The following is a 134,793-nucleotide window of genomic DNA, read 5'->3' on the forward strand; positions in this document are numbered from 1 at the left end:
ATCATCACATAATTAATTGCTGAATAAATACTCAAAATTTTATTTACAATTTTCCTCAAATTTTGTCACATATATTTCTTTTTGAATTTATAAAAATATAATTTAGATATAATTCATATTACATGTTTTTATTTATGTCTTCCATGTATCCTAATTAAAGAAAAATTACATTTTTTTTTATTTTCCTTATTACAAACTCAAAATTTTATTTATTTACTTATGTGATTATTTACTTTTAAATATAAAATATATAAATAAATAAATAAAATTAGTAGTACATACCTCTTCTTGCATGTAAAGGAGCTTAGCTTTTTTATGTTGTTGTTGTTGATGTTCTCCTCCAATATTACTAATAATCTCATAATTATTAGAACCACCCGAACCCGAACCCGAAATACCAACAGAAACATTATCAGTAGTAGTAGTAGTTCTAGCATTGATGATAGGATGATCTTGATTGGACCCACAACAAAACCCATCCAACAATTGCTGGGCAGGTCTTAAAAATTTGGAACTCTTTAAAATTGTAGCGTAACCCGTAAACGGCCCGAGTGGACCCGAATTCCTATACGGGTTTGAAATGGAACCCATATAAGCAGAAGAAGAAGAAGAAGAAGTTGAAGATGATAATAATATTTTATTAGTTTGATCATGATGAGGTGGAGGAGGATTTGATGAAGAAGAGAGTGAAAGAGAAAGACCTTGTAAATTATTATTATTAGGCAATAATGTGGTAGTTATTGATTGGTTATTATTATTATTATTAGGGAAATTTGGGAGAAGAGCAAGCTCGTTTCCTGACATGACCATTGCCTCCAAGTAGTTATTAATAACCTGATCACCTGAATTTGGTTGGTTGTTATTATTATTCTTGGAAAAACTGATCATTTCTGAAGAAAGAAAAGTTGGGTCGAAATTGAAATGTTGTTGTTGATGATGATGAAGTTGGTTTGATTGTTGAACTCTTAATTTGTCACGTCTACTTTGTTGTGGGACATGAGATAATTGATCAGTGTTACTACCCCTACTAAACAAATCACCACCACTTATTCTCTCCATAATATTATTCAATATCCTCTATAACAGAAAACCAAACAAACAACATGTTAGTTCTGTATATATATATATATATTATATAAAAGACCAATTAAATGAACATGTACATACAGGAAATAAATGGTATATAGTTATGTTTGGTTATATTTATCATGACTATTAATAAATTTTTATTAATTATTCAAAAAATAATGTTTTTCACTCTTAATTTCCTCTCTATCTCACGTAAAACTCTAGAATTAAAAAAAAAAAAAAAACCCTAGCTAGTATATATATAAATATACAGTACACATATTCTTGAAAACCCTAATATTTCTGCAGCTTTCTCTCTTATAAATAGAAAAATATTAATTCTAATATTCATATATTATTTCTAATTCTATTCCAAAAGAATAACACTTTCCTTGTCGATATATATATATATTAGAATTGAAATCAAGACTGACAGAGACTATACAATTATATATATATATATAGATCCATATATAAAAGTCTTGTATGAGCTATATATATAATTTTTTTTCACACACACAGTTATCAGTCGTTTCAATAACAGTTTTTCTTTTTTTAGATAAAATTAAACTAGAAGAGAGACACAACAGTACTACTTCATACCAAATTCAAATTATAAAAATTATAACAAAAATGAAAAAATATTCAGTAATAATAATATATTATAAATTCACACATACAAAAATAAAAATAAAACTAAACATTTAATATATTTTAATTTTACCGGATTATTCTTGGATCGATCTTATTTCTGAGACTAACCCTTTGTAACTGATCGGCCGGAATCGGATTATTTCACCGGAGCCGTAGAGAGAGAGAGTTTAATCTAAGGTAAGAAAGATGACTATAGTGCTTTCTCTCTCTATATATATCTCTATATAGCTATGTAGACCACAATTATTGGGAAGCAAAAGTAGCCGTTATCGTTACCGTTACAACATGGAATCTGCCGTTAGAGTTAACGGAGTGTAAACGTTCCGTGAATTAAATTTTGGTTGCGGGTGGTTCCCGATAACTGAAACTGACGTCATTAATTTGATTTTTATTAATAATAAAAGAAGAAGAAGAGGGCACATGCGGTGGTTGAAAGAAACAGGCTTGGTAATGGGATTTAATTACGAAAATGCCACTGACTTGTGAGGCTGATGACGTAGCAGCTTATGTAAATTAGGGTACTTAATTGAGTGTTTTGTACGGTTTAAATTAGAGTTGGCGGAAAACCCACGAACTAATTTATTTTCATTTTGACGAAAAAACACTTTTATTTTATTTCATCTTCAAATTTGACTCCAATAGATAATTCATATATTATTATACTCTAAAAAAAATAGATAATTTAGTATTTCTTAATTGAAAAAAAATAAATTTACACTAAATTTATTATTAGGAAGGGAAATCTATCACTTAAAGGCAGTGTATAAATTGTTCTAATTTAATTTACTATTTTTTTTTTTTAGATAAAATACTATTATATTGAAACGAAAGGTTAAAATACAATAGGCATAATTGGCGGAAGAACTTCCTCCAACCATGAACATTTAGTTTTCGCTGAAAGAGCAAACCTAGCCAGTATAAAGTGAGCGGCATTATTAAGAGATCTGTAAACATGTAAGATCTGGGCTCCAGGAAAATTGGAAACTAAAAGAGAAATGTTGCTAAGCAAACTATGGAAATCAGAAACTAGCTCATGCGAAGAAAGTAGTCCTTTAACTGCAGCTAGAGAATCCGTTTCGATGAAGAGCACTGGTAGTTGAAGGTCTTTGATCCACTGTAGACTATGCATTAGAGCTAACGCTTCGATAATGTCAGGTTAGAAACAACATTTAATGGGGCAGGACATTGCCGCAACAATGTCACCTGAGCTGTTTCTTAAAACAGCACCAAATCCGGACATTTGATTCCTTGCATTGACTGTTGCGTCTGTGTTCAGTTTCATGCGACCCGAAGGAGGATTCAGTCAAGAAATTGCAGAGTTGTTTGCTGAAGATGAGGCTATAGCAGTAACCGAATCCTTTACTGGTGGTTTGTATCTTGTAGTGTGAAAATCCTCCAAATAGGAGAGAGCAAAATAAAAGAGTACATCATGTGGTTTCGGTTTAGTTCCATGCCTCTTTTTGTTTCGTTCAGACCAAATGCTCTATAATATAGTAGCAAATTGTTCTAGCTGTAAGGAAGACCATAAGGTTGAGACATGAAGAAAAATTCCTTTAATTTCATGTTTGGTGCTAGCAGATCAGAGATGTTGAAGGCAGAGTGTTGCCACACTTTCTTAGCACGTTTGCAGAAAAAAAGAGCATGAGGGATGGTTTCTTTGGCTCTGTTACACAAGGAGCAACAATCGAATTCTGAGATGTGTCGATGGTGAAGAATAGACAATCATGAATAACACACCATAAGAAAATATTAATTATTCAATTATGATCGAATCGGATTGGATGTTATTTTTGAATATTCAATTGAATCGGATTGGATGTTAGATGTCCAAAAATTCAATACATCCAATATATAATTGAATAAATTAGTATTTTTATTTAGTTTAGATTAGATTTTAAATTTTATGTTGTTATACGTAAATTATATATATTAAAATTTTACTCTAATTTTTTTGGATACATATTAAATTTAAAATATTTGATTAATCTAATCTGATAAAAAAAATATTAGGTTTAAAATATTGGATAAACTTGAATTAAACCAATAGATATAAATGAAAAACATTCAACGCGTAAAACTGATCCAGTCAAATATCCAATGGATGTTGGATCAATTAGTTAATTAACTATAATTAATTAGATCTAATTGGATGATAAAATCTAATATCCAATATATAATTGGATCACAGCTGGATATGCCTAACAACAACATTGGATGTAGTCCAATGAACAACCCTTCTTTTATATGGCACTTATAGAATTCGGAAGCACAGAGTCAGTCCTGAAATTTAGTGGGCTATAAGAAAAAAGATTAGGCCATGATTTAGTAAAAATGTGTTATTTATCAAAATCATTAAAAATATATAATTTTAAAATGAGAAAAAAAAAATTAGGCCCCTGGCACAGGCCTAGGTCATCTATGCCAGGGTCAGGCCTAGAAATGTATATAGGTTCAATCTTAAAATCAATTATTAATAAGAGGAGTAGCTCATTCATCTTATATATAATACTATTTTTCCACACATTAGTAATATAGGACTCTTTAATAAATAGTGTACATTGTAGTTGTTTCAAACATTTTATAAATTCTTGAAAAATTCAAAAAAAAATTGGTACATTAAAAATATAGTTCAGACAATCTATTTATGTTAGTGGTATATGTTTGAACCTTAATTTTTATATTGGTGCACCTTTTGGAGAATGCACTTAAAAAGAACAAAAAAAAAAAAATACAATATCTTTATAATAATTTAGTTGCCATTTTGAAAATAAATAAATAAATAATATAGTTGCTATTATGTAATATTGTGTCACAAGATCTTTATGAATAACAATAAAATAAAAGAGTTCCTCCCCATATATTTAAGCAAAAATATTTAGGTTTTATTTGATATAAATTATAATATATAGAAATGATTCTATAGGAATAATAATTAAAATTCTAAAAAATCTTTTTACCAAGTTGTGATAAATAGGGAATAGAATTCCAACATCTTTTTTAGTAGCATGAATGGACATTATATAATGGGTACCACGTCCGTACTATCATCCTCGTGTCCCTTTCCTTTCCCCAATCTTTGTCCCCCACTTTCAATTTTATTCCCAACTATAATTATTAATTAATTACATGGTCTAATAATTATAATACAAATTATATATATAAATTAATAAAATTATATCTTGGATTCTCTCTCAACTAAATTAATATATTATCTCTTAACCACATGCATTATGAATAATGTTGGGGACCCTCTCAAATCTATTACGTGTTATATTTTAAATTGTGTATATGACATAACATGTTATATCCACGTGTCACACAAAGATTGGTTCTCTTGACATTACATAAGTACCTACATGACAGTTCTTAGTTGGTGTACGTTATTAATAATGACTTCACTTGATAATTAAGTGCTTACAAAAATTTTAAAAATATAACTTAAATATTATTTAAGTTAAATTTACATGTTTAGTTCTAACTAAAAATTCAATTTAAATATTTACATATTTATGCCACTAATTAATTTTTTTTTTAATTATACTTTTGAAAAATTATATGTTTACATATTTATAATTATACGTGCATGTAATCAGTAGCTACTACTGCCTATAGTTTATAATTATTGCATTGCGACAATTATTCCTACGTATTTCGTAAAAGAACACTAGACAGTCAAATATTAATAAAATAATTCCGAACACGTGTCATAAGCCAATTGGCTCATCAAATTTCGGACAGAGAGCAACACAGTACGAACGACAGGATAGTACTCTCTCTCTCTCCCAATCATAGCTAGTAGCTACAACAAAGACAAAACAAAATTAATCATAACCGTCAAATCTTCAGCTTAAAACACAGCTCCATTCTTGACCGTTAGATCTAATTCTTACCGATTACCGATGAAGAAAAAAAAACAGGTACGGAAAGCCTGGCGTTTTTGTTATCTCCCTTAATGATAGAGTCAGTTTGGACCGTCCGATCTATTCTCCCACGACTAATCTCAACGGTCACGAAGACTTGGCACGAATTATTCTAATATGTATGTAAGACAAAAGGTTGTGTTGACGTGGCAAGTGACGGTATGCTGGTGTGTTCCTCGATGAAAACAACGGACAGTTTAGAAGCGTTGGATTTTGATCCAACGGTTTAGATTAAAGGGTTGAGTTTTGAGAGAGTGGAGTCATGAATATTGGTGCGGACTGGTGAGTGTCCAATCAAAATTAAAGAAAAGAGCTGTGTTTAAAGGGTCTGTCATGGTTCTGTTTTGTAACTGGGTCACCCACGTGGTCCCTCTGTTCCACGTGGCACCATGAGCAAATAACTGTATAAATATAGTATTTGGATTTGGAGTATATAGGGATACGATTTTGTCTTGTAATATACTTTTATGGAATGTATTTCATGGTACATTAGAGGGTCTCATTATATTAGATAAGTATTAGGGTACGTTATTATTTTTTAACCCTAATTACGCCTAGATCAATCTCAAACTCTCAGATCAAATAACTCTACATCACGAAATACATTTCGTGAAAGTATAATCACAAGACAAAATCATGTCCCGGAGTATATAATAGTGGATAATTTTATGACTATTTCTATTGGGTAGTCTAACACACTCAAGATTTGTCGTTTTACGATTGATTAGTAATAATCTTTAAAAGTTATTATATTAAACTATACGGGACATGATACTTTATTATATTAATAATGATATTGATACGTTAAGTATTTCTCTAATATATTCTCTAGCATGCACGGGATGTACTGATATATTCTCTATCTAACTATTTCACAATATAGAAAGCAGTATTCGAACAATATATTTCACTGGCGTATAAAATAAAATATTCATATGTATAACACCTTGTTTGAACTCTTTTTTAAGCGTGTTAAATTTTTAAATTTTTTAAAATTTAACAAGATGTCTTAAACAACTATATTGTACATAACTATAAGAAAAAATTTAACTAAAAAATTATTTCAGATACCAAAATAGATAGAGATGTATCGGTGAATCTCTTTTAAGAGAGTGTATTGTAAAATTTTCAATAAAATTATATGATGTTTGGTTTTATTATAATATAATATGAGAAAATTTTACAATACACCCTTTGAAATAGACACCGATGCACTCTTATCTATTTCAATATCTAAAAAAAATATTTAGTTCATTTTTTTATAGCCGTATACGTTATAGTTATTTAAGATATCTTACAAAATTTTGAGAAATTCAGAAAATTTTAACATGTCGAAAATATGGTTTAAAGTGTCTATTGCACGCGTGACTTTTTTTTTATTTTATACGTGTGTGAGATAGATGGTTTGATTCGATATTGTAAATTATTTTGAATTTTTTAAAATTTTACAGAATGTCTTAAATAACTATAATGTATACGACTATAAAAAAATTAGACTAAAAAATTCTTATAGATATCGAAACAGTTAGGAGTTGCATCAATACACCTATATTTATAATGGGGTGCATTATAAAAGCACTCTATAATATGATATGAATATTGTAATTAATGGTAAGTTCTGGATATTGTAAAAAATATTTTGAGATTAATTATTTTTATTATTGAATTTAAGGTCAAAAATTTCCATGCGTGATAGCATCTACTATACTAACAGAGTCGGTCTTAAATTAAGGTGGGTTAGGAACGTGCTTAGGGCCCACTCCTATTAGGGGGCAAATGAAAAAAATAAACTTTATACATATTTTTTTAATTATTTTTAAAAATATAATATATTTTTATAAAAAGTGTTCAAAAAAATTACTTTTTTAGGGCCTAAATTAACTCAGGATCAGCCTTGTATACAAGGAATATCAATAAATCGAATTATTAAAATTTCCCCGAATACCCATTTTTAGCTTCTAAAACCTTTTTCAGTTCGCCAAGTTATCTACCCATGGATTTAACACCAGTTCAAAAGATTAACATATTGAAGAATCTCCATATCTTTGCTTATTTCATCTCTAGGTGCCTAGTTATCCAAAGTAAGTCTTTCCATGTTTAAATTTCTTATATCATTAGAGATGACATATTTTGAGTTGAATTTAAATAAAATAAAAGGACTAATGAGGTATTCTAACAATGTAATTTTTACAATATAAATTAGAGGGATTATCCACATATCAACTCACATATGGGATAATTCCTCTAATTTATATTGCAAAAAAAAATTTTGGAAAATTTATAATACACTCCCTTAAAAAGAATACATTGATGCATTTTTAAATGTTTTTGTATTCAAAATAATTTTTTACTCAATTTTTTTCTCATGGTCATGGAAATTATAATTATTTAAGACATCTTGCAAAAAATTAAAAAATTCGAAAAAAGTTTAACACGCCGAAAACTGCATTCAAACAATGTATAGTATGCGTGAATATTTTATTTTATATGCGTGTAAAATAGATTGTTTGAACATTATTTTTCATATTGTAAATTATTCCGAATTTTTCAAAATTTTGTAGGATATATTAAATAGCTATAACGTACATCAATATGAAAAAAAAATTAGACTAAAAAATTCTTCTGAATGCCAAAACAAGTAGAGGTTACATCAATATATCCCTTTTAAAGGAGTGTATTGTAGAATCACCCAATAATTTTATTGCATGCATATATTTATTTTTTAAAATATGCATAATAAATAATTGATTAAACTTTATTTTTAGTTTTATAAATTTATCTAAATTTTTAGAAATATTTTTTTACAACAATTTCTAAAAATATTTAATCTTTAAAAAGAACAATCTACATAATTATGAAAAAGAAAAAAAAAAGTAAAACACCCTCTTAAATATCAAAATTAAAAGGTGTATCAATTTTTTCTATGTAATTTGCGACATAAATATCTAAGTTTAATTATCAGTTGCAAATAAATACATGTTTAATTTTTGGCGATAATAATACCTAAGTTATATTTCTGAAACTATGTAGGTACCTAACCGTTAAATGTTAAGTCATTATATCCACGTGTCTTTTTTTAATTGGTATATTTAATTTTTTTTAAAAAAAATATAATAAAAATTTAATGATTTAGACTAATCAAAAATTACCACGTAGAAATTTACTTAATACTTAACAATCAGATACTTACAGAAGTTTCAAAATTATAATTTAAGTATTATTATCGCTAAATATTAAATTTAAATTTTTATTTGTAAATAAAAATTAAACTTAAAATTCATTCCACAAATTACACATTTTCTTTTCATTATACATTTTTCTAGTAATAATTAGAAGGGGTGAAATTCAAAGATTAGACTAATTTATTTTATGGAAAAGAATGTTAAATTAGTATAAAGAAAAAAGGACACCTCAATTATGAAGTTGTCAATTCGTTAAGCCCAATCATGACGTATGATATTGAAGCAAGGTGGGCCCCCATTGGTTCTTTTGCATGGGCCTCACTCACACGTCTCACCATCACAAAGGGCTATGAAAATATATTTTATTTCTTTATTTTCTTGTCCTTTTTTTTTTTTTTTGACATTTCTTGTCCCTCTTTTTAATTTAATAAGTTACTAAAAATGTCAAATATATTAATTGCTACTTGATACCATTACAATAAATGTTGATGTACTTTCACAAAATGTATTCCGTGATGTACGACAACTATTAGATTAGGGGCTTATTTGATCTGAGAGTTGGGGTTGATATAGGAGTAATCAAGGTTAAAAAATAATAACGTACCCTGAGACTCATCTAATGTACCATGGAATACATTCCATGAAAGTACATCACGGGACAAAATCGTATCCCATAAATTATATTTTTAGTCATAATAAAATTTATGAATAAAAGTAAAAAAGTTGTGACAAATTACAAATTATTATTTTTAAATTAGGACTAAAAAATTTGTGGCTAAAAGTATTACTCACAAAAATTATAATTTATTATGACTATAGGTATTTTTAATCACAATAATTATTATAATATTTTTAATTACAAATAATATTTTGTTTTGATTAAAAATAACATTTAATTATAATAAATTTATATCTTGTTAAAAGATTTTGTCACTAAAATAATTATTTTTTGTAGACTACATGAAATATTTGTCATAATCATAATTATTACAACTTTGAGAAAAGAAAAAAAAATGCCCTTTTTGGGGTATGGTAGCTGAAAATTCATTAAGAATAAATTAATTACCCTTTCTTGTACATTATTTTTCATTGGTAAAAAGGAAAAAGAACTAATCAAGTAAGATTTCTTTTTAGGACTAGTACTTTCGACTCATTAAAGAAGGAAGAAATATTTTTTTTTAAGTAATAAATTTTTATGTTTGATTTTTCATTCTTGGCATTATTTATATTACTACATTTTACCATGCATAAAATAAAAACAATACATATATCCTAACTAATTATGTAGAAAAAAAATTACACTATCTTTTTTATGGATGTTTTTGGTGGACTTTATGGTACTATAATAAAATTTGTAATTAAAAGTAAAAGTATTGTGACTAAATATAAATTTATAATAAAATTAATATATATACATGTAAAAAATATTAATATATTAATATTTAATTAATTAATTGTAAAAAAAAGTAATGGCACAAATGATTAGAATTGTTAATTAATGATGGTGAGGTATAGGGTTTGATCCATGCCCTTGCCACCTTTAAGTTATTTTAAATAGTAAAAGGCTTTACATACAATGTGTAAATATTGTGTTATTTTAAATAGAGATAAAATAATTAATATTGTGTTAAAATTTAATTAATATTTATTTTTAATTTTTTATAAAAAGAAAATATCTCGTTTCAAGTTTCGTCATAGGTTTCTCATTGTCTTGAGACAACCGTACATGAATCATCATTATTATGTTTTCACTAAAAAATTTGTGCTTAGCTAAAAGTATTAGTTATAAAAATTATAATTTATTATCATTAAATGTATTTTTAATTAAAATACTTGTTGTTATTAAAACTAAATTAATGACGACTAGTATCTAAATGCTACTTCCTAGTGACAAGTAATTTTTATTGTAATTAAAAGTGATGTTTAATAAAACATTATTACTAAAAATAGTTTTTTTTGGTAGTATCAGATTGGAAAATTACAAATAGAATTAATTAAGAATTTTAAGCTATAAATGTATAAACATATATTGTAACATAGAACAATAATGGGGATGAAGCACAATTCAAAAAGGGAGAGTATTAAGTTTAACATAAAGAATCAAACATTTTTAAAAAACAAAAAGAAGAAGAAGAAAAATAAAGTTCATTAACATAATGCTAAAAAAATTAGCTTTGTAAATGTATTGCTATTAAAAAAAAATGTAAATGTATTGTTATAGGTAATATTAGGTGGACATTTAAGATAAGAATCATAAGATAATATTATAAGATCATAATAGTTAGTACGTGATCTCTAAAATTATGAAAAAGTACCAAAATAGTAGAGAAAGAATCTACACTAGATAATATTTTTTTACTAGCAAGAAAAAATAAAAAAAAAAATGTAAATCTAGGTATATTATATTTTGTTGAAGATGACCTAGGAAAAGGGTGTGAAATATTAATTACTTATATATTATGATAATCTACTTAAAATTTCCATATATAAAGAAACTCATCATCAAAAGATTATATGATCATAAAGCTAATAAGTGGAGTGATATATATAGAAAATAGATATAGTCATATTATATATTATATATTATATATAGGTATAGATATATAGGTAGGCAGAGTCAAATAACTGAGTATGGAATAGATAGATAGATAGATGTGACTAAATGTCAAGTTGGTATAGTATATTAATAGACTATATATAGAGAAATATATTTGAATCAGTCTAAATTGATTTGTTTTGTATTGTAGTTACCATCATATATTTATAATTATATAATATATCTAATCAGTCTAAATAATATATATATATTAATTTTATATATGTCCAGTCTTGTTGGAAAAGACCTTAAATCTTTGAAACGACAGAGATGCAATAACCACAGCCAGCTACCCTAATACTACTCAATTTTTTTTTTTAATGATATATTGAATGGAGAAAGAACTTACCTATATATAATTTTATAATATACTTTATATGAAAGAGCTGTTTTTGTTTTTGTATATTTTAGTATATATTAGTATTACACCTTAATCAACAATTTTAAAGATAATAATACACCTTAACCATGCTAATTAGGGTTGGAAATTGGGTGTGGGTAATAAACCCAACCCTATTTCTGTTTTCTATTATTATCCTTGTTTAATTCCTATTTATACCCCTATTCTCGCCCATGCCCTACTTAATTCTCGATGGGCTCGAGAGAAGAGAATTCTCGAACCCATTAGATGCCATTAAGATTAAAATAATATAATAATAAAAAAACAATGTAATGTAATTCAAAATGAAAATAAAAAAATAAGATATTGACTTCAAATAAATAAACATTAATCTACCTATTAAAAATTACACAGTAAATTAAAAAAAATCGATAGTCAACTTTGTAATATAACCAATAACTTTAATGTGTAATAATTAGAAAACTATATATCTGTGTTGAATATTGGGTGGGTAGTATCACCCCCGATCCCACCCCAAACCTGCTTCAAGTATATAAAATTACACACCCCACTCTCGCCCTATTACCCATTAAGGCGAGTAATACACGCCCCATTTGGAGATCCCCTCGATCAGGTCAAATTTCTATCACTAATGCTAACTCTATTTTTTTTTTAAGTGTATAGTCAATGACCACTTGATAGCTTTTGATTGGTCTATGTCATTAAATTTTTATTTTTTATTTAAAAATTATTTTATATTCACTAATAAAAAAAAACACGCAGTTAATGACTTCACACTTAAGGATTAGGTACCTACGGAAGTTTCAGAAATATGATTTAAGTATTATTACCATAAAAATTTAAAATTAGATATTTATCAGCAAGCGAGAGTTAAACTTAAATATTTATGCCGTAAATTACTCTATAATATATTATCAAAATACTTTTTTTATAAGTTGTTCCGTATATTTTTCTATAAGGATTTCTTGGTATATCCCCTATTTGTTTAAATATTTAGAAAAAAAAAAGTCTCATTTTTTTCTCATAATCACGTACGTTGTAGCTATTTAGGATCACCTGTAAATTTTTAGAATATTCTAAATAATTTACTGTACATGTCGGATATAAAGTTCAATAGGTACGTACTTACCAGTTACTACGGGTATAAAAAAACACAGTGGCGCGTATAACAAAATATTTAAACATTATTTTTAGCATTGTAAATTATTCAAAAAAAAAATTTACAAATTTACATATAATTATAAATAACTATAACCTACTATATCATAAAAAAAAACTCGACTAAAAATTCTTCTAAATATATTCAAAACAAATATAAATCTACCGAAATACATTTTAAGGTTGTACCATACACATTTCCAAACTCATATATATATTTTTTAATAGAAATTCATATGTATTTGAAATAATGATAGAATACGTATCTGATTTAATTTGCATGTATCTTTGACTAGAAAGACTTATAGTAAATTGATTCTTTTTTTATTACTATTATTTTATTATTTGTATGTAAGTCATTGCAAAAGGAGCAATTGGAGGCTGACGACAGCCCTCACTTTTCCGACGTCATCTCTCATAGTAACTCTTTTTCTTTTTTACCATCTGCCATACAAATTTACCACTCTTAATTTAAGTATATATTTATGGTGAAAAAAAACATATATGCTGATTGTTTTTATTTTCTTTTATCAAAACAAAATACCCTCATCTCCATTTTCCATTTTATTACGAAATTCTATATCTATGAAACTATATATGAATAATACTTTTTCTTCTTTTAAATTTCTAATTTATAAATTGATGGAATTATTTCCAAGTTGTGGGATATGATTCTTGCAACAAATGCTTAATTACCAAAACTTTTTATTATCATTGCCCAATTTAATTTAATCGTGTTTTCGGATTTAAATATATAATAGCTAATGTAGAAATTAGGTTTTGTTTTGAAATATAAGATATATGTTTAGATATTAAGTGATATTTATATATAAATTTTTTAAAAAATATTTTATGGGAGCGAAAAACTCCTTTTGGATGGTGCTCGATGGCTTATAAGGAGAGGATTGTTAAAACTAGCATCGATGTTTGTATTCTAAAAAAGTCGACTTTAATTAGTTTACTCTTTTCAGAGTCTGTTATTTTGATTATTGATTTGTTGACATATTTGGGTGAATAGAATTGCCTTTTCGTTGATGAGTTTTAATCTATTGATGATGCCTAACAAATTGTTTCAATCTCGAGATCTCTTTAGTTATGTGATAGTCTTATTTAGCATTGCATTAAGTGGTTACACGGTTAAGAGCGAGTATCAGAATGCTATATGGTTACTAGGTAGAGGTCAATTGCTTCCTCTAATGGACTCTCTAACACTAGTGGAATAACCTCTAACGCCAAAGGTAAAGGTTTTTGTTTAGAAAGCTTGTTTAGAGATTCCTGATAAAAGAAATCTGGTAAAACATGGTGTTCCTATACTGCTGTGGTTTTTGTCTAGTGTGTGGTTTAGAGACGGCCTCATATCATGTTGTATGGGGGTGTTCAAGCCTTCTCCAAATTACAATAGTTGTGTCTTTTATTGATATATCGTCTTCAGTGAAGAAAGTCGGTGAACCTAGCTGGAGAAAATTAGTAACTTTCAATAGCTATAAATTTAGAAACGAGAAACCTATTTATTCTTTCAACTTATATATATTATAAAACAAAAATTCATGTAATTAAATTTAAGGACACTAAAAGCAATTTGAGAAAAAATCATGCATATAATAAAATATTTTAGGTATAAATGCAACTAAAGAGTACTAATTTTTTTTAAAAGTAATAATAATTTAATAAAGGGATAAATAATTAATTGAGAAATCAAAAGAGGAAAGATAAGGATCATGTATAATTTGTCATAATTAGTCAAAATTACCCAATTTGTGGATAATTAAGCATATATAAATATTGCCCTAGCTAGGTCCTTTAAAAAATTACTTTCTTTCACCAAACAATGATGAGATAATTGATCATTGATTTCATAAATATAATAATGTAACTTATTAGCTAGCTATAGAAGGGGTCAAATAAATAAATCATAACAAAAGCCTGTATATACATATAATATGATATATATGTATACATATATATGGATAAAGTGTGGTTAATAAACTGTCATTTTCATGTAAATACAATCATAGTAATATTTTCTCTTTCATAATTATTTTCTCTCGAATGATCCAGAATAATCATAAATTATATTTTAATGGATTAATTATCATAGTAATTTCATTAAAAGAACAGTGGTAATTTACTATAGTTAATTTTTATAATGCACATTAAAAATTAAAATCTATGTAATTACTTAATTAACAGAGAATACGGTTGTTAATTATATATTATAATATTAATTAATGATGGATAATATTCATCTTCATCAATTCTCACCTTTCATTAAAATATTTTAATCAATTATAATATTCTTAAAGTTAAAAGCATAGACAATTTGAAAGATTTGTTAAAGGTGTATTGGTTATTCAATAAATATATTTTATTTATTTATTTTATTAAAGATGAATTAAATGTAAAGCTTTTCTAAATTGGAAAAGTTACAAAATTGATAAGTTTTAATAAAGAAATCAATTCTTTATTGTGTTATATTTTTCCAGTGTTGCTTATTGTATTTTGATCTAATATTCATTTTCTAATTAATTTGATTAAATATTGTGCGAAGAAAATTGAAATAACACTTGCATTTTCTAGGGTGTTTGTCTCTTCTTTTGTTTTATGTATTTTGTATTGTCTTGAGTCTATAATCAAGAATCTACAAAGAAGAAGAACAACAGTACTATCTTCGAGAGAAGATTCTACAAGCTTTTTGGAGGTGAATTTTCAAGTCTTACCTAGGAAGGACGCAATCACTCTTCAAGGAGATCAAAAGGAGTTCAAACACTTGAAGTTTCAGCAAGATTCGTTTGAGAATGTGAAATACAATAAGCTTGTTATTTTCTTTTATTTGAGTTTAAATAATCGGGTTGTCATTACTAATTTTTATTGAAAGATATCTTTGATTAATAGGTGTGATTCGTCTCTTGTTCATTTAGATTAAATATCTAACATTTTTTGGTACTTCTTTTTAATGTTTCGCCATTGGCGTCTTACTAGTTTTTTTTTTTGTTGGAAGTGTTGTTAGGATTTTCTTTCCTCTTATTGTAAACAAAATAGTTTGCCTGTTTTGTTTGATATACTCTTTGAGCAATTTCATCATACAATGAATTTGTTTGATATATTAACGAAAATCTTCAATTTTTCTCAATCAATCAATAATTAAAATATTCCCAACACAAATTTCCTATTTTTATAGTCTATAAGCATACTTCAATCACCAACAATTATTTATTTTTGAGATAGTTGTATAATCATCAATTTAATCATTATACAAAACAATTAACAAACATAAAATCAAAATGATGTAAGTCTTTATTGTTAATATTTGCAAATTCATAATTATAGGTTCACCGCAAATAATTGCAATTAATCAAAACATAAACGATAGAGAATAAGAATCGATCCAATACAGCAAGAAGCCCAACTGGGTAGCCCAAATCCAATACAGCAAGAAGCCCAACTGGGTAGCCCAAATCCAATACAGCAAGAAGCCCAACTAGGCAGCCCAAATCCAATACCTCTTAATAGTTACCATACATAGGCTTATGTGAAGATTAATGGGTTCTTTGGTGGTAATGAAATCACAAATACAATTACAATTTTTAATTGAGAAAAATACGTTGAAACACGTTAAATATAATTTATTTATACATATACCCGTATTAATTTAAATTGATAAAAATAACAAAAATAGTTTACATATTTATATGTATACTCGGTAATCTCTCTTTAGTCGTCTGCTTTGTTTTTTTGACTATCCTTTCTTTCATTAATAATAAACTGTTATCATATATATAGTTAATTATATAAAAAAAAAACTTTATACATATATAATTTTTTTTATTATTTTTTTTTTAAAAAAACCTTCTGCCTTTTTTTTTTCCAAACATCAACCTTAGTTATTGAATTTATTTATTTATTTTGTTACTTTTTCTATTAATAACATGACATCAAAATATCTCTTCTATTCTATTTTATTTATTTTTGAAAATTTTTATAATCATTTCCAACTTCATGTACTTATTAATTTCCCTTTCTTTTTATTTTTTCAAGTTTAAAAAAATTATTTTTACTACATAAATAATTATTTGGTGTAAAGAGTAACATTACTGTAATTTTTTTAAGATAATCATTTTAATATGTAACAAGCATATATCTTTTTACCGTCACCAAAATAGATAATCGAGGTCAAATGTAACATTTTAGTTTTTTTTTTAATATTTTCTTAACAAATAAGTAATTAATCTTTAAACGTAAACAAAATAAAATTTAATGTAGCAACAACTTCATAGGTTACTAAAGAATATTTTTCTTATTTTATCTTTAAATATTACAAGATTAAATTATAAATAAACTTATTTTGATAGAATTATAAAATAACTTGTAAATACACCATATAGTATCTTGAACATCATATAAGTTATATTTAAAAAAAAAATCAAACATTACATTTAAACAAAATTAAATATACTAACCAATTCTATAAATTACTTAAAATATTATTTTTTAGATGATAATTAAAATTAACTAAATTATAGTTTCATATACGTAATTTTGATATTTATTAAAATTACTTATAAAGAGACTAGATAGTATCTTAAATTTATATTTTAAAAAATATATAATAAAAATAAGTTATACTAATTTTGCTAATAATTTATTAATTTTAAATATGTTTGGAGGTAACATAAAATAGCTATATAATATATATACATGCAAAAGTAACACAAATGTATCTTGATCAATAATATAATATAACTTAAAAATAAAATTATGGTTTTGAAAGTAACTAATTAGTTAAACAAAAATATGATTTTAAAAGTAATTAATTGGTAAGTAACAAAAATGTAAATAAGAAAATATTATCTCAAAATAAAGCTTATTAAAAAGAAATCAATTAATATCGTAGTACCTTACTTTTTAATAACATCTATTATCTTTTAATATAAAATTAATCTTTTTTGGATAGATTAGTCGCAATAAAAAATTACTTTCAGTATGGTACATATATTTTTTTTTTTTGACGCGCAGTATGGTACATATTTAAATTTGTTTGAGTTTAAAAATTTTATTATTTTTTTTGAACAATTTATAAAAGAAATTAAATGATTACTTTCAATTTCAAATATCTTTTTTGGTGACAGTAAAAAAATATACACTTCTTACATATCAAAATGATCAATTTAAGGAGTAGATGACAATAATATTATTTTTTTTAATTAAAATAATTAAAAGTGTAGTTGTTATTTTTTTAAAATTGTAAAAAGTAAAAATAGATATATAAATACAAAAATAAAAAAACTAGTCAGCAGAAAAGAGAAAATGATGAAATAAATCAATAAATGTACCATTTAAGTCTAACACTAACTACATATAAAGCATATAGCATATATTTATTTACATATGCGGTATAATTGCCGCTGGCTGTATCATTTAAATAATTAATGGTATATTTGTTAATTATTTTATAATTAAGTATATAATTAAAAATTCCCCTTTTTAATTTGCAGTTTAAGGCTTAAGCAAAGGATAGGAGTAATAATTTGGGAAATTTTAAAAAATACCGACATTTTTTTTTAAAAAATAAAATACTAAAAGTAGGGAGTTTAAAAACTTACAAAAATATAAAGGGACATAATCGTAAAAATATAGAAATTATTTTTCTATTAAGTAAAATTTATAAATTCGTAACAACATTATTCTTTTGTAACTGAAGTTTACAAGTTTGTAACCATATGTTACAATTAAGTAAAACAATACTATTACTGAGCATTGTGTATATAAACTAACAAATTACTCCATAAAAACAATTAAAATTATGTGAAACTGTATTGTTGTAATTTTTTTGCTGTTTTTGTGTATTTTTAAAATAATCTCATAAAAATGATTGTGTTGAAGAGAGTGAAGATGAAGAAACTTGGGTTAGAATAAAAGTTTGTTAAGCAGTCCAAGCCCAAATGGTAGATCCTTTAGTAAGTGTCTCAAATCAATTCATTCCATTCACGAGGAAAAAATATATGAAGGTAAAAAGAAAAGGGAAATTTGATTTTTTATGCTTACATTTGGTTAAAAAAAATTTTCTAAACAAATAATAACTAATATTTGTAAAATATGACAATTTTTATGATATCTCTAAAATACTTCCATTTACATCACCCCATTTACACCATCGGACCACCCATCGGGCCACCCATCGGACCACCCATCGGACTACCATCGGACCAAATCTGCTACCATTTTTTTTTTTATGTTTTTGTACATACAAAAGTAGCATCAGGTGACCATCGGACCACCATCGGACTACCATCGGACCCCATCGGACTACTAATTTTATTTATTTATTTTTTTTTTTATATTTTTGCACTTAAAAAAAGTATGGAAAATTTGAGAGGGGTATTTTTGAGTTTTAGATAAAGTGGTCATATATTTTCAATGATGATATGTATTAGTTTAGAAATAAAATATTAGGTATATGTAAGTATAGAAAATCAAATTTCCCAAAGAAAAATACATCCAGACAAAATTAAAATAAGTAAAAAAAAATATACAAATAATAAAAAACTTAACGATAAGATAAAAATAATACAATATAATTGGATCGGATCGACTTAATTCAATTGGATTAGATCGGATGACAAAATTTAACATCTAATAAATAATTGAATTAGATCGGTTGAATCTAAATCTATTAGATGTGATCCAATGAACATCTCTAAGTAAAATAACTAAACGATAATAATATAGCTGAAAATTCTAAAATCTCTTTTACACTTACTCATTTATAGTAGGTAGAAAGAATAGTTAAGCTGCATGTTTTAAAACTTACTTTTAAAAGCTGAGTATATAATACATTTACATATCGTATTGTAGTAATAACAAATAACACTATGTTTGAATAAAATTTTACATTGTATTAATTATTACTATCATAAATTTTAATATAATACAACTCATAATATTTAATACATAACAAGTAATTCGTATTAATTTGTATTATAATATTTAGAAAGAATCCGAATTTGGAGATTAGGGGTTGGACTCACACTTGACCAATGTACTATTTAAAAGATTAGTACAACCAAAAAAACTTTCCTTGTTCTCACATTTGACTTTCATTTGGGAGATTTGGAGTTTGGACCTCAATTTTTAATGTTATAGTCTTTATTTTAAAAAAAATTCACAAATTTCCTAATATTTACAATTATAAATTTCTCGATTTGTTCTTATAGGATTTTTTTCACATGTCAAGCTCGGCCCTGTAGTATCTTAAAGGTTATCGTTATACTCACTTTCCAAACCCAAACGTGAAGATAGTATATTAAAAATAGTCTCATATTGCTAATGTGTAAAAATTTTACCATATATAAAATGAATAAAATAGAACCTCAGACATCTTATCATATACTCACTTTCATATCCAAAATTCTAACACAAACCCCGACCCAGATTCGGTCTCTAACCCGTACCAAGACTCTAACCTAAGACACGAACCCGAGGCCCAAACCCTAGCCCCGAATTCGAACCCTTGACTTGGTTCCCGACCAAAACCGCAAACCACAGCGCACAACTTGACAAAAATCCAAACCACAACTGCACCGCAAATAATTTTAAATCATATATAAAATGATTGAGTACTCATCTTATTGCCAATTGGTTTTAAGATGAAATAACATATACCTTATCATACACTCACTTTCATATCTTAAATTCTAACGCAAACCCCGACCCGAATCTGATCTCAAACCCGCACCTAGACTCCAACCCTAGCCCCAGATCCGAACCCTTGACCTGGTCCCCAACCAAAACAGCAAACCACATCACACTATATAATTTGACAAAAATACAAACTATACAAACCACAACCACACCGTAAATACTTTAAAACTACAATATTTATGCAATGTGGGCAATTTAATGCAATTTGAGAACACCCCTATCATAAATAAAGTTGCAAACCCAAAATTTAAAGTAAGGAAGAGGCAATTTTTTTTTTTTTTGTAAAAGAGGGGCAAAACTAAACTCAAAAAGAAAAAAAAATGTTGGTGGTGGTATTGTAACCCTTAACATGTAATCTAGCTTAACTATTACACTAAATATAATTTATGTCTGTGAATATTATTTTTTATAATATATATCATAACTAATTAAAATATATATAATTTCTTTTTTCAATTTTTTTTTTAAGAAGATGACTGTCCTCTCGCTTCCATGGGGTCCACCTCTGCATAAATGTGTCAAACACAACACAACTCCTTCTTCCTCAAATAAAAGTCAAAACAAATTTCAACACCACCCCACCAATATAAAAAAGAAGGGACCTCAATCCACAAAACATTTTCTTCAAAAAAAAGATTTGTTGTTCGATTCCAAAAAATCAAGTTTGATCTTTTTTTACCTAATAGTATTATCATCCACCCCAAAAAGAAATTGAAAAGAGAAGACTAAAAAAGACTACCATGCTCCGCCGCAACTATTACACCTTTTCTCTTATTCTTCTTTATTATGTCATCATCCAAACCCTTCAAATCTTTATTCTCCACTTCACCACGCATGTGTAAAACCAAAATGGCCACTCAAGCGGCCCAGCCCATCTCCGCCACTACGGCCCAACGGGCCCACCACCACCACCGAGCCCAACCCAACACCTCTCCTCCTTCCTCCTCTTCTTCTCTTCCACCGTCACGAACTCAACGATCCAACCCGCCCGAGTCGACTCGGTCCCAAAAGCAACCACACAGACCAACCACCTCCGAGGCTTCCAGCTCCACCTCTAGCGCCGCCGGCTACTCATCTGGCTCCAGCTACAAGTTCTCCTCCGGAACCTCGATTTCGAGCCGTACATCGCTTACGAGTCTGCGCGAAACCCTACCTGAAAACCCTAACATCTACGATTTCAAAGAGATCTGTGTAGCTACGAATAATTTTCTAGCTAAGCGTTATAGTTCGTCGTCTTCGACTCCTTCTTGGCGGTGCGATCTTCGAGGTAAGGATGTGATTGTGTTTCAGAGAAAGTTTTGGAGAAAGATTGAGATGCCTGAGCTACAAGAAAGATTCTCTGTTATTTGTAGGAGTCATCATAGTAGTATTATTAAGCTACTCGGTGCTTCAATCTCTGGTGATCATATTTATTTGGTTTATGAGTTTATTAATGGAGCTAATCTCGCTGATTGTTTAAGAAACCCTAGAAATCCTGATTTCACTGTTCTTTCGACATGGTTATCGAGAATACAGATCGCGACGGATCTAGCTCACGGACTCGATTACATTCATAACCAGACTGGATTAAGCATAAATTTCGTTCATAATCACATTAAGAGTAGTAGTATTATAGTTACCGAACCTTATTTCAATTCGAGGATCTGTCATTTCGGCACTGCTCAATTATGCGGCGAGATCGACGAGAACGATAACCGGAAACAATCTAAGTCGAGAAATGAAATCAGTGAGATCACGGAACCGGATTTGAGTAGATCGAACAGTCGGAAAACGCAATTCCAGGGAGTTATGGGTTACATGGCGCCGGAATATCAAATCTCCGGTGTGGCCACACAAGAGACCGACGTGTACGCGTTCGGCGTGGTGATGTTAGAGCTCTTGTCCGGAGATGAGCCATTGAAGTACAGATTCGATAAGAGCGAACGCGTTTTCGTGAAGAGTTCGGTGATTGAATCGGCAACGGCGGCCGTGGACGGCGGAAGAGTGAGGACTTGGATTGATAAAAGGCTTAAGGACTCGTTCCCTGAAGACGTAGCTGATAAGCTAATCCGTTTGGGTTTGGATTGCGTACACGTGGATCCAATCGAACGGCCCAACATGGGACGCGTGGCAGGGAAGATTTCGAAGCTTTATTTAGCTTCAAAGAAATGGTCCGATAATTTAAGAGTTCCAACTGAGATTTCCGTTTCGCTTGCCCCTCGAAATTAATTTAATTTAATTGTTATTAATTTTAAAATAATTAATTATTTCTGGCGGCGGAAGAAAGTAGTTTTTTATATTTATGGGTTCAAATATGGAATGTTTTGAATTTTGTTTGTTTGATAAAATTATTTATTCTTTGGATAATTGTTTTTATTTTATTTTATTTTTGATTAAGACATAACTGTATATAATTATTGTATTGTATTAGATTTACTTTGAATAGAAGATTAACATACGTCATGATAAAGAATTTATTTGGTTTTATATTAAGTCAATTTTCATTGGTACGTTACCAAATTAAAGATATTCAATATTTTAAAAAAATTGATATATATTTTAGGTACACGGACACAAAGGTTGTTATCTATAGTAAAATAGTAATCAAAAGTAATCAAAAGAAAATCTATCCATAAAAGACTCAAAATGTTACATTTTTTTTTTTAATATTGGATAAATTTTTATTTAATTCCAAATAATTTATTCAAATCAATAATTAAATTATAAATTAAACCATTAAGCTTTTGTAGTTTTTCTAGACACCATTCGTTGGACAGACAAAAAAGGTTGTATGAATGAAATAAGGATCATGTGAACATTAGACCTAATACGACTTTTACTATATCAAAAGTCAACTCCAATGAATCCACATAACAATGTCAACGACCCCATAATGACACTTTATTTATTGAGAAAAGGAAACAACTGAAGATGACTGATTCTGATATGAATAATGGCCATTGAAGAGGCAATCAAACTTCAGCCATATACTATGTACAAGTCAACACTCAAAATTCATTGGACAAATAAAAAAGTCAAAGAAATCAACAACTGTTGATCATGAGAAGGAAGGTCATTTTCAATACAATAATTTACCTGTTATTTTAGCATTTATAGGAAGAGAAGAGACCAAAATTTGTACAAACAAAGACCACAACAAAAAAAAAAAAAGTCCAACTAAGACTGCAATTTTTCTTTTTTATACATAAGAAAAGAAACTATATTGCCTAGTGCAGATTGATAGAATCCATGTTTAAAGAAAACAAAATACTCTTTTTTAAGAAAACTCAAAAGCATTAAAAGAATCAAAGGTTAATAATTTCTACATATTAATTTGATGTTAATTGATGCATACTTAGCTCTCTACTACTACAAGATTAACAAAAAAAGGGGTCATCATCTAAGATCTATAACTAAAACACCAATTTATAAAATATTGACAGACTTTTTTACTTTCTTGCTTTTTAGATTCAGGTTAGCATGGTATACCCGTGAGGCCGTGACGTGTGTTGTAAGTGTTGTTCAAGGACTACTCGCGCAGACTTTCTTTGCTCCTTAGACAACGGTTGATAATGGGACTAATGCGTTAGAGGAGCCGGTAGAAAAGGATGAGACTGCTGGAACGGTGCAAGAATCTTTCGACCGGTTTTCTCTTGGATATGGATAGACAACAGCCAACTCCCTAACACGACACAGAATAGAATCTGGTACATAATTGCTCGATGCTTGCTTTCGACTTTGCTCAACCTAAATAAACATAATACGAAAAAGTTTAGGGATATAAAATGTACTGAACAAAATCAACTGAATTTCGGTTCTGCAAGACTTCAAAAGAAAAGAAAAAGTCAGCTTTAGCCTCACCTTTTCCTTGATATGCAATTGAGTACAGCTAGCCCTCAACAAATTCCGCCATTTGTCCTGAAACCACCCGATAAAGAACAATTTTTTTGGGATATTAAGTTTTAGATTCATCACAATTATTTCTTCATGAATAAAGAAATAATTTTTCGGTGAAGTACCTTGAGATCTACAGATGTACGGTGTGAAGAAGACGAAAATAGTAATCTCTTTATCTCAGTCCATCTTCCCACTCCACACTGAGAAACACCTTCAACTAACTTCACCACTTCCTCCGGAGTCCATGATATGTGACGCTTTCTACGAGTGTTGGCCTTTTGAGTAGAACTCCTTAGTACACACTCATCCTCCGAAATCTCATCCTGGGAGTCCACCGAATAACGCTCTGTATCATGTTTCTCGTTTTGATCCACCAATCCGTTATCCTTTGTAGATTCAGAGCCCTGGAGCAACAATTAGAGTTTAGAGCAAAAAAGGCATTTAATACTAACAGAAAAAAAAACATTCGATACAGTAACAACTGAACAACTATAGCACTTGGAAAACAGATCCTTGTAACCTAAATACCAATAGCCTATTAACACAGCATACAAGAAATCCACGGCATTTGCAAAGAAAAGAGATTAAAGGGAGAGTGCGGCATGAGAAATAGTTCTAGTAAAAGCTACTGAATTTATTGTACAAATGACCATTTTGAGGCTAGGATATTCAAATTGTGGCTTTGTGATGTTGGATATCTCTACATACAACTCAACACAAGAACCTTACAAGAAATTATAGTTGTACATACCAGAATGTATTTATTTTTCTTCGAGTGCTCTTTTTCCATCGGAAGACCGAAAGGAACTTGAATGCACCCTCCATTGAAAGAATCATCTTCAAATACTTCTGCATGAAATTCCTTCTGATGCCACTTGTACTTTTGATACCCATCATGCAGAATCCTATCCTTCAACTTTCTGCCTATCCCACATTTTCTATGATGAGATCTTGAATCGTAATTCAGAGATTCCTCAATATATCTCTTAGGTGGCTTTCTTGCTCTCTTTGGTGAGACTAGAAGTCCTGCTTGATCTCCTTCGTCTAAGGAACACATTTCAACTTTAACTGCAGAAGTGGAGGTCTTCAAAGATTCACAGCCATCTACCCTCTTCCTCTTCATTTGCTGGTTTTCTGAACTCCTTTCGTCATGCAACAGTCTTGTTACATGGCCAGTGACACTTCCAGAGTACACGACAAGGGATGAGAATGTAGTTTCGCCTTCATTTACATTAGAAGTTGCCTCAACTTTCACAAGGTTCATACTACTATCCAACTCCGCATAGTCTGAAAAATCATACAAGTTATCTTTCTTCGGCCAACTCTTTTCCATAAATGGTTCTCGTCCAGACATGTTATAGGTATCGTGTAATTCTTTGGCTCTGCCTTGGTCAAGCAAAGAAGAATGATGGTTGTTTCCATATTCTAAAACAGGAGTATTTGTAGAGGATAAGTCCACCATCTTATTACCAGAGCCGCTTCTATGGAAACCTTGGAATTGGTTTTCTACTCCACCAGTTCCCATTTCTTTGCAGTTTCCATAATCAAAGTTGCAAGCTTTATCAGTAAGTGTAGTATCTACAAAATGGGGGCAAAGAAAGCTTTTATTTGTACATCGATGCAACAAACTAACTTTCTATCTGCAAATCAGTAAGTATAGCGGACTCACCAATATGATACTCCTCGTGAACTTTAGTATTGACGTCTTGAAACTTGTCAGAAGACAACTATTAAAGGGAGAGAGAACAAATATCAATACTTTAGACACGTTACGTATTTGTAATTAGCAAGGGAAAAGAAAAAGTAATAAACAAAGCATACATATTTCAAGTGGAAAATGCAGCTAAACTTTGTAAGCTTGAATCATCACTCCAACTAAAATGAGAGATAATCACAACAGACAAGAAACCAAAACCTTGATTTTATACATACATGTCACCGAGAGAAATATTCACATTAGATACAGGTAAACAAACTTGCCATGTGGATTGGAAATGTTAAATTAATAATTTAATACCAGTGTTACTGAACTTACTCGTGTCTCTCCAACTAATTTCAACATGTTTATAAAAATTCTTAACCCATATCATATGCATCATCGGCTAAACCATTGTCCAGATAAATTTTTATAACATTAGTGGCTTACCACTCAAGTACAATAAGTGGAACAAATCATGCTCAACATGGTTGGCAAGAAGACAAACAAGACTACAACAATAATTTTTCCTTTTTTTTTTATGTTCGAATTTTTGGCCGTGGGAGTTCAACTGGGAGACCTCGCAGTGGCCCCGAGGTTTTTGACAAGAATGCAACAGTAATGACTTTGCATGGAATATTTTTAAAATGATTTCTAAAAGCTGACTTACAACATAGACACCCAAGGTGATAAAGACAGAGTAGGTGATATTCCTACAAGATAAAAAGAAACATGGAGCAAGGGCATATTGATGAGCCATGTTAGGAGCCTGAGAGCCTGAGTAATAAAAGATGACCCGATTAGCCTCTTATTCGGTTCTGAAAAGTACAGAGCCACTAAAAAGTTAGATCATAGCCAGAAGGCAAAGAAAAGAAATGGGCGAAAACAGTGGCCAGGTGATTGGAGAAAGGCACAAGAAAACCAGAAGAAAACACATTCCTTACTGTATACATATGCCCATATAACGAGCAAAAGGAAAGAAAAACAGAGCAAGTTTTCTGACATTAGCTTTACTACAAACAAAAACTTAGGAATACCATAAACATAAACAAAGAGCTGTAGCTTGAAAGCATAAAAGATTTAACCAACAAAATACAAAATAATTAATCTTATAGATTGATTTTAGCACGGGTATCCCTCTTGGCGAAAAGAAATAAATACAATTAGAGAACCCAACAACATAATACTAAAGTTCCACACACTGACAAAAAATGAAAAATCCCTTCCCCACAAGATAAAACAAGGAAAAATGCAGGCTTCAATCCCATTGCCAAGATGCCTCTAAAGACAAATTCATTTTTTGTCTCATAGACATCTTGAAATCATAAATACGCATAGCACTTAGCATAATTTAATAGGAAAAGGAAAACAATACATACCTCTGAGTTTTTTTCGGATCCTTTAGGAGACATAGGGTGAACAGTATCTACAAGATAATACACAAAAGCAAAATCAAATAAAACTATATAATTTAAAATATTAGACATCATAAATAATGTAGTGGCTTTGAAACAACACAAGCAACTCAATTCATGCATCAAAACATGCCATCATACCACCTACTCTTTTACTAGGACAAAAATTCCACAGAATTTCCGGTGAAAATTTACTGTTCAACAACCATTTTCTCACATTAGCTTTTAGATTGAATTCTATGGTAGTTCATGAACTACTATCAAGATTCTTTGGTGATGTCAGATTGCATGCTTTTAGATAATACAATGATATCACTTTAATCAGAGAAGGATATGAAAAAGGGATTTGTTAACAATAACTTATATAAATGTTACACACTGTACAACTGACACAGAAAAACCAAAGATTTGTCATAGAAGGAAATTATCTAATTAACTATTCTAAGTACTAAAGTTAGCGTGTGAACTAATGAGATAAAAAAAAAGTACCATACCAGCATCAAGTTTTATCTGATTCTGATCATAATCAAAAGTGCCTGATATATCTTCCATATTGAAGCATTTCTCAATTTGGAATGCATCCAAATCAAGAAGATCACCAACCCAATCCTCTTTACGAAGAGGTTCTACCAAAAAATGCTCCAAACCCACAGGTTCATCCGCAAAAATGGGCATATCAGAGTCAACCTACAGCAAAGCAATGTAAACTGTCACAACCAAGCCAGTGGGCAAAAAACTTTAATAATTGAAAAAGGAAATAACAACCAAAAAGGGAAAATCGCTTAAAATGATCTATTAAATTTGACATGGAGAAGAGCTTAGAAGAACAAAAAATAACACCGTTCATAACTCGTATGTAATTGTAAACTATACATACCTCATAAGGCTTACACGAGAACATACTTGCAATTGTTTGGATTCTTTACAGGTGATCAAAAATTCTCAAGGAAATATCCAGCGCAATCTCCCTGACATAATACAAGTTTTCAGCACGAAAATTCGACGACAAAAAGTACCTTAAAGTGAAAATAAAACTTCAAAAACTTGATAGTTTGATTCTATTCTAGCAAAACACAAAGACAATAATGAGCAACAACACTCTTTAACACTTCATATATTACAGAACAAAAAACCCTTCATCCAAACTAAAAATTATTTCAAAGGGGGCAGTGAATAAAACACCCAATTTGTAGTACCATCATGCTATGCCCTATGACCACTTGAAAGAATTGTCTTTAGTCAGCTAATTTGCTAGTTTTTCCTAATTATATTTACAGTCATTTGCATAGTTCACACTCAATTCTAAATTTAACAGCAAAACCATGTTCCATAAAGTAGAGACTTAAACCCTATCTATGCAATAAAGTAAAACCATCATTCCTAAGATAGCTCCAGTGTTTTCCAAATCCCATTATACCACAGATTAGTACAATTAGTCATTTTTCAACTTTCCTAATTTATCTAATACACCTTAATTTTAAGAAGACTACTCAGTTGGGTCACTTAGTTCCTAATAAGGCAACTCAAAAACCCCTTAAAGATGTCCATTTATTCAATTGAATACCTCACCCACTTTCATACTACCCCTCTGAACTACAATAAAGATAAGAGAAAGAAAAATAAACAATATGCAAAACAAGACAAACACAATATCACATAAATACATTTCTAAAAATAACCCATAAAACAAAAATTAGCAAAAAAAATAAAAAAGATTGTCTCAAGATAAACCTACAAAGCAAAAGAACCAAAAATTTCAGCAAAAATTAAAGGAAGAAGCTACCATAACCATATGTTAACAAAGAAAACCTAGTAATCATAACAGTAGTCATAATGTTTTAAGCAAAGAAAAGAACAAAAGGAAGTGTAGTATAGTATTATACCTCATGCAATAATAAGCAGAAAAATGAGGAAAAATTCCATTGTAACAAAGCTCGGTAGCATAGTTTTGCAGAAGAAGCAAAGCAGTAAACAAAAAATCACCACATTCCAATGGATTGTTTGAGCGAAAATGGTGAGAATTTTTTAGAGAGAGAAGTGGAAGAGGTGGAAAAGGAGGGAAAGTGTTTTGGTGAAGAGAGAGAAAAAGAGAGAGAGTGAGAATTTATATTTACGAGGTTTTTGCTTTTTTTTCTTATTAATTAATTTTGCAAATTTTGTTGCACTGATAAAGGGACAAGATTTTGTCCGATGATTTACTTTTACGGAATATAGTACATTAGATGTGTATCAGGGTATATTAAATGGGTCTCAGAACACGTTACTATTCTCTAACTCTACTTACCCCTAAATCAATGCTAGCCCTCAGATCAAATAACTCCACCATCTAACGACTGTCGTACATCACGGAATACATTCCGTGAAAGTACATTACGGGACAAAATCGTGTCCCTACATTCATATCTGTTTTAGAATTTTTAAGAAAATTGTTAATTATAATTTATTTTTGACAAATGCTAAAAGATACTTCTGATATCTAGTTATTTTTTAGTATTAATCGTATTAGTAGAATTAAGTATTGAGTTTTGTATAATTTTAAAACATAACTTTACTAAACAATTATAAAGTGTCGCCTACAAAAGGTGTTGGATACCACTGATAATTTTAAGATTTTCAAAAAAATTTAACACGATAAAAATGAGATTTAAATCGAAACTCTTAGTGAGAAATGCTAAAAGGCACTAGTAGTGTCTAGCACCCTCTTATGTATTACTATCGTTATTGGTAGAATTAAGTATCGAATCTCATATAGTTTAATATAATAGTTTTTAGAGAGTATCGCTAGTCGATCACAAAATAACACACTTAGAAAATACTAGATACTATTAATAAATAGCAACATTTCTTTTTATTCCATAGTTTTTATAATTATTTAAGATATTTTAATAAAATTTGAATAAATTTAAAATAATTTAAAATATAAAAACTAGTCTTCAAATAGTTAAAGAGTCAAGTATGTCTCTTCCAATATTTTTAGCATGTTAAATTTTATAATTGTGAGAAAAAGGTAAAATAAAAAAAAATTCTAAATTAATGTATTGCATTGTGGAAGCATCTATTAATTTTTTTTTTTTAATTTTTAATATTTTTGGGGTTCGGATTTGAAAGGAGAATAGGCTAAAAGAAGTGCATTGAAATTAGGGAGGGGGCGCGTGGAATCCGGAGCGTGGGGTTGTGCATTTGTAAAGAGAGTGGGGGACAGGTCAGAGTCAGACTGTAGGGCTTCACCTTTTTCCTGCCCATTAACAGTTTTTTTCTTTCTTTTTTAAATTTTCAGTGTTGGTCTCCTCAACCTCTAAAACGGCGCGTTAATTCCAATCAAATTAATTATTAATTTATCACTCAATTCATTTAATACAAATGTCTCGTTTCTCTTTATTAAAATTAATTAAAAATAGCCGTCAAAATACTTTTGTTTTCATTTTTATTTTATAGTATATTTAATATGTAAAAAAAAAATTAAAATTATTTTTCATAGAATGAATTTGAATTGATGAGTAATTACTCTCTATTATAATTTTTTAATTAATTTTTGTATTCGTATAAAAAAAATAACAAAATTTCGTTATAAATACAATATTATTTTTAAATAATTTATAATGTTGGTTTAAAATTTGTTTGAATACGTGCAGTAAACTGAAATATTAAGAATTCTATTTCTGGCAGGTCCGACCTTGAGCATAGGCGGACTAGACTTATACTTGGAGTCCACCTAACCTAGGGGTCCAAAAAAATTTTCTTTTTTTAAAATTATATATATTTTTATTAATTTTGAAACAGATCACATTTTTCTAAATAAGAGTCCAATTTTTTTTTTTCTTATGACTCAATAAATTTCAGAGCCGGCCTTAATTTTCGATATTGTAAACTATTCAAAAAAATTCAATGATGATATTGTAATTATAATAAATATTGCTATAAAAAAATATTCTAATAAATAATTTTAAGCGTGAAAATTAACGAAGAGGTTGTAATTAACACTCGCCATTTAAAATTACACGAAATTGTGTAATCCTTATTGTAATAAAAAGTTTTGATTTCAATCTTATTATTATGAAATTTCTACTTTCTATTATTTCACATTATCCGTTTTCATGTTGTTTCCTTCCAAACATAGCCTTATTAAGAATAAATTAATTTTAAGGAAAGAAAAAATTGTGTTTGGTCAAATTCTAAACTTTGCACTTCTCTTTTTTGAGCAATTAAAAAGTGGCAATTATTGGACCTACACTTTTAGGCCTATTAGGGGTTTTGGGCCATGACATTGATCTGGGCCTGATGCACCCAGCTCTAAACCTATAAACAAATTAAGAAAATTATAATTTCTTTTTTTTTTAAAAAAAAAAGTTATTTTATAGGAAAAATTAAAGAAAAAGTTGAAAAAATATGAAAAAACCAAATAAAAGTAATCGGGTACTCTTAAGATAATCAGATAAATAACCAGTTATTTTATACTATTTTTCTCATATTTTTAAAAGAAAAATTGTAAATTTTCTCATAAAATAAATTTTTTTGAGAAAAAAATCATATTATAACAAACTTATACCTTAAAGCCATATAACCCCTAATTAATAATCAGCAAAAAAAAAAAAATAAATAACATGCATCATTAAAAATTCTTGATTTTTATTATTCATTTATAGACAATATATTGTTCTTCACATATTACATGAATTGGGAAAAAAGAAATTTACAAGAAAAGAAGTGATGTGATATTTTTCAGTATAAAATTTACATAAGAAATATATTTATATATTTATATAGCCAATAGATATTGGAACTCAAAATCAGAGGGTATTTTTTCAACAGTAGCAGTAGAAATAATTCTTCCACTATTATTGGATCTAAAGCAATCAACAATTGATTTTCTAAGTGAGCCAGCTGTTGGTAAATGGTGACAAACCCACTCAACTAGTAACTCTTTACTAACTGCAAAATCAAGCATATTTGTAACAAGTAATTCTGGTAACCCAATCTTCTTTGTGCTTGTTACTATTATTGAAGCTTGAAGATACTCTAATTTTGATCTTTCTAACTCAGCCACAACACTTTCACCTGTGTACATTCTCACCTATATATACATATATAGATACAATTAATTTGTATACTTATTAGGATTAGTTTATTTATTATTAGAAGGTGTCTAATAATAAAACCGTGAATACTTAGACTCAAAACGTACAATATCATGAATGTAAAGATATTGTCAAATGTCCTAAGTAATTTATTGATTAATTAAAATGAATAAGAACTTACAGCTGGAGAAGAACGAGTTCCGCAACAAAGGGCAAATGTGACATTAGGATCTGTCGTTTCGAGGCCATAAAGTTTGCGAACGACTGATTCTTTATCGTCGTTTTCGCCATTCTGGAAAGTGTTCAAATTATGAGTGTGATTTGTGGGGTGACCAGTTATCTTAGAATAATTAGAAGGGTAATCAATTACTTCCTTAGTTAAAGTAACCAGTTACCTTATATTGTTTTTCTCAAACTATTGTAACACTTTTTCACATTGTCATCATTTTAATTAAAAAAATTAAATAAAATAATTATGTACCTCTTTCATGATTGAGGGTGCTGATTTCCTCAAAATATAATGCTCAATGGCTTGAGCATTGATGATATTTCCACCAATGTTGAGAATTGCCTAATAATAATAAAAATAATTCAAACACTTGTTATATTGTAATAAATTCATGAAAAAATAAACTTAGTTTAATTTAATAATTAGTAACTAATCAAAATTAATGTACCTTATTCATTAATGTTAGCAATTTTTCTGGGGTAGATGGCACTCCATATTGGATATATCCCTGAAATATTATATGAGAGCCTTAAATAAGACTAAATATCAAAAAACAAAAATTTGAATTTAATTAAAGAGAATGAAGGAAAAAAAAAGCTTTAATTTTGTAATATATATACATGCATTATACAAGCATTGTACATGTTGATCCAAAATGCTAACTTCTGATGGTATGTCAAGTTCTTCAAATTTACTGTCTGAAGATTGTTCATTAACAACCTGTTGAGAGTATTAAAACAAGGAAAAAAATATAAAAATTCAAAAAGAGAGATAGATATTGAAATTATGTAAGGGGGTGTTTAAATTTTGATTTTATTAGGTAACTAGATACTAATTATGTAACTAGATTTTCATAGTCCTATGTGAAAATTGAGTGTAATTAGGAACTATTATTCTTTTGAGTAGTAAATTAATAAATAATTTTTTTATGTAATTATTAATTATTTTTCAACCAATATTGTTATATTTTATAGTAAAAATTGTTTTTATACAATTTATGCATAAATATGATTTTCTTTCAAAAAAATATTTAATGAGAAAAAGTTTTATTTTTTAAAATATTAGAACAACAGTATAAGGTAACTTATTACCCTAAATTATTTTTCTCATATTTTTTAACTTTTTTATTTTTCCATTAATTTTTTTTTTCTATTTTCGAAAGAAGCTAAATTGTTGTAAACTTTACCCAAAAACAAAAAACAATAAAAAAACGAAAATTCTCCTATTATTTTATACACATACCTTAATTTTCTTAAGAGTGGAACAGAACTAGGGCTTGAGATGCATTTTGGATCCATAGAGCTTGAAGTAAAAATAACCAAGTTCTTATAAGGTCCAATGTCTCTTGGAATAGACTCTTCAAGATTGAAGATGCCATAAGGATCTTGTTGCCTTGATTCTTTTGATGATGAGTTCAAGCCAGCCTCAACCCTAAAACTTCTCGAGCTCAAAGTCGAAGAGTATTGCAATGACCGCGAAATGGGGCCAGATTTTTCTAGCTCCATTGCTCTTGTTGTTCTAAGAAGCCTAATGTATATCAAATTCAGACACTTCATAATTTCCTCAGAGAGCTTATTAGGTTGCCAATTCTGAATGTTATTCTCTTCCGAATTTTGAACTAGTGCTGACACAGGCTTCGGTGGAAGGTCTAAATTAGATGTCACAAAATTTCTCATAGGCTGAAAATAATTAAAACATGTTATAAAGACATAAGAAATAAATTAATAATATAAAAATAAAATTTTATTTATTTTATTTTAATTACCTTAGGTGATGGATTTCTTATATCTCTCATAGGAGAAGATGGCTTCAACATTACACCACTTTTTCTTGGAACTTTTTCTTCATGAAAGTAATTATTCTCTTTCATATTTCCCCTTTTAGGGTTTAGACTAAAGTCATTATTATTATTATTATTGTTATAATAATCACCTTTTATGGCTTTACTTATGAAATGTAATGTTTTGGTTTCAACACCATTAATATTATTAGTATTATTATTATTATTATTACTATTATGCATTGGACTTGGAAATGTAAAGGATGATGATGAAGAAGAAGGATTGACAACGGAACGAATTGGCGATCCGAATCGCCATTGTTTCGATTTCGATTCTTTGTTCTTTGTTGCTACTTCTTGTTCATGTTGCACTACTCCAAGTTTAAGTTGATTGATTTGGCTCTCAAGTCTTGAAATCTCACCTTCAACCATAGCTAACTCTGTTAATAGTTCTTTAGTCTGCACATAATAATGTAAAAATTCAATATCTTTACTCATTATTAATTTCTTATAAACTATCATAATTATGATTTATATTTTTTATTTTTTTTATAATATTTATAAAATGGCATTTTTGAATTTTTTAGGGCCTTTTATATATAAAAGTAATAATTTTCTAAAATTTAGGCCTTAGGCACACGTCCATCTATGTTCAGAGTCGGGCTTGTATTTCTAACATATGTAATTAGTTGAAAAATAGAGGAAATTATGAATTTTATGGTTTTGGTGCTTTTCCAAAGAATCATTTATTGAAAAAAAAAATCAAGTTAAAAAAATAGGAAAAATAACTAGTTACCTTATATTGTATTTTTTTATATTTTTATTTTTTTAAAATTCAAAAAATACGTTTTTTTTAAAAAAAATCATATTTTTACAAAGTTGCACCTTAAAAACCATAAAAATATATTCTTTCCCAAAAAACACTACTACGACAACAATGTTTTAGTACGACATTAATTTTTTGGTGCATATTTATGTTCACGTATCAATTACTCATGATGATTTTGGACAAGAAAAATCTCTACAAATTAAAAATATAAATTAATAATAATAATAATAATAATAATAAAATTATTAACGCATGAATTTTTTTCGAATTAGATCTTATGGTAAAAATAGAAATTTATTTTTTTGTATTTTTACTTTGATTCCTATAAGCGAAATTAATCACTATTTTTTCACCATAAAACTAATGGACCAAATAAACGTACAGTTTAATAATTAATTGAGTATTAATTTACACTATTTCTAATCGAAATTATTAATTAATGGAGTATTAATTATCAATGTTAAATTGAAATTGAATAAAGATAAATATATGTACTTATAAATACCTTAGGAGGAAGAAAATTTGGGATAGTAATGGAAGATCCTTTGTGATGTTGATTATTATGGACTTGGTCAAGAACCTCACGCATTCTTTCTTCTTGGTTCAACATGGTTTCAAGTACAGAAACCTGTGTAATTATTTATAACATATATATATAAATAATAAAAAAAATGCACGAGCTAAAAATCACTTACAACCGAGTCGGACTAAACATTTTGAGAGTTTTGTGCAAAAGTTTACAATTAAGTCATTTTTAAAGGAGAAAAAAAAGTCCTAGAAAATAAAAGTTTTGTGCAATAGTTCAAGTTGTTAGATTTTTTTTTTAAACTATTAAGATTGTTAGATTTAATGATTTTTGTTTAATTTCACTAACAGACGTCTAATATAGATGGAATAGTTCAGGAAATACAATTTGTTACATGTCAAAGTTCAAGAGATACGAACGTTCGAGAGGAGTAATTTGGTACGATCATATTAGTAAAATTGAACTAAATTAAATAAAAATTCTTAAATCAAACAATCTCAATAGTTTAGATAAGTTCGGAAAGTTGACCTAAGTATAGTCCAAAATCTTTATATTGTTCCTTTCCTTACCTCTATCTTTGCTCATGTCTTATCTTTCATAGTTTTGAAATTGAATGTAATTACTATATTCTATATATATACAATAAATATTTCTGGAAAATTAATATATTTACAAAACTATGTGCACATACCTCTCTTTCAAGCTCTTCTCTCTTTCGTTGCCCATTTTGCTTCTTCTTTCGCTATATATAATATGATTAAAAATCAATAAACAAAATTAAATATTAAATAATTTGACAAAAACATATTACTTACAATATATATTTAGCATAGATATGATACATATTATCATCACCACTATATGAGATTTTTCTCAAATCAAATCAAATTTAAACATGCAAATTCAAAGTAATTATCCAAAACTTACAATAATCCCATAATATAAAAGGATAATAATTAATAACCATACACATACATATTTATATATATACAAATATATATTATAATATTAAACTTACAATAATATTCCCGGCCGCCGCCGGTATACCACCGTAGTGATCTCCGGCGGTTAGCTGGCTCGCCATGAAGTAGCCGAAATATTTCTTTATTTATTCGCCCCGAAAAAAGAAATTAACCAAAAAAAAAAAATCCCAACTGAGAATTTAAACAATTAATTTGAATGATCAAATATAACAAATTTTTTCAAGGTGAAGTGGTAATAGTATTATGTATAGGCATGAAAGTTGGTGTGGATATTATATATATAATTGGGTTTTTATTTTATTTATTTATTTATTTTTGTTGGTAGTTTGATCAAATTTTAATTTAAATAATAATAATAATAAAGTTGGTAAAATATACCAAATCTTTGAACCAAAGGAATTATCACACAACAGAATCAACAACTATAATGGTGGATGTGAAAATCGTGTCACTAACGTATCACATATATTATTATTAATAATAAATTTAGTATTATTAGTATTTGAATTAAAATGTATCCATATAATTATGTATAAAATATTTTAAAAAAATATATTGGAGTATGAGTAATAATAAATAATGATGGAGATTGGAGAAGGGTGAAGTTGAGAGGGAGCTTTCAGGTAACATCACTCACACGTGTGTGTGGGTTTGTACGTGTGAAATTAAGAGAGAGAGAGAGAGAGAGAGAGAGAGAGAGAGAGAGTTTGCTTCATAATTTACCAAGTGATTTGTTTTAAGTTTTAACGTAGCTTGCAATTTTGGTTTTCTAAATTATTATTGGTTTATTTATTATTAAGTAATAGATTTTGTGGTGATTATTATGATATAAATATTAGTTCATGCATATATATTGACTTAATTATAACACCATCAACCAAATTAACCAATAATTATATATTGTGATATTCAGCAGTCTCGTAAGAGAAATACTGTACAATTTTATATTGTTTGAGGAAGGTTAAGTGTAACGATTTTAAGACTGTGTAAGTATGAGATTACACAATTAAAGAAGATTGATGGATACTACCTATATCAACGTGCATCTTATTTTTTGGTAACCCATCACTTAAGAATTTTAAAATTAAGCGTATTACTTGGAGTAATCTTAAGATGAGTGACCTCTTAGAAAGTTTATTCAAAAAACGTGCAAGTGCATAACATGTTGAAAATACTTGTGTTAGTTTATAGGATCAGCCGTTAATCCATGAAGTAACTAAAGTTATAATGTGTATAAAAGCTATAATTCTGTTAAGAAATACCCAATAAAAACTTAAAGTAGGGCGTTATATATATATTTGTATAATTAATTAGTGCAATTAATGCAACAACCATATGTATCAATGTTGTAATTCAAATTAAATCTTCTAGTACAAGAGCAAAGGTTAAACAATCACTTTTTATTTTAAAATATTTATTGCATTTTTATTAAGAATATCACTTTGTCATTATCATGCATGCTACATTTTGGAAAAAGTTTAGAGGTTACTAGAAAAAGCTTTTACAAGAAAAATGATTTTTTGAGGCAACATTGATGATATTAATGTGTGGACATGCATAAATAGAGAAATTAATTGCAGTAGTGATAAATTAGACTATTTATGGTTAAAAATGATTCTTTTGTGATAACTACCTTTTTTATATAAAAAATGATAAATAATGGTGTAAGTATCAAAAAATTTGATTTTGTAAGTAACATAAATTTAATAATTTTTTTAGCGGTATAACTTTATGAGTACCTAATAATTATAATTACAAATAGAAATCTTGATCAATGGTGAAGAGCTAAAAAATGAGATATATCCCTCTGTAAAAGTTGTTATGTGAAGGTGACGGTATGGAGCTTTGGACTAAACCGATTTCAAGCATCAATCTCAATAGAGAAGCAACTTTTATTTTTTCATGTAGACAATTTAGTAGTTGTTGAGGCTATTCGAAGTAGCCCCTTAATGATGTGTTAGCGTTTGATATAATAATTAAGGACTATTAGGAAAGTAAGGGATTTTTATAATGTTTTTTTGAATTTTATTAAATACTCTGTTCATTAAGTTGCGCATTATCTTATATAGAATTCTCGAGTTTTAGTTGATTGTATAACTATTAATGTTTATGTTTTGATTTATTGTTTATTTTATTGAGCAGTTTGCTATGATTAATGAAAGATACATTTATTAAATAAATTTATAATATAATTGAACAAAAATTGATTAGAATAATGCTAGTTATTAGATGTGGTTTAAAATGCTTAAGATGTTAATTCCATCATTAATTAATTGTCATCTAAAGTTGGGAAAAGAACAAAAATTCCAAATTTCCATATTTGGTGTAAATGTTTTGAAATGAAACCCTTTTAAAGCTTGAATATATATACGTAGTACCCTCATAAAAGACAAAGACCCATAATATATTACAAATGAAAATTAACTATATATGGACATGATTTGAGTGTATTGATATATGTACTATGCATGCATGGATTAATATGTAAACAAAAAACCAAATTTTGAAGCTTCCTATGAATCTTCTAAGAAACTTCATTACTTAATTAATGTGTATATATATATACATACATACATATATAGTATTATTAGCCTAGATAGATCATTATAAGTTGATAGATATATCGTTTATTATTTTTTAGATAAAAGAAAGAAAGAGAGAAAGGTATATTACAATATATATGGAGGGTGTAAAAATGGAGTTGAGTCCAGCAACACGTATATTTCATTCTCAGAAATACAATAGTTATATAATTGCAATCATAGGCTTCAAAACAAAAGTTGATCCCATTATCATCAAGACTGGTCTCACCCAAACTCTGATCAAACATCCTCGCTTCTCTAGTAAGCTGGTCAGTACTTACTATAAAATTTTGAAAAATTTAAAATAATTTATTATATTCAAAATAAGAATCAAACAAACACCCATAAAAAATCGAGTGTACTTATCTTTTAGTTTTTTTTTTATACACGCTTAATCTTATTTTTTTGTGAAAGAGTCTCTCGTGTAATGTATACCATATATAAGATATATGGATTTTGTTTGATTAAGTTTCTACATTTTGCTTTTAGCTTCTCAGGAAGCTTTTTTTTAAAGAAAGCTACTAAAATTAGTTTATGTTAAAAGGGTTTTTTAGATTTAAAAATTAAAATTTACTGGTTACATAACTAGTAACAGAAGTGTTTTTGGAGTTTCAGGAAGTCCAAAAGCAACTTTTAAAAGCCCAAACAACTAGGATCGTGATCTATCTTTCTTATTGTTAATTAATTTTAAGATAAATATCATACATTATCATACTTCTTACCATACACATCAACAATATTCTTAATATATTATATGCCTAAAGAAAAATAAATTAGTAATATGATAATTTTATATATATATATTTATACATAGGTTGCATGAAAATATTAAAATTCCTACATATTGTTTGTAGGTGAAGGATGAAGGATGGATTCCTTGCTCAGTAAACCTAGAAGAACATGTGATCGTTCCAAACATTGATGATCCAACAATGGACGATCCAGATAAATTTATGGAAGACTACATCTCGCACATGACAACAACACCACTCAACATTTGTAGGCCTCTATGGGAGCTTCATATACTTAATTTGAAAACTTCACAGTCTGAGGCATCAGTAGTGTTCAGAATTCACCACTCCGTTGGGGATGGAGTTTCTTTAATGTCTCTTCTGTTGGCTTGCACTCGCCAAACCTCTGACCCCGAAAAGCTACCCACACTTCCAGGCCAAAACATAAATTCTAGTAAGAGAAAATCATCATCATCGCCTTGGAGTTGGATTTGGGGATTGTTGTTGCGTGTTTGGTTGGCAATGTCATTAGTTTGGAATACTTTTGTGGATTTTGTAACGTATGTGGCTACCATTTTGTTCCTCAAGGATACAAATACTCCAATCAAAGGCCAAAAGGGGTCTGAATTTGCTGTTACTCGTTTTGTTCATCGTACACTTAGTTTGGATGACATCAAGTTAATCAAAGATGCAATGAACGCGGTACATTTTTTATATATCATAATATATTGATAGTGTTCTTTAATTTTTTTTTATTTTAACAAAATATTTTTAGTTAATTTGAAATAAATAAATAAATAATATTTTAGTATTTTAGATTCATGAATTTTGATGTAGAGATCTAATTTTATATTTTCAAGATAATTTAAAATACTATAAATTTAATTGGAATAGTGGTTTTAGGATTCACATTGAAACTGGTCATAAGTTACATAATTTGTTTATATGGAGATAATTCACAAATAATCTTAGTATTTTAGTTATCACTTTTAATTTTGGAATCTCATTTCAATGAATTAAGCATTAATGTTGAAAGTTTATTAGTTAGCATGAAATATTATGTTCAGATTTACAATATTTAACATTGAAAACACCTTATAAATTTTTTTATATATGAAATATATTTAATTATCTAATATAAAGTGAAATAATAGTAATAGTGGCATATTAAAATTAACATATATTACTCCAGAAGTATTATATTACTTATATATTTATTAATTTATATTATTTTTAGTCACTTTTAAAATCTTGAAGAATTTTAATGATACATTTTAACATCTTTTCTCAAGTTTATAATTTAATAAACATGTATATATATTCAGACAGTGAACGACGTCTTAGTAGGGGTAACACAAGCTGGCTTTTCGCGATATTTGAACCGTAGATATGGTGAGTTGATCTCTTGATCATTATTCATAATTGTAATAATAATAATAAATAATTAATTCTTAATCTACTTGTAACTATTATAGAGAAACACAACTTAATAGGGTTTTATCAGAAAAGAAAAAAAATATTTAGTCAATGTTAACATTCACGAAAAAAAAATGTTAAAAGCCATAACATATTTTATACAAAAATAAAGATCTCTTTAAAATTCATAACAGAGTATTCAAAGTTCAAATCAAATTACTGAAAGTGTAGAGTGTTATAAGTCCAAATTGATATAGGTGATAAATAAAAAGTTGACCTATAACCAAATTATAATCACAACACACTATACATAAGGAACACAACATAATATCATCAATAAAATCATAACATAAACACAAAACAAGAAAATAGATCTAGAGGATTAGGTTAGAAATGCTCATTTTAGTGGTGCCCTAATTCATCCAAAAGGTCGGGTATAGAGAATAGGGCGATGTGTTTGCGTGATTGAAAAGGGCAAGCTTTTAGAACAAAATCCCAATTTAAATCACTTATACATCACAATTGTTGCCATTACATATATATTATATAACATACTTTTCGGTCTAACTTTATTTAATGCAATGATATCACGCTTATTTTCAAAAAAAAAAAAATATATAACATACTTTCCTCCCACATCAATTTTGGGAAGAAAATTTGAGAATGTGAACCCTACATATTCTATGTAATAATAAGATAACTAATAAATTTGGAGAGAATATATTATATGGGTGGGTGGGGATTGCGGTTGTAATAAAATTGGGTGAGCTTGGTTATAATTATGAATAAATTAATATGTGGTGAAGTTTTATATAATCGTCGTCATCTATATTTTATTCACCACATATAGTATTTCATTAAACCCCCACAACTCAAATTTCTGCGGGTAAACCCCCAAAACCACGAAACTGTTAGCAATTTACCCTTTCCGTCCAAATTTAGCTGTTAAGTGTCAGGTTGGCTTGTCCACGTGGACACAATATACACGTGGCACAATTTTATTGGTCCACGTAAAAAATTATTTAAAAAAATTAAAAAATTAAAATAAAATTAATTTAAAATTAAAAAAATATATATAAATAAAATAAAATAATTTTTTTTTCTTTTTTTCTTTTCTTTCTTTTTCTTTTTCTTTTTCTTTTTCCTTTTCTTTTTCTTTCGCCTGAAACACATCTCTCTCTATCACTCTCTCTGTCTCGATCTCCTCGGCAGCCACCCACCACCTCGACTCCTCTCTCTAACCTAGCCGCCAACCACCACCCACCACCATTCATTTCCTTTCGAGCCATCGCCACCACGAAACTAACCACCACCCACCACCATCGAGCCATCGCCATCGCCAACCACCACCCACCACCATTCCTTTCCTTTCCTGATTTTAGGGTTAGGGTTTTTTTTTAATTTCTTTCTCTTCTTCTCAAAACTAAACCCAGAAAATCACATTTAAACCCTAGGCCAAAAACGCAATACATCAAACCACTGAGCAGAAATCCAATGCCCATGACATGAACTTCAAGCACTGAGCAGAACCCAATCCGATTCCGGCCATCCAAGACTTTTTTCTCGCCTCTTTCCTCGGTGCTTCTTCAAATAGCTCCAACACTTTTCCCACGCTCCGAGGTCACGATTCGATGGTTGTATACGGCTTCCATGGCTATCTGGGTAGTCGAGTGGCTTGGGGTAGTCGACTGCCCAAGGGTTTTCAAAACCCTAGATCTACCCTAAGAGTGACAGAGAGAGGAGATCGAGAGAGTGATAGAGGGAGACTGCGAGAGAGGTGTTTCAGACAAAAGAAAAAGAAAAAGAAAGAAAAGAAAAAAAAAGGAAAAAGGAAAAAGAAAGAAAAAAAAAAAGAAAATGATTTAATTTTTTATTTATAATTTTTTTAAAAATTTTAAATTAATTTTATTTTAATTTTTTAAAATAATTTTTTACGTGGACTAATAAAATTGTGCCACGTGTATATTGTGTCTACGTGGACAAGCCAACATGGCACATAACAGCTAAATTTGGACGGAAAGGGTAAATTGCTAACAGTTTCGTGGTTTTGGGGGTTTACCCGCAGAAATTTGGGTTGTGGGGGTTTAATGAAACCAAAACGAAAGTATTGGGGGTTTTGCCGCCATTTACCCAAAAATTTAAAATTTAATATTATCTAATTTTAAAACTTCTGATTTTCTTATACACAGTTATACATACTTAATATGTGGTGAAGGTTTATATAATTGTCGTTATTTATATTTAATGTTCCTTACAAAAAAGATAAAAAGAAAGAATTTTGATTTCTTTGTTAATAGTAATATGTTTATGTTATGATTTGAGGCATAATGCCTAAATGTTTTGACTATTATATAATGTAATTAAATATTAGTTCTTACATTTTTAATTAATAATCATTAAAAAAATTACTAATCATTCACAAGACGTCATTTTATGATAATGTTAAGCACCTCTAATAGAGTCGGTTTAAACATTGGGCACCTTGGATCATTGCGTAAGACCCCCATTTTTCTAAGACCCAATTTCTTTTTTTTTTTTTAAAAAAAAAAAGACCTATGTTTTTTTTTTCCTATTATACATAAATAAATAAAAAAAAATTAAATTGAAAGTTTATGAACAAATTTTTGCTTTTTTTAAAAAAAATTAATAATAGAATTATGGTCTTCATGTAAATGATTTTTTTTTTCTTAAGGGCCTAATTTCAAACTTTTGCTCAAAGCCCCCAAAATGCTTGAGTCGATTCTAACTACTAATACCTAATGACAAAATTTTATATTTTTATGTTCAAAGTTACTTTTTCACTTTTTACAGTATTTTATAAAACCATAAAAACCATATGAAAGTAACAAGAAAACATCAAAACAACACAAAAATAGTTTACAAATAAAAGTAAAATATAAAAATATATAAAAAGACCGTATGTAAATAAAATCTAAAAACCGTAAAAATATTAAAAAAATTATACAAACCGTATTTTTGTAATTTTTTTTTATTATTTTTGTGTTTTATGTAATTAACCCTAATTTATATAGGTACTTTGTTTTTATATGTGTTATTAGGTGCTACACATGGAAAACATGATATCAATGGAAATTACCTACCTAAAGGAATACGTCTTAGGGCAAGAATTGCAGTTAATTTAAGACCTGTTAAAGGTATTCAGGTACTTATAAAATATAAAATATGTTACTAATTTATTTAAGGGATTTTTTCATTTTTTACACTTCAAAATAATTTTTTTTATATATTTTTACGGAATTCTACATAAAAACTCTTATTGCAACTAGCGCTGCAACTTAATTTGCAACAAAAAAATTGTATAAAAACCCTATTGCAACTAGCGCTGCAACCACTCTAGAAACCCAAACCGTAAATTTACAAAAAAAAATAAAAAAAATAGTAAATGGGGTAATTCCTCTTTATTTAATTAAGTAATAATTAATGTTGTAATTTAACAACATAATTAACTATTAATTATGTGTAAAACAGGATCTTGCAGATTTAATGTCTAAGGGTACAAAGTCAAAGTGGGGTAACTTGTATGGGTTTATCCTTCTCCCTTTCAAAATTGCTTTACGAGATGATCCGTTGGATTATGTTCGTGTAGCCAAATCAACGGTTGATAAGAAAAAGAACTCTGGAGGAATCTTCTGCACTTACTTACTTAATAAAATTATACTCAAAACTTTCGGAATTAAGGTTAATTACTCTTACTCTATGTACCCACTTAATTAATTATGTTTATCACTATCATTATCAATCACAAAATAAGTAGTGTGTTGTGTTAGTTCGGTCTATATTTTCTTGTGATTTTTAAAATATTGATCGTGTGTTGAGTTGGACCATAAAAAAATATAAGTCGTGTCGTGCAACAATTTTATAGGGTAGGCCAGACACAACTTGCAAGTCCACTAATTTCGTATCGTGCTTTATTTGGACCGATTCTTCTTAAATAGACTAACTTGTTTTCTTATAGGGTAGACTCAAATTCGTGTTCCTTATTTTTGTATTTTTATTACAATTGTTAAGTACTAAAAAATAATAATAATGATTATAATTTGAATATTACTATTATTTTAACTGATAAATAAATATTTATCATTGTTATTATTATAAAATCATTGACATTTTTAATGTGTAATACTTTCGAGGTAATCTATTCATGCTTTCAAGCTTGTAGTGCCAAAGTCTATATTTTTCGTGTCGTGTCATATCGTGTTTAAATTATTTTTTTCATGTCGTGTCTAAGTACACTTTTTTTCATGTCAATTTTGTGCTCGTGTCATTTGAGCTTGTGCTGGCTTCGTGTATTATTATTGAAATTAAAGAATTAGTTATATAAATTATATATTAATTGCAGGCTGCTGCAAAAGTATCACACAGAGCAGCTTTTAATATAACAACAGGTTTCTCAAACATGATTGGTCCTCTTGAAGAAATTAGTTTTTATGGTCATCCACTTTCTTACATTGCTGTAGCTGTTTATGGCTTTCCACGTGTAAGTTTTCTCTTTTATTATTACGAAATTATAATCTCTTATTACAATCTCTTAATTAATTTGTACATTTAAAATCATATATCAAAATATTTTTCTATAGTTGTATTCGTTATAGTTACAATATCAGTCCTGTAAATTTTTAAAAATTCAAAATAGTTTACAATATTAAAAATAAAGTTCATGATATTCCAATTCACCACGCGTGTTAAAAAAAATCCAAACATATTTTTCAACATTGTAAAGTAAACTATACAAAAATTATTATAGGAATAATATGTAACTATATAACGAACACCACCATGTTAAAAAAAAATTGGTATTTATTTTTAGGTACGAAAATTGACTAAAAAATTGTGACAAGAGATTGACAGTAACACTCTTATTATTATTATTATTATTATTATTATTATTATGAATAATAATGTGTGCATATGTTCTAAAATATAGCATATGCATGGTTATATTTTTTGGGATTATGACTTAACTAATCCGAGATGAACCCCTCTAAAAGCATTATTATGTTGTTGTTAATTAACATATATTTATGACATATTTATATATATGTATATTTGTTTGTTGTAGGCATTGTCAATCCAATTCCAAAGTTATGTTAATAAAATGACAATGGCTTTAGGAGTGGACCCAAATGTGATTCCTGATCCTCAACAACTACTTGATGATATGGAAGAATCTCTCAAACTCATTAAGGAAGCTCTTCTTAATCAAGGCCTACTACCACCACTCCAACATCCTTAGCTACCTATTTTTTTTATACAAATTATAAATAATTTATCATTCTAAAAATAGTCATTTGTAATTCTATGCAGACAAAAAGTACAACTCATATTCAAAAAAAATGTTTGAAGTTTCAACCCTATTTTTAGTAATTTTTTATTTTTAAAAAAAAATCCCTATTAAGAAAATTGTACATCATCATTAATTCTTCGAATGTTAGAAGAAAAACATCATCCTCAACTTAGCTAAACTTGATTTGTCATGTTATTATCTTATTACCATATTACCACATTGCTAAATTTTAGTAATTTAATAAATACTATATGTGTGATTGAAATTTATATACATAAAATAAAAAATAAAAAACAAAACTTATTATTATCTTTTAGAAGTAACTAGCGGTGAAATTTTCTTTATTTTATTTTTTTGGTAGCAAAACTTCTTTATATTTACTTTTCTTTACAAATTTGAGACATCAATTAAATATTATCGTTAAATATCAATTAGACGATGTACATCTTTGTATGCATAAAAATAAAATTTTAAAACTAATATGATAATATAATTAGTATTTAACGATAATATCCAACTAACAAGTTACTCAAGTTAAATTAGTTGTAGTGAAAAATATAGTTTCAGAAGCTGTTGGAGTAAATGGTGTCCCCTCTTTTGGTTCTCATTTTAAGCCTGTATATTTGTTTTAGTTCCTTTCATTGTTCAAACTGAAAAATGAACAGTCAACTTTCTGGGCTTAATCCTCTTTCGCAAAGCTATGCATACAAGAATAAAAAAAAAAAAAGAATTAACTCAATGAAACAAACCCAAATGCTCCTTAAATCCCATATGGTGAACTCAATTTGACTCTGAAAAACACACCAAATGTTCTAACAATCAAACCTAAAAAGGGACTCAGCACCCAAAGTTGAAGTTCACATAAATGTAGGTAAGTGTCAATGGCTACAAGGCTATAACTCACTGCCTTGACCTAGACTCAGCACGCCTGGCTTCATCCGGTGTTGATGGAAACAGCTCTACATACCTTGACCCGATAGTCATTTTGTCCTTCCCCATTGCTCGTTTAGCCTCCTCAACGGAGACAAACTCCACATATGCTTCGCCAGTAGCTTTTCCATCGGGTCTGCAAGCAATATGAATCTGATTTTCGACAACTTTAAATTCTGCGAAGAAGTCAGCTATGTCTGATTTCGAGGCAGAGAAAGGGAGGCCACGCATCTTCAATATCTCGGTGTATTCCATCTGGTCTTTATCAATAAACCTCTTGGGTCTTGATGGAGGAGGACTTCCATGATAGTCATTATCATATATTCCTTCGTAATTTATCTCGGCTGCAATGGCATTATAATAATCTTGCCTCTTGCACCTGAAAACCTCCACATATCTACGGCCCATGTTCTGTCGGTCTCTTCGCAGAGCGAAATTAACCTGTACCGCACCAGCAAAGACGACAAAGGCCTCACCTGAAAACCGTCCATTCTTGTTGACCAACAACACGTCAACAATATCCAATCCAGCAAAAAACTTGAATATGTCAATATCTGTGCAGTTGAAAGGGAGTCCTCTCAATCGAACAACAGGAAACGGAGGAGGCTGAAATACACCCCCGTAGCCATAAGGTTGAAAGCCAATTCCGCCACTGCTCACTGCGAAGTACGGATTTGATTCCATCATTCTTTGTCTCTTTGAGCCGACCTCGTACCCGTCCGAAACCCCCCCTCTTCCCAACATTGCCCTTATACCCAGAAAAAAGAGAAAAAAATCCCCCACTCAAGTTGTTAATAAACCAAACCCAGCCCACGTTTTCTTGATACCTAAATTCTCTAAATCTTTTATACTGAAATGTTTTATCATATTTACCATCTCCCATATAAACCAACCCAAATGCATTTAAAAACATAAAGAAAAATGTATCACATAAAAAAAGTAAATCCCTTTCTACCAAATAAAGTCTCAAAAACTGTTGCTACTGAACAAAACCTACAGAAACCAGATTAGGCAAAAGAAAAACTAGAGCAAGAAAAAGGTCACAAAACATAAGATCCATTCTTATGTTGACTAAATTATTATCAAGTTCAAAAATAGCAGCAAAAACAATAATTGCTCTTTAAAAAAAACAGAAGAAAGGTTTGAACTTCAACCAATATCCTCAACTCAAGACTCTATCAATTACACTCTAATGTGTCAAGCATAGTTTCCCATGAACTAACACCAACTCAAATTAGCAATCATATAGGTAAGAAAATCCTTTTTAAAAAACAAAGCAATAAAATTATTATTCTTCAATTTCAGAACAGGTAATAGAAAATATAGGTTTGCTAAACTTAGGTTATCTTCCAAATCCGATTAAGAAATCAAGTTCACACAGCCCAAAAGAGAACAAAGAAAAAGAAAACCACAAAATTTTATAAATAAATTTTAATTTTTAACAGTAAAGCCTGTTATCAATATTCTAAACCTAAAATCAACTCAAAACATCGAAAATCCAAAATAAACCTAATCAGATAGAAGTTCACCTGTTCGTCGGGTTTATTGAATCAATCGGGAATGGCTCTGAAATTTGATTTGCGGCGGTAATTGACTGACATAAGATTTGAATTGGAAAACAATAAAACAATGAAGAAAAAAAATATAAATTTAAAATTTAAAAATCGGAATAAAATTGAAGAAAAACTCACCAATTCAAGCGAAGTCTTTTGGGGAAAAGAAAAAAGAGAATAGATTAGATTAGATTAGATTAGATGATGGGAAAATTGAAAAGGAGAGACGTAGATGAATCTGTCTAGGGTTAGGGTTCTGAATTTGGGAGAAGAAAGGCGACTGAGCTGAGCTCTCCAGAAAATTACTAATTTCTTCTAAAAATAAATGAATAAGGGAATTTTATTTATTTAAATGGAATTTATTTATTGAAGAAAATGATTTTTTTTTTCTTTTTTGAGTAATTGAATAGTATTTTCAACTTTAATTAAAAAAAAAATAACTAAAAGTATAATATCATTAAATTATATTAAAAACTCAAAAATAATAGTAATACTATCTATTTTTTTTATTGTTGACAATAATACTATCTAAAATTATAAAAAGGCAAAGAGATTGTTTTTTTTTTTAACAGGCAAAAATATATTTTATATTGTAAAAATATGGATTTTTTAATCCAAAAAAGATAAAAATATTGATTTGCAGAATTTTAAATATTTTAACATATTTAAATTTTGTGAATTACTTGATATACTATTTTTTTTTATTTTTTTTTAAATTTATGGTTTGGATTTCTAAAGTGATTTCTTCGGTAATTTTTATGTGGATTGCTATACGATTTTTGATTGCGATTTAAATTGCTCCGCTAATTGCAATAGGAATTTATATGTAGAATTTCGTAAAAATACAAAAAAAAAAAAACTGTTTTAAAATGTAAAAATAAAAAATTGACGAAAATATGAATTGTTTTTTGGAATGATTTCATAAATACATAAAAACAATAAAAAAAATTACAAAAGTATAATTCCGCTTAATTTTAAATATTTTTACGATTTTTTAAAATTTTATAAATAAAAAATGTAGTCTTGTCTTTTAATGTATTTTAATGTTATACTCATGTTATTTTGTAGGCCGGAACATAAAAACCGCTAAACCGTGGGAACCGCCTAACCCATTAGAATCCGCCCATTAAAAAACCGCAAAAATTGGGTTGGGTTGAGTTTTAACCCGTTGATTGGCGAGCGGGTACGGGTTAGCCTAAAAGGAGCGGGTCCAACCCGTACCCGTTATTTATTATTATATATATATATTTTAAAAAAATTTATTCCTAAGGCTGCCTAAAACAAAAAAAAAAAAAAAAAAAAAACCTAAAACTAATTGTCGCACTATGTGTGAAAATAAATAATTGCCTTATAGTTATTTAGATGGTGGCTTTAACTTGTGATAGTAAACCAAACCAAAGCTTCAATTTTGGTGATAATATAGTATACCACAGGTTGTATTTGTATGGGGGAAGGGAGGGAGATATTTTTTTGCTGAGTAAAATTTACATATGTTGTTTAAACAAAAAGTGGAGTCTATACTTGTGGCAATATACTTTGGAAGTTTTGATTTTTAAGCAACCCAAACCGCCCAAAAAACCGCATAAAACCGCCCTCTAAAAAACCGCCCAACCCAAACTTTTATTGGGCAGGTATGGGTTGTGATTTTAAAAAACCGCCAAATAAAAAAACCGCCAAACCGCCTAAAAACCGCCCAACCCAACCCATGTGCAGGCCTATTATTTTGTACACACTGTCATTTTAAATTTTTTTCTTTTTTTTTTTGATGTGGGGGCAAGAATTTTATAAAAATCTCAATTTTTTACCAATAAAAATTAAAAACCATAAACATAAAACTTCCATTCCAATTTTAAATTTTAATTGAAAAAAAAAAAATCAAATTTTTAATTGAAATTACCCTTTTGACCCTTGACTTTTGTCAAAAATACCATATGGTTAGTCAAACCCAAAGTCATATATCTCATTTCACCCAAATTTCAATCTTTGATAATCTCCGGCAGCGCAGTGGTGTGGTGGTGAGATTGAATCGGAAATGTCGTTCCTTGGAATCGATTTCAGCTGTGCTTTGGGATCTCTCCGCCATGGCCAATTTCCCGAGAAAGATTGCTTGCTTCCCCTCATTTCTAAGCTCATCGGCTATGCCCTCGTCGCCGCTTCCACCACTGTCAAACTCCCTCAGGTATCGTAACACTTCTTCCTCACTCTCAATTTCTTCTTTGATCCCTTCCAATCAATCAATTTTCAAAAATTTGAGAATGTTATTTTTGTTTATTTGACAAATTCCAAGAAAAAAAAATTATATAGTTTTGTGATTTAAGGTTAAACTCATCAATTAACTCAAAAAATGTGATTTTTTTTGGCTTGGGCTTTATGAAATCATGTAAGAAAAAGCTTAATTCTTTAATAATTATAAGATTATTTGAATTTTAGCTTAGCTACTCTTTCAATATTGGGATGAAGGAGCATCGTGCCTATTTAAGTTATATTATTTTGCTTGATTAAACTTGTGATGTTTGGATTTTCTTACTGGATCATTGCTAAGCTAGTGTTTGTGTTTGTGTTCGTTGTGAATGGGATGCAATGCAGATAATGAAAATATTGAAGAATGGAAGTGTGAGAGGTCTTAGTGTTGTATCTTTTGAGCTTGAGGTAGTTGGTTACACCATTGCTCTGGCATACTGTTTTAACAAGGGGCTTCCCTTCTCAGCTTATGGGGAGCTAGCCTTTCTGTTGATCCAAGGTATTCTTCCCCAAACTTTGTTTAATTATAAAAATAAGCTACTACTAATTTTTTTTTGATCAAGAAAGAAACGTTATTAGTCAAACCAAAACTAACTACATTTGCCTAAAAAATTGAGGGCACCGATATGTCGTTTTGAAATTTCTTTGTGGTGCCAGCTTTAATCAGCCTATCGATACATATTGTATCGAGAGTAAAAGATTTATTTTCAAGAATACAGAGATTACTATTGATCCAAATACTGTAAACTACGCCTGCCATAGTAGCTGAAATCAGGTCTGTAATAAGGCTCCTCTTTCTCCTTGTGTTGATCCAACCAAGCCACGAATCGAAGTCAATAGGCCAAAAAAACTGCCTGCCAATCTTGAACACGCTTCTGTTTTTTGATTGTGTGCTCTCTAGAAAAGTGGTTCAGCCACTACTAATTTAACACATGAGCAAAATGCTTCCTTGGAGACGTGGGGGAACTAGTGCATATATGAACCTTACCTGATTTTAAGCATAGAATAATAGAATGATTTTCAATTTTAATGAAACCATTTGTACAATATATGCTTAAATTGTTGAAACATGATTGATCATTTGATTCACTTCTGACTAAATTTCTTTCCCCTCTTTTGTTGATTGATTGAGAAACGCATAGTTGTGTGATAATATACTGTAATGAGTTGGTTGGTTGGTTGTTACGAGGCCATAATTTTGTGTCATCACATGTAGAAATAACCTCAAGAGAATGTGCTTGCCTTTAGATATGTATAGTAGCAAGAGATTATAAACCAGCTAAGATGTAATTTATTGATTGTGCAAGTTGTATGGTCTGGTTTTTGTGTGCTTATCCTAAATTTTAAGAATGATGCAGGATAGTTGATCGAAATTGGTGATAGTTTGTCTTTTTAAATTGTTATAGTTATGGCAAGTTGAAAATTTTGGTGTAGAACTCAGGCCTGAGTACCTTGACTAATTATTATGGTTATAGTTTTACATTAATAAGAAGCTAACTTTCTCTTCTCATCTGTCTGTCACAGCAATAATTTTAGTCGCTGTCATCTACTATTTCTCTCAACCTTTGGGTTTGACAACCTGGATCAGAGCGCTACTGTATCCTGCTTTCGTTCTTTCAGATTAGACTGGTTTTTATTCTTCATTGTTTAGATATTTATACATGTGTTTATTGTCCAATTTTTCCTTAATACAATCATCTTGTAGATACTGTGCTGTGGCGCCAACCATCTTAGCTGGTCAAATTGACCCTGTTCTTTTCGAAGCTCTATATGCATCCCAACATGCAATTTTTCTGTGTGCTAGGATCCCTCAGATATGGAAAAACTTTTCTAGTAAAAGCACTGGGGAGCTCAGCTTCTTGACATGTTTAATGAATTTCGGAGGTTCCATTGGTGAGTTAATAAAAATGTGAATACAACTAAACCATTCTTAACTCTTATAGTAATGATAATAATATCTCAATTGATCTTTGTTTTGCAGCTAGGGTATTTACCAGCTTGCAGGAAAATGCTCCACAAAGTGGTATCCTTGTTTTTTACTATTTTGTTTTACATAATATATTTAATCCAATAGCAAACATCCTTGGAAAAGAGAAGTTTAGGTGATGATGCATTGCATTCATTTATTTATTTTTTTGCAAATATATTATTATTCAAATATCTGTCTAACCAACCAACAAGCTCATCAAACATTAGTACTATAACAATTAACAATTAAGTACATTTTTGTGGTATTATATTATAAGAAAGAAAAAGGATGTGCTTATTTGTAGGAATTAATGTTATGAAATTTCTGTAGTACACCTCTTAAAAGAGTTGTTCTGGTAAATTTCTTGTCTGCTTCGATATTTAGGAAGATTTTTTAGTCCATTTTTTTTTCATAATCGTGTATGTTGTAGCTATTTAGGATCCTGTAAATTTTCTATAAATTCCGAATAATTTATAGTGCTGAAAATAAAGTTCAAATAGTTACTTACTGCATGGGCACAATAAAATATTTAGACATTATTTTCAGCATTATAAATTACTCAGAATTTTCTGAAAATGTACAAGTAGTCTTAAATAACTATAACATACACGATCATGAAAAATTAAACTAAAAAACTTATGAATACAGAAACATTTAAAGGGTCTACGGAAACAAACTTTTAGGGGGTGTACTATAGACATACTCCTAATGTTAATGTTATATGTGGAAGAATTGAAACATTTGTTGTGATCCTTCCTTAACTGTTGCAAGTTGTGTTGGGGTCTGTAATTGGTATGGCAACCAATGGTACCCTTCTGAGTCAAATAATCTTATACAAAAAACCAGAAGAAGCTATTAAACAACAACAACAGAAGAAAAGGGAGTAAGAGACCTAAATGGAAGAATCCAAACATCATCTTGTTCTAAGTCAAAGCTTCATTCATTCATCCAAGCCACTACTGCCTCTCAAAGCTCAACTACTAAATCATTGAATCTTACACATTTTTGGACATATTTACCCAAATATGTTTATGTATGTTTGACAATGTAATAGTGTAGTTTGTTTCCCATTGAAAAGCAATTTTTCACATCTCTACAATTTTTTTTTGGATTATTAGATGATAAATATTTTGAATTCCTAATTTAACTTTTCCACCAAAAAAAGTTTGTAGCATTTTTAGTCTCTTTCCTTTAATATATGAGTGATGATTGAAGATTGTAGAAGATAATGAAGAAAGCATTTTGTGTCATTACATTACATCCTTAGCTAATAATCATTAAAGAAATTCCAACCAATTTGACACATCCTCATCTCATATAATCATATCAAAATACACTGCAAACTCATCCAACTAACTCAAATAAGAGTTTCTGATAACATATTTGCATTGTTCACTTGTGTTGATTTGATTTAGTGGACTAAAAATGAACAAGCCATTTTAGAAAATATTACCTACTTTTTTATATTGTATAAAAATTGGCCAAAATGGACAGAATCAAAAATTGCAAACTCTGTACTGAAAAATCATAGTGAATAATAAACACACTAACATTACATGATTTTAATGATTATTGTTATCTACTTTCTGTTCAATGTTCTGATGTAACTTTTTCCCTAGCAATACAGCAGAGCATGACAGAGAGATTAACTTCCATTTTCTATCAATAAATAACAAAGTTGATCTAGAAAAACCATACAAACACAATCAATAATCAACTAAAAAAAACAGAAAGAAATACAGCATAGCATAATGTCATGCCCATAGCCTCATATTACCTAATAAATTTTATGCTTTCGAGTTGGAAAGCAAGCAGTAGTGTTTCGTCTTAAGACAAATGCTTCCATATCGCCGGGCGATCTCTGGATATCAGAAGAGTGCGAGATGCTGAATAATCGAAAGACGGTGAATACATATCATCAGGGCCAACAATTTCTCTAACCATTTGAGACTTATCTTCATCGCTTGTATACGGATCAAGATCGTTGTCTGTACATGTATCGAATACAAACAGCCCCAATCCACTAACAGCCATGACATGATTCGAATTTCCCCAAACTTGAGTGATTGCTGAATAATGGCTATCGGCATTGCATTCAGGCAACGAGTAAGTGCTGAATAGCTTCTGCTTACGCAGCGAAAATTGCTGCACTTCTGAGGTGGACTGCCTTTTCACCCCTGATGTTCTCACGTTTGAGCAACCAAGAAAGACAGAATCCCCACGTGAGAAAACCGACTGTACATTCACACCGAGCTTTGGTATCTTAAGACCTATACCAGATGGGTTGCGAAAGTCCATAATGTTAATGGTGTCTTGAGTGCAGAATACACCATCGTTTCCCTCGGCTTCTGATGAACTTAGCCTGCATTTAAGATATCTAACTCTTAGAAAACATAGTATAACATGAGCAAAGGAAGAAACCAAGGATCAAAAGAAAGGGGAAATAAGTATGTACCTTTGTCGAACACCTCCACCGAGCTCAGCATCAGTATTATTCACATGAAAAGCAGAGATTTTTCGACCAGATAAGGAAACTGATTGTAATGCTTGAGGGCTGATGGAGTTTACATCCCAAAGAGAGATAGTTTCAGCTTCAGCAATGGCTACTTTTCCTCTATTTCTCCACTGCAAGGGGCTTGAATAATCCATTGTTGACACAGGCTTTGATACACCCCATTCCATCATTTCTTCTCCATCACGAATGTCAAATATTCTCACCGCTCTCTGAGAGCTAGAAGTTAAAGCAATAAGAGATCCACAAGGTCTATACCACCATTGTCGAGTTTCTGGATCCATAGGATTGGACAAGGAATTTCTGTGTGAAATATTGTTCGGTAAGGGACCAAGCACTGTTCTTGAAGGTGGTGGTACTCTTTCAAAATAAGAAGCATGCACTTCTTTGGTGTAGAAATCCCACGAGCAAAAACCCGAATCCAAAGCATTCCCCGCAGATGCAGCCACAACATACCTTCCCGAACATCCATCTGCACTAGGAGCTCGAATTACCCAACAGTCTCTCCATATACCAGGAGATACTCCAGCAGGAGGCTTGTACACCGCCTTTTCCTAAAATTTGTTAATAAATCATTAGCCAATAAGATAAAATACTAGACATTTTACCTATAATGTATGTTCATATCGATAAAACTTATACACAGGTTAAGACAAGTACCTCATTGTTAACAATATCATAAAAAGTACACGAACCATCATCATGAGCAAGGAGAACCGACTCGCCTTCAGACACAAACCAGCCTCCTGTTGATGTTTTGCAGCCTATTTCATTCACCTGGTAAATACTATTTTCCTCAGTTTCATCATCAACCATCTGTCTATTCTCCTGATCTTCAAATTCATCAATTGCTTCATCGGCTGTTAGAAGAAGCTCGGCATTTTCTTTCTGAATCATTATGTCCGAAGAACATCCCCCAGCTTCCAACTCTACACCATCAGCTTCTTCTGCATCATAACATTCCATACCAGCATTCATTTCCCTTGTTGTGATTTTCGTTCCCTCCTTATTCAAGGAAGCCAAGAATTCTATTGCTATTGGGTTATCATCAATGGAACTCAATGGCTTATCAACTGCCTTCGATTCAACACTTTGAGAATTTGTTGATGAGGGTTTTAATGATATAACCCGATTTCTGAGCAATTTATGATGTGGAAACAGTCTAGCTTCCAATTCATCACTGTTTAAACCGTTCACCGAGCTTTTACTGTTGTCCACCAGATCAAGCTGATCGCTCACAACAGTTTTCACCTTCTGATCACCAATCTCATTTCCTTTCAAAGTGCTTAACTTCGAACCAGAATCACCAGCAACACGACCCATAGCTTTCTCAATCCCCGAAATCTTGTCTTGAATATCCGAAAGTATCACCTTTGACTCATCTGGTTTATTCAAATCCAACATCTCCTTAGTCCTCTTGATATCAGAAGCAATTCTCTTAACCTTCCCTTCTAAGAAAGCAAGCTTCTCATGTAGCTTACTCGGATAACTATTACAATCCCGACCATCAACACCAGCTTCACTTACCTTTCCCTCCTTAGCAACATCCAAAACATTTACAGACTTCTCCTCCATCTCCTTCTTCCCAAAGCTTTCATCTTTAGCAAGCTTCAAAGGCAAGTCATCTATCTCCACCTTTACTCGAGCTTTCTTTGCGCTCTCTTTCTTGATACAATTCGCCATAGCCTTACCAACATCAACTCCATTCCTCAAATCTAAGCTTGTATCATTCTTCCCATTTCCACACTTTTCACTTTCCATTGTTTTCCCTTCCCAAACCCCACGAACCTTACTCATTTTCTCCGAAATCACACCACTAACTTTACTATCCCTAAAAACCCTAATTCCATTCGAGCCCAATTCGCTACTTTTCGAGCCCAAATCACCAAATCTCTTCTTCTGCTTCCCACAATCCGAAACCCTAGAACCTTCAAAACTTTTTCCAGTGCTCGAAAAAGCCCTATCGGTTCTATCCACCGAAACCCTCCGCTCCTTTCGGACATCCAACACCATCCTCGAAAAATCAGACGGGCTAGGGCTTCGACCTCTCGGCCCAGACGACGAAGTGGACCACCGAGTCCGAGCATCGCCTCCGGTCACTCCCCCAGACACAAAAGCCTTATCTACACGTGTCACAGGTCGGATAGCAGGTTTCTGAACCTTGGAAGTGATCCCAGACCCATTCTCCTTTCCAGTAGAAAACCTACTGTCTGAAATGGGAATCGGAGTAATTGCCTTAAAGGACTTACCAGTTGCAGCAATTTTGGGTCCGGCAGTACGACCGGACCGGTCTTTAATACGGCGAGAAGAGGCGGCGGACATGAAATAATTTCAAAAACCAACTCCAAATAGCTCACTGCCTGAAGAAATCAGCAAAAAAATTAAAAATTTAAAATAAATTCAAGTCGAAAAAGAACAATCAATCAGTAAAGGCAAATACTTTCAAGTTAAAACACCATACCAAATCATCAAAAACATTAGCATATAATCCCAAACAATACAAATAAAGCAAAAAATCATACTCAGCAAAAACCATTGTTTAAATTTAAGAAAACTTAATCATCTTCTTCTTATGAACTAACTAGTTTTTAACAGAACAATCGAAAGGTTAATGCAAACCCATATATATTATTCAAAGAGTAAAACAAATAATTCGAACCCGTTAGAATGGTCCAATCTCTAAATTTCCAGATCTTCTTGGCCGGAGGTGGTGGTCTCAGTCTGAAACAGAGAAGAAGAGATTAGGGTTATAATCACATCAATAAAATAAAATAAAATTCGAGTCTTAATTAGAACAATCAATGAGTAAAGGTGAAAACTTTAAGTTAAAATTGCATACCAAATCATCAAAGACTGAAGTTTGAACTTTCAAAAACCCTAAAAAATGATTTATTGTCGTCTTCTCTTCTCTTCTCTGTTCTGAAAATGATTTTTTGAGTTGGGTTAGTATGAGTTTGAGCGGGATCTATATTTTGATTTACAACATTTTTTTTTTTTTTAATTTTGAAAGTTTGTGTCTTTACTTTTCCATTTTTAATTACCCATTTTACCCTTGACTTTTGTTAAAATAAAAAAAAAAAATTAAGAAAATTAACGAGTGAGCTGTGTCTGAATTTGGGAAAAAATATATGTACATATTATTATTACATCATTTTAAAATATGGGACACCAAAATTCAATGTATGTACATATTAATGATGTAGATTTGGTGCTTCTTTTTGGTGTTGGGAGAGAGCAAAAAATTCCAATTACAAGGGTAGCATTATTTTGAATTAATAGGGGTATCAATAATTGTTGTGTGATTTGTTCTTATTGAGGTTGTATTATAGCAAATGTCAAACCTAAATCTAACTTATTAATTATTTGTGTCAAAAACTAAAACTCAAAGTCAACCTATTTATATTAGAGTTGATCCGATCTGACTCGTTTATATAAAGAATCATTCTTAGTTTTGATTAACTTATCAACTTAAAACATGTTTACAATCTTGTTATGACAAATATATAAGTAATTTAATATGTTTAAAAAATATAATTTACATGTAGTAATATAATATATTTATGAGTGTATAATTTTACATATGTCATATTACGGAAATAATGAGAGAATCTAAATATTATTATTAATGTGTTGAATGAATTTCAAAATGAAGAACAAGGTCTTATATAGGATACAAAGATCAGTAAGGTCTAAACCATCTAACCACCGTGCATAACATAAAACGATTTACAACCTTAACTAACCAAGAATCTAATAACGAGTAACTAACTCAACAATAAAGACAATAAAAAAAGTAAAAGTTTGTTACCCCCTCTCAAGATGGACCATATATATCATGTATGGACATCTTGAAAAGGTGAGAAGTAAGTGTTGGAGACGGGAGAGGGTTTGTAAATATGTCGGCAAGTTGTAGATTACTTCTAACTGGTATGAGGCGAATGGCAGACGAGACAATCTTTTCGCGTATGAAATGGCGATCCAATTCGATGTGCTTGGTCCTTTTATGAAATGTAGGAATGTTAGCTATCTGCATAGCAGACTGATCAATGTGGAGACACTAGCAAAAACGGTTGTGGTGTCCAAAATGTAGAGCCCATTAATCAATTCACCTTTGTCAATCATCTTCTTGGTGTGAATTTCTTGCATGTAAAATTTGTTAGCAAAAAAATTTATGACAAGATTATTCCCAACTATTAGACAGCTAACATATATTATTTTATATTAGAAAGTAGGAACATAAAGCACATTAGTAAGAATAAGTTGATTTGTAATATGGACATTTCCACTTTTGTAATATGAATTCTTCACTTCAGACTGAAACGTTGCCAGAGAAGAAGCATAACACAACAAGAGAAAATGGAGAAACTAGGATATGAGGGAAGCATAACTCTCTTGTTCTGATGCCATATTGCGGAAGTAATGAGAGAATCTAAACATTATTATTAATGTGTTGAATGAATTACAAAGGGAAGAATAAGGTCTTATATAAGATACAAATATCAGCAAGGTCTAAGCCAACTAACTACCGTACATAACAAAGAACGGTTAACAACCTTAACTAACCAAGAATCTAATAACTGGTAACTAACTCAATGATAGAGACAATAAAAAGATAAAAGTCTGTTATGTCATTATCGTGTCATTTTCAGATTAAGAATGTCAACCTGAAAATGGTCTGTTTAATAAACGAGTTAGCCATGTAGATCCAAAAATGGCACAAACTCATTTAAGACAAATCTAAACTTGTTTATTTCTTGTGAATTTTGAGTCGCATTATCGTGTCTAACCCAAATTGTCACCTTTACTTGCAAAGACTACTATATTGACGTTTTTATTTTTAGAGCTTCAAAAATTACAATTAAAATTTTCTTATACATTTATATTTGCTTGTTTTGAAGAAAACTCAAAATAATTTATTATTATAATACAGTTCATGAATTATTATTTTGTTATAAAAAATGCACTTATAAGTAGTGATTAAAAACAATATAGTAGTACACTTATCTTAATTAGTCAAAAATATTAAAAATTTATCAATAAAAAATGAATTATTCATTTATCAAGGCTGCTATTCACTATTTTGCTTTGTAATTTAACATGTTTTGTGCAAAGAGAAGAGATTAATATGTTGTAACTTGTAAGAGTCTTCCTTTCCAATAAACCTAGGATAAAATTTTCAATGCCTATATGATCTATCCCATATGTGAAGATATAATTTTCCAATTAATAAATGCAATACCTTGATAAATGCAATACCTTTTTCATTGTACATTGATCCTAATCAATGTTCATCATCATATCACCACCAGAAGAAATAAGAAATAAAAAGTAAAATTAGTTCCAACAATTTGCTTTGAGTATATGATCTACAAGAACACAAACATTTTGCCACAATGTTCACAATTCAAAATTTTAATTTAATTTGTTCTTGAAGCATGGGGTGTACCAAGTTTACACAAAGTATCTTATCTTCAACACCAATAAGGCACCATTTCAATTAAGAGAGCTCGAAAGGAAAAGCTCCCAACAAAACACGAGTTTCAGATCGAATGCCAAGAATCCAAGCCACCACCAAATCAAACATCAAAATAATGCTCGGAAGCTTTCATGCTATATCTTTTCAGTGGCGGTGCCTACTCCGGTCACGATCCCTGTCTCTGTCCCGGTCCCTATCCCGCCCGTACTCTCTATCTCGGTCACGATCATAATCTCGGTCACGATCCCTTCCCCTATCTCGTTCTCTGCTGCGACTCCTACGCCTATCTCTATCATCTCGTTCTCTGTTCCTACCGCTTTCCTTATCATCCCGTTCTCTTCCTCTGTCTCTACTTCTTTCTCTACCATCTCTGTCAACAACACCTGCATAATGCAATTTGGTCAATAAACGAAGTCTCCACATCTTAATAAAGCTGCATACACCTTAAATCCTCTTAATTAAAGATAAAAGGATATTTTTCACAAAATTAGATGACATAATCTAACAGTTCAATAGATACAAATGGAAAAGGCTGGTTGGGCAAAGTATAGTTTTGAGCTCAGACCTGGTGAGAGCACAACTCAAAATTAAATGAGTAAAATCATGAAAAATTAATAGTGTTCAATCAAATTGACAAGGCTCTCCTCTAATCAAACCTAATGGACAATGGATAAAATGCAACAGCCTTTCAAAATATCAGCAGATTAAAAGCACAATTTCCATGTTATTCCGTTTCGAATGAGAATCTAGACAAGTACTCTTGAATGTTTACATGCCAAGAAGAAATTACCTAGTTCCTCCACTTCCCAACCAGCACGTCCAGCACCAGGAAGTGTCCTTCCAGCATCAGCTTGCTGTGTTTTCACACGAAACTTTTTCTTGAGATAGCCAAACTCATCATACATCTCACCATCATCCTGAAATCAGCAAAGAGAAAAAAAAAAAAGATCAAAAAAAAAAAAAAACAAAAGGAAAGAAAGGAGCCCAAAAGAATGTATCCCCTGCTGGAACAAATAGCTCTTACCTCCTCAGCCTCCCGCCGACGGCGTTTAGTTTCTTCTAGTTCTTCCTCATCAAGCTCTTTGTAACCTCCCCCACGTCCTCCTCTGTCAAATAATTTAATAAATGCGTCTTTATAAAAAAAAATGTGTATATATGTATACACTAGCCCTTTTTCTAGCATGATTTGATGTAAGTAGACAAGGCAAAAAAATGAACAAAATGATAAAATGAAGCAATTATCTTAAAGCGCCAGTGCCCCTAGTTAAAATATACCTAATTTTCATTTGTAAATTGACACATAACTCCAGTGTCTCCAGTACCACAAGTTAAAAAAAATAAACATACTGAATATGTGAAGCAATTCTCTTGTGGAACCACTAATTGTAAATATACATTTTCAAATAAAAACAACTCTAGTGTCTCCGGTACCATAAATTAATATTAACAAAAGAGAGTTGATATGAACAAAAACAAAGCAAACTAACCTTACACCACCTTCATTGTGACCAGGTTTATTTGTGTTGCAAATATTGCACTTTGTACGCTTTGCCCAGTTGATATTGCCACACCTAGCAAAATAATGAAGAAGCAATATGTAAATTGCCACATGCACTTGCACTCTATAGCGCATTCATGACATTAATCGTATAATATTTTTTAATTTCATGCGTACTAAATATCTGTCATGAAAATACTTGGAGCAAATAACACAACATAAAACTAAGATTCATTAACCATTGATCAAATAAGTTCTACAATGTCCTTAACACATAATAATAAAATGTTTAAAAAGTGTTTAGCAAACGATTATTATTTTGTTCAGCTCTCATACGTCACAATTTACAGGTGATTTCACATTATCTTCATCTAAATAATTAATACTGCAAATTCCATTAAAAAAAGAACGAGAATTAAGACAATCCAGCACACAAGATCATAATCCAAAGCTTACACTAGAAAATCCATCAACAAAAAGCATGAGAATTAAGAAAATCCAACACAGAAGATCATAATATAAGCTTACATTGGACAAGACCAATCATTAGGACCAAAGAGTCCTGCAGGAGCAGCAGCACCAGCTGATCGGCCAGGACCTCCAGATTCTTGGCCACGACCTCGGCCACGTCCACCACCCCCGAAGCCACCTCCAGAAGCTCCTGTTGGGCGAGCAGTTCCACATCGATTGCAAACACCGCGAAACGCAAAGTTCACATTGGAACAACTACTACAATAACCAAGCATGAGAAGTTTCAGTGATGAATCTATAAGCATATCTATGCAACAAATTACGAAAGGAGCAAGAATGAGCAGCTCACCAATATCACATCACAGACCTTGTATTTGGGCACATCCAATCTCCATCTTGTTGCCACGCTTTTCCAGGAACATCACCCCGGCCTCTACCCCGACCACCAGCCCCATTCAAATCACCAGATTCTTCTTCAGCTCCAACATAATCAGCAACAACACTCGGCATTTGAACGCCAAGTGTTGGTGCTGCTGCTGGCATATCTACAACAGTATTATATGCGTGGTCATTGTTTTTCGATTCAGCAATGTGAACGCCGATAATACTACCATGAAAATCCTTATTGTTAAACCACTCAACAGCAGCAATAGCAGCATGTGGATCCTCATAAGTAACAGTAGCATCTCCTTTTGGCTCATTTGTCACCTTATCTCGATAAAACCATATTTTCGGTCTACCAGTCCGCTTGTCTTTCTGTAAAGTACCATGAAACAAAATCAAACATTAAAGAAGAACAAATGTACTAAACAAAACACAAATCAAAATATGGCAAACGTAAGACTATCACAGATTAAACGTAATGTAATTCTCAATAATACCTGATCAAACTCCATACCTTAAGCAACCCAATGGTCCCAAAAAATTCAGCCACCATATTTTCATCAACCCCATCAGGCAAATTGCAAACATACACAGACCCATTTGAGGGGACTCCTTTTCCTGCATGGTTAGCCATTGATCTCCACCTTCATACCAAGTCCCAACACTGTAAAACGATACACTTATTCATTCCCAAAATATATAATTTAAAAGAAACCTAATTCATAGCCATCACAACAATCCATCAAAAAATTAAGTAAATAAAATACTATAATTCAAACGTACACAATCCTAGATCAGCTTCGATAATAAATTAAAGACCAAAGTAGCAAACCCAGAAAATAAAATTTGGGGGAAATTAATAAAAAAGCTAAATTGATTAAAATAGATTCGTTCCTCAATGCAAAAAACAACACTGCTCTCTCTATATCTCTCTCGTGATAGTGAGCAGGTAGGAATTTTAATTGATAAATTGAAAAGTGAAGGGAATCAAAAGAGAAGAGTAATGTACCTTAAACGAAGCGCTGGAAAGGATTGAGTGGCGTTGTTGGATCGGAATTTCTTCGTAGCTGGGTAGCAATGGCGATTATCTGATGGGAAGGAAGGAAAGTGGTGAACCCTAATTTTAATTGAATTTCATATTCTCTTTCTCTCTCTATTTTTGACCAATTATAAAAACAGTGAGAAACTCAGAAAGGGAAATGGGCCCTCTTGGCCCACTACTTCATAATAAACACTAATGCAACTCTTTTCTTTTGGTATAATTTATAGAGCAATTTGCGGCGAAACCCCCTTATGTTTTGATTTTTATACACTTAATCCCCTTATCTTTATTTTTGGTGGCAAAACCCCCTTATGTTTTAATTTTTATACACTTAACCCCCTTATCTTTTTTTTTGGTGGCAAAAACCCCTTATGTTTTAATTTTTATACACTTAACCCTCTTATCTTTTTTTTGGTGGCAAAACCCTTCAGTTTACTTTTCTTTGCAAATTTAAAGTTTTAGTTAAATATTACCGTTAAATACTAACTGGATTACTACTGTATCGACTTCGAGGTTTTACCGTTACATATACAAAGGTGTATACAGTGGTCATCCAGTTGATATTTAACGGTAATATTTAACTGGCGTGTCAAATTTGCAAAGAAAAATAAACATAAGGGGGTTTTGCCACCAAAAAAAGATAAGAGGGTAAAGTGTATAAAAATTAAAACATAAGGGGGTTTTGCCACAAAAAAAAAAGATAAGGGGGTTAAGTGTATAAAAATTAAAACATAAAGGGGTTTTGCCACCAAAAATAAAGATAAGGGGGTTAAGTGTATAAAAATCAAAACACTAATTTCGCCGCAAATCTGCTCTCTAATTTATAAAAAAAATTTTAAAAACAAAAAATTACAAAAATACGTTCTAATTAGAATTTTTAATATTATTTTACGGTTTTTTAGATTTTAATTACATAGAATAATGTTTATTTTGTGTGTTTTTTTTTATTTTGTTGTTGATTTTTTCTTATTTGTATATTATTTTTTATGTTTTTGTATTTTTATTACTTTCATATAGTTTTCTTATTATTTTTGTGTGTTTTTATAACATACCGTGAAAATGTAAAAATAAAAAAAATTGAATGTAAAGATGTAAAATTTTTACAAAGATTAGTATTTTATGTAATTATCATTTTTTTTTCTTTTTTATTTTATAGATATTATCAAAATTTTAGGGAAAATTACACTACTATTTTTTGTAAATTTTTTACAGTTTTACGCTCATTTTTTTTATATATATTTTTACCATATTCTATAAAAACACACACAAAAAAAAAAAAAGAAGAAGAAAACTATATGAAAGTAATTAAAAAAAAACAACGTAAATAATAATATAAAAATAACAAAAAATTAACAATAAAATAATAAGAGTATAATATAAAAGTATATAAAAAAACCGTATTTGATGTAAATAAAATCTTAAAAACTGTACAATTGTATTTTTTTAATTTTCTTTTTATTATTATAGAGTTTTCTTGAAATAATTCCAAAATTTTATTACATGTGGGTTAAAATTAGTAGCTATCACCTTATAAATTCTACAAATCACTTTCACATGATATGAACCACTCTTTCGTTTTGTATTTTATTTTAGATTAATGATATATGTACACATATATACTAAAAATTGGATTTGATTATAAATCAGATTCACTCTCAATCAAATTGAAGAATCATAATCATAATAAGCTAAGTTGTCTACTATTGAGATTATTAGATTAAAGGAGTACGATTGGGTATATGTCAAAATTTGAGAACACACTTTGATAAATATCAAAGTTTAAGGAACACAATTTAGTACAGCAACAATCGTCACGTTATTAAAATTGAACGGAATTGAAAAGAAAGCGTTGAATCAAACAATCTCAATAGTTTAGAAAAAATTTTAACGATGTAAAAAATTTATGAGAAATAATTTTGTAAATGTCAAAATTTAGAACATAAAATTCTTAATTAGCCTTAATTAAAACACGACTAGGCCAGACCAAGCAAAAATTGGCACAAGCCAGTCCCAACAATTGAATGATACAACACCATTATTACAAATAAAACACAAACAAAGCAACAACTAAATAGAAAACAAGAAAAGAAAAGAGGCAAAATAACACCGAAAGTCCCATGAACACCGACACTACTATCAAGCTGAGAATCCACCTTGACACGCTACAACCAAAACACACCAATAGCCCGAGCCACCTGAGCACCCTAGAAACCAAAAGAACCCGAGAAAACCCACTCCTGAAATTAACAACCATAAAGCCCCAAGACGCCAACCACTTGAGAAACCACGCAATGAATCAAAGGAAGACCTAAAATAAAGGAGAGACCCCCTCGATAAAACGTCACCAAAGTTGACATGGAAGAGGCAAAACATCTCGATCGATCGATGAAACTCCAACCAAAAGAAGAACCCTAGAGACTATGTCTAAAGTTTTACAATAACCATGCCATTTTTACTCTTTAGACAAAGTATAAAATGTGAAAAGATGTAACTAAGCATTCATAAAAACTTAAAAAGACATTTGCCAAACTCACTTTGAAATTGTTTTTCTCATTCATTCTAACACTACATTTGTTCACAAATAAATAAATAAATAAATATGCATATAACACATAACGAAACTAGAAATTAATACCTTTTTGTAAAAATAAAATAATAATAACAAAAAAAAAATTCCACAGCTAACATCAAAGATATGTAAGAAAAAATATATGGACAAACCTTCTTTTTACACAAAGAGATAATATATAATATACTTATATATCTATATCTATATATATAGATTATAGAGAATGATACTTTCTACATTTACAGGGGCTATATGTATATATATTATATGAACAATATATATATTTATAGCAACTGTACTCTATCCACAGGTTGTTGTTGTTGTTGTTGTTGTAGTGATGAATGTGAATTTGTTGCAGCAAGGAGAGCTGCTCCAATGCCTGATCCATCTTCTGTTACTTTGAGAATCACATGTTGGGCAACTTCTTCTCCTAGTATTTCAGACAAGGCTTCATTCAAGTACTCTCTAAACATTGTATAGCTTGTGTATAAACTCCCTTCCACCGCCACCACCGTTCTCTTCATTTTGTTATCGCTTCTCCTTCCACCTGTTAGGCCCCCACTCCCATCTCTACCAATCTTTTTTAAGATGCCCGCGATTCCAGCAGCAGCCAGTCTTGCTGCCCTTCTGGTAATCACGTCGCATACTTTGACTACGAGCTTTCGAACCTTTAATGGGATGTCGGGAATCTGAAATAGGAATGATAATCAGAAAATCAGTGTTATTTTACTTGATATTGTAGGGAAATGGAAAAAGGAGAAAGATTTACCTCTAAGATTTCTCGTAAGATTTTTCCCACTTCTCTCAAATCGGGAGAGTCGTCTTCATGCATTGCAGCCATTAACGGCGTCCTGAAAATACAAGTGGAAAGAATGTAAGTAAGACTGTTACTCGGTTAAACATTTATGAACGCTTTTAGAAACTTCCTAAGGAGAGAGATCTTTCCTTCAATATGTTTGATAGGAAGGACGGAAAGTAGGATGGACGGGGAAAATATGATCGAGGGAGAGTTCAGGAAAGATGGAGAGAAAGTTAATTATTAAAATTACCATAAAGATTTTTGAAGGGTAATTTTACTATTTGATATATTTACTTTGTTTTTTGGAAGGATTAAATTTTCGGGATTCGGAGGGAGAAGGTAGACCCCTCCAACTCTCTTCTCTCGCCTACCAAACAATGGATTTCATCTCTCCTTTCTACCAAACATAGTGTAAAGTCACAAGAGTAATATTTTATATCTATTTGAATCTATATTTATAACATCAAATGTACAAATAGTAGAGCAATAATGATTTAAGAATAGAGACCCCAACTCCATCTCATCACTTAGTTGTCCTTGCAAACTTTACAATAATATCTATAAAAATGACAACACCAAATAAGTTCAACACATTATTTTGTTTTATGTTTTGAGATGGATTAAGGAATAAAGAAACCATTTTTGGACACATCCACTTCTGGGATTTCTAGTTGGTAGTTACTATAATATGAGCAATGAAAAAGGGAAACTCACCTTAAGATGAAGGGCACTGATAATCTGGAAGAAACAGATCCAAAAATATCCGTTTCTTGTGACATTCGAAGAATTACTCTTCTCACAATGTCACCCAAATACATTCCCGATATCAGTTTTTCGAAGCCCTGCAGAGAATTTATCAGCAATATGATATTTCCATAGTAATACTAATTATTAAGTGTCAGCAATATAACATCTTTACCTGATCGTTTGGGTTAGGGCTATCAGCATCTAGATCAATATCGTAAGTTGTTCTTGGTAAATGAGACGACCAAAAATTCCCCCATTCCATGTTTACAACCTAAAAATTAAAGGGGAAGTGAGTAGCGAATGGTACTTGAGTAAAAATCATTTTTCGGAAGAAAAACACGAGAAAAATACCATGGCTCCTGAAGTTGTAAAAAGCCCTTGACATTTTATGATCGCATCTGTTCGTTCCAAATAACAGGCATTTGTACCTGTCCCGATTATCACTGCAGCAACAGTGTCTGCGTCATGATAATGTCCTAGAGCTAAAGTTCCAACGGTATCATTGACCTATTTAAACAAACATAAACATTAACCGATACATAATTAACCGAAGGTTAGGAAAAACAAAACATAGCTAGAAGACATCTTCGAGCACGAACTTAGAACAAGAATAAAAAACCATATATAGAAAGGGCAACTAGTTGAAAATGCTAATAGGAAGAACATGTTAGAAAATCTATGTAGACTTATTTACGACTGCTTCTGCTTTCATTACATAGCGAAAAGATGTTACATCATAGTATCATACCAGTGCCACCACCCTCATATTTAGACCTTGTCTGCTCAATGCCTGCTCTAGACATCCCGCGACCTCCTTTCCAACCTAACAGCATGTTGCAGAATGAACAAAATCAAGAGAGGAAATGGGATTAATCATATGATTTCTTCGGAATCTAAAAACAATACTACAAAGCATCAACAGATTGGTTCCAGAGATTGCTTTCTGATAAGACTACCCCTTTGTGTAAAAGGGTTTGTTGATACTTAAGGCATGGACATGATCAATACAATGCAAAAATACCGAAACTCACCATATCTGGAATAACAAATCCTTTTGTCCATTTAATTAAGATGCCAGAAGAAACTGAAGATTGTTTCACAGGAAAAGAGAAAGTAAATCCAAGATCCCTGTCTCTATCCCGTGAAGTATTAATACCATCTTCTTCACTTTCAACAAATTCAACTAATGACAATGCAATAAAATCGAAGAGATCCTACATTGCAATAAAAACGCGTTAGTACACAACAAAGCAAACATGATAAGCTCGGAAACATCACAAACAACGGTTAAACTCACCTGACTCGTGCTTGTCATTAATTCTGGGGGAATAGGTCGTCGATCCACATCATGACCCAATATAGAGGATCTTGTACCTCCTAACTGAACCCGCAAGACCCTAAAATTAGTACCCCCAAGATCTAGAGCATAATAAGTTCCCTTTTCACTCCTGACCCAAAAATAATTAAGAACAAAACAAAACAAAAATCAACCTCAAATATAAGCTACAACTAATGCAAGTATTATTAAGATGCATAAAATAGGAAGAATCGAGCACGTAATCCTGATTCACTGGCAATAAATGAAAAAATACTAAAACATATCGGCGAATCCTGCCACGTGTTAATACCGAAAAAACAATGCCAAGTATAAAACTCCCTAAGACTTATAGTTTATAGCTTAATCAAAATCTGCAATGTCTGCAAATGGTCATGGGCTTGTGGTGAAAACTAGTACTTAATAAACAATGATCCACAATATCACCAATACAAAATTTACACACACAACTTTAAGAAAAACCCAAACAGATTCCAATTTTCATATAATATAAACAATCATCAACATGAAAAACAATAGAAAAAGATAACCAGAAATAGCAAATGGAATCCAAAACACACTTGCACAAGACTTCTAGCTCACTCAAAAGTCACATGATAAAGGAAAGGAATAAAACATAGAACACCTCAAGATTCTACAAACCATATTTTCAGAGCTTTAAAAAACATATTCCCAAATTAAAATCAATGAAATGCTTAATACATCATAATCCCAAACCGAAACAAAAGAGTGTATTAGTAAATAAATGGATTATAAATTGAAAAGTGAGTAAAACCCCCTTTAAACCAATACCAATGCCAAAAATCTCATAACACAAAAATGGAATGTCTTTAACTTTAGTAAAAAAAAAACACTGTAATATATGCTCATAATGGTCAAAACAACTGTAACTAAAGAAAGAAGAAATGAAAAAAGCTGTGTATACTAAAAACCAAGAAGAAAAAAACGATCCTAACAATGAAAACACAAACAAGGAAAAATCAAATTACATGTTCAAAATGAAAAGATAAATCCTAGTCAATATACAGACACAGACACACTACTGCCACAAAAGACAATCGAACAGAAACCCATTTTCGAAAGAACACATAATGTCGGCTTAAACCGAAAAGAAACGAAGAAAAAAACGAAATTTCGATTACCCATTAGGAAGATTTTCAACGAAAGTGAGCAACATTTTGAGCTTCGAACCACCTTCGGAGGCTAACCCAGCGTGCATCTCAACCGCCATAGCATCAACCACTTGCTTTAATCTTCCAACGGTTGTATCACAGCTCTCTTCTAACTCTCTCAACACACCCAAAACTTTCTTCCACTTTCTCTTACTCTTAACTCTCCGACCCACAACCACCGCCGCCACCGCACACGCCGCCGCAGCAACGGTTAAAGCCAAACCCACCACTACTTTCCCCATCGACTCCTCTCTCAGAAGAAAAAGAAGAAGAAGTCTCCGCCGCCTGCGATTAATCACACCATCAAACGACGCCGTTTCGACCACCCTCCTCGTACTCTCGCCGAACGCCGCCGTTTCACCATACACGACGTCCCCCCTCGTCTTATCCTCTCTCTCTCTCTCTCTTTCTCTCTTTCTTGGTGTATGGTGAGAAAGAGAAAGTGTAGTAAGGAACGACACAGTAGTTGGCCGGCGTTGGATTTTCCGGCAGGTCTTTCTCGCCGTTAAAGTGTTGTCCTTTTTTATTTTTGTGTGGAGAGAGAAAGGTCTTTGGGCATTGGAAAGCGAAATGGTGGGTACTTATATACCACTTGAAATGACCAAAATACCCCTTTCTTTGTTTTTGGGTCCAATTTTTATTTTTAGGGTATTTTTTATAAATTGCAAACTGCTATTACACTCTCTAAGTTAATTTTTAGGCTCAAAATTATATGTTGTATTTTTTTAATTTCATTTATTGTAGTTATAGTGCTATTTATATAAATTTTAATTTTTTTTTGAATATTTTATAATACTAAAAAAACTTCAAATATATTTTCTAGACTGTAAACTATTTGAAGTTTTTCAAAATTTTACAAGAGTAATGTTCTAAGTATAACGACGACTGTTATAAGAAAAAATTTAGAAAAAAAATATTCCGACATGTGTTTTTAGATGCCGAGATTGACTAAAAAGTTACAATAGATACTTCCAAACACACTCTTGATATAATTATGTATATTATAGTAATTTAAGATATTGTGTAAAATTTTAAAAAATTTAGAAGAGAAGTACTATAATTTAACTTTTTTAGTCAACTTCCATGCTCAAAATCACATACTGAAATATCTTTTTTTCACAACGATATTTGTTATAGTAATAATATCATCTTTGTAAATTTTTTTAAAAAAATTCAAATATTTACAGTATTGTAAATACAATTCTTGATATTTTAGTTTACCGTGTGTGATCAAAAAACTTTAAACTTATTTTTGACATTATAAATATTCGATTTTTTTAAAAAAAAATTTACATGAATGATGTTCAAACTATAACAAATACATTCATGATTTTTTTTAAAAAAAAATTATTTCGGTGTTTTCAAGCACATAGATTAATTTAGAAGTTGTAATATGAGATTGAGTGTAACATTTCTCATTTAGAATAATTTAAAAATATAAAAAAATAGGGATTTTTTTATTTCTACACTTTAAAATAATTTTTTTTTTTTTGTATTTTTACGGAATTCTATATAAAAACCCTTTGGTGAAGTGATATTATTTTACTATCATTTTGGGATAACATGTGAGCTTCAATTATTTGTAACAAGAAGAGTTAATGAGGTCGAATTATTTTAAAAAATAAATTTATTTACATTCTTTAAATTTTTGTAGAGGATATTACCGTTTTGATGTATTAGCCTTAAGAAAAAGTTGAGCTTTACTTTTTATGGGAAAGGTGTAGACTTTACAAATGGTATTTATATTTTTATTATTAATAATTCTTTTTTTTTTTTCCTTTTTTCTTTTTGACTCATTGATTAAGACATTCCAATTAGAGGAGTTTCATTTGTGGAATTTTGCAAGAGATAACATATTACTAAAAGTAGAAAGTTTTGTACAAAATTACTATTTAGTTTCTTATTATTAAACATTTGATTTGACTTATCTTCTCACTCATACTTACTTACTTAACATGATTTTATGGGTTTTGCTTGTTGAAACTTTGTATGTGTGTTGAAATTTTTTAACCAACATAACAAGTAAAGTTCATTGTCATAAGACCTAAAAATTGGTACCTTTCTTATGTTTTTGGCTTCTTGAATTGGAATTTTTCTACATATGTCTAAGTTTTGTGTCCAAATCAAAACTACTTTGACTTTTAGTTATATTTTTTAAAAAATTAAACATTATCACAAAGTAGAGTTACATATATTAAAATACATTATGGTGCTTTTGTTTGTGTTGAGATTGTCCAAAATGATTACTTTCCAATGAAAATGTTTTAAAATTATTCAATTTTCATTCTTAATATTAATTATTAAGATAAAGCATACAAATTTTAGACCACTCGGTTACAATAACTGAAACACAATAATATTTATAAATTTATAATTAGTGCACGATATTTGAAAGACTTTGATAAATGAGATTTAGATTAGTGAGTACGATTATTTATATTTACACATGTTTTATATGCATGGGGTGATTAAGTTTATAAAAGAAAAATAAGAGTAATTTGCGACATAAATACTTAAGTTTAACTTGTACTTGCAAATAAATATCAAAATTTAATTTTTAGCGGTAATAATACCTAACTTATATTTCTAAAACTCTGTAGGTACCTCAACGTTAAATATCAAGTCATTATCCATGTGTCATTTTCTTATTGGTACACATAAATTATTTTTAAAAAAAAAATAAAAATTCATGACTTTGACCAACTAGGGATTGCCACGTGGCATTTTATTTAATATTTAACAAACAGGTACCTACAGAATTCTAGAAGTATAACTTAATTATTATTGCCGTCAAAAATCAAACTTAGATATTTATTTGCAATTGAGAGCTAAACTTAGGCATTTATACCGTAAATTACTCAAAAAATAGTAATATAACAAATTGATTATCGCCCCCATCTTTAAAAGAAAACAAAATTATAACTTATTTTTTATGTCAGAAAAGAGAGGGAGCTACGAGTGTTGCTCCCCTCTCTGAGAGTTACGAAAACAACTCCAACCCTAAAATTTGTTTGTCATAACCCTACTCAGATGGGTTACATCTACCTTTACAATAGGGTTCGTCATATTCTATTTGAATAACTAAATAGTATCTTCACATAGAGTCTAAAAAAATTGGTTAATCAATATGAAAATTTGTAGTTCAAAACAAAGACAGAAGGAAAAAGTCTAGAGTGGGGGCAAATTGTGAAAATGATAGTAAATTAAAACTAATTAAATAGAAATTTCTTTTTACATATTTAATATCTATAAAAATACATATAATTTTATTTTTCTTAGGGCTAAAACCCCCATAATTTACAAGTGCCAAGCTATTTGCAACACAAAATTGAACCCAAAAATAAAATAAAGGGATGGGTGTTGTTTTCATGAAATTGAGAGGTGTAAATGGCATGAGAATAAGGCTATGATTACTAGATAGTTTTACATGTACACATTAACTTTATGTGTTATGTTGTTTTCATCTAAATTTGATGTGTAGTTATAGTCATAACAGCTACTCTCATTATCATATTCAAATTGTCCTTCACAAAATATTAAATGTGAACCAAACCTAACCAAACCCTTTCAAACCTTAATAATTATAATGAGCTTATTTTCATTAATTAATTAAATAAATTTCAAAAGGGTTCCTAAATAACAACCAAACCTTTAGGGTTGTGTGCTTTTTTTTTTCCCAATTTTTTAAGCTAAAATTTTAATAAGAAAGAAATATATAGGAGGAAATTATGATAAAATAAAATTGAGGGCTAAAATATTTAATATATAAATAAAAATAAAATAAAAACAATTTTCCATGGACTTGAGGGTATTTTAGGAAACACATAAAATAAAAACAATTTCCTAGAAACCAAAATACAAGTTGGCTTGGCTGACCTGAATATTTCCAATCAAAACTTGTGAGGACCAACTTGCCAATTTTTAAATTGGACAAGGGTAAAATTGGAATAAAAAATGAGGGTAGGTTGGATGGAGCTTAGTGCAGCTATTATTTTAATTTTTTATTTTTTTTGCAAATAAATAAAATAAAATGTCCAATTTTTTTTAGTGAAGGCTGTAATAAATGGTGCTATATTTTCCATTTTATTCTACAAATTAATTTCATTTGATAAATGATTCCTTTAACTATATTTAATTAATTATGATGTCATTTAATGTTGCTTATCAAATTGTGGATATAAACTAAATCAACACCTAAGTTAATAATTTTATATGAATGTTACATATCAACTATTTAAATTTTAATTATTGGTACTAAAGCTTATAGACTATTTAATATAATAAATATGTTTGTGACAAAGAAAAAAATAAATAATAATAATGTAGTACGATTTCATCTTTAATTTGATCATTCTAAATGATTTAATTGTAAATAGTGCATTAGTAATTAATTATATGTAGTTAATCACATTATAATTAAAATTAAAACTTATAATATAGTTACAATAGAACCTTTATTTAAGAATACTCTATTCAAGAATAACCTCTAATTTGTTATAAAAAAATCAAGTCCTAATTTGGGCCAGTTATAAATAAGAATAACCTCTAAATTGTAATTAGTTATACATTTTCTAAGTCATGTATTAACAAAGTATACCTCTATATAAAAATAATTACATCTTAATAAAATATATACATATATTTTGTAAATTTATTTAGGTAAAATTAATAATTTTATTTCAAATTATAATACATGTATGAATATTATATTTACTCTAAAATAATTTTATTATGATATATTATTAATGATTATTTCTTGTTATTATAATTACATTGATATTTTTTGGTATTTTAATTTTTTTTCTAGTGTAACTCTATTTAGTTTTTTTTTTTTTTTTTTTTGAGAGAAAGGGAGCCCGCTAAAAGGAGAGAAAGTCCATTAAGTCGCAGGGGTCATCGCCTATCCAAACAACAACTTCATCTAACCCTGTAGCCCAGTGTGCCAATTTGTCAGCCAAGGAATTTGCATTACGCATGATGTGGGCTATTCGAGCTGCCGGGAAGAGAGACAAAGTTTCTTTGATTTGCGAAATGAGATCACCGAAAACTGAGAGATCTTCCTTGTGATGGTGAAGGGCATCAGTGATGGATTTGCAATCCGTTTCAATGACCTGAACTAAAAAGTGTTCGTGGATGCACCAGCCGAGTGAGAGGAGAGCCTTTGCTTCAAGGGTGGCAACCGGGCCCCCGCCGTAGTAGGGCTGAGCGAGAGCGGCCACAACCAAACCTTCACTGTTTCTGATAACTCCACCAAAGCCCACTTTTCCACCATTCTTAGGAACTGATGCATCAACATTGAGCTTGAGGAGACCATGGGCAGGGGGAATCCAAGTTGAAGGGGCAGGAACTGAACGAGTGGGACCGATGAAGCTTGGAACTGATGAGGACGCATTGTAATCTGCCAAGAAGCTCTGAGCCAGACTAGTGATAGCATGGGTTTGGTCACAAGGGAGACCTTTGAGGGCTTTGTTCCTGTTAAACCAAATAAACCAAGCAATACACAAAAAAAGTTCTACTGTATTTAGTTAAACTCTATTTAGTTATAACCTTATAATTTACTTGATCCCAATTGTATTCTTGTATAGAGGTTCTACTGTATTAACAATGTAAATATATAAAATATATAATATAGTTATAGATAATTTTTTAAGTATTTCTCCAAAAAAAAAACAAAGAGTATAAATTAGGATGTCGAATTAGGATTGTACCATTTTTTTTATACAAATATTATGGATAAATAGGATTTTTTTTTCTTCTTAATTAGATTTTTCTTGTAAAAAATTTCTTGCATTTTATTTTTTTTTTTTTGAGATAATTTATTGATGTGCACAAATTATGCATGTAATTACGAGTTTATTTAACCAACTTAAGTTAGTTATAACTAAATATAATAATTTTAAATATTTAAGCATTAATTCTAAATTACGGATACACAATCCTATATTTTATAGTGGAATAGTCGTAGATTAGTCTTACATAAGGGAACTAAGTTATATTTAAGTTTAATTTTTTACGGTAATATTAGTTAAGTTATATTTTTATAGAATTTTTGTAGGTAGTTGGCCGTTAAGTGTAAGTCATTATTCACATTTTAATTTCTTATTGGTATATTTAAATGAATTTTTAAATAAAAGATAAAAGTTTAATAACATTCACCAATCAAGGACTGCTATGTAGCTATTGACTTAACACTTAACGGTTAGGTACCAACATAAGTTCTAAAAATATAACTTAGGTATTATTAAGATCGTTTTTTTTTTTAAATATATTATTACGATAAAAAATTAAATTTAAGTATTTATATGTAGTTGATAGTTAAATTTGAATATTTATGGTGCAAATTAATCTTATTTTTTTTTTTTTAAAAAAAAGAATAATTTGTTGCATAAATACTTAATTTTAACTCCCGATTGTAGATAAATACCTAATTTTAAATTTTGACGACAATAATACCTAAATTATATTTCTCGAACTTCTGTAAGTACTTGACCAAATAAATGATCACGTGACAGTCCGTAATAGATTCAAGTCATTAAATTTTTATTTTTAATCTAAATATACCAATAAAAAAATGATACGTGAATAATTAATTTACACTTATCAACTAAGTACTAATAGAAGTTACGGATATAACTTAGGTATTATTACTTTCAAAAATTAAATTTAAATATTTATCTGTAACTGAGAGTTAAACTTAAATAATTACGCTGCAAATTACTCAAAAAAGAACGATTTTGGTACATTTGGAGAGAGTAAAATTTTTTGCGGCTAAACTATCTCAACTATCATTGCACTAGCACTTAACCCCCCAAGCTCAAATTTTGGTGGTAAAATCTTTCAAACTACTAAACTGTTAGCAAAATAAATTTTAAAATGAATTTTGAAATAATAAAATCAAGTGTACTAATATAAACATATCACAGAGTCTACGCATAAACAGTCCATATCAACAGTTAACTGGATGATATCTTAAATTTGCTAATATTTCAGTAGTTTAAAAGATTTTACCACCAAAATTTAAATTTAAAAAATTAAATAAAAGTGAAACAATAATTAAGAAAATTTAACTGTAAAAAAACTCGATTGTGGAGCATGTGTATCATGTGGTGGTAAATAGTAAATAGTAAAAAGTAAGGGAAGCGGCGAGCGTAGCTGCATTGCATATCTTCGGCCGCCGTACAATGACAGCTGTCTCCTGCTAATACCCAGCTCATATCACACCATTTTCCCCTTCTCATTTTTATTTATAATTTATTTATTTATTTATTTATTTATTTATTGCCTTTGCTCCTTCTTTTGTCTCATTATTCACACTCCATCCTTCTATTTTTATTTATTTATTATTATTATTGTTTGTTTGACATTGATTCAAATTTTGATATTATTATGTCTTTTTGGCTAACTTTTGTGTTTAATGTTGTTGGATTAGGGTAGATACAAGTGTCTTTGTTGTAACACAACATCATATGACACTTGTACAATTCTCATCTTTTTCTCTATGTATGTTTTTTGACTCCTATTTCCCATACCATAGTCTCTATAATATATATAAATAAATTAAAAGAATTAATTTGGGTAATTACAAAATAAATAAAATGCCAACAATCAACTACTTTTGGATGTGAATTCTAAAAATAATACTGAAGACTCAATTAAGGTTGGCTGAGGTTTAAAACTCCTATAACTGATATAAAGTTTTCAGAATCGTGAAAAAAAAAATAGAAAAAAAATATGGGAAAAATTTTTACACCAAATGATCCCATTCTTATGGGCAAGCATTAGCAAAAGAGATAATTGAAAACAATAGGCTAATCATGCCGTTTACACATTTGAACGATTATAACAAAAGATAAAATTAACCTCCAACAAAGATAGACAACTCAAAAAGGTAAAATGTGTGAGTAAAAATTTTCGGATAACAAATATAAATTTAGATTACAATCTCTCTTGCTAAAATTAATCTTGACATTAAATTTTTATACATTTCTTATGAGCAAAAATGCGTTAGAATCTTGAAAATAAATAGTGTCGCGCTTAAAATTGATGGGCCTAAAATAAATTTTGTTTTATTTGCTTAGGTAAAAGTCATAGGTAAGTGGGCTTGGGCCTAATTCATAAAATTTAACAAACAAATTTTTTCTCGGGATAAGTTGATAAGTGCCCGTTTTAATAACACATTAACTAAAAATACCTGCAAAATAAATTTAGTTAAAATATACCTTCTTTTATAATTGAATTACCCAATATACCCTCACATATCTATCAAATTCTTCAATGCAGCCACTTGAATTCCACCCTAGCAACTAAACGCACGCAATCTGCAGTCTGCCATAGCCATCGTCGATCAGCCTCCTCTGGCATCTTCAGTGTAACGCCCCGATTTCCCGAGACGTCACACTAGCCAGTCCGTTTAAAACCATTTAAGATAAAGACAATAAAAGACTTCTTTAATAAAAATAACTAAGCATGAGATCTCATTATTTTTAAAACAAAACATTTATTTATTCATAACTTTAAAATATAAAGCCTTACAAAAACTATTTGAATCATAATCTTAAATGAAATATTTTTAAACCAAAACATCGTGACAATCCCCTAACATGTAATCCACGCCTCGAGCTCGCCACCCTCACTGTATAGTTTTGCCTTTACCTGCACACAGAGTACCCGTGAGCTAACGCCCAGTAAGAAGAGCTATGTAGGACATAACCCCCCTAACCAGATAACATAGTCATAAGTATAACAATATCACAACAACAAATCAATTCATACCATACTTGCATACATATAACAACATGTCATATCACACATTATTCTCACATACAATACAACATCATATCACAGTGTAATTATAAAGCATGCTATACTCACACATATAACACATAGTATCTTATCGCACATTGTCCTCACATACGATAATCTACTCCCACTCATGTTGATCAGACATGAAGTGTAACTTACCCTGCCTTGTGTTATTCTCACACTCGGCATCCAATAGGGCAATCCCTTATCACAAGCTGTACTCACCCATGATAGGATAACCTACAAGTACACCCATACAAGCAGCCAAAAATATATCCTGCAGTGCTATGCTCACACCAGCAGCAGAAAACCTATCCTATAAGTGCTATCCTCACACAAACAGTCAAAAGCCTTATCACTATCACACACTAATAACATTAGCATAAAACAACAATCTACCATAGAATAAAACATGTAAATACAAACCCATAATACAGTTGTATGTTTCAACATACACCCTGTGCACAGATGTCCACTCTTCTTACCTCAGTTATTAAGAACACCTTCTTGCTACTCCAAGAACCTCAATGAATTTTCTTGTTGAGGACAAGATCCTCAAATCCCACTGCTTAAGACTTGTTATCTCGTCACTACTACCTATAACAACACATGGTTCAAGGCCCTAACATTAAAATTCGTACTCTTACAGTACAGCAGAAAGATCACTATTTTTGACCAACAAATATAATAATTCAGTGAAAGTTGTCTTCATAAAAATTATAGGAAATTTTATTATCTTTCCAATGATATAAAGATCATTAAAAATGGCTTAAAACTGAGGGAGTTATGATTGTTTTACTGAAACTATTTCTGAGAAAGAATATGGAGTAACGAATTACACAACTTAGCAAAAATATAAACTTTTGACATTGAATGGTTCAGAACTAGAAGATAACATCTTCACCAAAGTTTTAGGAAATTAAATTCCCTTTCCAATGATACCAAAATCTTTGAAATTGGAATTATATTCAAGGAGATATTACAATTTTACCAAAACAGTTTTGCAAGAACAAGATTCAAGAAACGAATCACATGATATTGAATAAAACTAACTTTTTGACATAGTATAACTTCGAATTAACAAAAAGTTTCTTCATAAAACTTATGGGAAATCGAATAAGCTTTCCAATGATATAAAAATCTTTAAAAACGGATCAATATCAAGAGAGATATCGTCACTTTACTGAAACTTGTTTTTCTGAAAACGAAAAAATATAATAGATCCGAACCCTAGATAACATTTAGCATTATTGAGCAAGAAAATATTTCATACCTCTTCACATATTTCTATTCGATGTCTCAAGCCCGCAAGCCTTGATTATAAATCCAAAACTTTAAGAATGAAGGTAGAAAATAAGAAGAATTACGGAAGGTTTGAGAGGAGCAAACATGAAGAAGAATGAGGCTTTGACTAATTGGTTTGGAGAGGAAAAATAAAACTATGATAGTTTAGGGTTTGATAAAAAGATTATGAGATATCGTATTCTGATAGGTTTAGGTTAACTAAAAATAATAATATATAATAAAATGCTAAAATATTATTAAATCAACAAATATCTAAATTTTTAAATTTTAAAAGTAAGCCATTTATTTCGTAACTTTAGGCTCCGTTTTCACCTAGAAAAATTCCGAATTATGATATAACTATTTCTACAAAATTTATAGATCTTTTAATTATCTTTCCAACGCCACTGGAATCACCTTAATCGGAGCTCTAAAACTCTAGATATGATCATTTTAGTAAAACAGTTTTTAATCCTGCGAATTTATCAAAACCTACGAATTTTTGTGACATTAATTCCATTATAATGTTATTTAATGCACTTCATACAATAGATTAAACCCACTAAATAATCTATAAAACTCTAATAGACTTTCATATTGGGCTTTAATTGAGTAATTATCCTAATTCGTAAAAACACCACAATTTTACCTTGACACTTACTATAATTTCAACTATGTTTAGAAATCTATCAATACTATTCTAAGCAATAGTCTCTATTCACTATTAGTAGAAATAAATGAATATTTATTCTCACACAAATTGTATAACAAATAAAATTTAAAATATATGTATATTTTTACCGGGTATTACATTCAGCGTCCCTCAGCCTCCACCACCACCGTAAAAAACACTACACCTTTGCAACCGCAACCGCTAAAGCCAACGTCCTTAGCTATTTGAAGGTATGTAACTTTCTCTTTCCATTCTGAATTAGTATTAGTTTTTTTTTTTTTTTTCTAGATGTTGTTTCAACCTCTTTCAATCTTCTATTATATTCTTGTTTGTAAGACCTATGTTCATATGTATAAGTTTGTGGGTATTCGGTTTGATCATTTTATGAATATATAATGTTTTTTAAGTGTTTGTTGAAATAACTAATAGAAATTATAAAATGGTGTAAGAAATCTGGGCTCGTTCATCATTATGAGATGACTTCTTTTATTTATCATTGCATTCATAAAAGTTTTAATTAAGTACTCTTCTATATATATCCACCAATTTTGGTGGTCATACATACACTTGTGATCATTGTAGTTACTCTTGTTTAGTGAAAATGGTTCCATTCATCTTTAAATTATTTTTTCTAAAATAGTTTATCTTTCTTTTTCTCTCAAAAACATTTAATCACACCAAAAAATCCAACAGCCTGTTTATTAGAGGGGGATAGAGTATCGTGTAATGACAAGGATAAGATTGGTATAGTGTTTGAAAAAAAAGGTAGAAATAAAAGATTTTAAAAAATAGGGTAAAAATGAGAGTTAGTAATATAAAATGGGTATACAGTTTAATTTCCCCTTTTTTCTCTCTACAAATTACATAAGATTTTTGACCCGGAATTTGAGTGGGTCATAAACACTGACTTAACTCATCTTAATCTAGAATCCGGTTGAAGATTGAGTTTTTTTTTCATGTTGATGTCTAAGTTGAATGCTAACAATAATGGAGATTGATTTCATTTCCAAATGAGAGATGTTGTATGTATTTATAGAATAAGAGAAATATGCTTAAGAGTATCAGTAATGTCTAACATCATTTAAGGTATTATATTGCTATTGGTATAATTAAATATTTAAGTCTTACATAATTTAATGTAATATTTTTTATGAAATATTACTAATTATTCTTTAGGCATCAAATCGCAGTAATGTTGAGCACCACTAAAACCTAATAGTAATGCTGGTAGAAAAATAAGTAAAAGAAGGGGTTAGAAGAGCTTACTCTCATTTGTCCATATGTCATTCTTATCATTTTTATTTCTTATTCAATGAAAATTGACATATTTTTCTTTTTTTGAGTTGAGTTTTCCTAGCTCATTTTTAATGAAATGTGTTCTTGAAGTATTTTCAACATCAATCTTCCTCTAATATTTACTATAACTATATACATGCATTAATTATATAAAATGTAATTTGATGAAGATAAATGAATATTTAATTTATATGTTGGTAAAATATGTAAAATGAAAAAATTTCCCAGTCAAGGGAAGGAGATGCCCAATGCCATTATTTCAACACTAGAAGGGAAAACAAAATAATTGACTTAATTCTCCTAAAAAGTAAGTTTACTTTATAATAATTGAAAAAAATCTATTAATTAATTCATATAATTATATAAATAATTTGTGTGGTGAAATATTTGAGAAAAAAATGTACAAGTAATAGTGTTTTACTAGTTATGACAATGAAGTGATAAGTTAGCCATAGGCCAAGGTACTAATCTAAGAAAAGTCTATACAACTATAATTTAATTTCACATATATATTTATATTAAAGTTTGAAATTGTTGGTAATACAATTAAATATGAAATTTGATTTATATTTATATTAATTGAATAATAGATTGATGTGTGAATCTGATTAAAATTGTATTTTAGTCTTAATTTTTAACACGATTATTAAACGAATAATATTTGTGTCAGACTGACATACATTTTTAACACAAAATTTTACCCTAAACTAATATTACAAACCTTACTTTTGTATTAGTAAAATTAAGCTTCATGTATTAATTAATATAACCACATAAATTTGTTATAGTATTTAAGGTAGTGAATTGGTGGAAATAAATGGATTAGTGATAATGAGAATGATAGGGTGAAAATGAGGCATCACAAAAGCACTAAGAAAAGGGCATGAGATAATAGATATGCCACTTTCATGAATATTTTACTAAGATTTGGGGGACCTTTACTTTTCAATTTCATCTACATCTATGACTAGTCTAAGAACCAATTATATTGTAACATGGAAGAAAGAAAGAAGCAAATGGTAAAATTTGAGTGGTGCCTTTTTTGTCCCTTATAACAAAAAAAAGTAATATATAAATATAATATTATATATGTGACATATGTGAGGTGATGAACCTATGTCACATATTTTAATCTCAACTTTTGAATATTACTATTTAAAAACAAAAACATGATTTGACCCAATAATTAAAGACAAATTAACAAAATATATGCTATAGCCTATAGTAAATTTTATTGCATTACTAAATATCTATATAAAGCCAATATATTATTTTTTTTTTCCATCGATTTACATGGTGAAAAGTAATTTTTGGATTTACTTGGTTAGTAAAAAAAGTTTATTAAGGAATATTTAAAAAAAAAGAGAGAATATATATATTTAAAAAAAAAACTCCTAATGTTAAATTTGATAAATTTTAAAATAATTATAAAATATAATTAAATACTTTAATTGATTCAATAAAACTTCTTATAAAATTTTAGGAAAATATTTTTCTCTTAACTTTTCTCAATTATTTCCCCTAGTAAACTTTTTCTATACAGATCCAATTATAGTCTAAAAGAATAATTATGAAGCAAAAATATTGATGGCTTGAAACTTTTGTTTGTAAATAAGTTACATTCATAAACTTAATATAACTACATAGTTGATTCTACTTATAATATTGTGATATATTATTAGTGATAAAAAAGTGTTGAACTTGAACAATTTATACACAAAAAAACTCAAGACCTACACAAACCATAGAAGAGCAATAAAACTACCATATGATCATTTAACTAATTAAGAGATACGACTGATGTAACATTTTAATTCGTTATTTTTTTATTTCAGTTAAAGTTGTTATAAGCTCATGTCTATAAATAATAGTTTAGAGAATTTTTGAGAAGATGTTTAAAAACAAATTTATTAGGGCTTAAGCCTAAGGCGAATAATACTTTTGTATTAATATAGGAGTTAAAATAAGCTTTTTTTTATTATTATTTTTTATAAGTGAATAAAATAAGCTTGCTGTCCAACAAAATGAAAAAACAAGGTCCAAAAAATATTTAATTGGACACCTAGGAGGAAGGTGATGGCTTGAAACTTTCAATTAATTAGTAAGATTTTGTATTAATTTATACAAAGTTATAAGAAAATTATGCTTGTGGAATTATTTTTTTACTTAGTTTTTTTTTTGAAAGAATTTTTTTACTTAGTTTTGATTAAACTATAATAGAAAAAATAGGGTATTTCTTCATTGATAAGTGTGGTAGTTTGATAAGAGTGTTGACTCTTGAATTGATTATGTGAAAAATTGAAGAGTTAACTTAAAACACAAACAAATATAGTATTTATTAAGTGTAAATCAACAAAGCCTAAAGTGATTTCTCAGGGCGGATCTAAACATTTTGGGGGCCTCGTGCAAAATTTTAAAATTTGGGCTTTTTTTTTTTAAAAAAAAATCGTGTACATTAAAACTACAATTTCATTATTAGCTTTTTTTTTAAGATTTATTCATAAATTTTTAATTATAAATTTTTTATTTATGTGTATATAATAGGAAAAAAAAAAAGAGAAAGAAATGAGTCTTTTTTTTTTTTAAAAAAAAAATTGGACCTAAAAAAAATGGGAGCCTTGTGTAATGGCCCAAGTTGCCCAATGCTTGGGCCGACCTAGTTTGACAGTGTGGTACATTTTCTATAGTTGCTTTTGTCTTTCAATTTTTAGCTTACATAAAATTGGACTCTTACTTCAATATTGGATCATGAAATGTATTATGACTTGAATAATAAGTTATAGGCTATATATTATATGATAATGTTGAACAAGTCTAGCAAGTATTTAGCAACATTGACACAATCTAAGCAACATTTGTGCTTAGACAATATTCCTACCTTTTATTCTTATGTTGAGGAATGAGTTTTTAAATGTTATTATTTTAATGTCTAGTACTCTTCTGAGTGTCATATTATTAGTGTAATTAAATATTAGATTTCATATAATTTTAAAAAAAAAGTTTTTAAGAAATATCGCTACTACTTGTGGGACGTTACCTATAGAAAATATTATCACTATTGGTGCCTAACAATGATTCTCTATTATTGATTAGCTTTAAAATTAGAGAATTGCTAAAAGACACATTTGGTGTCTAACATGTGCCATACAACTATTTATATAATTAAGTATCGAGTCTTATATAAGAAAGTAATTTTATAAAGAATATCACCAACCAATCGTGAAATACCACTTATAGAAGGTGCTGAGCATTGATGCCCAATAACACCCAATAACAATGCTCTTAAAATTATTTATATGTTTGATTTAAATGATGAATTTGAATGACTTATTATTATAAAATGAGTAGAGCTAGAGCTAGAGCTACTACACTCACCACCGTTTCTCCAATAAAAAGATAGAATCTTGAAAAGCCATAACTAATGCAAAACTTATTTATATATTACAACACAATTATATATTGACACAAACATATTAGTACCTAATTTAAAATGTAGCTTACTCAAACTTTTCATTATCAAATAGCATTGAACTTGATACCTCAAAAGAGCTTCAAACCATAGCTATATATAACAGAAGAACCCTTAAACCCATTCTCATCTTTCACACCATTCTTAACTAAATCAATCTTCTCAACCATTTCTTCATATCCAACAAAGAAGCTTTTTCCTCTTCCAACCTCAACACCAACTCCCAACTCTTCTTCCAAATACTTATAAACATTATAGGCACACCATAACTAAGTGATTCCAATCACAATGGCTGAGAAAACCACACACAACTTCATGACCCAAGATGGTCACTTGGGGAGCCCATTGATGCACAACCAACCCTCTTTTCGACTCTCTCATTCGCTCCTCGAACCCCTTTGGCAGCCACTCGTCGGCTCTGAACTCGCCGTTTATGTCGAACCCGATCGGCGGCCTAACAACCCAGATGAAGCTTTTGCCACTGGCTTCCAATGCCATGCCTAACTCGGTCATTTGAGATGTTGATATAGTGTTCATTGACCCAAATTAAATAAATTTACAAACTTGAGATTTGTGTCATATAACCTATAATTATATGTGAAGAGACATATTATTATTATAATTGAATATGATATTTGAATAATTATATTTATATTTTTAATTATAAAGCGTTTTTATAAATTTAATTATTTTATTTTTAATTTTGTGATTGCTTTTTCTTCATTTTTATCGTTTAATTAATTATTATACTCAACTCATAAATATTGTTAATTAAATATAGAATGAGAATGAAGAAATGAAAAATTTTATTAAATAAAAATACTAATTAAAAATTAAATAAAATTTTAAAAAACAAATAATAATAAACAAAAACTCATACAAGATGCTACATAGATTATTAAACTTAATTTTTTTTAGAAAAAATTATCTCATATATTTTTTTTTAAAATTTACAGTTTGGATTGCTCCGATAGTTTTTATATATGGATTTCGGTTGCGATTTAGGTTGCTTCATTAATTATTATGTAAATTTTTATATAGAATTCTATAAAAATATAAAAAAAAATGGTTTTTTTTGAAAGAAAAAAAAAACTGTTTTGATTCTTAAAGTGTTAAAATAAAAAAAAATATATTTTTTTCTTTTCTAAAGTTCTCACCCATGGAAATCTTTTCATAGGCTCAACCGTACTGAACTAACTCCCACTAGCCATGGAATAATCTCCACCGTTGGATCCCACATCCACTTCCCACCTAAACGACAGCATTATTAGTTGCGTTTGGAAGTTAATAATCTCATCCAACGAATGAGTTCACACATTTGGGATGGCTCAACTCAAAACGTTGAGCCAGGTAGTGTTTTGACACGCGTCATGATCTGGTGATTCTCTCTTTCAAGCTGAGAAACCTGAGCCGTCAGATCATCTAAATGTTTTTGTTTCTCCATCTCTTGAGATTTAGGAGGTATCTATCTTCATCATCTCCCCTGTAATTGTGTTTATATATATAATGTAGCAGAGATTGATTAATTAATGTGTTTGTTTACAATTGTCAATTGTGAGAAAGAAGATTCATTTAAATTCATATTTTGCTTAGTTTTTCGTTTCAAATATTAATGCACTCAAGGTGTTTGAAAATATTACTAGTAGAAAATTAATTCAAGCAACTTTAGCTATAATCTATTATTTGTTTAGCTACTTTTTTCTCCCCCTCTGAAATTAAATCATATAACTAAGGTAATACACACTAATATAGAACTATATTATAGTTAAGGAAATTTCTGTAGTACACCTTTACGGATATTATGGTAAATTCTTAGTTCTTTTTTTTTTTTTTAATTGCGAATGTTATAATTATTTAGGAGCCTATATAAGTTGTCAGAAAATTCTAAATAGTTACATTGTCGAAAATAAAATTCAAACAATTGCTTATCAAATGTATAAGAGTAAACAGTCGTACGTGCCACAAAATATTCAAATCTTATTTTTGATATTGTAAACTACTCGTAAATCTACAAGTGGTCCTAAATAATTATGTCATGAAAAATATTAGACTAAAAAACTCTCATAAATATCGAAACAGATAGGCCTACCGAAACATCCCTAGTGTATTATAAAATTACCTTATAGTTATAATGTCTTAGATGATCTTCCTATTTTTATTGCCTGAAGTAGAATGTAGGTTAAAGTACACTGAGAATTATGAAACACCATGCAAATAATAATTGTAGAAGGAAATGATGTGGCTCATACTTCATAGGACTAATCTGATTTGATCAACCTCTAGTGTTTTAAGAGAGTGCTTAAGAGGGCTACTGTATGGGAACAAACCAAGTTAAAGGTTCAACCTTTAATGTAGTTCAACTAAACTGTCCTAAACTTGATATTACTTATTGTTCTGTTTTATCATTGGTATCTAATCTATTATAAGTTATGTTCTTTTTTTCTGCAGGCATGGCTAAGTGCCACACTTCTGTTTCAGTCCAAATTTGGATCCTTGAGTTTTGCTCCAAAAGAGAATTATGAAAAAATCCTATGACACAATTCTCTCTCTCTTGGAAAAATGCAAAACCATGGCTGAGTTGAAACAGCTACATGGGGTGATGATAACTACATCAGTTATCAAAAACATCATTCCATTGAGTAGGATTATGGACTTTTGTGTTTCCCCCGAAACTGGAGATGTCCACTATGCAAGGTCAGTGTTTAATCAAATTGCTCAGCCTAATAACTACATTTGTAACTCAATGATTAGAGGTTATTCTTTTAGTGACACTCCAATTGAGGGTTTGATCATGTACAAACGTATGCTGCAAATGGGCATTTCGCCAGACAATTTTACATTCCCATTTGTGTTGAAAGTTTGCTCAGTAATTGGACATCATTGTTATGGAAGATCTGTTCACAATCGCATTGTGAAAACCGGGTTTGAGTTAGATGTTTATGCTTCTACTGCTTTACTCCATATGTATGCTTGTTGTTCTGACATGGAAGCTGGTTTGAAAGCCTTTGATATGGTGCCTAAGTGGAATGTGGTGGCCTGGACCAGTTTGATTTCCGGGTTAGTAAACAACAATCGATTTGGTGAGGCTATAAAGGCTTTTAGAGATATGGAAGATAGAGATGTAAAGCCAAATGAGATTACATTGGTGAATGTTTTGGTTGCTTGTGCTCGAAGTAAGGATCTAGAGAATGGTAAATGGGTTCACAATCGCATTCGCCATCTGGGTTATGATCCTTTCATGTCAAATCAAAATTTCAATGTGATTCTAGCAACTGCCATAGTAGATATGTATGCAAAATGTGGGAACTTGAAAACAGCAAAGGACTTGTTCAACAAAATGCCTCAAAAGAACTCGGTTGCTTGGAATTCCATGATTGCTGCATATAATCAGTACGGCCAAGCTAAGGATAGCCTTGATCTTTTCTTGAGTATGCAAATTGCTGAGCTTGTTCTTCCTGACCAAGCTACCTTTCTGGGTGTCCTTAGTGCATGTGCTCATTTGGGGGGTTTGATTTTGGGACAATGTCTTCATGCTTACATATCAAAAACCAAATGGATCAATGACCTCGCTGTTGGGACTGCTTTTGTAGACATGTATGCGAAAGTTGGAGATCCCAACAGTGCTTGGAAGATTTTCGACAATTTGCAAAAGAAGGATGTGAAGGCATGGACTAGTATGATCTTAGGCTTTGCCATTCATGGAAAGGGCATTGAAGCTCTTAAAACTTTCGAAACTATGCAAGAAGATGGTAATAATGTAGTTCCCGACGAGATAACTTATATCGGTGTTTTGTTTGCTTGCAGCCATGTAGGTCTAGCCGACGAAGGCCAGAGACATTTTAACGAAATGAGGAGTGTTCATGGCATTGTTCCAACTCTCGAGCACTACGGTTGCTTGGTTGATCTTTTGAGCAGAGCTGGGCGTTTGAAAGAGGCAATGAGTCTAGTTGAGGAAATGCCACTACAACCAAACATTAACATTTGGGGTGCTATTTTGAATGGTTGTGAGATATATGAAAATGTTGATTTAGCTGATAAAGTAAGAAATCAGATAACAAAGTTGGAACCTCAAGCTCAAGTTAGTAGTGGGGTTTATGTGCTTCTTTCAAATATATATGCCAAGGCTGGTAAATGGCAAGAAGTGAATATGGCAAGAGAGTTGATGCAGCAAAACACCATTAACAAAACTATTGGTCAGAGTTCAGTTGAGATGAATTTGCTAATGTAAGTATGATCTTCTGACTTTTTTTATTAGTTGAGATTGTAACACATACGAGTATATAGTATTGTTCAGTTGAGACCCTTGATTAAAATCTTGAATTAAAATTGCATTGGGATATTTCTTCAGGAATTTTGGTAAGAAGGCCAAAAATTTGTCATCGGATTGACAGGGAGAAATAAACACTTTCATCATATTGTGCTCTCGAAAGGACAACTCTTCTCAAAATCTCAAAAAGTGCTGAGTTGGAATTTCATTTTAAGTAAGAATTATTGTTGTTTCCGATCCAACTACTGTCTATGTATGATTAATTTAGATCTGACCAATTATCCATCCTACCTTTACCTTCTTGACATTCAATTTTTGTCTTTCGATCCTCTTTCCTATTACTTGAAAAATATGAGTCGCTAGCTTAAACTTCTTCAAAATAACAAAGAAAATATAGTAGAAATAATTTCTATATTTTATTTCTTTCACTCAAAAAAAAAAAAAACTTATATTTTATTTCTATAAATAGCTTACTCCTTATGTCAAGGAGCTTAATGCCTATAATTGTGCCAAGTTGTTGAATAATTTCACATCATTTAAAAATATAAAATTATATTCTATCTCTCTTGCATATCATTTTTGATAATCTTATTTGTACTAAGTACTTTAATAATAAATACTCTATAAATAGGATACCCAAACTAAATTTTAGCATCAATGTTACTTTTTAGTTTATCATCGAAACGAATGTTGTGGTAAACAATAGCATAAGGGCTCGTTTGGAACGCCGTATTAAGTCGTATTGTATTGTATTGTATTATATTGAATTGAATTATAAATCATATTTTTATATAATACTATGTTAAACTTTAATTTATACTAAAATATTATATATTTAGGTGTCCATAAAAGTTAATACCACATATAGTTTTAAATAAAAATATTGCATAAAATACAATTCAATATAATACAATACAATACAATATGACCTAATACGGCGTTCCAAACGAACCCTAAGAGTATAGGCTAAAAATAGGACAAAAAGCAAAAAGTGAGAAAAAAAAATAAGTGTTAAAATCTAATACATTAACTTTTTCTACTTCCTACATAAATTTAGAAAATAAAAATCATCGAAATAAAAACCTCACTTGTAGCGAAGGAATACTGATTACACTGTGGTAAACAATAGCATAAAAATATAGCCCAAAAGTAACATGATATTTGGCAAGAAGGAAAAAATATTGAAGGATTGAGAGTTTAAAAAGGAGGGTGAGGAGTAATGGATAGAATTTCATGTTGTTTGGTGGTATTAATAGAGAAGAGATAGAATGTATTCAAAATTTAGAAGTAAATTTACTGAATGATAGATTATATAATATATATTTTATTTTTCATGAAAGGATATACATGTGATTTTCTTAAAAAAGATTTGTCTTCTAATCAATTCGTGTATTCTCAGAACTTGTAATTTTGTTGCTCATAATGTGAGTAAGTGAGCGTTCACCTACAATAAGTTTGGTCGGTTATCTATTTCTCAAATTCTGAAAGACTTATTTTGTAATGATTACGAGATCTAATTCTTTTCTTATTAATAGACGTCCATTCATTCAAAAAAGAAAGGATTGATTTTGGAATATTTTGGCATTCCTCCCAAAATCAATCCAAAATCACATACCCTTCCAGAAATCTGGTGCAACCTTCCATCAAACTATAAAGAAATTTAAACCACAAAATTAAATTTATATCCTTTTGTACATATAAATTTTACTACTCATTGTAAAAGAAAATGTAAGTTCATTTAATAATAATGATAATAATAAATCATTGACAACTTCATAATGATACACATAATCAATATATGAGAACTATAGAGTACAACAGACTTTTGTAACTGAAATGATCTCATCTCATCAGATCAGCTTAGTTCTTTTCTGCTCACTAAAAATCATAGCAGTATTCAAAAGTTTCTCCATTGCTATAACAGAAGAACCCTTAAACTCACTCTCATCTCTCACACCATTCCTAATCATTTCCCCAACTTCCCAAGCTTTCCTTCTCATTTCTCCTCCTTTCTCTGTCTCTAAATTCATAACCAAATTAATCTTTTCAACCATTTCTTTATGTCCAACAAAGGAGCTCATTCCTCTCCCAATTTCAATACAAACACCAAATTTCTCTTCCAACAATTTGGCATTATAAAACTGATCTGCAGACAAAGGCCAACCAATTATAGGCACACCATAACTAAGTGATTCCAACACTGAATTCCAACCACAATGGCTGAGAAAACCACACACAGCTTCATGACCCAAGATGGTCACTTGAGGAGCCCATTGATGCACAACTAACCCTCTTTTCGACTCCCTCATTCGCTCCTCGAACCCCTTTGGCAGCCACTCTTCAGCTCTGAATTCGCCGTTTATGTCAAACCCGATCGGCGGCCTAACAACCCAGATGAAGCTTTTGCCACTGGCTTCCAATGCCATGGCTAATTCCATCATTTGAGATGTTGATATATTGTTCATTGACCCAAATGACACATAAAGAACCGATCTTTTTGGTTTTGAGTCCAGCCATTGTGTGCATATTTCGTCTGTGATTCCAGCTCTTGCTTTTCCGGACCTTGTTGCCGGAGAAAAGAGAGGCCCAATAGAAAAAATCACATCTTCACCAATTATTCGCCGGAAATATGCTAATCCATTACTCTGTTCGATCTGCTCAACTGTGTCGAAAAGAAAAGCATCAGCTTTCGTCCATAACTGAAGCAGCTTTCGTAACACAATAGAAAACTTCTCAGACCCATCAGCCACACGTAAGAATTCCGACATCTGAGTTAGGTGGATTTTCCCAGCTTCGGGAAAATCCGGCAAACAGATTTCGTCGGTAAAGGAAGCTCCTTTACTCAAGCGATGAGGAAGATTCATCCACAGAGAGTAAAAGCAAGCGAACCCAAACCCCCCACCAATGCAGAAAAAGGCGTTGAAAATTCCAAACTCGGTAGCAACCTCTTTAGTCCATCCGAAAAACATGTCGGAGATTATCAAGAACGGTTTTTTACGGTTATCCGGGTGAGAACAGAGGTCGGAGATGAGTTTTCCGAACTGGGGTTTGAGTGAAAGTGAAGCTTCGAAGAAATTTGGGAGGAGATTGTAAGGAAGCGAGTCGGTGTTCTCCACGCCGGAAGGAAGATCAGATTCATAACCCTCGCCGGGAAAAGTTATTCCGACGAGTTGAATTAAGGAATTTGGTGGCAGAGAGAGTTTGAGGTGTGGAAGATTGAGTTGGGTAGTGACTAAAGTAACTGTAAAGTAGTTATTTCTGGTTTGGGAGAGTTTATGAGCTAAGGCTAGAAAAGGATTGAAGTGTCCTTGTGCCATGAATGGGAAGAGGACTATGTTTCTGTTGTTTTCTGTATCAGTCTCAGACATCATTGTTGCTAGTAATTTTGATATTGAAAGTGTTTTGTTTAAAGAGTGAGAGAAGAAAACTGTGAATAAGCTCTTTGTTTTGACTAATTAGAGTTAGGTTTATACATAACAATAATAATAATAATAATAATAATAATAATAATAATAATAATAATAATAATAATAATAGTAATAGTAATAAATCCTTGACAACTTTATACACGGACACACTTGATTATTTGATTACACCAGCATATATATATATTTATGGTAAACTCAACTGATCAATATATATAGAATAGAAAGGCCTATACAAAGGCTTCACAATCCAACTTTGTAGCTGTTTCAATCTCATCAGATTAGCTTAGTTCTTTTCTGCTCACTAAAAATCATAGCAGTATTCAAAAGCTTCTCCATTGCTATAACAGAAGAGCCCTTAAACCCATTCTCATCTCTCACACCATTCCTAATCATTTCCCTAACTTCACTAACTTTCCTTCTAATTTCTCCTCCTTTCTCACTCTCTATATTCATAACCAAATCAATCTTCTCAACCATTTCTTTATGTCCAACACAGGAGCTCTTTCCTCTCCCAATTTCAACACAAACACCCAATTTCTCTTCCAAAAGTTTAGCATTGTAAAACTGATCTGCAGACAAAGGCCAACCAATTATAGGCACACCATAACTAAGTGATTCCAACACTGAATTCCAACCACAATGGCTGAGAAAACCACACACAGCTTCATGACCCAAGATGGTCACTTGAGGAGCCCATTGATGCACAACCAACCCTCTTTTCGACTCCCTCATTCGCTCCTCGAACCCCTTTGGCAGCCACTCTTCGGCTCTGAACTCGCCATTTATGTCAAACTCGATCGGCGGCCTAACAACCCAGATGAAGCTTTTGCCACTAGCTTCCAATGCCATGCCTAATTCCATCATTTGAGATGTTGATATAGTGTTCATTGACCCAAATGACACATAAAGAACTGATCTTTTTGGTTTTGAATCAAGCCATTGTGTACACTTCTCTACTGTGATCCCAATTGTTGCTTTTTCTGACCTTGTTGCCGGAGAAAAGACAGGCCCAATAGAAAAAATCACATCTTTACCGATTATTCGCCGGAAATATGCTAACCCATTACTCTGTTCGATTTGCTCAATTGTGTTAAAAAGAAAAGCATCAACTTTCGTCCATAACTGAAGAAGTTCTCTTAACACAACAGAAAACTTATCAGACCCATCAGCCACACGTAAGAATTCCGACATCTGAGTCACCTGAATCTTTCCAGCTTCTGGAAAATCCGGCAAACAGATTTCATCGGAAAAGGCAGCTCCTTTACTCAGTCGATGAGGAAGGTTCATCCACAGAGAGTAAAAGCAAGCGAACCCAAATCCTCCACCACCGCAAAACCCGGCGTTGAAAACTCCAAACTCGCGAGCAACCTCATAAGTCCATCCGAAAAACATGTCGGAGATTATCAAGAACGGTTTTTTACGGTTATCCGGGTGAGAACATAGGTCGGAGATGAGTTTTCTGAACTGGGGTTTGAGAGAAATACAAGCTTGTAAGAAATCAGCCATGAAATGATAGGGAAGAGAGTCGGTGTTCTCCACGCCGGAAGGAAGGTCAGATTCATAGCCATCGCCGGGAAAAGATAATCCGATCAGTTGAATTGAGGAGTTTGGTGGAAGAGAGAGTTTGAGGTGTGGAAGATTGAGTTGGGTAGTGACTAAAGTGAGTGTAAAGTAGTTATTTCTGGTTTGGGAGAGTTTATGAGCTAAGGCTAGAAAGGGATTGAAGTGGCCTTGTGCCATGAATGGGAAGAGGACTATGTTTCTGTTGTTGTTGTTGTCTGTCTCTGACATCATCATGATTAGTTTATTCTAGTATAGAAAGTGTTAGGAGAAGACAAGTTGTTCAATGAATAAACTATTAAACTATTTATAGGGTTGCTCTTAGATGTTTGGTGGTTTTGTCATTCAAATAATTTTAGTCTTTTGAATTTCAACGTGTACAAATTGTATTGTATCTTCTAAACTATTAGATTTAAGAATTTTCTTAACATTTTACTAAGGAAAACATTATGTGAATCAAAATTTAGGAGAGACATGTTGTATATATCAAAGTTTGGAATAGATCATTGTTAATAAAATTAAAAGGAATTAGTCAGAAGTATGATTTGAATCTGATAATTTCAATTGTTTAAATGGAATTTTTTTTGCATTTCTGGAAAATTTAAATGATGTCTTAAATAATTATGTTGAGCATAAAAAAATAAAAATTAAAACTATTTAGATAGTAGAACCCTCCAAGCACTCACAATAACTTTTCTATTTTATCTTTTAAAATAAATCACCAAAACTTTATTTTGTATTGTACCTCAATTTTTTATATTACGTCAAGCATTAACTTCTTTACTCTGTATCATTTTACTATTTTATTTTATTCATTCCATAAAATATAATACAATAATATTACATATATATAGAAAAGATAAATACAAGAATAAATTATATTTAGTTGACTAACTAATTACCTTTACATTTAGTTCATTACTAATTATTTAGATAAAAAAATGTAAAATAGCTAAATTTTAGCTTACTTTATGAATTGCTTAATTTCATAACTTTTTCTTTATAAGTCAAAGAATAAGCTATTTTAACTTATTCATCAAAAGTGATTGTGGTATAGTTCCTCTAAATAAAAAATCTCAAAAGTTGTTCGTATTTCATCCGGAAGGGCGTTCTCAGAAGTCTAACTTGTCCATCTGAAAAGAATTTTCAGGGAAAGTTAGACTTTCTCTAGAAATGAGTTCCAAATGGCTAGTTGTTCTCTCCTGGAAGAGAGTTTCGAATAGTCGACTTCAGCTGTCGCCACTCCTATACGTGAAGTCCTTTCAACGTATGCTTTGGTCCATTGTCTAGAAGCATGCCTCTCATTCGGAAGAGTTTTATCTTGAGCTGACGTGGAGATATTGTTACGAGGAGTTTGTTAAATCATAACTGACTTAACAACTTAGTTATAGCAGTCACCAACTTTGGGATCCTTATTACTTAGAGGTTGAAAATTGAGAACGCAGAGAAAAGAGAGAGATTGAGTTTTGAGATTTGTATGAAGAATCTTTTGTAGATGAATAAGATTCTTAGGTAAGACTACGAGAGAGAAACACTTTGAGAGAATGCAAATAGAGAATTGTTCTCGACTAATTGTACTTTTACTCTTGCTCAATCAATAAAGATGTTTCGGTGGTGTTCCAGAACTGGAGTAGAGTTATAGATCACATTAATTTATAAGACTTGAATCAGTATATATCTTGGTATTGATTTTATTGTTTTATTGTTTTAATCGTTTCTAGTTTTAATTACTTTGTTCGTCTCTATTTTATCTCTGATTGTTAGTTCATGATTTGTTGACTTTGTCATTACTAATTGTTTTGTGATTCAATGTTAGTTGAATTGATTCTGTATATTAATTGTAATTTTTCCACAAATTAGAATTTGGTAATCGATCAAGAAAGCATAATTAAGATTTTTATTTCTGAGCTTTGCTATTGGGTACTACTGGTACCCAGTACCTTCTATAAGTGACGTCTTATGATTAATTATATGGACTAATTGTAAGTTATATAAAACTCGATATTTAATTACACTAATAATGCAGATGATTCGAGAGAAGGTTAAACATTAATGATGCCTTTTAGCATCCTCATACTTTATCCACGTTAGCCATCATTCTCCAAAGTCTCTTGTTTTATTTGAGCAATACTATTGGACTATATTGTACATGTGGCAAGTCTACTCCAATAGGCAACTCCCATTGGAGATGCTATTAAAGCATCTCCAATGGTAATATTCTTTAAAGGTACTAAAATCCTTCACATCATCTAAAAATATAATATTTTATTTTATCTCTTCCACATTATTTTTGACATACTAGATCTTCAACAAGGTAGAAACTCTCGTATTACGTATGTATATGTTCCTGCGGTATGACACCAAAGGAAGTGTTAGGTACCTGTGGTTAAGCCCAAATTTTTAAGATAAGGGCCCAAAAATATTTTTTAGCATCCTTTGCTAACTAAATTGTTAGCCTTAGCCATCGTTCTTCCAAAATTTAACCTATGCTCAAGTACCTAAGCAATTCTTTGAAAATAAAGGTGGAATCCTTCAACTTCAACTACCTACTTCCTAGAAAGTCCACAACTACTTATGTCACACTTGTCATTCTACCATTGGAAGGAGACATTTGGACATAGATTTGTCACTTAATTAATAAATAAATTTCTAAAGCCGACAGAGGTCAAAGTCAAACTATATTTCCACCAAATTTCCTTAATTTCTTTCTTCTTTTTAATAAAATTAAGGTTTCGAACTGGAGAAGACAACAATGGCGGAAACCAAAGAAAAAGTAATCATATTCCCATTCATGGCTCAAGGCCATATAATCCCCTTCTTAGCCTTAGCTCTCCACATCGAACGCCAAAAAGGGTTCAACGTAATTTTCCTAAACACTCCATTAAACATCAAAAAGCTCCGATCTTCACTCCCACCTGATTCCACCATTCGCCTCCTCGAAATCCCTTTCACTAGTTCCGATCACGGCCTCCCTCCCAACACCGAAAACACCGATGTTCTCTCTTACACCAATGTCTTCCGTCTTCTTCAGTCCTCAATTTCACTCAGACCTCCTGTTGAGAAAATCCTAAAAGATCTCATCAGAGAAAACCCTAGCCGAAAACCCCTTTGTTTCATCGCCGATATCTTTTTCGGGTGGACGGCCGCCGTAGCTAAGGAAATGGGTATTTTCCACGCTTTCTTTAGCGGCTGTAGTGGGTTTGGTTTGGCTTGTTATTACTCCCTTTGGTTGAATCTTCCTCACCGGAAAGTTGATTCCGATGAGTTTTTGTTGCCGGATTTTGAGGAAGCTTCGATCTTTCATGTTTCCCAATTGCCTTTGAATATTTTTGAAGCTGATGGGAATGATCCTTGGTCGAAATTCCAATTGGGAAATCTCTTATCTTGGGTTGATTCAAATGGGGTTTTGTTTAACACCATTGGAGAGTTTGATCAATTGGGATTACTTTATTTTAAGAGAAAACTCAGTAAACCGGTTTGGCCAATCGGACCGGTTCTTTTGCCATCGGAAAGTAGAGCAAAACAGAATGAGTTTACATCAAAGCTTTGTAGAGATTGGCTCAATTCAAAGGCTTTAAATTCAGTTCTATTTGTGTCATTTGGATCTATGAACACAATCTCAGCTTCACAGATGATGCAATTAGCTATGGCTTTAGAGAAAAGTGGTAAAGATTTCATTTGGGTAGTTAGACCTCCTATTGGTTTTGACATAAACTCGGAATTCAGAGCTCAAGAATGGTTGCCTAAAGGGTTTGAAGAAAGGGTTTCGAGTAGAGGATTGTTGGTACAAACATGGGCACCACAAGTGGAGATTCTTTCACACAAAGCGGTTTCGGTGTTTTTGACTCATTGTGGTTGGAACTCGGTGTTGGAGGCTCTTAGCAATGGCGTGCCAATGCTCGGTTGGCCTATGGCGGCTGAGCAATTTTTCAATGCTGTGTTGCTTGAGAAGGAGATTGGGGTTTGTGTTGAAGTGGCTAGAGGGAAGAAGTGTGAGGTTAGGTGTGAAGATTTAGCAGAGAAGATTGAGTTGGTGATGAATTTCGATTCGGAGAAAGGGAATGAAATGAGAAGGAAAAGTTTTGAGGTTAAAGAGATGATTGAGAATGCTATGCGAAATGAGATTAATGGTCTTAAAGGGTCTTCTTCTCAAGCATTGGATGAGTTTTTTAGTGCTGCAATGGCTGCTAAGAATGGTGAAAAGGTTCCAATAATATCATGATAGACCTTTGTTAATAATATCAAAATCTTGTTTAAGATAAAAATCAAAACAACTTGGGATAGTGCTTAAATTGTTTTATGTTCTAAATCCCAATGTTGTACTTGTATTATTATTATTATTATTAGGGTGTGTATTTATTTGGTATTCTATGTTTTATATAAACACAAATTTAGTAATGTGTTATTTTAATAAGAGTAATAGCGACATAAGTACTTAAAGTTTTAAGTTTGTAAGCGTCATAAACCCAATGGTTTTTTTTAGTGGCATAAGTACCCAATATTTGTAAAACTGTAATTTTTCTCTATTTTCGTCAGTACAAACTCCGTTTTATATTTATTTAAAAAGGATAACAGAGTCTGTACTGATAAAACTGAAACAAAATTACAGTTTTATAAACACTGGGTACTTATGCCACTAAAAAAAATCATTGAATTTATGCCGCTTACAAACCTAAAACTTTGAGTACTTATTCCACTATTTAACCTTTTAATAATAGAAGGTCTAATCATTTTAACGTTTTCATTCAATATAATAATGAACATATTAAATATGTTTTACCAAATGCAAATTGAGCAAGCTAAAAAAAGATAATACAAATCACTGAAATTTGATATTATTAAAGCAAAGACATACTTCTTTAAGAAGTTCACACATTTCCATTTTTAATTAATAAAAATATGTAAAAGTCTAGCAGCCTGAGCGTTGAAAAATGCTATATACACAAGAATAAACCTATTTGAGATCCAAGATAGCAAAACGCTCTGGTTTCTACACTCACCATAACCACCTAAACTTCTAATTAACCACAACGAAAAAGAAAGGGAACAAAACCCGCCATGGAAGCAATGAAAACTCAAGAATCTGTTGAATTTTCAGTGTCATTCCACCAAAAGCTAACCGAAAAACTTGTTGTTAGAGATCGCACATAGTGCCACCATTTCGGTGGGATGTAAAGCATTTCGCCTTCCTCTAAAATGCAGTCTACGAATTCTAAATCGCGCACCTTTGGAAATACTTTCTCGTCTATGTTGTCTAGATCAACCTACCAAGACCAACCAAAATAAATTACATCAATATGAAATGTTCAGAGCTTTGAACAGAGCAAAAAACTCATGGGAATTCATGCCAATAATGCAAGTTTGAATGTAGTTAGTTACCTTGCTCGAATTGAAAAGCATAGTTTCGGTGTATGGATGAAGCTCATCCGAAATGGAAGAATGGTACAATCTCACATACTTTTTTCCAACCACCTGAAAACAACCGAAAAAAATTACACAACAACCATGTATTTGAATTGCTCACGAATCGAATCCTATAAACACAAAGCTATTAAAAAACTCTATGAGATAACAAATTAACTATGATGCACAACACATTGCATATGGTTAAAGAGTTTCAAATACATAACATCTTATTATTATTATTATTAACTCACTATGGTTTCAGCAAATGTGCAAAACAAAGTATGCCAAAGGGGAGACCTGAGCAAGTAAATTATGGTGTGGATCATGGTGTAATGGTGTCACTGTACCAGCCGGACCGAACCAAGCATTTAGAGATCTTATCTCGCCCCCACCAGCAAAACAGTAGTCTGGAACACATATGTCATTTCGTAGCTCGTTTATCTGTTCTTTAAAGTAAAATTAATTACTACTTGTTCATTACATAAACAACAGTATGAGTTCACATCAGTTCATTACAATTTATTTACCTGATCGAATAATGGATGCTGAGCAAGATATGTCGGGGCAGCAGAAGACGAGGAAGAAGAAGAGCTAATAGCTCGAATCCTCTCAAGAAACTGCGAAAACGTTATGAGCTCTTGCTTCCATTCAGAGCATAGATAATTCTTCCCAACCTGCAAATCACATAAAAACAAAATCAATCAAACATTCAATACTGAATTGCATGAATAATCAAAATTCATCAAAGTTATGAAAAAACTGAGGAAAGATTAATCACCTCAACAGGTACAGTTCGATCCCCAGCAATAGTCTTTAAGTAATCCAAGTCTTTCCACTTTGTCATTGCTGGCCAATGAGTCATGGCATCGTTTATAACCACTGGTAATCCATTCAACAGATATTCACGAAGAAATCCCTCCATAGAAAGACCAGACCTTTTCACCACTGTCTTACCAGACAATGATTTCTCAGGCAACATTTGAAGAATCTACAATAATATGATAATATAACCAAACCAATTATTACATATCTCTCTATCAATAAAAATGCAAGAATAAATAAGATTTCTTTCATCCTAAATTATGATCCTCATAGGATTTTGCCTCTTTTAACTTTATTTTTTGCTACAAAAATTCTTCCCGAACTATCAAATTGTTACAAATATGCTCCTTTACGTTCGAAGAGAGTCTATTTAACAACTTTAGCCTACCGAAAATCTAATTTATTGATATTAAACATACAAACATCAGTTACGTTGTAAGATATATTTAACAACTATGAACTATCCAAAATCCAATTTATAACCACTTGAGGCTAGCTCAAGTGGCCGTGGCCATAGGAGAGTGCGTGTGTGCGTTGGAGGTCCTGGGTTCGAGTCCCAAATTATGTATGATAGATTATGTATGATTGTAATATATAATCGCTTAAATCAAAAATTCAAAATCCAATTTATTAGCATTAAAAGTATAAACATTAACTCGAAGAATGTAAACACAAAAATTCTTTCCGAATAATCATTTTCTATATAACAACATTAATTTACTCGAAATCTAAGAAAGTCATTGTATATTCTCATAATTCATCGTTAGACTGTAATGTAACTAAAGTAATGATTTTTGTAATTGGAGAGGACAATTAGTATTTATTCAAAATGCAATCTTTGAAAACCTAATAAACAAAAATTAGGGAAGACGAACCTCACCTCCGCCTTGTTGAGGCCGTCGTGAACCAATTCACACTCCGATTTCGAAGAAGAAGAGCCATTACTGACACCTTGAGCTTCAGAAACCCTAGCTTTGGAGGAAACTTTATGAACAGCAGAATCCAAATCTTTCCTCAAAAGAGTTCCACCCATAATTAGACCCATATCCAAAACCCTAAGGGCTTCCTTAAATTCGCCGCTAGCGAAATGAAGCTTGGCGACTCGGAGGCAAGCCATGGAGTAAGCGTCGCGCCAAGCCGGCTGAACAGAGTGCCATGGACCCGAGTGAAGCTGCTCCCAAGCCATCTCGCGAGCCGCCTCGGCGGCCCGAAAGTCGCCGGCTTCGGCTTGAGAAGCCATGCGGACGAAAGCATAGCCGCCGTGCTCGGAAATTGTGTGGAGAAGGACTGAAGATTCTGCGTCGAGAATTGGGGTTTCGAATTGATCGGAAATTTCAGTGGCGGCGGCGGACGACATTGTCGACTCCGGTGATGATAGTGACGAAAAAGATCATTCTTTTGACATTAAAAAGAAAGAAAAAGAAAATAAAAATTTAATCTTTATTTTTTAGGGTTATTAAAGATTGGATTTTTATTTGGCTAATTTAATTTTTTCTTAATATATATGAATTTAAAACAAAAATTAATTGATGGTTATGTTATGAAATGTAATGTAGTTATATATAGGCATATTTAGGTTTAAATTACCTTAAAATGAAACAATGATCATTGTAGTAAGATTTATAAGATAAAATTGGCTTATCTTTAGTTATTATTTACAAAAAGATTATGAAAAAGAAAATGCATGAGTATATAAAAGATAATAAACTTAAAAAAAAAATTGATAGCTTACCAAGAATGGACTATGAGAAACAAAGAATGAACAAAAAGACTTTTTTTTCCTTTCTTTCTTGTAGTTTGAAGGTTATAGACAAGTGTTCTTTTTAGTTTGGACAAAATAAATTGAGAGGAAAATATATATAGTAAGGCAACACACAATAATTGATTTTGGAATGAGAAGAGTTTTGATTGAATGAATAAAATGATTGGAGGATTGGTCTTTTTATTTAGTTGCAATTTAAAAATGGGACCACCAAAGAGGGGGGAAGTGTCTCTCTATGTCTTAAAAATAAGTCTCATTTTAAACTAATAAATTACTCAACCAAAAATGGTAATAAAAGTTGAATCACAATTAACTAATTTAAGAGTATTGTTATTGGGCATCAATGAGTGCCATTTACTTTTTATAAACCTCACATTGATTAGTGATATTTTTTAAAAATTTATTTTCTGATAAAAATATTATTATTGGGTACCAGTGACACTGTACAATTAATAATATTTTCTAAAAATTATTTTTTAAATTATATGAAACCTGATACTTAATTAGATTGTATGATTGTGAGAAGAGAATGTTAACACTAATAATGTTAATTCTCTTTCTTAAATTATATGCAATTTATGATTACTTAAATACACTAATAACATTAAAGGGATATGATTTTGTCCCGTGATGTACTTTCACGGAATGTATTCCGTATTATATTAGATAGGTCTCAGGGTATATTAAATGAGTGTTAGGGTACGTTTCTATTTTTTAACCCTAACTATCCTTAGATCAATCTCAACCGTCAGATTAAATAATTCTCTCATCTGACAGCTGCCGTACATCACGGATTACAATCCGTAAAAGTACAATAACGGAACAAAATCATATCCCTAACATTAAATACCAATACTATATTTTAACAATTCTCTTTATTTAAAGTCTCCAAAGCAACGAGGAAGATATTTGTTAAAAATCTAGGACCACTAAACTCAACAAAAATATCTCACCGATATTTTGTAGTGACAAATCCAAAACTAATAATTAATAATAATAATAATAATAGTTATTAGACATGACTCATGATAAAAAAAGCAGTGTCTTATATCTCAATGTTGGCCAATTGGGTTTGTACATTTGTACAAGACAACATCATAAGATGTCACTTTCGAACCCCTCAACTGAAAAACAGACAAGAAATATCGTTTGGTACATGAAAATTGCTCAACTGTTTTAGCTTATTATTGAGGATACACGTGGACACCAAATATGTGGCCACGTATCATGTATGAAAATTAGTAGTTGGTTTTTCAAGTTACAAACAAACAAGATTATCTAGAACATTCAAGAATCATGTATATGATAAGTGTGAGCCATGTTTCGATAAGCCTTTATTTGTTTTGGGATCTCAATGAATTTTTTTATTTATTTTTTCAGTTTATTTTTTTTTAATAGTATATATAGTTATGCTAAAAAAAAATAGTATCGAAGCGCTGAAAGGATCTTACTATTTTTTAAATATTGATAATTATGTCTCTGTCTGTAATCAACTCTCTAAGTGTTTTTTATCTTGTAATTTTTCTTTTATTCCTAGAGGTTGTAACTTCGCTGCCCATAATGTGGCTAAATGAGCCTTGTCCTAAAACTTTTCAAGTTTCGTGGAGATATCCTTGATACCAAAAACTATTATTTGTAATGACCGTAAAATCTAATTTTTCGATCTATCTAACGCTTTATTTAAAAAAAAAAAAAAACAAAAAAAAATAGTGCTAGCTAGCTTTTGAGAATTGCCATCAAAACACACACTAATAGATATTTCTAGATAGAAGTTTTCATTAATTGTTGGGTTGATGGAAATTAATGGTCAAAAAGTAACCCTAGAGAAAAAAAAAAGTAATAAATAAGATCCATTGAATAAGGTTACAAAAAAAAAAAAAAAGATAAGAAAGGTAAAAAGTCTCCTCAAAAGATTAAATATTCATTGGTATTACTCTTTTTATTACTATTTTTTGATGGAAAAAAAAAAGTATGATAACGTGTTTATGATTGAGTGATTTGAAACATGCATGTGATGTGAGCTCATCAACATAATTTACCAATAATGTACTAAAAATATCTTTTTTTAAGTATTATCTTAGTTTTGAGATTGGATGAATCTTGAATAAAAAAATTATTATTGGGTCATTTATTAAAGAAAAATACGTGGTATTTTTTAAATTATTGAGCCTTTAAACTTGGTAGGTCTTAGGCATAAATTTAGCCCGCCTTAACTCAAAGCCAATTCATGCATAAAAAATATCTCAAGCTATAGTATAAGTTTTTTTTTTCTCATATTTTTTCTTGATAAATTAATCCAAAGTCCAAACAAGCCTAAAATCCTTTCAAATAATTATAAAGAAAAGGTCAAAAGAGGAGGAAAAAAGTATACCTACATATAGGCTATAGTTTAACACATGTAACTAAATAGAAAATTTTAGAGACTAAGATACAAGAAAACTAAACAAAATACATCTTTTTTTCTAAACACAATATCAACTTTGTTAGTTTCTTTTTCAGACATATTATGCTAAATTATAAAATAATAAATAAGATTTTTTTTCTTCTGAACTATGGTATTTTTAGAGTTTTATCCCTTTTATTGTAAAAATTCTCCTTAAACTATACAAATCATTGTGAAAACTCTCGTTGTAAATATCCTCATAATTCATTGTTAGATTGTTATTTATGCATTTATTAAATTAGATTAGATTAATGTTATGTACTAATGCTATATCAGCAAATTATTATAGGAAATATGCAGCAAATTGTTTAAGGAAATACGCAAAATGCATTTGCAGTTACAAGAGATATTTGTATCGATTTTTATAGTTTAGAGAAAATTTTTACAACAGAAAAAAATTAAAGAAATTACACTCTATAGCCATTTTTTATTTATTTTTTTAATATTTACCTTCATTTTATTATTCTTTAATTTATACCCAGTTTTGTAAATCATATTCTAATTATGTGTATTAGAAACTTTAATTTTAATAAGTTATGTGAGGTTATATTTGGTATTTTGATTATAAAAAAAAGCATTTATCAATTAAAATTATTTTAGAGTTATATTTGGTTAATGTGTAATAAAAAGGGTAGTTTTTAACTTCTACCAAAAAAAATTAGGAGACAAAACTTAAGGGTGAAAATCGGTCGGTTATGGTCGGTTTTTACAATTTTATAACTAACCGGTCAGTTACAGTTTTTATTTTACGAAAATCGTAACCGACCGTTTAGAAATTATAACCGTATAAAACCGACCGTACGGTTTTTGGCAGTTTTGGGCAGTTTTTATTAGTTTAACTATTTTTTTTATTTTAAAAACCGAAATCGACCGCCATGTAAAAAAAAAAAAACCGAAACCGAAACCGACTGCCAAATTCGGTGATGACGTGGAATTCGGTTACAGTTTGGTTGGTTTGATGGTCGGTTATGAACACCCCTAACAAAACTCTAGATGAATTATAGTGTCGAACTTAGATACTTTGACCCACTTATCTTTACTAAATAAGGAAGGATACTTTGAACCTTGCCTTAAAAGTGGCGCTCCTTTAAAGTACAGATAGCGACAGAGCCACATATCAATATAGGAGATTGTAACCCTTTATCTTTTTTCATCTCCCATTATTTTTTAATGTAAAATATTTTAAAAATATCTACATTTAAAATAATATTTTTGAAACACTAATTCTCATAAATATCATAATCAAATCAAGGTAATTAAACACAACAATAATAAGGAGATATTATTGTATGATGTTAAATGTCTCTTACATAATTTTGAAAAGAAAACAAAAGGTTGTCCTTTATTGTACGGATACATATATATTATATTTACAACAGCCGACAGTACCAACCCAACCCCTTAAACTCATTTAACTTAAACCACCAATCAACTAAAAAAACCACCAATCATTCTTCTCTCTCTATCCAATTTACTATCATACCCTCACACTTGCTAATTAGGCTTACATTATACATATTAACCAACTATATTATTCACTTGAGGTTAGCTGAAGTGACCATAGGAGGGTGCGTGTGTGTTGGAAGTCCTGGTTCGAGTCTCAAATTATGCATTGTGTAATATATAAACGCTTAAATCGAAAAAAAAAAAAACCAACTATGTTATCCATTTGTGTTACATTAACCAAATTTGTTAAGATAACCACCCATGAAAACTCATTGATTTGAATTTTTTTACTCTAAACTTTTTTTTTAAGTAATTTTCAGTTAAATTATTTTAATTTTAAGATTTTATACAATTAAATTGACTGAAATTTTAGAGGTAAAATCCTCTAAATCTTAATTTTATTTTTAGTCTTCTCATTTATTTTAGTTTGTTAAGTATCGAGATAAGATTGTCACTGTGTAACAAGTGTACACACGGCAAGTTTTTACTGTATAATCATTGTTGATAGTTTGATCTATGAGCAGTGACAGACCCACTCATATATATGTGGGGCTATAGTCTCCACTAACAAAAATATTATCTTCTTAAAAAATTAAATGTAATTTTTTTAATTTGATAATTATAGGCTAAAATAGAAGAAAAGCCCCCACAAAATTAAATAAATCTAATAAGAGTGACTATAATATAAGTATAAATATTTTTTAATGATAAATAAGTCCCTACAAAGTAAAATTTTTGGATCCGTCTATGAGTTTTCATTTATTTTGTTAGATTTGTTTTGTATTATTTTTTGGATTTCTTTATTTTTGGATTTCTTTAATTTTGGTTTTTAGGTGTTGACTTTTAGATTTTAGAAATACAATGGTTCTGGTGGCAATGTTATGGTTGCGGTGGTGGTGGTGGCGGCGGCATCAGCGTGGCTGCGGTAGTGATTTTGGTTCATGTGGTATTGGTTAAGAAAAATAAGAAAAAGAATAGTTTTTATTTTATTTTGAAGTTATTTTATCATTTATTTTTCTAATTTTAATTTATTTTTTTGTAATATTTAAATCATTAATATTAAGTAAATTAATAAAAATTTGCTATGCGTATATTTATGTATACTTTGAAAGTTCAAAATAGATGAAAAAGTGAAGACAAAAACAGATCTGAAATTAAGAGAGATTCACCCTCAAAATTAAACTAAAATTTAATCAACAAAATTTTAACAACTACTCTCAATATTATGTAATTTCAAACATAATCTTAATACCTTATGTTTACAATAATAGTACTTATATTTTTATAAAAATAAAGACTTAGTATTCTAAACTCAAATTTAATTAATAATTTTTTTTTTTTTAAATGTGACAGAACTGCTTAAATTTCAAATTTAAGCACTTAATCAAGTATAAGTAAAAACAGATTTAACATATTGTTAAAATTTGCTTACTAAATTTAGAATATTTATAGAATATAGTTGGGTTTGGAGATTAGAAGAGAAGAACTGCAATGAAAATTTTTATTAAAGAAAAATAATACCACCCTGTCCAATTATCAAGACTTTTTCCCATTAACCCAATTTAAGAATTTGACTTATTTACATGAACCCATAATTGCATTGGGACAAAACTACTTAAACCCAAAAACTATATATGACTTTGCTCAATTGTTTGTTGCAAAATCATGAATTTTGAGAAATCAAGTTTGTGCCTTTGCAGACCTTTATCTGATGATGATATGATATGATATGCCCATAATCACACATACTTAGTCTGCTAATTACCTCAAGATTACTGCCCCAGTCAACAACTAATCTGTATTTAACAATCCTGCATAAACATATCATTATAAAATCATCAACTGTTAACAACAGACAATTACACATAATAAAGCAATGGAAGTAAGAAAGATGGCTACTTACAATTTTAAGCAATATTCGAACATGTTATGCGCCAAAGTACTGTATCAAATCATCGTCAAGCAAAAGGTCGTCGAGCACACTTGTCCCGTCGATTCCAAAATTGAGAGGGCTGTTGAATCCTCCAAAATCAAGTGACAAACTGTCGAGTGGAGAACCGAAGTGAGTATCGACAGGTCTGTCTTGTTCATTATTTACGTAGTATGGCAAGTCTCCTCCACTAATCTCGCTACTGTTTCTATGTACTGTTGGGAGATGAACTCCATCTGCTGGCCTAACATAACTTTCATTCATTGCAATTGGAGCCCGCTGTCGTTCATGTTTAGGTTCATAATCAACTGATGGATTATAGAAATTATATGTATCGCTATGATGCATTCCAGTGTTCGGAATTCCATGGAAATGCATTGCTGCTACACTGCCTTCATGCCTGCTCTGAGTTGAAACTTCATTATTAGGTAATGCATATAAGCTGTTGAAATCAGAAACTGGTAACTGAGATTCGACATCATTATCCTTGTCTAGTGACCGTAAACCTGTTACTGTCTCGTCTTCCTGTTGATTTTGATCATTTTGGTATCCAATTAAGTGTACCTCTTCAGTGTAATTTATGTCAGGTATGTTGTTTATTGGTTCAATAGGCATAACCTCATTTTGAGATGGCTGAGGCAATTCATCGGTAGGTTTTGATCTTAACCGAGGTCTTTTTCTCTTTGGTGGCTTATCCGGTTTCTCTTTATCTTGGCCAGGTTGAGAAGTATTGTTCTGCTGGCTACCAGAAGGTTCTACATCCATAGATTGACTTCTCCTCTCATCCCTAGACGAAACAGAACCTAAACCATCATCAGCACCGTCGACATCATAGTTACTGTCACTATTAGCAGTGACTTGTTTTTCACCACGGCCTGGTGGAATCTCGGTTACTCCAGACATCCCATTATCGCTACTAGGTTGCCGAATGAGAGCTTCCTCTCGGCTCAAAACTCCTAACCAGATTGCACTCTCCTTCGCTGTCATCTTATCCTGTAAACACTTTGACTGGCGAACGTGTCTCCTTATCTTTGCAATATCCGGAGACATGTGCTTAATCACAGCTGTTAAAACTCCAACTTTCCACATCTTCTTCAAGTCATGTGGCTTCTTATACGGGGGAGTTTGAGCATGGGGTAGCCCGAGCTTCACCCACCAATCTTCCTTCCCAGTTGGCCACCAAGGAGGTGGAACTTTCTTTTCTAATGGAAACTTCCTTTGAGGAGGTTCACAGTGTTGCATCAAAGAAGACAAAAGTGATCCAAGAGTTGCATCTTGCAAGTCCTGGAGAATGCTCTGTGAATTTCCATTTCGATTATTGTCTGCCTCACACATGGCAAGACACTCCGCTTCATACTTAGCTATGGCAGCCGGTCCATTCTTATCAAACTTCACTTTTTCTTTCCACCAAGCTCTAATATTATCCGAAGCACCACTCACCGGCTTTCCCTTCTCAGGAATGATACCATAAACGAAACCACGAGCTTTGCACACTTCCATAAGCTTCAACATATACTTGAGAATTCCATCCTGTGCTCTAGACATTTTCTTTCTCCGTGCCTGATCAGAAGTCTGCTTCGGCTTTTGCTTCTCTGCAGCTTGCTGAGCTGCAAGCTTCTGTCTTTCCTTAAGTCTTTTGAGCTTGATACGATCCTTCCACATTCGCCTTTCCAATTCCTCCGGCTCAATCTCTTCATCACTGACATCCTTGTCTGCTATATCATCGCACCTTAAGTCATCAACTTCTATGTCCGAACTATCACCATCATAAGCCATTGGAAGTCTCAATTCCAATTCACAATAACACTCTAATTGACCCTTGAGTTGCTAACTCCAAATCACACAACAGTCACCTTAAACAAACCAAATACTCTTATTAGGCTCTCAGTCAAAAAAGGAAGTAACATTCTCCTAGTCTCTACAATAACCATCCATCATACCAATTCTCAGAACAACAACATTAATGGGAGTCAACAAATTCAAAACAGTCATTATCTATACAGACATGAATATGTTACAACAAATGACTAAAATATAATCAAACACACACTCAACTACAAGAGACATGAAATTAAATACTGAATTCATGAATCAAAAGCACTTAAGAAGAGCCCTCTTATGAAAGTTGAATAAAAATCAAATAAATTACAACATAGAAGGATTGTGTATTCTATTCTAAATAATTACCCAGAAAAAGGAGCTTAAATCAATTAAATATAAGATATATATCTATCTATATATATAACTTACCCAGTATCAGCAGCAGCAGCAGCTTGTTCAAATCCACCCATTAATTGAAGAAGGACCCTCAATTTGAAAAACCTAAAAGTTCAAACTTTCTTGCTGGGGTTTGTTATGATAGGTGGCAACACACGAAAAGAACCCTAAAAATTAAAATTTTATTTCTGGGGTTTGTTTTCTTTCTCAAAATATTGGCCTGAAAAAAGTAGCAACACGATTGGGATAGGCGAATCCAATCCAATCCAATCCCAATCAAAATTGAAATCCAAAAAAGGGGTTATTTGTAAAGCCTAGAAATTTCACAGACAAAAAACAAAAGAGTTGTAAGAAGCAGGCGAGAGATTATGATGATGATGATGAAGAAGAAAGGTCGTAGAAATGTACGAAATCAACTCGAACTTCGCTAATGCCGAGATTTGATCCTCTGCAACGCACTTTTCAACTCTTTTATTTGCTTTATAGTCCTTCTCCACTCTCTTTCTGATATTGCAGAAAAGTCCTCAAGTTATTGAATATCAAAAAAATTACCCCAAATGCAAAATATTAAATTGTATTTTTGGAAGGGTCTTTCTAAAATTATTAACATTTTGATCCCTTTATTAAAGACCATTGAATATTTCATTCATTAATATTTTCAATTTTCATCTCCAACCTGGCCTAAACCTAATGCTATATATCATAATTTTGAAAAGGTTTAATTGCATCTAATAATAGTATTGTTATTACTTTTGTTTACCTTAATTAGAATATTTGCATTAATTTTTATATAAAATTAATGTTTTGGAAAATATTTAAATTTTTAAAGAATTGAAGAATAGAAGATCTTTTTATATAAATGTGTGATTATATTTTACAGAAATTGTTTCTTATTTTGGTGATGATGAAATAAGTAGAACATTTTGCATTCCTAATTCATTTTATTCTATATTTGGAAATAACTATAAATATTCTTAAATGGAAAAATAAAAAACATATATAGTGGGAAAATAAAAAATAATATGTATATATTTGTTAATTATAGAAATGTCTAAGTTCATAGAATCTCTTGGCATTTATTGCAATGCTTTAGAATAGAGACAACTTTTCTTTTTTGTCAATTTGCTATTTTTATTTATTTTTTAATTATTATTATAAAAAATGTTGAAACATTAATAATAGATTCTGTGGTTTTTTTTTTGGTGTGTGGTAAGAATTGGTACTCGGAATTAATAAGTTCAATATGCAACATGCTTCTCTAATAACTTTCTTTTTAGGTCCTCCTAAAATTGAAAACTTTCATTTCTTATGCAAAATATACTTATACCTTTGCATTTAAATCTTAATATATGTTTATTATTATTATTAAGGGATCACTTAGTGCATATTCTTTTCTCACTTTTTCAGTAGTTTTGACAAGTTTAAGGCTTACGTGCTAATTAGAAGGGTCTTATAATTCATTCTGTCTTAATTAGGTCAACGATACACTTTGTGAGAGTTTTCATCACATTAAGGATAATACCAGCACAATAAGCTAGCTTTCTAAAAGGTTAAGTATAATCTCTCACAATCAGTGATTGTAGTGAAATTAGAATCTATGACTCAAGCAAGGAAGAATGCTAGTAAAAACTTTATTATCACTACACCACATAATGTGGTAAATCTTGATATAATATATATTTTTTGTTTGCGATTATTACACTTTTATATTAGCTTAATAATATTTTTTCATATAGTCATACTTTTGCACAACCTTTTATTTTATTGGTTAATTAAGATTTTTGTTTCTAAACTTTGAGATGTATCAAATTATACTTTTTAAATTTTTTTGGTCGTTAAAAATTTGCTTTGAACTATTGAAATTGTTAGATTTTAAGGATTTTTGTCTAATTTTATTCAATTTTACTAATTCGATGATTGTCCAGTTATTAAATCATGCTCCACAAACTTCAATATCTATAAATCATGCCTATCGAACTTTGACGTGTACCAAATCATATTTTCTGAACTTTCATCCATGTTAGACTTTCCTTATTAAAATTGGACAAAATTCCTTAAATTTAAGAATCTCAACAATTCAAAGAGATTTTTAACGACCTTAAAAGTTCAAGGGTATAATTTGATACATGTTAAAGTTCGGCTAATAAAAAATCTAATTAGTCTAATATTTTTTTCACCAAAATTGTTATAATTAGAAGTTAATTAATTCTCTAATTAATATTGACAATTAATTGAGGAGTGCTACCGTTAACCTTTTATTACAATCTAAGGTCAATTCCTGTGCCCGAAAACATATGTCAGAATATTTTTTATGCCGATGTTTGTTGTGCTTACAATATTGTCCCTGTAAATTCTTAATTTTTTTAATAGTTTTTTTTTTTTTCTTTTGACGCGGTGATCAAAATCACACATGATTAACAAAGCAGCTACCATAATCGGCGGCGGCTCCTCCTCGAACCAGGATAGCTCATCGTCTAAACGAAGGGCATGCTTTGCCAAACCATGAGCTGCAGAATTTCTTATCGCAAGCCACATGGGACAAAACTGCCCCCGGAAATTTAGACGATAAAGCTATAACATCCTCAAACAGCACCCACAACTCATTTAAACACCCTTCCTTTGTTGATAGCTGAAAAACAAGCAACACCAAGCAAGAACAGGTATTAGAAAGGACAATCCTTGAATTAAACTTACCTGACAAAGACTCTATAGTCGTAGGCCCTCCACTAAATTGACCTACAAAAACAATAAATAAAACTTTATTACTACATAATTTAATGAAAAAATAGTTAAAATGAAAAAAAGATAATAAATAATCCATATTATAATATAAAACAATTCATAAATAAAATGACTTGAAAACTTATCTGTCAAAACTTAAAGGTCGTTGATGTAGAAGCCAAGAGCATAAAAAGGATCACTTCTCTTGTCCATTGACTGTACCACAAAACTACCCTAAACAATTACGGGCAAGCCATAAAAAATGGCACGAAAGCCGTAAAAGGCATAAAACTATAAATCATTATAAAATTATTGAATGAGAAACCATAAATAAAATAAATATAATAAATATACTTTAATATATAATTTTAAAATAAGATAAAATAGATAATTAATCCATATACTTTAAATATTTTTATTTGACTTTATTTATAATTACAGAAAAACAAAAGTAAAAATACTATAAATATACATAAATAGGTTCAAAAACAGTATAAACTATTTTTAAAATTGTAGTATAAAAACAAAAGATTATATAACTTACCAAAAATTAATAATAATACTACTACATAATAGATTAGACTTTAAAAGTGAAAAGCTAATTAAAAATAAATAATACTATAATGAACTTTCAAATAACCAATAAAATATGGAAAAATATTATAAAAGTTAAAATAATATATGAACCATTAATGTCTTATGCTAAAAAAACCTTAATAAAGAATCTTAATTTGAGAATGCTTAATATACAAAATATGAATAACAAAAGTTCAAAAAATCAAACATTCAAACAATAGTAAAAATGCTAATTAATATAAGAAAGGAAATTCTAATTAATCAATATAGTAAATTATTAATACTAAAAATCTCACATTTAGACTAAAATATTTAATGGTAAAATCATCAAAGTTGTAAAACTAATAGATAGATTTAGTATACCAAAATAAATTTCAAGACGAAAAAACTTTCTATAATAATCTAAAATACTTTTAAAAAATTAATTATAAGATTATTAATACTGAAAATTAAAATAAATTTGATTCTTGAAAAAAGTTAAACACAAAACAAAGATACCAAACATTAAAATAGAAAGAAGATCTTCTAAACGTAGATTGCTAAAAAGTAAAATTATAATAAATAAAATTGATCTGGTGCCGAAAATACATTTAAAGTTTTTTGAACATTCATGAGAAACTGAAATATTAGGAACTCTATTTTAGATATTGTAAACTATTCAGAATTTTATAAAAATTTATAGAGGTAATACTGTAACTATAACGAATACCACTATAAAAAAAATATTTTGACATGTGATTTCGAACTTAGAAATTAATTAAAAAATTATAATTGAAGATTATTATAAATGTAATGTGTAAATTGTATCATCACTTAGTTATGTTGACCTTTTTCTTATTTTATTTATATATGATAAAAAAAAAAAGATAATGGCTCGAAACTTACACAATTTTAGCTTTTCCTTTCCAATATTATCTTCATAAACAAAAATGAAAGAAATTTGTTGTAATCTTCTTTTTCCAATGAGTTTTTAAGATTACAATAATTGTACCAATTCTTTTTTAATAGGCAATAAGCTTTATTCATTTTTTTTTCTGACTTTTATAAGTTACTTGACTAAAAAATAAATTAAGGGTAAATACCATTTTGGACCCTGTATTTTATAAAAGTTACCAATTGGACCCTCTGTTTTGTTAAATGACAAAATGGACCCTGTATTTTCTAAAATGGTACAAATAGGACCTTTAACTTGATTTTTGACAATCTTTTTTAATATAAACAACTTGAAAATACGAACAGATATAGAAAACGTAAACAATTTTGTCATAACACTTTTAGATCAGATTATTATTAAATTTTATTTTGACAAAAAATCAGTTCAGGGTCCTATTTTTACTATTTTGGAAAATACAGGGTCCATTTTGTCATTTAACAAAACAGAGGATCCAATCAGTAACTTTTGCAAAACACAGAGTCCAAAATAGTATTTACCCATAAATTAATAGGTAAAAAGATAAGTTTTTAAAGTTTTTTTTTTTTTTGGAATTTTGCTTAAAAGAATTGCTAATAGGTATTAGGTAATGATGGTGTTTAAGACTATTTGATATGTCAAATGGTCATTAATATAATTTAATTTAATAGTTGATAAAATATTTACTTACTACTTGTCAAATATCATTTTATATTTTATGGTAGTATTGAGCACTATTACTTAATAATAATATATTTTTTGAGAAGACAATTAAGAAATTATTTCTAACTAATGACCATGATAGTTATTGATAAAAATAGTTGTAACTCACAAAATTATAAATGAAAGGATATAGAAATATAAAACTACTTTTTAATGTGTTGTTTTTTTGGTTTTAGTCTCATAATATAAAATTCATTTTTTTTGTATTGACTTAGTTTTAACTAGTTAGTATACTTTCATTGTCACAATCAGTATTTTGTTTTTTTTTTTGTTTTTCTTCTTCTTATTTCTAAAACCTTATTCTAAACAAAGTCACTCTGAAGTCATTCCAATTGTCAAGTTGAAATTCCTACTTCTTTCAATGAGATTTCATTTCAATTGCACAACTCATGTATTTAATGTTTATAGATTTTTTTTAATTTTTTTTTAAAAAAAATAATTGCAGAGAACACCACCGATGAGCAAAAAGCCAAGAGCAAAAATATATCATTAAAAATGGTATCGCCAAAATAAAGTTTTTGATAAAAAAAAAAGATATTCAGACCATCTAACTGTTTTATAATTTCGGTATATAAATAAGTTACAACTATATTTTCTTCTTCTACATATATATTTTTTGTATGATAGTGTTAAATGTTGTTGAAATAGACCTTACATAAAATTTAACCTGTCTTTGAAAATACATGCTGAAATATATTTTTTTCATAGTGGTGAATTTAAATAGAATTTAATCCCTTTTTATTTATTTATTTATTACTATTCTATTTCGTTATGGTTACAACATCATTGCTATAAAATGTTGAAAAATTCTAAATAATTCACTGTATTTAAATTAGGATTCTTTATATTTCAATTTATCACTCGTATTCGAAATACTTGTAACTATAACGAAGACTGATATGATTTTTTTTAGATAAAAAAATATTTCAAATTGTATTTTTTGACGCGAAAGTTAAGAATAAGATTATAATAGAAGATTGTAATTAGCACTCATTCATAACTTATCATACACACATATAAATATTGAAATAAGCACTCACTACAAGCAGTTTAAATCTTGATTTCAACATCTTAAATTATTTGAATTTTACTAAAAATATCCCCAATAAGACCATCTCTAATAAAAAATTTAAAATTTGTGCTATATTGTGATGCACGAGATATAAAATAAGAAAATAATTAATTAATTATATTGATGGTTATTTAATATTTTATTGAGAATGTATAAAAAATTATTATGTTTTATTTTTTTATTATTGAAATAATTGTAATATGGTAAATAAAGAATCTAAAGTTTAGTAAAAAACAATGAATCGTAATAATGATATTATAGTAAATAAAAAAATAGTATTTATTGTAGGCTAGTTTGGCATAATTTTTAGCATTTGTCAAATTTAACATACTTTTTAAAACATTATTAGAGAAGCAGTTTTTTTTAAGTGTGATAAAATATAGCAATACACTATTTTTTTTGGTACTCAATTGAAGATGCTCTAACTATACATTATATACACCATCATATAAAAATTTACAATTGATCATTATATCAAAAATTTACAACCGATCATTATATCAAAAATTTACAATTAATCATTATCCCTAATGGAGGAAAGCTCAGATATCAAATTTAAGATAGGTGATGGAGCTTGGCAATAGATAACTATACGTCCAAACAGTGTTAAGATTAATGTAGATGCTACAATCTTTAGAGAGTTCCAATCCTCTCGTGTTGGTTTTGTGGCTCGAAATGATATTGGCCATTTGATTGAAGGAGGCACCCGTTTGCTATCAGGGACCGTGGAACCAGTACTAGCATAAGTAATGCAGAAAGCTTTAAGTTGGATTAAAATGAGAGCATGACATCAAGTTCAGGTAGTCTAGATCACCTGCTTAGGCAGGTGATCCAAGATTGTAAAGCTATTATTTCTAAGTTACAAAATTTTTCTATTTCCTTTGTCAAACGGTTAGTTAATTTGGTTGCTAACTTTGTAAGAACAACTACTTCATATCTTGATTGTCTTTTTCAATTTAGGAATGTCCTAACTGATTTGTTAGGATCGTTGGTAGCATAATTTATTGGTTAATAAAAAGGGTAAATTGCGGCATAAATACCTAATGTTTCAGATTTTATACACTTAAATACATAATGTTTATTTTTGGAGGCAAAAATACCTAATATTACAATTCTCTTATACCGTTACTACCACTTTTGTTAACTCATAAATATGGACACGTGAATAGTTCAGATGCATTACATTTATTTTTATTTTATTTTAAAACTTAATATTCTTAATATCAGAAACTAAATGCTACTTGTTTAAAAAAAAAAACGTGTTCTCATTAACAATTTTCACATGATATTGGTACTTCAATTCGATAATCATATTCCATATACTACAATGGTTCACTCAGTTATGGTAATTTAGTATTGCATCTCTCTTATTTTTTTAAAAAAATAAATAATATTTAGTTTTTTATATTAAGAATATAAAATTTTAAAATAAAATAAATAAATGTAATGCATTTAGGTCCTCCACGTGTCTATATTTATGAGTTAATAACGGAAGTGATAGTAACGGTGTAAGAGAATTGTAACATTAGGTATTTTTGCCACCAAAAATAAACATTAGGTATTTAAGTGTATAAAATCGGAAACATTAAGTATTTATGCCGCAATTTACCCTAATAAAAATTTTATTTTCTTCTTTAAAAAACACTTAACTATATAAACAATAACTATCAAATAATTTGTTCATGTGTGAGGAAAACAAATCATATCATAATGAATATATCTCATCACCTTTTATTTATTATCTATATATGTGTGTGGTAAATAACCATATAACAATTTGTAGGATGGGACTGCAAGTACAATTTGATGAGATTTCTTATTTAGTTCTATTATATATATGTTATTGGTAACTATATATAAATATCTATATATATATATGTATGTATTTATATAAAAATGTGATCTTTATCAATAAGTACTTAGATATCACCTTGACTTAATCACTTCTTCTTTCATGGCAAGAGAAAGAGCACTTAGATTCCCACCACTCTCAACTATCACCCCAGGCATAACCACAGCTCTACTCCCAACAAAACCACCTTCACCAACCTTAATCTTTCCAAACTTAACTTTCCCTCCATCACCTTCATAGATATGTCCAAACAACAAAGCTTCTCTTCCCACACAACCACCTCTTTCAATCTCCACCATTTCAGGATTCAACATAGCTCCCATGCTGTCCACATAAGCACCTTCATCCAACTCGATATTCGAGCCCATTAGCTTCATCCATATCAAGAACATAACAGACCCAGTTGTCATTTCCATGAAATAATCCCCAACTAGTGTTCTCAATGCTTGCCATGTTGTGTCCATGAAAACCTCTTTCCCCCAAATGAGTACCGTTTCGCCTTCTTTCTTCTTTCCTACTAAAACCCATTTGGCTACAACACAAGATAATGCAGCTATGTAACCTGAACATACCCAAAACAATGGGAGTAGCCATTGAAGTGAGAGTTCATGAGCTTCCTTTAAGTGAAGAACATATTTCAATGGAGCAAAGATCACTAATGACAAGACGAAAATAGGAAAGACTGTTTGGAGTAAAGGTTGGAATAAAGTTGCCCAAAGTGTTTGATACCGATTTCTTTGGAGTGTCACTGGTTTTTCATCTTTCTTAGCTTGTGTTGTTGCCATGGGACAGCCTGAAAGATCTACTTTGACATCAGATTGTTCAAGGAAGATTTTCCAGGCTTCTGGGATTGGTTGTCCATTTCTTAAATGCTGACAGATTTCGTATATCAATGAACGGCCGTGATCAATTGAAGCACTTTGGGAACATGATGAGGCATGAATGACATCAATCTCAGGACATTTTAGAAAAGGGTGAAAGTGTAACTTTTCTGATTCTTCTGCAGATAAATTCTCAGTTATGTTAATCTCACCAATGTCAATGTATGGGAATTCAGTCTCATCCCATGGCTTTGTACAATCAAGTGCAACATCTCTTTTGGCTTCATCATTTGGAACTGGTCTGAATTGTAACTGAAAGACATAACTAACTCCATTTGCTTTGTTCACACGGTTGCAGAAATCTTCTGCAAGGAAAAGTAATGGGCGAGTGTCTTTTTCGTCTCTAGGAATTGCACCTGTGTCGGGTGGAAGAATCCCAATAGGCTCAACTTTACCAGAATCTTCATTGATAGTTTCATCATAAGGCCTCAACTTGAACTTTACATACATTTCCTTTCCATCTGGGAACCGAAACAGCCTGCAGATGTTTGAGTAGTAATGTAGCTGAGTAAATGAGTCTGCATTGCGTAGGGAACTCCAAACTGCATCGCGAACATGAGGAGCTCGCTTGACATATTCTTCTCTTGCAGGAAGACCACATACTAACCATGTAGCGAAATCTGCTATTGTTCGGGCATAGAATGCATTGCCTGTTTTTAATGTGAGATCAAGGAGAGGAGAGTGATCATGATCACTACTACTGGTTTGTTCTTGAAGTATTCTTATGGCTGCACCACGGGCATCAATTCTAGCATCATCGTCTGCACTCAAGCTATTACTGTGTCTAACTATAACAGGGTAGCTTTTTCCCGGGCTGAAGATTTTGTGGTCTGGCCAATCTTTGATGTTGTCATAAATCTTCAAGAACCCTTTTCCACTAACACCAATTCGATGGAAATATCTCGATTTCACTTTGAGAGTTGTTGCAGCCAAGTTTGCAGCAAGATTTCCAACTATTTTCTTGTATTTTAAGTCCATCTCTTCAATTCTTTCGTCCAAAGAGTGCATGGTATTCTTAATCATGATTGGATTTCGAGAACCAACATAAACACCGCCCCTTTGAAGCACCGAGTTCACAGGAGCAACCGAAAGTGCTCCAAGAATAACATCATTCTGAATTACCGAACCAGGAAGAACTACGCTTTGACTCCCAACGACAGAATTAGCCTGCATCTCAATTCTCCCACTAGTAAACCCGTTGGAGGAGTAAAATCCAGATATGATCCGGCTGAAGTCACCAAGATGAACGCCATCACCAACAGAAATCATTTTCGGGTCAGAAACTGGGTTGATAGCCCTGATAGAGCAATACTTCCCAATCTTTGCACCTAAAAGGCGCAAGTATATACAGAAAGCTTCTGTTCCAGATAAGAGCTTGGCAAATCTAAGGTGACACGAAATTCTGATACGCCTACAAAGCCATGACCTGAAATGATCCTTCTTTGTGTTTTTCGTTGAAGATAAGAAATGAGTCAAAGCAGAAGTGCACAAGCTGAGTATAAGGCCATGAGCTAAGTAAACAATGGCTGTGATGAGCGAAAATTCGTAGAAGTTGAATGAGAGAGATGTAAACATGGTGGCATATGCAGTGATGGAGTAAGGTATCCAATGAAATGCTCCAAAGCTGCACATAAATGCATATTCTTGTGGGGAAGGAGATGCCTTAGATAGTGAAATGTAGATGAAGTACAACATGGCTGCTGAGAAAGAGCTGATCAAGCCAACTAAGTATATTCCCATCAAATGGTAAATGGCATTTGCCAGCAATGGTTCCTGAAAAAATCATAATAATGACAATTTTAATATCTTTCAAGTAAAAACTAGATTTTTTTTTGTATGGTTAGCTTAGAACTTGAATGAACTTACATTGGAAAGATCATCACCCTTGGTGGATTTGATTACATGCTTGGTTCCAGTTTTTTGCAAAGCTAAGACATCGAGTTCGTCCCCCACAACACTGTCCTTCTGGATAACAGCATAAGGTCCAATACACGAATTTCGGCCAATTCTAATAGGTTGAAAGCTTAAAGTTCCATTCTTTACTTCATGACTTTGAATCAAAGCACCTTCTGCAATTACAGCTCCATCTCCAATTGAAACCAAGGATGGATCGGTGATGTCAACTGTGTCGAGCAAAACTGATGATCCAATCCTAGCTCCAAACATTTCAAACCAGTATGTTAGGAACACTGTACCTCTAAGATGTTCTGCCAGAATCTTGGAAGAAACTTCTTGGGCCTTGTACAGTGCCCACCACTTAACAAAATCAACTGACCAAATGGAAAGTTTCGGACTCATGGCATAGTTTGGTCTTAAGAAAGAATTTCCGAAAAGAGAAATGCAAAGGCAAGTGGAAAGGATGCAAAAGATCCAACAAAGAGGAGCAAGAGTCAAAGGGATTAAATAGTCTAACCAGAGAATTCCTCCTGTCAATGGACTGATAGCTGAGATAGACCACATAAAAGTGGAAAGTGACAAATAGGCAGGAAAGACAAGAAGAAAAGCAACATAAACAAGAGCTAGATTTTGGAGAAACCAGATTTTTAACTGGTGAGACATAGAAACTTCCATGAAAGTTTCAGCATAATAATCAATCTCCTGCTCTGAAACATGAGACTGATTGCTCATTTGTTCAGGTTGTGACTTGAGCAGTAGATTCTCTGAAAAACTCGCCAGCTCTGCAATGCAAGAGGCTGAGAAAATATCTACTGCTCCTACTGGAACACCGAGGAAATCTGAAAGTTTTTGTGCAGCTCTAACAACACCAATTGAGTCAATTCCATAAGAGACTAGGTTCTCAGTGACAGAGATGTCTTTGATGGATATACCAGTTTGTTCAGAGACTACTCCTTTTAAAAACTCTGCGATTTCTCTATTGTTGAGTATAGGACTCGGTATAGGAGAACTCACTAGTTGAGGGCGGGGGGTCGTTCCATCTCTGCATGAACCGGTAGTGAAGGATCGTTTAAAGACCTTTTTTGAAATAATTGGATCTGGTACTGCATTCAATGTCCCATCAGTAAACTGTTTGAGGCACTCGAATCTCTTGATCTTTCCTGATGTCGTTTTGCTTATGGTTCTAGGCTTAATAAGCTTAACAGAAGCAACATTGACTCCATGTTCTTCTGCAACACGCAATTTAATGTTATCAACAACTTCCTTGCTAACAGGTTTTCCATCTTTAACCTCAGCAATTATAACCAAACCAACATGGTCAGAGCTGTCCGGAATAGAAATCCCTTTGGTTGATAAAGTTTCCTCAGGAACACCAATCACAGCACAACAACCTGGACGTAGAAGTTCGGATGAACTCTCAACTGTCTTCTCTACATCAGCTGAGTAAATATTTCTTCCAGCTACAATGATGAGATCTTTAATTCTTCCAGTGATGAATAATTTCCCATCAATTACTCGTCCCAGGTCGCCTGTTCTAGTGTATATACGTCCAGGATGATTTTGGAGCTCATTTCTAAAAGTTTGTTGGCTTAATTCTTCCCTACCCCAATATCCAATTCCAGCACTTGGACTACTAATCCAAATCTCACCTTCCTTTCCAGTGGCTTCAATCTCTTCATTCATTTCCGGGTCAACAATTCTAATATCGACGTCTGCATCATTGGGAACTGCATAACCACAACATACTCTTCCTTCCCAATCCACCAAGATGTTTCCTTCTCCGAAAGCACAACTAACAAAGACACAATTTTCTGCCAATCCATAACCAGGTGCCATCACTTCTTGAGACAGACCAAAAGGATGAGTGAGCTCAATAAATTTTTTCAAAGTCTTTTGCCTCACTGGTTCAGCAGCAACCATAAGAAATATCATAGAAGAAAGGTCATATGTTCGTTCCTTGTTAGACTCCAGCCTTCGAACCACCAGCTCAAAGGCAAAGTTTGGGCCAGCACTGTGAGTAGCTTGATACTTGCTTAAGATTTGGAGCCACATTAGTGGATTTTTGATGAATGCCATTGGGGAGAACAAAATTGCACAACCGCCACTTACTAGGGCCGTAAATAATCCTCCAATGAGCCCCATATCGTGGTATTGTGGAAGCCAACTTACTAAAACTGTCTTGGAAGTGCTTTTGTATCGTTTTCGCATCAACTTCACGTTGTGAATGAGACCTCCATGAGTTATCACAACTCCTTTAGCATCACCTGTTGATCCTGATGTGAATTGCAGAAAGCATACATCATTTGCTTCTGGTTCAGAACGATCAACTTTACCTTCTACGGGCAAATTCTTGGAATTCTTAATCCAAGTATTTGTGTGTAGCCATGGAAGATTAGGCCACTGAGCTTTGCATTTCCCGCTTTTCCCTGCCATTAGAATGAGACTTTTCACCAAACCTGCTCGAACTGCTGAGTGATAACCAAGCGTTGATAGGATTGCCACCGCTTCACACGATTTAGCAATATTCTCAATCTTTTGAAGTGCTTGTCCACCTCTTTGCATAGGATCAGGAGGAAGAACTGGCACGGGTAACACCTTGGCTCTTAAGCATCCAAAGAAGGCATCGATGAAGTCCAAACCCGGGACATAGACAAGGAGAACCCTATCACCAGGCTTGATAACTAGCTTTTTACTTGTCAAGAGGTTTTGAGCAATACAAGAAGCATTGTCATGCAGTTCTTTGTAAGTCCTTTGGCCAACCACTGCTCCTTCTTCGTTTATCCAAGTATAGAGTGTCTTGTTTTGAGTGATGTTATGAGTTCCCCAGTGATTCAAGTAGCCATCAAGTGAAGGTAGATCGGGAAATTTCACTCCCGGGACCTCATCTAAACCTTTGACACTCTTTTTCCCACAATGTTTTTGCAAAGGAAATAGATTCTGCAAAAACCAAAAGTGTTACTTATATGAAGTGAATAATTATCTCATCAATCACTAGATAAATTTTTAGGACTATGGGATTACCTTGACATAAGGAAAAAGTGGTGAAGATTCTTTATTTGCAAAGTGCTTGCAGACTAAGGCCATGGCATACGATGAGTTTCTCTCTGTAAGCTCAAACGCCATAAGCCCACCTACGTAGTAAGTGTTCCTCGAGCCTTGAAGTTCAGATTCTAATTTGTCATAGAACCCTTCCTTCATATCTACATTAAAGTATAAGAAATTAGCACCACCTAACTTGTTAGAAAAAACTTGTGATGGAGACAAATTAGTAATGTACCTTGACTACCAACATGGGGAAAATACTTGAATCTTCGTTGTAGAACCATCTCTTCAACTTGTCCCCCCATACTTTCAACTGTTCTCATTGCAAGCTGAGAGACTTTTGGTCCTTTAATGTCGACTGAATTTCCATACGACCAAAATAAGAATATATCAGTGTCAGCATAAAACCTTTGCATTGCAACTGGATACCCGATTTTTGTAGGATCTTCCATATATTCAGCAAAGTAATAAAAACCAATAGGCAAATGGTCTAGGCCTTTGATCTTCAAAGCAGTGGTATAGTAATCGATTGTCTGTACTTTACTGAACAACTCTTTCTCAAGATCACCAAAATCAATTGCTTCAGTTTCATTTTCGTTTTCTGTTCAGAAAAGTTCAAGTTAGCATGTAGAGGAAAATGGGTGATATTAAAGCACAAATAAAAGGAAGTAGAGCAAGAAACCTGTAGAACTTGAATGTGGTGATCTATAAATCCTTCCATTTTTAAATGGAAAAGAACCAGAAATGATGATCTTATCAAAGTCCATAACCTTCACTTCCCCATTGTAGTCTTTCACATCAACTTTAACACCTTCAAAATCACGTCGGATTGCCAACACTTCAGTGTTGCAATGAACTTCTATTGGAAGTGATTCGCTGATCTTTTGCCAAAGACTAGTGTAACCACCTTTAAAACGCCGAATCTTTCCAGCCATGGATGTACGAGTGAACTCATGAATGTAAGCATAAGGCATGTCTTGGACAAATCCATACCCCGAAGCAGTATATCCATAAGCCACAGACTTGGGAATGGATTTGAATCCACGATCGTTAAGATACTGAGGAGTTAAGTCTGAAGCTAATTCACTCACAGCATGCATTCCTAGTCGACTTAAATTCTTTGCCTTATCCTGCAGGAAACGAACTTCAAGTTCAATACTTTTTCGAACTGTGAGAATGAGATCAACATTTAAGTGTTGCTATTTACACAAAAGAAGAAATTTAACCTGAAGCTCTAAAGTCAGTGATATCACAGATACATAATCATCTGCAACTTTTATATCGTGATACTCTCCTGTGGAACTGTCAATGAGAGCAAGCTTATGGGAATCCAGCTCTTCTAGTTCAGAACTAGTCTCTCTTGCCAAGTGAAAGATTACAGGAGCACTGTTTGCGGCAAGAACTTGACCACCCAAATCATATATCTTCCCTGCAAATGAAGAATGTATGTACTAAATATCCAAGCATATAACAATGTTTGAATAGAAGAAACCATTATGTTCTCTGTACCTCTTATTTCGACAGACTCACACATTCCACCAACAGAATGGTACTTCTCCAATAATGTCACATTAGTGTAGCCAAGTTTTGCCAATGCATAAGAAGCTGATATACCACTTGGGCCACCACCTACTATCCCAATTCTTGTGTTTACAGGAAGACATGGATGCAACTTTGAAAACTGATCTTCTATCGGTTTTTCTGGGTCCATGTTATCAAATGTTCTAGCTTACTCCTAACGGTAGTACATAGTGAATATTAAGATCAAACAATTAATAATGTTAAGTCCATGATATTTATATGTGCACATCTAGTTCAAGGCTCTACATAAAAAAAGCATCTCACCTTGAATAAGTCTGTTCAGTTGTTTGATTCCATGGTGAGAATATGTTAATATTTGTCGCTTTACTCTTGCTTCATCACCATGCAAAAACCGAGTGAGTTATTCCCTTTTGAAAGAATTCCTGCATTTTTCAGTACACATCAACCAATCCAATCACCCACAACAACAATCAATTTCCCACCTCATTACAATGATTTGGCATTGTTTCCTAATGCTATTAACCCCTTTCTCTACATCCTTCCGAGAAAATTTATAAAGGCGCAACAAATCATTACATGATCGGAAATTCAAAGGTGGAAAACCATACCTTTCAAAGGTATTTCAGCCACAGTCACCGAGCGCCAGCACCCTACAAAAAAGTGTCCCTGTAATGCCATTCCCACGTACAATTTTGAGAGAAAAGAAAACTCAAAAGAAAAGAAAGTTTCAGCTTTATGCCACCAATTCCACATAGCAACACATAAAGCACACACTAATATATATATTATACAAGTTCCATTCTCACTGAGACAAAACATCAAACACATTGACTACATGAATTTCCAACCTCAGCCCAACTTAACACCAAAACATATACTTCCTCTAAACATATTCCAAAACCAAGTAAAAAGAGAACAAATAACTAACCTCTGAAAGCTGAAATTTTGGGGAAATGTGGTTGTAGAACAGAGTGCCAAATGGCAAAAAAGAGAGGTAAAAATGAGTAATAATAAGAAAAAAAGCCGGTCTTGATGATGATGATGATCTCAGATTGAAGATAATTTCCCATATTTAAGATAACCAAGAAGCTTCTTCCTTCCAAAAAGTAAACGACAAAGGTCACTGTTTCCTTAGCTCCCAATCAACACAACAACACTCTATCTTCGATGACTACGAGAAATGGGTCTCTCAGATATTCTAATATTATTCCTCCTTTGCCTCGTTAAGACTGATGATGATGACGATGATGATTGTGATGGTGATCTTGTTAAACTCACTATTAAAGTATAAACCTTTGTTAATTACTACTACATAATCACGTCATTAAAGATTAAAACTTTATATATATAATTTGGAGAAGAATATACTTTTTTTGTAATGGGAATATGTAATGTTTGTTTTGGTGGGGCGAGAAGAGCGAGGAAGGAACAGATCATCATCAATGGCGGATATAGCTGAAAAAAATAACTGTCTGGTTTTCAATTTCGTTTTTATCGTTTTAACCGTTTATTACCGTTGTAAGTAAGTACCGTATTTATTTATTTATTATTATTATTATTTAAAGATATTTTTTTTTTACTTTTACACTTTAAAATAGTTTTATAGCAACCCACATAGTAACTAAAGTAATTTTAGTCATAACTAAACTCTACATAACAATCCACATAGAAACTACCACAACAATTACCAGAACAACCCAAACTGTAAACTTAAAAAAAAATAAAAATTAATATATATAGTGTATTTTTTTTTTAGAAATTATTCCATATATTATTTTTTTTTTACTTTTTTTTTTTAAAATTTATGGTTAGAAGTTTCTAGGTAAGTTTTTATTATGTAAATTTTTGTTACAATTTAAGTTGATCTGTTAATTGCTAAGTAGACTTTCGTAAAAATATAAAAAAAAAAAAAAAAAAACTACTACTACTTTAAAATGTAAATGAAAAAAAAACCTTTTTTTAATAAGAGTTTATTTATTTTATTTAATTGAAAGATATAAGGGTTTATTTTATTTAAAAAATATAAATGGGAAACGTAATCTCCTTAGATTGAATAATATAGGTTACTTTTTAGTGAAAAAGACTTCTAAGAACTAAGATATATTAGTTAGTCAAATTTGCAATTTTTTCAATTCTTTATTTCTTGTTTATTTGGGAATTATTTCTTATGTGTAATGCTTCTTTTTCTATTAAGGTCTTATGTGTAATGTTTTTTTTTTTTTGAAACATCTTATGTGAAATGTTAAAGATACATTTTTTATTATAATATTTGAAATATAATTTCTTTTTGTTGGATATAAGTATATTTTTTAAGAATATAAATTGGAAGAAAAAAATTAAAAATAAACTAATATAATTAGGAAGTTTTTTTTTTATTTACACTTTTATAATTGATTTTTTATTTATTTGTAAAAATAGAAACAACATAATCTTGAAATAAAAATAATTTTTATAAAATAGAAATAATATAATCTCAAAATGAAAACAACATAACTTCAAAATAGAAATAATTTTTATAAAAATAAAAAAAATATATATATATAAAAAAACGTAAAAGTAAAAAATAAATTTAAAATACCATATACATAGCAATTTCCCTTAAAATTGGAGATTTTTATAAAAATACTAAATTTTAGATCAAAGTTTACAATTTTACTGCCATACGGAATTTTTTATAAAAATACTGTTTTTTTATAAAACAACCTAAAACAATCGTAAAATAAAAAAAAACAATTAAAAACAACAGTAGAACAACTAAAAAACAACCGTAAAACAACATTAAAAACTTAATACAGTACACAGTATGAAATTTACACAGTATTTTTGAAAAAAAATACAGTATTTTTGAAAAAAAAACTCCGTCCCACATTATAAAAGTAAAAAAATTAAAAATTTCAGTATGTGGTGTAATTAATTATTCCTAAAATTAAGACAATAATTGGCCCCAAAAAAAATGATCTGTGTCTCAAAGTTAGACAATGATGAAGTTGGAGTAGTTAAGAATAAGTCATCATGCATGTAATGATAATAATTTTAGCATGTAAATATTTGTTGCTATTTTATGTATTTATTGTTACCTCTTCAACTTAGTTCTTACTTCATGGTAGGTAAGAACTTGACATTTGGCATATCCATGTTCATCAACTTACTTAGACCAATTATATATAGTTACTCTAACAAATTCTAATGCATGAAATAAATAGAGATAATTCATATATTGAACTTAATATATGATATTATTATTGTTATGTTCATCATTATTTGTCTATACATATTAGTTTAGGTAAGATAGGGGAGTTTTTGACTTAGGAAACATAATGACACCAAATATATCTTCCAACATTATGATACATCATTCACTATTGATGACATCAACTTGTTATAAAAATTGATTGATTTTTAATATTAATTAATATTCATAGGTATAATTTTAGTAATTTCGACACATATATAAGTTGTAGTTTCTTTTTTGTTACATAATGATAGTGTATAATTGATGTAGTTATAGGAGATTTTCTACAAATTTTTTTTAAAAAAATTGTAAATAATATCAAATTAAAATTTAAGTAGTTTGTTGTAGGCGTGTTATACACAAATCATCAATCTAATTATTTCAATAAACTGACATGCAAAAAAAAATATATATGAAATTACAATTTGTAACAAAAATACTAAAAAAATACTTATCCATAGTGATTAAAAAAATTAATTCGTATGCTCATATGTGTAATATGAAGCTGCATTATTTTATTTTTTAAGGGTTCGTTTAGAACGCCGTATTAGGTCGTATTGTATTGTATTGTATTATATTGAATTGTATTTTATGCAATATTTTTATGTAAACCTATATGTGGTATTAACTTTTATGGACACCTAAATATATAATATTTTAGTATAAATTAAAGTTTAACATAGTATTATATAAAAATATGATATATAATCCAATTCAATATAATACAATAGAATACAATACAACCTAATACGGTGTTCCAAACGAGCCCTTAATTTTAGTATATAGTATTATTATATGTATAGTTCTCTTCATTGATCTTATGGCTATCTTGTATATATGTGACTATATACTAATTAATTATAGTGTTAGTTTCTAATCTTAATTAGTGCATATGACTTCATTCCAACAACAACATGTTTACCATAACAAAAGTGATTAATAAGCCATGGCATAAGTCTACCACTAAAAAGGTACTAAATTGTTTGTTTGGAATTGTGTGGTATTATATTATGTTGTATAGGATTATTTGATACAACAATATATTTAGTATTGACTTGTATTAATAGATTCTGTAAACTTTCCTTCAAAAAAAAAAAAATAGGTTGTGTAAACTTATAGTATCTTTACCATAAACTTGAAATTAGACCCCAACCTAGACTCGTACCCAGATCCTGGCCTTAGACTGAACTCGAATGTTGGACCCAACTAAGGACCTTAGACCCTGGCCCTAGACCTCAGACTTAGACGTCGAATCTTGGCCCCTGACCCCAAACTCCGGCCTAGCACCCAACACCTGGATTCAAGCCCCAGACCCTGACCCTGACCCCGACCCAGACCCTAGACCCAGACCCAGGGCCAGCCCTGACTTTTAGTGGGCCATAAAAAAAAGTATTTTAGGCCCTTATTTAGAAAAAAAAAATATGGTATTTTTTAAAATCAGTAAAAAAAATTGTATAATTTTAAAAAGGAAATATTTTTTTTGGTCCCCTGGGCTAGGTGGGCCTTAGGCACAGGCCTAGCCCGCCTATGCCCAGAGCTGGGCCTGCCCAGACCCCCTTCCTAACTCAAAAACTTTGTCTTTGACCATTTCTAAATATTATAATAGAAATTACAAGATGATACAAACTATTTCTATGTATTAAATAATACGATTCATATTGTTTGGTCGTAATAATTAATACAATACAAAACTTTATTCAAACATAATGTTCCTTCTTATTTAATACAATACAACATGTATACAATGTAACAAACAAGCTCTAAGTCAACTTTTCATTCGACTTTTTAAAAGTCAACCTTCTTGGTTTGACCTATACCTTAATTGGTTGATAGCCTTTGTAAAAGAACTTTGCAATGTTGTAAATTTGTGTCATGCCATAAAAAATATGGGTCATGTCGTGTCATGCTTTACTTAGGTTGGGCCATTTTCTTATACGAATTTAAATTCGTATTCTACTTTTTCACATTTTATTTTAACAATTAATGAGATAATTACTAAAATTTTGTATTTTTTATAGTTTCAATAATATAAAATTTTATTAGAACTATTAAAATTTAAATATTTACTATTAAATACTTAAATTATTATTATTACTATTATCAAATATAAGATTTTTAACAAATCGTACTTTCAAAATAGATTATTCGCATTTACGTGCTATGTCTTTCAAGCTTGTCGTGTCATGTTGTATTTAAGTCTATATTTTTGTATTGTGTCATGTCAATTTGTATCATCATGTCGTGTCGTGCCCAGACCTATATTTTTTTCGTGCCTGATCATACTCCCACTTTCTAAATTTGTACTAGTTTCGTATCATATCAAAAAGTCCAGCTCGTATTTATAGCAACTTCACCAACCAATTTCTTGTTACAACTTGAGGAGTTGAAAGTTATGGGCCACCTCACACTTTCCATTGTTTAGTATTGGGCCTAGACCTTTGTCCCCATAGCTTGGGCTTCCAAGCCCACTTCAAAACCCATGACAAAAGCATTATTAAGTGATTTGGCCATGTTTTCAATAAGCTCAGCTGAGACTGATTGTGTCTAGGTATAATTAATTGACATAATAACATCATCATCAACAACAATATAGAAAAAACAGAAAAAGTGAAACAAAGGCTAATACTAAAAGATTCCCTCTTTATTCCTTCATCATCTTTAGACAATTCTTATATAATTGACTATATATATATAGGGAAAAGGACCCCTTTTGCCCTTGGAGTCCCCATGCATGTCTCTCTCTCTGAAAAGACCAGTTCATTCATCAAAGTTTGAAACTTTTTTCAAATCCAATAATGGCTGCCATGCAATGCAAGCATCATCTTCATTAATCATCTTTTTCAACACAAAAAAATAATAATAACTAAACCAAAACATCATTATCTATTTAATGATGAGGAAAGTGAAATCCCAAGCAAACTTTTTTTGGTAGAAAGTCTTTATCAATTTATCACAGGCATATACTCATTTGTTATCCTATGTCTTCTCAAAGCTTTAGTACAGTAGAACCTCTATTCAAGAATAGACTTGGGACCAAGTAAATTATATTCTAATTGAGAGGTTATAACTAAATAGAGTTATACCAGAAAAAAAATTAAAATACTAAAAAATATCAATGTAACAATAATAACAATAAATAATTATTAATACTATATTATAATAGAATTATTTTAGAGTAAATATAATGGTAATACATATGTTACAATTTGAAATAAAATTATTAATTTTATGTAAATAAATTTACAAAACATATGTATATATTTTATTAAGATGTAATTATTCTTATATAGAGGTATATTTTGTTAATACGGGACTTAAAAAATGTATAACTAATTACAATTTAGAGGTTATTCTTATTTATAAGTGGCCTGGGACTTGATTTTTTTATAACAAATTAGAGGTTATTCTTGAATAGAGTATTCTTAAATAGAGGTTCTACTGTACTAAGTTTTTAATAATACTTAGAGCATTTTCATCAGCTTCTTTATTCTATCATTTAAAATATATTTTCAAAATCTCATCGTTATTCGTTTCTATTTTACTTCAAACTTTTATATTATATCATATATTAATTTTTTTAAAAAAATACATCACTGCAATCTATTTTTTTTTTAATTTTAAATATTTTATTCATTTTAAACATATAATATTAATATTTACACATATCTTCATATGTAAAAAGTAAAACTAAAATTCAAATAATTAATAAAATATATTTAGAACAATAAATAGTATTCTATTAACGTAGAGTATAAATAATAA

The 134,793-nt window shown here is 30.5% G+C and overlaps 17 protein-coding genes across 27 annotated transcripts in view; 5 read left to right on the forward strand and 12 right to left on the reverse strand.

The window, feature by feature from the left end:
- LOC115720529 (BEL1-like homeodomain protein 9) overlaps positions 1 to 1,933 on the reverse strand; it is a 7,569-nt gene extending 5,636 nt beyond the window's left edge. The window contains exons 1-2 of one of the 2 annotated variants that reach the window (XM_061111006.1): positions 1,831 to 1,933; positions 283 to 1,077 (exon numbers count right to left, since the gene is read on the reverse strand). In XM_061111006.1, coding sequence (XP_060966989.1) covers positions 283 to 1,059 — 777 coding nt within the window. In that variant the 5' untranslated portion in view covers positions 1,060 to 1,077; positions 1,831 to 1,933. Of the gene's footprint in view, positions 1 to 282; positions 1,078 to 1,792 lie in introns of both variants that reach the window. The other variant, XM_061111005.1, reaches the window with a different exon arrangement.
- Positions 1,934 to 20,909: 18,976 nt separating this feature from the next.
- On the forward strand, positions 20,910 to 22,983 carry LOC115719769 (lysM domain receptor-like kinase 3). The gene has a single exon (XM_030648957.2). The coding sequence runs from the start codon at positions 21,424 to 21,426 to the stop codon at positions 22,843 to 22,845; it is 1,422 nt and encodes a 473-aa protein (XP_030504817.2). The 5' UTR covers positions 20,910 to 21,423; the 3' UTR covers positions 22,846 to 22,983.
- A 796-nt stretch (positions 22,984 to 23,779) lies between these two features.
- On the reverse strand, positions 23,780 to 29,715 carry LOC115720589 (uncharacterized). Its single transcript, XM_030649735.2, has 9 exons — positions 29,508 to 29,715; positions 28,502 to 28,592; positions 28,119 to 28,311; positions 27,589 to 27,635; positions 26,183 to 26,240; positions 25,265 to 26,091; positions 24,636 to 24,917; positions 24,478 to 24,534; positions 23,780 to 24,363 (listed from the first exon to the last, which is right to left on the reverse strand). Exons 2-9 carry the CDS (start codon positions 28,523 to 28,525, stop codon positions 24,172 to 24,174), a joined length of 1,680 nt encoding a protein of 559 aa, XP_030505595.2. The 5' UTR covers positions 28,526 to 28,592; positions 29,508 to 29,715; the 3' UTR covers positions 23,780 to 24,171.
- A 2,518-nt stretch (positions 29,716 to 32,233) lies between these two features.
- LOC115718433 (uncharacterized) lies at positions 32,234 to 37,859 on the reverse strand. Its single transcript, XM_030647212.2, has 10 exons — positions 37,082 to 37,859; positions 36,755 to 36,805; positions 36,043 to 36,165; positions 34,694 to 35,167; positions 34,171 to 34,607; positions 33,549 to 33,648; positions 33,377 to 33,436; positions 33,181 to 33,270; positions 32,881 to 32,991; positions 32,234 to 32,695 (listed from the first exon to the last, which is right to left on the reverse strand). The coding sequence occupies exons 1-10, from the start codon at positions 37,145 to 37,147 to the stop codon at positions 32,381 to 32,383; spliced, it is 1,827 nt and encodes a 608-aa protein (XP_030503072.2). The 5' UTR covers positions 37,148 to 37,859; the 3' UTR covers positions 32,234 to 32,380.
- Positions 37,860 to 39,630: 1,771 nt separating this feature from the next.
- Positions 39,631 to 106,255, forward strand: LOC115718623 (wax ester synthase/diacylglycerol acyltransferase 5). 2 transcript variants are annotated; one of them, XM_030647436.2, is made up of 7 exons: positions 39,633 to 39,897; positions 40,483 to 41,061; positions 41,685 to 41,751; positions 44,835 to 44,938; positions 45,265 to 45,474; positions 46,136 to 46,273; positions 46,856 to 47,258. In XM_030647436.2, exons 1-7 carry the CDS (start codon positions 39,727 to 39,729, stop codon positions 47,027 to 47,029), a joined length of 1,443 nt encoding a protein of 480 aa, XP_030503296.2. In that variant the 5' UTR covers positions 39,633 to 39,726; the 3' UTR covers positions 47,030 to 47,258. The 2 variants fall into 2 exon arrangements, 1 of the variants encoding a protein (XP_030503296.2); XR_009686451.1 differs by lacking the exons at positions 46,136 to 46,273; positions 46,856 to 47,258 and adding an exon at positions 106,156 to 106,255 and having other exon boundaries at positions 39,631 to 39,897; positions 45,265 to 45,636.
- Positions 47,816 to 49,947, reverse strand: LOC115719407 (uncharacterized). Of its 2 annotated transcripts, XM_030648443.2 has the most exons (3): positions 49,702 to 49,947; positions 49,540 to 49,604; positions 47,816 to 48,758 (listed from the first exon to the last, which is right to left on the reverse strand). In XM_030648443.2, the coding sequence occupies exon 3, from the start codon at positions 48,752 to 48,754 to the stop codon at positions 47,981 to 47,983; it is 774 nt and encodes a 257-aa protein (XP_030504303.1). In that variant the 5' UTR covers positions 48,755 to 48,758; positions 49,540 to 49,604; positions 49,702 to 49,947; the 3' UTR covers positions 47,816 to 47,980. The 2 variants fall into 2 exon arrangements, with proteins under 2 accessions (XP_030504303.1, XP_030504302.1); XM_030648442.2 differs by having other exon boundaries at positions 47,816 to 49,604; positions 49,702 to 49,935.
- Positions 51,511 to 54,872, forward strand: LOC115721084 (mannose-P-dolichol utilization defect 1 protein homolog 2). Its single transcript, XM_030650327.2, has 6 exons — positions 51,511 to 51,742; positions 52,150 to 52,303; positions 53,329 to 53,401; positions 53,510 to 53,697; positions 53,786 to 53,827; positions 54,545 to 54,872. The coding sequence occupies exons 1-6, from the start codon at positions 51,596 to 51,598 to the stop codon at positions 54,658 to 54,660; spliced, it is 720 nt and encodes a 239-aa protein (XP_030506187.2). The 5' UTR covers positions 51,511 to 51,595; the 3' UTR covers positions 54,661 to 54,872.
- LOC115719334 (KIN14B-interacting protein At4g14310) lies at positions 55,267 to 59,283 on the reverse strand. 2 transcript variants are annotated; one of them, XM_030648322.2, is made up of 5 exons: positions 59,125 to 59,283; positions 58,945 to 59,006; positions 56,946 to 58,645; positions 56,229 to 56,839; positions 55,267 to 56,135 (listed from the first exon to the last, which is right to left on the reverse strand). In XM_030648322.2, the coding sequence occupies exons 3-5, from the start codon at positions 58,605 to 58,607 to the stop codon at positions 55,601 to 55,603; spliced, it is 2,808 nt and encodes a 935-aa protein (XP_030504182.2). In that variant the 5' UTR covers positions 58,608 to 58,645; positions 58,945 to 59,006; positions 59,125 to 59,283; the 3' UTR covers positions 55,267 to 55,600. The 2 variants fall into 2 exon arrangements, with proteins under 2 accessions (XP_030504182.2, XP_060966990.1); XM_061111007.1 differs by having other exon boundaries at positions 58,905 to 59,006.
- Positions 61,601 to 65,283, reverse strand: LOC115719753 (transcription initiation factor TFIID subunit 15). 3 transcript variants are annotated; one of them, XM_030648933.2, is made up of 8 exons: positions 65,124 to 65,283; positions 64,629 to 64,778; positions 64,098 to 64,486; positions 63,788 to 63,985; positions 63,249 to 63,332; positions 62,786 to 62,867; positions 62,552 to 62,678; positions 61,601 to 62,144 (listed from the first exon to the last, which is right to left on the reverse strand). In XM_030648933.2, exons 2-8 carry the CDS (start codon positions 64,746 to 64,748, stop codon positions 61,906 to 61,908), a joined length of 1,239 nt encoding a protein of 412 aa, XP_030504793.1. In that variant the 5' UTR covers positions 64,749 to 64,778; positions 65,124 to 65,283; the 3' UTR covers positions 61,601 to 61,905. The 3 variants fall into 3 exon arrangements, with proteins under 3 accessions (XP_030504793.1, XP_030504792.1, XP_030504794.1); XM_030648932.2 differs by having other exon boundaries at positions 63,788 to 63,988; XM_030648934.2 differs by having other exon boundaries at positions 63,788 to 63,988; positions 64,612 to 64,778.
- LOC115720624 (hexokinase-3) lies at positions 67,770 to 72,341 on the reverse strand. The gene is made up of 9 exons (XM_030649787.2): positions 71,750 to 72,341; positions 70,569 to 70,719; positions 70,303 to 70,485; positions 70,020 to 70,094; positions 69,623 to 69,778; positions 69,444 to 69,542; positions 69,239 to 69,366; positions 68,495 to 68,576; positions 67,770 to 68,414 (listed from the first exon to the last, which is right to left on the reverse strand). Exons 1-9 carry the CDS (start codon positions 72,019 to 72,021, stop codon positions 68,010 to 68,012), a joined length of 1,551 nt encoding a protein of 516 aa, XP_030505647.1. The 5' UTR covers positions 72,022 to 72,341; the 3' UTR covers positions 67,770 to 68,009.
- Positions 88,591 to 91,930, forward strand: LOC115718562 (putative pentatricopeptide repeat-containing protein At3g05240). Its single transcript, XM_030647365.2, has 3 exons — positions 88,591 to 88,764; positions 89,752 to 91,527; positions 91,652 to 91,930. The coding sequence occupies exons 2-3, from the start codon at positions 89,822 to 89,824 to the stop codon at positions 91,689 to 91,691; spliced, it is 1,746 nt and encodes a 581-aa protein (XP_030503225.2). The 5' UTR covers positions 88,591 to 88,764; positions 89,752 to 89,821; the 3' UTR covers positions 91,692 to 91,930.
- Positions 93,244 to 94,942, reverse strand: LOC133035169 (UDP-glycosyltransferase 92A1-like). Its single transcript, XM_061111008.1, has one exon. The coding sequence runs from the start codon at positions 94,939 to 94,941 to the stop codon at positions 93,421 to 93,423; it is 1,521 nt and encodes a 506-aa protein (XP_060966991.1). The 5' UTR covers position 94,942; the 3' UTR covers positions 93,244 to 93,420.
- LOC115720706 (UDP-glycosyltransferase 92A1) lies at positions 95,004 to 96,886 on the reverse strand. Its single transcript, XM_030649874.2, has one exon. The coding sequence runs from the start codon at positions 96,793 to 96,795 to the stop codon at positions 95,272 to 95,274; it is 1,524 nt and encodes a 507-aa protein (XP_030505734.2). The 5' UTR covers positions 96,796 to 96,886; the 3' UTR covers positions 95,004 to 95,271.
- LOC115721281 (UDP-glycosyltransferase 92A1) lies at positions 99,216 to 100,956 on the forward strand. Its single transcript, XM_030650547.2, has one exon. It carries the CDS (start codon positions 99,311 to 99,313, stop codon positions 100,778 to 100,780), a length of 1,470 nt encoding a protein of 489 aa, XP_030506407.2. The 5' UTR covers positions 99,216 to 99,310; the 3' UTR covers positions 100,781 to 100,956.
- Positions 101,369 to 104,715, reverse strand: LOC115721095 (lysine-specific demethylase JMJ30). 3 transcript variants are annotated; one of them, XM_030650342.2, is made up of 7 exons: positions 104,519 to 104,715; positions 103,667 to 104,149; positions 102,743 to 102,952; positions 102,492 to 102,638; positions 102,262 to 102,405; positions 101,938 to 102,030; positions 101,369 to 101,822 (listed from the first exon to the last, which is right to left on the reverse strand). In XM_030650342.2, exons 2-7 carry the CDS (start codon positions 104,141 to 104,143, stop codon positions 101,634 to 101,636), a joined length of 1,260 nt encoding a protein of 419 aa, XP_030506202.2. In that variant the 5' UTR covers positions 104,144 to 104,149; positions 104,519 to 104,715; the 3' UTR covers positions 101,369 to 101,633. The 3 variants fall into 3 exon arrangements, 2 of the variants coding, with proteins under 2 accessions (XP_030506202.2, XP_030506201.2); XM_030650341.2 differs by having other exon boundaries at positions 103,667 to 104,181; positions 104,519 to 104,704; XR_004012378.2 differs by having other exon boundaries at positions 101,776 to 101,822; positions 102,216 to 102,405; positions 103,667 to 104,181; positions 104,519 to 104,704.
- Positions 106,256 to 109,912: 3,657 nt separating the features above from the next.
- LOC115719373 (ETHYLENE INSENSITIVE 3-like 3 protein) lies at positions 109,913 to 113,038 on the reverse strand. Its single transcript, XM_030648390.2, has 3 exons — positions 112,618 to 113,038; positions 110,341 to 112,220; positions 109,913 to 110,248 (listed from the first exon to the last, which is right to left on the reverse strand). Exon 2 carries the CDS (start codon positions 112,141 to 112,143, stop codon positions 110,365 to 110,367), a length of 1,779 nt encoding a protein of 592 aa, XP_030504250.2. The 5' UTR covers positions 112,144 to 112,220; positions 112,618 to 113,038; the 3' UTR covers positions 109,913 to 110,248; positions 110,341 to 110,364.
- Positions 113,039 to 120,324: 7,286 nt separating this feature from the next.
- LOC115718462 (uncharacterized) lies at positions 120,325 to 129,311 on the reverse strand. Of its 3 annotated transcripts, none has more exons than XM_030647247.2 (11): positions 129,168 to 129,311; positions 128,728 to 129,076; positions 128,408 to 128,449; positions 128,103 to 128,221; positions 127,767 to 127,992; positions 127,484 to 127,686; positions 126,940 to 127,387; positions 126,493 to 126,858; positions 126,237 to 126,415; positions 123,186 to 126,152; positions 120,325 to 123,092 (listed from the first exon to the last, which is right to left on the reverse strand). In XM_030647247.2, exons 5-11 carry the CDS (start codon positions 127,966 to 127,968, stop codon positions 120,513 to 120,515), a joined length of 6,945 nt encoding a protein of 2,314 aa, XP_030503107.2. In that variant the 5' UTR covers positions 127,969 to 127,992; positions 128,103 to 128,221; positions 128,408 to 128,449; positions 128,728 to 129,076; positions 129,168 to 129,311; the 3' UTR covers positions 120,325 to 120,512. The 3 variants fall into 3 exon arrangements, with proteins under 3 accessions (XP_030503107.2, XP_030503106.2, XP_060966987.1); XM_030647246.2 differs by having other exon boundaries at positions 128,408 to 128,465; XM_061111004.1 differs by having other exon boundaries at positions 128,408 to 128,465; positions 128,728 to 129,311.
- Positions 129,312 to 134,793: the final 5,482 nt, after the last annotated feature.

Source organism: Cannabis sativa, chromosome 2 (assembly GCF_029168945.1).
Source record: "Cannabis sativa cultivar Pink pepper isolate KNU-18-1 chromosome 2, ASM2916894v1, whole genome shotgun sequence".
In the NCBI taxonomy this organism is placed as follows: domain Eukaryota; kingdom Viridiplantae; phylum Streptophyta; class Magnoliopsida; order Rosales; family Cannabaceae; genus Cannabis; species Cannabis sativa.

Bases quoted from the DNA above. Each gene is read 5' to 3' on its own strand.
- LOC115718562 (XM_030647365.2), top strand. From the start codon at position 89,822: ATGAAAAAATCCTATGACACAATTCTCTCTCTCTTGGAAAAATGCAAA. The intron at 91,528-91,651 runs GTAAGTATGATC...ATATTTCTTCAG, and splicing joins GTTGAGATGAATTTGCTAAT to GAATTTTGGTAAGAAGGCCA.
- LOC115721084 (XM_030650327.2), top strand. From the start codon at position 51,596: ATGTCGTTCCTTGGAATCGATTTCAGCTGTGCTTTGGGATCTCTCCGC. The intron at 51,743-52,149 runs GTATCGTAACAC...GATGCAATGCAG, and splicing joins CCACTGTCAAACTCCCTCAG to ATAATGAAAATATTGAAGAA. The intron at 53,698-53,785 runs GTGAGTTAATAA...TTTGTTTTGCAG, and splicing joins GAATTTCGGAGGTTCCATTG to CTAGGGTATTTACCAGCTTG.
- LOC115718462 (XM_030647247.2), bottom strand. From the start codon at position 127,968: ATGGACCCAGAAAAACCGATAGAAGATCAGTTTTCAAAGTTGCATCCA. The intron at 127,388-127,483 runs GTTAAATTTCTT...CGTTTCCTGCAG, and splicing joins CACTGACTTTAGAGCTTCAG to GATAAGGCAAAGAATTTAAG. The intron at 126,859-126,939 runs GTTTCTTGCTCT...TTTTCTGAACAG, and splicing joins ACCACATTCAAGTTCTACAG to AAAACGAAAATGAAACTGAA.
- LOC115720589 (XM_030649735.2), bottom strand. From the start codon at position 28,525: ATGTTCTCGTGTAAGCCTTATGAG. The intron at 26,241-27,588 runs GTATGTATTGTT...TCCCTTTAATAG, and splicing joins GATCCGAAAAAAACTCAGAG to TTGTCTTCTGACAAGTTTCA. The intron at 24,535-24,635 runs GTACTTCACCGA...GGGTGGTTTCAG, and splicing joins GTACATCTGTAGATCTCAAG to GACAAATGGCGGAATTTGTT.
- LOC115719373 (XM_030648390.2), bottom strand. From the start codon at position 112,143: ATGGCTTATGATGGTGATAGTTCGGACATAGAAGTTGATGACTTAAGG.
- LOC115721281 (XM_030650547.2), top strand. From the start codon at position 99,311: ATGGCGGAAACCAAAGAAAAAGTAATCATATTCCCATTCATGGCTCAA.
- LOC115721095 (XM_030650342.2), bottom strand. From the start codon at position 104,143: ATGTCGTCCGCCGCCGCCACTGAAATTTCCGATCAATTCGAAACCCCA. The intron at 102,639-102,742 runs GTGATTAATCTT...TGTGATTTGCAG, and splicing joins ATCGAACTGTACCTGTTGAG to GTTGGGAAGAATTATCTATG. The intron at 102,031-102,261 runs GTCTCCCCTTTG...GGTTGTTTTCAG, and splicing joins ACCATAATTTACTTGCTCAG to GTGGTTGGAAAAAAGTATGT.
- LOC115720624 (XM_030649787.2), bottom strand. From the start codon at position 72,021: ATGGGGAAAGTAGTGGTGGGTTTGGCTTTAACCGTTGCTGCGGCGGCG. The intron at 70,095-70,302 runs GTGAGTTTCGGT...ACATGCTGTTAG, and splicing joins GATTTGTTATTCCAGATATG to GTTGGAAAGGAGGTCGCGGG. The intron at 69,367-69,443 runs GTAAAGATGTTA...AATTCTCTGCAG, and splicing joins GCCCTAACCCAAACGATCAG to GGCTTCGAAAAACTGATATC.
- LOC115718623 (XM_030647436.2), top strand. From the start codon at position 39,727: ATGGAGGGTGTAAAAATGGAGTTGAGTCCAGCAACACGTATATTTCAT. The intron at 41,062-41,684 runs GTACATTTTTTA...ATATATATTCAG, and splicing joins TCAAAGATGCAATGAACGCG to ACAGTGAACGACGTCTTAGT. The intron at 46,274-46,855 runs GTAAGTTTTCTC...TGTTTGTTGTAG, and splicing joins CTGTTTATGGCTTTCCACGT to GCATTGTCAATCCAATTCCA.
- LOC115719753 (XM_030648932.2), bottom strand. From the start codon at position 64,748: ATGGCTAACCATGCAGGAAAAGGAGTCCCCTCAAATGGGTCTGTGTAT. The intron at 63,989-64,097 runs GTCTGTGATGTG...TGGTTATTGTAG, and splicing joins TGGATGTGCCCAAATACAAG to TAGTTGTTCCAATGTGAACT. The intron at 63,333-63,787 runs GTAAGCTTATAT...TTATTTTGCTAG, and splicing joins AATGATTGGTCTTGTCCAAT to GTGTGGCAATATCAACTGGG.
- LOC115719334 (XM_030648322.2), bottom strand. From the start codon at position 58,607: ATGTCCGCCGCCTCTTCTCGCCGTATTAAAGACCGGTCCGGTCGTACT. The intron at 56,840-56,945 runs GTACTTGTCTTA...AACAAATTTTAG, and splicing joins ATGATATTGTTAACAATGAG to GAAAAGGCGGTGTACAAGCC. The intron at 56,136-56,228 runs GTACATACTTAT...TCTTAAATGCAG, and splicing joins GGTGGAGGTGTTCGACAAAG to GCTAAGTTCATCAGAAGCCG.
- LOC133035169 (XM_061111008.1), bottom strand. From the start codon at position 94,941: ATGATGTCTGAGACTGATACAGAAAACAACAGAAACATAGTCCTCTTC.
- LOC115719407 (XM_030648443.2), bottom strand. From the start codon at position 48,754: ATGTTGGGAAGAGGGGGGGTTTCGGACGGGTACGAGGTCGGCTCAAAG.
- LOC115719769 (XM_030648957.2), top strand. From the start codon at position 21,424: ATGTCATCATCCAAACCCTTCAAATCTTTATTCTCCACTTCACCACGC.
- LOC115718433 (XM_030647212.2), bottom strand. From the start codon at position 37,147: ATGGCGAGCCAGCTAACCGCCGGAGATCACTACGGTGGTATACCGGCG. The intron at 35,168-36,042 runs GTATTTATAAGT...TATTATGTGCAG, and splicing joins CAAATTTTCTTCCTCCTAAG to ACTAAAGAACTATTAACAGA. The intron at 33,649-34,170 runs GTATGTGTATAA...TACTCTCAACAG, and splicing joins CCACTCTTAAGAAAATTAAG to GTTGTTAATGAACAATCTTC.
- LOC115720706 (XM_030649874.2), bottom strand. From the start codon at position 96,795: ATGATGATGTCAGAGACAGACAACAACAACAACAGAAACATAGTCCTC.